Source organism: Hemitrygon akajei, chromosome 2, assembly GCF_048418815.1.
Source record: "Hemitrygon akajei chromosome 2, sHemAka1.3, whole genome shotgun sequence".
Lineage (NCBI taxonomy): Eukaryota > Metazoa > Chordata > Chondrichthyes > Myliobatiformes > Dasyatidae > Hemitrygon > Hemitrygon akajei.
This window is the reverse complement of record NC_133125.1, coordinates 195758218-195882460: the sequence shown is the minus strand read 5'-3', so window position 1 is coordinate 195882460 and position 124243 is coordinate 195758218. Positions and strand designations below refer to the sequence as shown.

At 48.0% G+C, this 124243-nt stretch overlaps 3 protein-coding genes across 3 annotated transcripts; 1 reads left to right on the top strand and 2 right to left on the bottom strand.

Annotated features, from left to right (window-relative positions):
• Positions 1 to 16213: 16213 nt before the first annotated feature.
• On the bottom strand, positions 16214 to 34485 carry LOC140721916 (zinc-binding protein A33-like). Its single transcript, XM_073036743.1, has 7 exons — positions 34401 to 34485; positions 30810 to 30991; positions 30636 to 30731; positions 29523 to 29756; positions 28473 to 28495; positions 28258 to 28376; positions 16214 to 16817 (listed from the first exon to the last, which is right to left on the bottom strand). The coding sequence occupies exons 1-7, from the start codon at positions 34483 to 34485 to the stop codon at positions 16279 to 16281; spliced, it is 1278 nt and encodes a 425-aa protein (XP_072892844.1). The 3' UTR covers positions 16214 to 16278.
• Positions 34486 to 55267: 20782 nt separating this feature from the next.
• LOC140721910 (zinc-binding protein A33-like) lies at positions 55268 to 68307 on the bottom strand. Its single transcript, XM_073036733.1, has 6 exons — positions 67897 to 68307; positions 67723 to 67818; positions 66612 to 66845; positions 65563 to 65585; positions 65348 to 65466; positions 55268 to 55884 (listed from the first exon to the last, which is right to left on the bottom strand). Exons 1-6 carry the CDS (start codon positions 68305 to 68307, stop codon positions 55352 to 55354), a joined length of 1416 nt encoding a protein of 471 aa, XP_072892834.1. The 3' UTR covers positions 55268 to 55351.
• A 40426-nt stretch (positions 68308 to 108733) lies between these two features.
• LOC140721895 (zinc-binding protein A33-like) lies at positions 108734 to 115398 on the top strand. Its single transcript, XM_073036728.1, has 6 exons — positions 108734 to 109144; positions 109223 to 109318; positions 109738 to 109971; positions 110678 to 110700; positions 110797 to 110915; positions 114696 to 115398. Exons 1-6 carry the CDS (start codon positions 108734 to 108736, stop codon positions 115226 to 115228), a joined length of 1416 nt encoding a protein of 471 aa, XP_072892829.1. The 3' UTR covers positions 115229 to 115398.
• The last annotated feature ends 8845 nt before the right edge of the window (positions 115399 to 124243 follow it).

Below are 124243 nucleotides of genomic sequence, written 5' to 3'. Positions count from 1 at the left end.
TCTCTTCTCTCCGCTCCCATCGAACGGGACGTTCAGAACCCTTAGGTCCCACACTGCCAAGTTCGTGGACAGCTGTTACCCTACAACCATCAGCCTCTTGAACCGGCTTGGACAACTCACTCACCACAACTCTGAACTGATCCCACACCCTAGACTCACCTTCAACAACTCTTTACAAGTAATTTTTCTTCATTCCGACAGCAGTGCACACTGCCCACCGTCCCACTGTTTCAGTCTCCTGCAACGCTGCAGTCGGTGACATCAGCGAGGAACCGCGTGGTCCACAGGGTCGCGTCCAATGGCGCGCGTCTTCCAGGCCACACCTGGAGATACTGAAATGCGGGACCACACGATGAGAACCCACTGTCCGTGGAGAACCATAGTCTGAACTGCAACTGTAGACCACTGACAGGACCCCAGCCATCTTGAAATGAAAAGAAATTAGCCTATCTGAACATATCTTAAAAGCTCCATATGTACCCACACCACCCCAGGCACCCAGCACTCTCTGTGTAAGAAAAAACTTGCCCCTCACACCTCCTTTGAAAATACCCCCCTCGTCTTAACTGCATGCCCTCTGGTATTAGAGATTTCAACCCTAGACAACAGATACTGTCTGTCTACTCTATCTGTTCCTCTCATAATCTCTATCAGATATCCCTTCAGACTCCGTCGCTCCTGGGAAAACAACCCAGCCTCCCGTTATCGTGTTGTGTAATCCAGGCAGTACCCTGGTAAACCTCTTCCGCATCCTCTCCAAACCCTTCCCGCAATCCCTCATGGTCTTACCTATCAGATCCTCTTCTGCTCCATGTGGAATAACCCCAGGGTCTCCAGACTATGCATGGAACGACCATCTCTCATCCCCGGACTAATTCCAGTCAAACATTTCTGCACTCTCTCTACATCCTGCACGTTTTCCCTGAAGCGTGGCCCTCCTCCCCAGGACTGAATCCAATCCTCAGGGTCACAGATTCATCATCACCGCTTACATGTGTGGTTTTGCAGCAGCAAAGTTCAAAGTGAAAGTAAACTTTATGATCAGAGTACAGACACGTCTCCACACACAACCCCGAGATTCTTCTTCTGTGGGCATACTGAGCAAATCTATAGAACAGTATGTAAACAGGATCAACGGACAACAAACCGTGCCAACGCAAATATAAATAACTAGCAATAAATAATGATGATGAAATAACAACATAAAGAGTTTGTAAAGTGAGACAATTGGCTGTGGGAACACCAGAAGCAGAATGAGTGTATTTATCCCCTTTTGTGAAAGAAACTGATGGTTGAGGAGTAGGAGCTGTTTTGAATGTGGTGGAGTGGCCAGTCGTGACACTTGTACCTTCTGCCTGATGGCAACAGCGAGAAAAGGGTTAAATGTGATGACATAGAAACACTATAAACTACAAAAGTAAATACAGTGTAATAAAAAGGAATAAAGAAGAAAATACAGAGGTCCGATGGGTTAGATTGTCCGGAGTCAGAGGTCTGTTGTCTGCGAGTCTGAGCCAGGATGTGGGGTTGTAGTCAAGGACTGAAGGCCTAGAGGCGGCCTGTCCTGTGTTTGGCCCAGAGGCAGCCTGTCCAACGCCAAGGACCGAAGGCCTAGAGGCGGCCTGTCCTGTGGTGGGCCCAGAGGCAGCCTGTCCAACGCCAAGGACCAAAGGTTTAGAGGGAGCCTGGCAGAGCCAAGGACTGAAGGCCTAGAGGGAGCCTGGCAGAGCCAAGGACCAAAGGCCTAGAGGGAGCCTGGCAGAGCCAAGGACTGAAGGCCTACAGGCGGCCTGTCCTGTGTTTGGCCCAGAGGCAGCCTGTCCAACGCCAAGGACCAAAGGCCTAGAGAGAGCATGGCAGAGCCAAGGACTGAAGGCCTAGAGGTGCCCTGTCCTGTGGTTGGAAGTGTGTGTGAGAGAGGTTTGTTCTGCTGTTGTGGTCTTGTTTTTGTTGTTTTGTTGTTCTGACCGTTCTGGGCACCCTATGGCGGAATGTGTGGTGATACTTTCGAGCTGTCTCAGCAAATCCTTGCCTGTATTGGTCTTTAAACAAAGGACACATGTCTGTAGGTTTTGATGTAGGTGTGATAAAAAGAATCTGAATCATTCATGGGCTCACGGACATTGTGTCCATATAGGACCATTCAAAGATCTGATGGAGGAGGGGAGGAAGCTGTTTCTGAATCATTGAGTGTGGATCCTCGGGGTTCTGTACCTCTTCTCCAAGAGGTCTTGGGCAATCAGTGACACAAGAGATTCTGGAGATGCTGGAAATTCAGAACAACTCACACACAAAATACTGCAACAGAAATTTTATTGTTTTCTTTATTTTTCAAAATATCGACTATTTATTTCTCTCCATAAATACAGCACAGTACAGGCGCTTCAGCTAATGATGGAGTGCTGACATTTTAGCCTGCTCTACCATAAACATAACCCTTCCTTCCACATAGCTCTCCACTTTTCTTTCATCCTCGTGCTTGTCTGAGCATCTTAAATGCCCCGAATGTATCTGCCTCCCCCACCACCCTTGCAGAGCGTTCCACGCACCCACCACTCTCTGTGTAAAAATCTACCTCTGACAACCCCCCCAGACCTTCCTCCATTCTTCTTAAAATGATGCCCCCTCGTATTAGCCATTGTTGACCTGGGAAATACTTCCTATGGTTTATGCTGACTGCCCTCCAGGTGAAAACACTGTCCCTCAGATTCCTGTTAACTCTTCCCCATCTCACAAGAGTTCGAACCTTATCACTATTGACTAATATCAACTAAATCTTGCCTTAAGTAAACACTAGCATTGGTGACAGTGACATTTTTACAGGATTGTTGTAAAAATCCACCCAATTCGCGGTAGCCCAGTAGTTAACGTAACACTATTTCAGAGCCTGTGCCCGGGGTCAATTCCCGCTGCTGTCTGTAAGGAGTTTGTAGATTCTTCCTGTGACCGTGTGTGTTTCCTCCGGATGCTCCGGTTTCCTCCCTCATTCCAACGATGTATAGGTTGGGGTCGGTAAGTTGTGGACGTGCTGTGTTGGGGCCAGAAGAGTGGTGACTCTCGCCCGGAGCACAGCCTCAGAATGTGTTGGTGACCGACACAAACGACCCATTTCACTGTATGTTTCAGTGTGACAGGCAAAGCCAATTTAAATTCACAAATGCTGTTCAGGGAGGACAGCTGCCTTCCTTACCCCCTCTGGACTGGATGAGACTTCAGATTCTTGGCAATATCACCGTCCCAGAGTTTCCCCCGCTACGCTGATCGTCAAGCCACCCGACCCAGGAGTGAAGGATGAGGGACAAAATGGGCCAGGGAAGGGAACCGATCGACCCTGGAGTACAACAGTAAGACACTTTGAAAAGCAGCTGACAGGAAACTGGCTATCAAAGAGTGAAGAGCAAATTTAGGTCAACAGGTTTTGAAGGAAGTCAAGTTTCAGAATGAGAAGGCAACGGGATAGAATTACAGTCGTGTGTTACCAGACTTAACCCACACAAGGCACTGTAATGATTAACAAATGGAATGCCAGGTTATTGGGTGAGACAGAGGACAAGAGAAAAATATATCAGCACTATGCGTGGGGGTGGGGGAGACTGGTGAGTCATATCTCTTCCGAAAGAGATGACAGGTGAGCAAGGCAGGAAAGCTGAGAGCAAAAGCTGTGAACAGAAACTCTGGCAGGGAAATGACAAACAATGGGAACGTCTCCGCAGCTGAGCGATAGAGACTTGGTTCCAATTCTGCTCACCGCACTTTAGGAAGACAGGATTTCCCAGTGTGCGTCAAGAACTAGAATCAGAATCAGGTTTATTATCACTGACATATGTTGTGAAATTTATTGGTCTGCGGCAGAAGGAGAGCGCAGTAAATAATTTTACTGTACGTTACAATAAGAAATAAATCCGTGGTGCAGAGTAGTGAGACTGCTGATGGTCCATTCAGAAATGTGATGGTGGAAAGAACAAAGTGTCCCGAAAACATCAAATGTGTCTTCAGGCTCCTGTACCTTCCCCTGATGGCATCGGAGAACTTGTCCTGGATGGCGAGGATTTTAATGATGGACTCCACACTCTGGAGGCAGCCTCATTTGAAGATCTCCATAATGGTGGGGAGGCTAGTGCCACGATGGAGCTGGCTGAGTTTTCAAACCTCTGTGATGGTTTCCGATCCCGTGCAATGGTACCTCACACTGTCGGTATGTGACTGGAATGAATGCTCCCTACAGGACATGTGTGGAGTGAGGGATTTTGATTGTGCAAAAAGACTGGGGAGGAGGGAAGAGGGCTGTCCTCCAAGCAAAGAGAGATCAGGTGAAGTCCTGCCGAATTTATTGTGGTGTGTACAAGGCATCGTTACAGTCTGGAGGCACGACAGGCTGCAGATGCTGGAATCCAGAGCAACACACAAAATGCTGGAGGAGTGTCAGTGGGCCAGGCGGTATCTGCGGAGGGAAACAGGCAGTCCAGTTCTGTTCAGAGGAAGGGTTTTGAGGGGAAATGATGACTGTCCATCTCCCTTCATAGATGCTGCCTGACCCCTAACCCCGCTGAGGAATCAGACACCCCACCATCTCCAGCAGCTCATGTGTTGCAATGAAACACTTTCAGCAGCAATACAGGCACAGACAATGGCAGAAAACCTAAATTCTACATCAGGTTTACAAAGCAGTGAAGGAAGTGAGCTAGAAAGGACGAGGGGAGAGTGAACGGAGGAGTTTCACACCATGAACGGTTTAACAGAGGATAGTTAACAGAAGACCAGGCAGTAAACAGTTTAATGGGGGTTGGGGGGAATGGTGGAAGTGAAGGAAATGAATTCTGTGCTAAACACGAAACAGCAGAACCTCACTTCGGGAAGTCTGATCACCTGTCTGTACTTCTACTCCCGGAGTATAGCAGTGAGGACCAAGAAGGTTTGGACAAGGGAAGCACAGGAGCACCTACAGGACTGCTTTGAATCGGTGGACTGGACTGTATTCAGGGATCCATCTTCGAATCCAGATGAGTCTGCCGCAGTTGTTTAATGCCGGCTTCATTAAAACCTGTGTGGATGAGTGTGTGCCTATTAAAATTTGCCGTACATTTCCAAACCAAAAGCCGTGGATGAACCAGGAGGTATGTCGTCTGCTGAGGGCTAGATCTGTGGTATGAGTCTTGGCAGCCCAGGTCTGAACCAGAAAGCCAGTCAGACTTGTGGAGGGCTATTTCAAGAGTGACGAAACAATTCCGAGCAAAGCTGTAGGCAACATCGGATGCATGGCAACTCTGGCAGGGTTCGCAGGACATTACTTCCTACAAAGCGAAACCCCATAGTATGACTGGCACCGATGCTTCACTACCAGATGAGCTCAACGCCTTCTATGCCCGCTTTGAAAGGTGCACCTGGTGACTCTGTGATCTCTGTCTCGGAGGCCGATGTCAGGCTGGCTTTCTGGAGGGAGAACCCTCGCCAGGCAGCAGGCCCTGTTGGACTACCTGGTCATGCTCTGAAAACTTGTGCCAACCAACTGGCAGGTACATTTTCAACCTCTCGTAGTACCTCCATCAGGATGCTGTTCATTCACTGTAGCTCAGCGTTTAACACCATCATTCCTACAGTCCTGATCAATAAGCTACGGAACCTGAGTCTCTGTATCTCCCTCTGCATCTGGATCATTGACTTCCAAACTGGAAGACCACAATATGTGCGGATTGGTAATAATATCTCCACCTCGCTGATGATCAGCGCTGGCACACAACAGGGACGTGTGCTCACCCACAGCTCTACTTTCTCTGTGTGGCTGGGTAAAGCTCAAATGCCATCTGTGAATTTGCTGATGATAGAACCATTGTTGGTAGGATCTCAGGTGGTGACGAGAGGGAGTACAGGAGAGAGATATTCCAGCTAGTTGAGTGGAGTTATAGCAACAACCTTGCACTCAACGTCAGTAAGACCAAAGAACTGATTGTGGACTTCAGAAAGGGTAGGACGAGGGAACATGAACCAATCCTCATAGAGGGATCAGAAGCGGAGAGAGTGAGCAATTGGCTCCTGGGTGTCAGCTCTCTGAAGATCTAAACTGGTCTAACCAGAACAGGAGCTATTTTTCATTGGGATTTTGAGGAGATTTGGTTTGTCACCTAAACCAGTTGAAAACTTCTATAGATGTACCATGGAGAGCATTTTGACGGGCTGCATCACTGTCTGATTTGGGGACGGTGTGACTGCATGGGATCAAAAGCAGCTACATAAAGTTGTAGAATTAGTCAGCTCCATCTTGGCTACTAGCCTCCATGGTATTCAAAACATTTTCAAGGAGCGGTGTCTCAGAAAGGCAGAGTCTATCATTATGGACCCCCATCACCCAGGACATGTCCTCTTCTCCTTGTTACAATCTGGAAGGAGGTACGGAAGCATGAGGGCACACACTCAGTGATTCAGGAACAGTTTCTGCCCCTCTCCCATTCAATTCCTAAATGGACACTGACCCTGTGAACACCACCTCAACTTTTTAATATAATTGCTTTTGCACAATTTTTAATCTAGTCAATATTATCTGGATAGACAGGGTCTGATTAGGAATAGTCAGCATGGATTTGTGTGCGGAAGGTCATGTTTGACTAATCTTATTGAATTTTTTGAAGAGGTTACGAAGAAAGTTGACGAGGATAAAGCAGTAGATGTTGTCTATATGGACTTCAGTAAAGCCGTTGACAAGGTTCCGCACAGAAGGTTATTTAGGAAGATTCAATCGTTAGGTATTGATATTGAAGTAGTAAAATGGATTCAACAGTGGCTGGATGGGAGATGCCAGAGAGTAGTGGTGGATAACTGTTTGTCAGGTTGGAGGCTGGAGACTAGTGGTGTGCCTCAGGGATCTGTACTAGGTCCAATGTTGTTTGTCATATACATTAATGATCTGGATGATGGGGTGGTAAATTGGATTAGTAAGTATGCAGATGATACTAAGGTAGGTGGTGTTGTGGATAATGAAGTAGGTTTTCAAAGCTTGCAGAGAGATTTAGGCCAGTTAGAAGAGTGGGCTGAACAATGGCAGATGGAGTTTAATGCTGATAAGTGTGAGGTCCTACATTTTGGTAGGAATAATCCAAATAGGACATACATTGTAAATGGTAGGGCATTGAAGAATGCAGTAGAACAGAGTGATCTAGGAATAATGGTGCATAGTTCCCTGAAGGTGGAATCTCATGTGGATAGGGTGGTGACGAAAGCTTTTGGTATGCTGGCCTTTATAAATCAGAGCATTGAGTATAGGAGTTGGGATATAATGTTAAAATTGTACAAGGCAGTGGTAAGGCCAAATTTGGAGTGTTGTGTACAGTTCTGGTCACCGAATTATAGGAAAGATATCAACAAAATAGAGAGAGTACATAGAAGATTTACTAGAATGTTACCTGGGCTTCAGCACCTAAGTTACAGGGAAAGGCTGAACAAGTTAGTTCTTTATTCTTTGGAGTGTAGAAGGTTGAGGGGGGACTTGATAGAGGAATTTAAAATTATGAGGGGGTTAGATAGAGTTGATGTGGTTAGGCATTTTCCACTGAGAGTAGGGGAGATTCAAACAAGAGGACATGATTTGAGAATTAGGGGGCAAAAGTTTAAGGGTAACACGAGGGGGAATTTCTTTACTCAGAGAGTGGTAGCTGTGTGGAACGAGCTTCCAGTAGAAATGGTAGAGGCAGGTTCGGTATTGTCATTTAAAGTAAAATTGGATAGGAATATGGACAGGAAAGGAATGGAGGGTTATGGCATGAGTGCAGGTCGGTGGGATTAGATGAAAGTAAGCGTTCAGCGTGGACTAGAAGGGCCGAGATGACCTGTTCCCGTGCTATAATTGTTATATGGTTTTTTGGTTATACGTATACTGTAATTGATTTACTTATTTATTTACTTATTAGTTTTTGTTCTTCTGTATGATCTATTGCATTGAACTGCTGCTGCTAAGTTAACAATTTCACAACACATGCCGTTGATAATAAACCTGATTTGATTCTGATTCCTTCCTCGGTTTAGCGATCTGTCTGTGTATGAGTGGGCCACAAGTACCTCATTTCGACTTTCTTCTGGGCAGTCGGTGGGCAGTTAATGTTGGCCCAGCTACCAATGCCCACATTCCAGCCGAGTTACAGCATTGTGTTCTGCTCTTCCTGCAGTACCGGTTCCCAGCAGCAGGTGGGGATCCTGCACCGTGAAACGAGAAACAAGGGAAAATCCGCAGTGCTGGAAATTGTTAACCTCTCCCTGTCCCAGTGTGGAGCACCTTCCTGCTTCAAATTATCCTCCATCGTCCCTGTACCAAACAAGACCAAGGTAACATGCCCGAACGACTAACGTCCTGTTGCACTCACCTCAATGATAAGCAAATGCTTTGAGAGGTTGGTCAAGGACTACATCTACAGCTTGCTACCACCCACCGGACCCCCTACAATTCACAACCGATCAACAGATGATGCAATAGCCACTGCTCGACATACCGTCCTTACATATCTGGAGAAGAATGATGCTTATGTGAGAATGCTGTTCTTGAACTACAGCATTCAACACAATTCCCTCCAGGCTCGACAGGCAGCTCAGAAACCTCTGCCTTGTGCATCTGGATCCTGGACTTCCTGTCAGATCGCCAGCAGCTCCCTCACCTCCACCCCTCTGACTCTCAACACACGAGATCCTCAGGGCTGTGTCGACACCCACAGCTCCAATCTGCTGATTAAATTTGCTGACGACACTACATTGATTGGCCTAATCTCAAACAATAACGAGGTAGCCTACAGGGTAGGAGTCATCTCTCTGACACAGTGGTGTCAAGAAAACAACATCTCCCTCAATGTCACAAAAACAAAGGAGCTGGTCGTGGATTACAGGAGGGATGGAGACGGGCTAACCCCTATTGAATCACTGGATCTGGGGTTGAGAGGGTAAACAGCTTCAAGTTCTTCAGCATCCACGTCACCAAGGAACTCACGTGATCTGTACACAACAGCGCCTCTTTCACCTCAGACGGTTGAGGGAGTTCGGTAGGGGTCCCCAAATCCTAAGAACTTTCTGCAGGGGCACAATTGAGAGCATCCTGACTGGTATATGGGAACTGTACCTCTCTTAATCGCAGGTTTCGGCAGAGAGTGGTGCCGACAGCTCAGCACATCCGTACTTGTGAACTTCCCATGATTCAGGACATTTACAAGGACAGGTGTGTAAAAAGGGCCCGTAGGATCACTGGGGACACAAGTCACCCTGACCACAATCTAATCCAGCTGCCACCATCCGGGAAGCGGTACCACAGCATAAACCCCAGGACCAACAGGCTCCAGTGCAGCTTCTCCCATCGGGCCATCAAACATCACACTGACTGTTCTGTTCATTATAAATTACTATGATTGCACATTGAGACGGAGATTTTTACTCCACATGTTTGTGAAGGATGTCAGAAATAAAGTCATTTCAATTCAATCCGAGCAACACACACAAAATGCTGGAGAAACTCAGCAGGGCAGGCAGCATCTACGAAAAAAAGTACAGTCGACATTTCGGGCCGAGACTCTTCAGCAGGACTGGAGAAAAAAACATGAGGAATCAGTCAAAAGGTGGTGGGGGGTCGGGGGGGGAAACACGAGGTGATGGGTGAAACCGGAAGCTGGGAAGTTGATTGGGTGAAAGAGACACAGGACTGGAGAAGGGTGAGTTCTATAGGAGAGAACGGGAGTCCATGGAAGAAAAGTGGGAGGAGCACCAGAGGGAGGCGATGGGCAGGCGAGGAGATGAATTGAGGGAGGGAAAATGGGCACAGGGAATGGTGAAGGAGGGGTGGCCATTACTGGAAGTTCGATAAATCGATGTTCATGCCATCAGGTTGGAGGCTACCCAGACGGAATATAAGATATTGCTCCTCCAACTGAGTGTGGCCTCATCGCGACAGTAGAGGAGGCCCTCGATGGACATATGGGAATAGGCAGTGGAATTTAAATGGGCGGCTACTGGGAGATCCTGCTTTTTCTGGTGAAGCAGACTCCCAATCTATGTCGGGTCTCACCGATGTACAGGCCACACCAGAGGCACCAAACACAGTGTATGACCCCACCTGACACACAGGTGAAGTGTCGCCCCACCTGGAAGTGCCAGGAGGGAGTTCAGTGGGAAGGGACGAATGGACGTGAGTCGTGTAGGGAGTGATCCCTGCTGAAAGCAGAAAGTGGGGGAGAGGGAAAGATGTGCTTGGTGGTGGGATCCTGTTGGAGACGGTGGAAATTACAGAAATTATTAAGAGTGAGGACAAGTTCCGTTAGACGGAGGAGAGTGGTGGTGGAAGGGAACTGGTTGGGACGGGTGTCCAGAAAGAAAGAGAGAGCTCTGAGACCTTCCTGCTGGTGGATGAAGGTGTACAGGGACTGGACATCCACAGTGAAAATAAGATGCTCGGGGCCAGGGAACGTGAAATCATTGAAAGATCCAGAGTGTGCGAAGTCACTGAGGGTTCACTCCATGCTGTGACAGTGACCCCTGACCCTCAACTCCTCCGACAGGGGAAACATCCTCCCTGCATCCTGTCTGTTGAGCCCTGAATGATTTTGCACTTCCCGAGATCTCCTCTCATTCTTCTAAACAGGAGAATGTTATGTTCTCTGAGAACATACAACAGTACGGAACAGGCACAGAAACTGAAATTTCTGATGTGGACTGTGAAGTTTGTCTAAAGTTACAACAGGACCTCAATCAACTGGGAATATGGGCAAAGGAATGGCAGAAAGAATTCAAAATAGAAATGGGCAAAGTGATGCATTTTGGAAAGTTAAAACCAGGACAGAATGTACACAGTGAATGTCAGGGCCCTGGGGAGTGTTGTAGAATAGAAACACCCAGGGGAACAAGTACATAGTTCCTGAGAGTAGAGACACAGGTAGACAGTGTAGTGAAGAAGGGGTCTGGTACACTGGCCTTCATTGATCGGGGATTAAGTACATGAGATGGTTTGTCGTGTTACAGCTGTACAAGACATTGGGGAGACCACACTCAGAGTACTGGGTGCAATTCTGGTCACCGAGCTGTAGAAAGGATGACATTCAACTGGAATGTGTGCAGACAAAATTCACAGGAATGTTACCAGGGCTCAAGGGCTTCAGGAGAATCTGGATCGACCTGGACTGTTTTCCTGAAGCAAAGGAGACTGAGGGTTGACATTATTGTGATTGATGAAATCCTGCAGGGCAGTGATGAGGTCGATGGTCACAGTCTTTCCCCAGGGGAGGGGAGTCTAAAACTAGAGGATATAGAGTTAAGCTCAGAGGGTAAAGATTAGCAGGGGACCTGAGTGGCAAATTTCCCACACAGTCGGTGGTCGGTAAATGGGATGAGCTGCCGGAGGAAATGGTGGAGGCCGATAGAATTGAAACATTTTTAGGACATTTGGATTGAAAACGTTTAGAGGAATGTTGGCCAAATGCTGTCAAATGGGACGTGCTGAGGAAGCCACCTTGGTTGTCAGGGACATGTTACGTCGAAGGGCCGGTGTGTGTGCTGTCACCTCCATTAGTCTCATTAGGAAGAGTGGGACCTCACATCAGAGCAGGGCTGTACAGGGGGGAAGTCAGGAAGTTTTCCTGCATCCGTGTTTGAGTAATCCCAGTGTATCCGACACCTCACAATCTTCTGCTGCATCAAGATCCCACATTGCAGTGTCAAAGATATTTTTCTGACAATTTAAATAATCGATATTTAATCACCTTGTCACCCTCCTGCTTTACACCTCTATTTATTCCCCAGACCCTTCTATCCTCCCTCTGGTCAGTCTGTACACTGCTCTGAAGAACATCAGAAACAGAAGCAAGTAGGCCATTCAGCCCCTCACACCTGCTCTCCCATTAGACATGATCAATACCACTTCCCTGTGCTCATGCTGTTTCTACTGATTCACTTTGTATCCAAAACTCTATCCACGTCTCTCCTCAACATAGTTACTGTGAAAGTGTGCAGAGCCCTGTTAGATTGTGAGCTGTGTAAATACATTTATTCACCTCTGAATGGTCGTCCCCTCACTGCGCCTCCTCATCCTGACATCCCCGTCACCAGAAACATCATCCCTGCATCTACCTGGGGAGCCTGGAGTAAATCTCAGACTCTCTCTCTGTCTCCATCATACACAAATACACACAGGGGGCTTCACCATTTACATTTCTCCATTGCGTCAATGACCAACACAGTCTGCCCGAGGATTGTGCTGGGATCAGCCTGCATGTGTTGCCACACTTCCGGCTCCAAAATATCATGTCCACGTCTCTCTCACCTTCACTGTACCTCTCCGGGTAGTTCCAACCTGAGCATCGGTTTCTCGAATGGTCCACTCCCCTCTCCTATCACATTCCTCCTTCTATATCCCCCTTCCAGAGGAAATTACACTGCACTCCCATTTTTTCTTCAATCAGATGCTGGAAGAACTAAAACAAAACAGAAATTACTTGAAACCCACAACAGAGCAGGCAGTGTTTGAATCAATTCCGGGAGAGGTCACCAACGTGGAACGTGAAGCCTGTTCCTCTCTCCACTGATCCTGACCAACCTGCTTTTTTCCCCCGCATTTCCTGCATCTCAACTGGCTCCAAAACTGAATATCTGATTCAAAGTAGAGATCCCGACTCTATTTGCCTCGTAAATTGGAGGAACAGCTCCCCATTTTCCGTCAGGGTGATTGGCAACCTGGCAGCATCAACATCGAACTTTCAAACTTCTGGAAGTTATTCCCTGTCACTTTTCCTGTTTAATTGTCTCCCTCCTCCTGCTCCACCAGCCCCATCACCCTCTCTCTTTCCCCTCCTTCCCCACCCTCTCATTCTGCCCATCACCCACACACTCCTCCCCACCCTCTCCATCTGCCCATCACCCACACTCCTCCCCACCCTTTCCATCTGCTCATCACCCTCACACTCCTCCCCACCCTCTCCATCTGCCCATCAGCTACACACTCCTCCCCACCTCTCCATCAGCCCATCATCTACACACTCCTCCCCCACCCTCTCCATCTGCCCATCACCAACACACACCTCGCCCACCCTCTCCATCTGCCCATCACCAACACACTCCTCCCCACCCTCTCCATCTGTCCATCACCCACACACTCCTCCCCACCCTCTCCATCTGCCCATCTCCCACACTCCTCCACACCCTAACCATCTGTCCATCACTCACACACTCCTCCCCACCCTTTCCATCTGCTCATCACCCTCACACTCCTCCCCACCCTCTCCATCTGCCCATCACACACACTCCTCCCCACCCTTTCCATCTGCTCATCACCCTCACACTCCTCCCCACGCTTTCCATCTGCTCATCACCCTCACACTCCTCCCCACCCTCTCCATCTGTCCATCACCCACACACTCCTACCCACCCTCTCCATCTGCCCATCACCCTCACACTCCTCCCCACCCTCTCCATCTGCCCATCACCCACCCACTCCTCCCCACCCTCTCCATCTGTCCATCACCCACACACTCCTCCCCACCCTCTCCATCTGCCCATCACTCACACACTCCTCCCCACCCTCTCCATCTGCCCATCACCCACACTCCTCCCCACCCTTTCCATCTGCTCATCACCCTCACACTCCTCCCCACCCTCTCCATCTGCCCATCACCCACACTCCTCCCCACCCTTTCCATCTGCTCATCACCCTCACACTCCTCCCCACGCTTTCCATCTGCTCATCACCCTCACACTCCTCCCCACCCTCTCCATCTGTCCATAACCCACACACTCCTACCCACCCTCTCCATCTGCCCATCACCCACACACTCCTCCCCACCCTCTCCATCTGTCCATCACCCACACACTCCTCCCCACCTCTCCATCAGCCCATCATCTACACACTCCTCCCCCACCCTCTCCATCTGCCAATCACCAACACACTCCTCCCCACCCTCTCCATCTGCCCATCACCCACACTCCTCCCCACCCTCTCCTTCTGCCCACCCCGCACACACTCCTCCCCACCTCTCCATCTGCCCACCACCCACACACTCCTCCCCACCTCTCCATCTGCCCATATCCCACACACGCCTCCCCAACCTCTCCATCTGCCCATCACCCACACACTCCTCCCCACCCTCTCATTCTGCCCATCACCCACACACTCCTTCCCACACTCTCCATCTGCCCATCACCCACACTCCGCCCAACCCTCTCATTCTGCCCTTCACCCACACACTCCTTCCCACACTCTCCATCTGCCCATCACCCACACACTCCTCCCACCCTCTCCATCTGCCCATCACCCACACACTCCTCCCCACCCTCTCCATCTGTCCATCACCCACACACTCCTCCCCACCCTCTCCATCTGCCCATCTCCCACACTCCTCCCCACCCTCCCCATCTGCCCATCACCCACACACTCCTCCCCACCCTCTCCATCTGCCCATCACCCACACACTCCTCCCCACCCTCTCCATCTGTCCATCACCCACACACTCCTCCCCACCCTCTCCATCTGCCCATCACCCACACTCCTCCCCACCCTCTCCATCTGCCCATCACCCACACACTCCTCCCCACCCTCTCCATCTTCCCATCACCCTCACACTCCTCCCCACCCTCTCCTTCTGCCCACCCCCCACACACTCCTCCCCACCTCTCCATCTGCCCATCTCCCACACACTCCTCCCCAACCTCTCCATCTGCCCATCTCCCACACACTCCTCCCCACCTCTCCATCTGCCCATTACCACACACTACTCCCCACCCTCTCCATCTGCCCATCACCCACACACTCTTCCCCCACCCTCTCCATCAGCCAATCCACCACACACTCCTCCCCACCTCTCCATCTGCCCATAGATAGATAGATAGATAGATACTTTATTCATCCCCATGGGGAAATTCAACTTTTTTCCAATGTCCCATACACTTGTTGTAGCAAAACTAATTACATACAATACTTAACTCAGTAAAAAATATGATATGCATCTAAATCACTATCTCAAAAAGCATTAATAATAGCTTTTTAAAAGTTCTTAAGTCCTGGCGGTAGAATTGTAAAGCCTAATGGCATTGGGGAGTATTGACCTCTTCATCCTGTATGAGGAGCATTGCATCGATAGTAACCTGTCGCTGAAACTGCTTCTCTGTCTCTGGATGGTGCTATGTAGAGGATGTTCAGAGTTATCCATAATTGACCGTAGCCTACTCAGCGTCCTTCGCTCAGCTTCTGATGTTAAACTCTCCAGTACTTTGCCCACGACAGAGCCCGCCTTCCTTACCAGCTTATTAAGACGTGAGGCGTCCCTCTTCTTAATGCTTCCTCCCCAACACGCCACCACAAAGAAGAGGGCGCTCTCCACAACTGACCTATAGAACATCTTCAGCATCTCACTACAGACATTGAATGACGCCAACCTTCTAAGGAAGTACAGTCGACTCTGTGCCTTCCTGCACAAGGCATCTGTGTTGGCAGTCCAGTCTAGCTTCTCGTCTAACTGTACTCCCAGATACTTGTAGGTCTTAACCTGCTCCACACATTCTCCATTAATGATCACTGGCTCCATATGAGGCCTAGATCTCCTAAAGTCCACCACCATCTCCTTGGTCTTGGTGATATTGAGACGCAGGTAGTTTGAGTTGCACCATATCACAAAGTCCTGTATCAGTTTCCTATACTCCTCCTCACACCCACACACTCCTCCCCACCCTCTCCATCTGCCCATCACCCACACACTCCTCCCACCCTCTCCAGCAGCCAATCTTCCACACACTCCTCCCCACCTCCCTCCCTTTACTCCGGGGTCACTTTCCCCTCCTGTCAGATTCCAAAATCTTCAGCCCTTTGTCACTGACACCTCTCACCTCCCAATTTCTGACACATTTCCACCCGTCCCTCATCTATCACCCCTCCCTCAGCTATTATCCCTCACCTGGATCAACCCCTCACCTGCCCATTTCCCTCCACAGATGTTACCTGACACGCTGGGAGACCCCGGCGCTTTGTGTGTTACCACCACCACATGTCCCATTTTACCAAGATTCACCCTGACCTCCCTCTGCCAGTCAGCACCACCACCACTTGCCCCAGTTACCCTGTCAGTCCCGGTGGACTTTAGCACCCGGAGGAGCCGGGGAACTCAGGACCCGCCGCCCGCGGCTGCTGCTGAATCCGCAGTGTTTCTGTTCCGTTGACGGATGCAGTGTGATTGAGTTAAAATTAATGGATTGATAATTCTCACATTGTGTTTATTTCACTCTCCGCACATTTATATTTACACTGACTGACTCCTGACGCCGGACCCGGACCCGACCCGTTTACAGTCCCGGAGCGGAACCGGAGCAGATTCTCAGCCACTGGTTTTTATTTCCAGTCCAGAAGAAAGGATACAGTTTCTCCGTGAATTTATTCCCAGTGAAGGTGTGGAGATGGGACTTGGTCTCCGCGTTGTAAAATGAAACTGTCCCGGACTCGTAACTGAGATAAACTCCCACCCTCCCGGGGATGGGACCGGCAGGGAGACGGGACACAGGGGAGGTGAAAACCCACATCACGTCATCAACCCGCGCGATTCTCCAGAATCCGGTCTCCGGACTCACTGTGACCCCTCCCTTCCTCTCCACAGACTCTGCGGCGACTCCCAGATACCACCACCGATTCCCCGTCACCTCCACCTCCACCTCCCAGTAATGTCTCCCCGATGTGAATGCCTCCGATCCCAGCACACAAAACCGGTCTGTGAACCTCTTCCCGGTGTCAGGGAGATCCCTCCGGGTCCCGGTGTATCTCACACTCTTCCGATCCTCAGACACCTCGAGCACCGGATTCGCTGTTTCCACATCCAGGGTGACAGAGACTGGGGGGAGAAGCAGAGAATTAGAGAGTCCCCGGGATCGGGGGGAGACTCGGGCAGCGCGGCCCCGGGGATCGGGGGGGGAGACTCGGGCAGCACGGCTCCTGGACCGGGGGAGACTCGGGCAGCGCGGCCCCGGGGATCGGGGGGTGGGAGACTCGGGCAGCGCGGCCCCGGGGATCGGGGGGTGGGAGACTCGGGCAGCGCGGCCCCGGGGATCGGGGGGAGACTCGGGCAGCGCGGCCCCGGGGATCGGGGGGGGGGGGGTGGGTGGGAGACTCGGGCAGCGCGGCCCCAGGGATCGGGGGTTGGGGGGGGGGGAGACTCGGGCAGCGCGGCCCCAGGGATCGGGGGGAGACTCGGGCAGCGCGGCCCCGGGGATCGGGGGGGGGAGTCTCGGGCAGCGCGGCCCCGGGGATCGGGGGGAGACTCGGGCAGCGCGGCCCCGGGGATCGGGGGGAGACTCGGACAGCGCGGCCCCGGAAATCGGGTGGGCGACAGGACCCTTAAACACAGCGGATGGACAACCAACATCTTCCCGAGGTTTTGCCTCGACATGGAGAGCGGATTTTCCTCGATCAACAACACAAAATTCTGGAGAATCTCAGCGGGTCAAGCAGCGTGTGATAAGGGAGATGTACAGTCGATGTTTCAAGCCGAGACCTTTCCTCGATTGGAAAGAAAGACGGGAGATAGCAGTGGAACCGGGTACGAGGAAGGGGCGGAGCAACAACTGGATCCAGATGAGGATGGGGTGAGTAAACACTGGAGGCATTTAAAGAGGCAGAATTCATCCGTGCCGACCAACTGGCTTGAATGAACTAGCTCCATTTACTTGTATATGCCCATTATTCCTTTAAACCTTTCCTAACCACGTACCCGTCCAGGTGTATTTTAAATCATTGTAACTGTATCCACCTCCACGGTTTCCTTTAGCAGCCTCCTGAGCTCCAGGAAAAAGTCCCAGAATATTCAGCCTCTCCTTATAACCCAAACTCTCCAGTCCCAGTAACATCCTTGTAAATCTGTTTTATACCCTCTCAGTTTAATGACATCCTTCCTGTAGAAAGATAACCAGAACTGTACAGGGTGATCAAAATCATAAAGACAAGAAAGTCTGTAGATGCTGGAAATCCAAAGCAACACACACAAAACCTTGGCCCAAATCATCAACTGTTTATTCATATCCATAGATGCTGCCTGACCTGCTGAGCTCCTCCAGCAGTTTGTGTGTGTTACTCTGCTCCAAATGTGGCCTTCCCAATGTCTTGTACACTCATAATGTAACGTCCCAGATCCTGTACTCAGTATTCTGACTGATGAAGACAATCACCTCCTGGTCTCTCTGTTCCACAACACTCTCCAGGGCCCCCGATTGATGTGTAAATCCTGTCCTGGTTTGCCTTCCAAAATACAACACCCACATCTCTCTGAATTAAAATCAATTTCCATCCAATGGCCCAGAGACCCAATTAATGAAGATCTCGTTGTAATCTTCGATAAACCATGAGCAAGAGGGTTATGTAGTGGATAATACAATACTGTTGCACCTTGGGGCATTCCAGAGTTCAGAGTTCAATTCCAACATCATCTGTAAGGAGTTTGTACTTTCTCCCCAGGATCTCGTGCATTTCCTCCGGGTGCTCCCGATTCATCCCTCAGATTGGGGAGGAGTGGACAGCGAGGAAGACCATCATTACTTGCAGTGGGATCTGGGGCAGCTGGGAAAATGGGCTGAAAAGTGTCAGCTGGAATTTAATGCAGACAAGTGTGAGCTGTTGCTCTTCGGTAGGACCCCAGTGTCGGTCTTTCACAGTGAATGGTCGGGCACTGAGGACTCTGTTCTACAGCAGATCTGGGAACACAGGTCCAGAATACATCGAAAGTGGTGTTACAGGTAGATGGATGTTATGTTGAAGTTGTATGAGACCTGGGGCCGCCTAATTTGGGATATTGTGTACAGTTTTGGTCACCGACCTACAGGAAGGATGTAAACAAGTTTGAAAGAGTACAGAGAAAATTTCCAGGGATGTAGCTGGGACTGGAGGACCTGAGTCATGAGGAAAGATTGAATAGTTTAGGACTTTATTCCTGTAACATAGAAGACTGAGGGGAGATTTGATAGAGGTATACAAAATTATGAGGGTTATAGATAGGGTAAATGCAAGCAGGCTTTTTCCACAGAGGTTGGGTGGGATTACAACCAGAGGTCATGCATTAAAGGTGAAAGATGAAAAGTTTAAGGGGAACATGAGGGGAAACTGCTTCATTCAGAGGGTTGTGAGAGTGTGGAACGAGCTGCCAGCCCAAGTGGTGCATGCAAGCTCGATTTAAACATTTAAGAGAAGTTTGGACGGTACATGGATTGTCGGAGTTGGAGGACCATGGTCCCGGTGCAGGTCGATGGGAGCAGGTAGTTTAAATGCTTCAGTACAGACCAGATGGGCTGAAGGGCCTGTGCTGTTCGTTTCTATCACTTTGTGACGCTTGTACTAAGACATAACGGTTTGTAGGTTAAATGGTCATTGTACATTGCCCCGTGGTTAGGCTGGTTTTAAATAGTTAGGGTGCTGGGTGGAGTGGGTCGTTGGTCTGGGTCGGCCTGTTTCACACTGTCTCTAAATAAATAAATAACCTCTTCACTGTCCATGAAACCACCAAATTTAGAGTCCTTCACAAACCTACTAAACACGTCACCTACATTCTCTCCAAATCATTCATATGAATGATGAAAAACAGTGGACCCAGCACCGATCCCTGCAGAACAACCACTGGTCACAGGACTCCACCCAGACAACTCTGTATCCTATTCCAGATCATACCGTATCCCATGTGATCTCACTCTCTGCTACCTTGTCAAATCCCTCGCTAATCTCCATGGAGACGATGTCTACTGCACTTTCATCAGCTGTAATTTATTTATTGAGATACAGCACGGAATAGGCCCTTCTGGCCCTTTGACCCCCACCACCCAGCAACCCCTGATTTAATCCGAGCCTGACCATGGGACAAGTTACAATGACCCCCAACAACTAGCAACCCCTGATTTAATCCCAGCCTGACCATGCGACAAGCTACAATGACCCCCACCACCCAGCAACCCCTGATTTAATCCCAGCCTGACCATGGGACAAGTTACAATGACCCCCAACACCCAGCAACCCCTGATTTAATCCCAGCCTGACCATGGGACAAGTTACAATGACCTCCAGCACCCAGGATCCCCTGATTTAATCCGAGCCTGACCATGGGACAAGTTACAATGACCCCCACCACCCAGCAACCCCTGATTTAATCCGAGCCTGACCATGGGACAAGTTACAATGACCCCCACCACCCAGCAACCCCTGATTTAATCCGAGCCTGACCATGCGACAAGTTACAATGACCCCCACCACCCAGCAACCCCTGATTTAATCCAAGCCTGACCATGGGACAAGTTACAATGACCCCCAACACCCAGCAACCCCTGATTTAATCCCAGCCTGACCATGGGACAAGTTACAATGACCCCCAACACCCAGCAACCCCTGATTTAATCCCAGCCTGACCATGGGACAAGTTACAATGACCTCCAGCACCCAGCAACCCCTGATTTAATAGGAGCCTGACCATGGGACAAGTTACAATGACCCCCAACACCCAGCAACCCCTGATTTAATCCCAGACTGACCATGGGACAAGTTACAATGACCCCCACCACCCAGCAACCTCTGATTTAATCGGAGCCTGACCATGGGACAAGTTACAATGACCCCCAACACCCAGCAACCCCTGATTTAATCCCAGCCTGACCATGGGACAAGTTACAATGACCCCCACCACCCAGCAACCCCTGATTTAATCGGAGCCTGACCATGGGACAAGTTACAGTGACCCCCACCACCCAGCAACCCCTGATTTAATCCGAGCCTGACCATGGGACAAGTTACAATGACCCCCACCACCCAGCAACCCCTGATTTAATCCAAGCCTGACCATGGGACAAGTTACAATGACCCCCACCACCCAGCAACCCCTGATTTAATCCCAGCCTGACCATGGGACAAGTTACAATGACCCCCACCACCCAGCAACCCCTGATTTAATCCCAGCTTGACCATGGGACAAGTTACAATGACCCCCACCACCCAGCAACCCCTGATTTAATCCGAGCCTGACCATGGGACAAATTACAATGACCCCCACCACCCAGCAACCCCTGATTTAATCCCAGACTGACCATGGGACAAGTAACAATGACCCCCACCACCCAGCAACCCCTGATTTAATCGGAGCCTGACCATGGGACAAGTTACAATGACCCCCAACACCCAGCAACCCCTGATTTAATCCCAGCCTGACCATGGGACAAGTTACAATGACCCCCACCACCCAGCAACCCCTAAGTTAATCCGAGCCTGACCATGGGACAAGTTACAATGACCAATTAACCTGCCAACCAGTACAGGTTTGGACTGTGCAACTAGAGCACCTGGAAGAAACCCACGTGGTCATGGGAGAATGTACAAACTCCTGACAGGCAGTAACGGGACATGAACCCGGGTCGCTGACAACATAAGGACGTACCTGAATGAGAGAGAGGCTGAGATTCTGTCAGAGTCTGCTTTAACCCACAAGGTAAAGTTTTTCCCGAGCAAGAGCTACCAAAGGAGTAGCAGGGATAACAAAGATAACCCACCGGCTAAACCAGAGAGTAAACCGGGGACTAGTGATAAAAGTCAGGAGGAAGGGAAGCAGTCAAAAGAAAAATTTCCCAGTTTCAAGTGTTACTTTTGTGGGAAGCCTGGTCATGCGGCATCCAATTGTTTTGCTATGAAAAGGGAAAAAGGGACAGAGAGAGAGAGAACCCCAAATGCCTGCGTTCAGACGGTTAAAACACCGCTGAAGAAGGAGGGGTCTGACCGAGTTCAAGAGGGACTTGAGAGATTTATTTCAAATGAGTTTGTGTCTGTGAAGGAGGGATCAACTCCGGTTCCAGTGAGAATCTGGAGCGATACTGGAGCTTTTCAGTCACTGATATTAAAGAGTGTTTTGGAGTTCGGTGCTGAGATGGAGATTTGAGAGTCGGGGGCAAAAGTTTAGGGGTAACACGAGGGGGAATTTCTTTACTCAGAGAGTGGTAGCTGTGTGGAATGAGCTTCCAGTAGAAGTGGTAGAGGCAGGTTCGGTATTGTCATTTAAACTAAAATTGGATAGGTATATGGACAGGAAAGGAATGGAGGGTTATGGGCTGAGTGTGGGTCAGTGGGACGAGGTGAGAGTAAGTGTTCAGCACGGACTAGAAGGGCCGAAAAGGCCTGTTTCCGTGCTGTAATTGTTATATGGTCATATGGTGGTGAATAGTGGACACTATGGTGGCCATAGTGGGGTGTGTCAGGAATGGACAGGAGGAGGAGTATAGGAAACTGATACAGGACTTTGTGATATGGTGCAACTCAAACTACCTGCGTCTCAATATCACCAAGACCAAGGAGATGGTGGTGGACTTTAGGAGATCTAGGCCCCATATGGTGCCAGTGATCATTAATGGAGAACGTGTGGAGCAGGTTAAGACCTACAAGTATCTGGGAGTACAGTTAGACGAGAAGCTTGACTGGACTGCCAACACAGATGCCTTGTGCAGGAAGGCACAGAGTCGAATGTACTTCCTAAGAAGGTTGGCGTCATTCAATGTCTGTAGTGAGATGCTGAAGATGTTCTATAGGTCAGTTGTGGAGAGCGCCCTCTTCTTTGTGGTGGCGTGTTGGGGAGGAAGCATTAAGAAGAGGGACGCCTCACGTCTTAATAAGCTGGTAAGGAAGGCGGGCTCTGTCGTGGGCAAAGTACTGGAGAGTTTAACATCGGTAGCTGAGCGAAGGGCGCTGAGTAGGCTACGGTCAATTATGGATAACTCTGAACATCCTCTACATAGCACCATCCAGAGACAGAGAAGCAGTTTCAGTGACAGGTTACTATCGATGCAATGCTCCTCAGACAGGATGAAGAGGTCAATACTCCCCAATGCCATTAGGCTTTACAATTCTACCGCCAGGACTTAAGAACTTTTTAAAAGCTATTAATGCTTTTTGAGACGGTGATTTAGATGCATATCATATTTTTTTTACTGAGTTAAGTATTGTATGTAATTAGTTTTGCTACAACAAGTGTATGGGACATTGGTAAAAAAGTTGAATTTCCCCATGGGGATGAATAAAGTATCTATCTATCTATCTATCTATCTATCTATCTATCTATCTATCTATCTATCTATCTATTATCAAAGGTATTGGAAAGGGGACTGAAACCGTGCCTTTGCATAAGATAATTCTGAAATGCGACTTGGTATCTGGACCAGTCACAATAGGGGTGCGGTCTGAACTACCGATAGACAATGTTGATCTCTTACTCGGAAATGACCTTGCAGGTGGGCATGTTTACCCAGCAGTTCAGCTAGCCAGTGAGCCTGCTGCTGCTGAGGGCCCGCCCATAGATGCTGATGTGTATCCCCCATGCGTAGTAACTAGAAGCATGTCGGAAAAGGCTGCTGATGCTAATATTGATTTATCTAGACTTTCCTACTGTCCCTAAACCAACAGGACTTAGAGGGTAGTAAGGCTGAGGAGAGTGAGGATGAGAAAGATGTCTTTATTGAGGAAGGAATTTATAGAAGAACAAATTAAAGATCCTGAAATTGTGGCTTTAAAAGAGAGAGCTCTCTCTGAGGATGAAATTCAGAAAGAGTCAGTGGGATATTACCTTAAAGATGGGGTGTTGATGAGGAAGTGGAGATCAGCCACTGTGCCTGCAAGTGAGGATTGGGCTATTGTGCATCAGGTAGTGCTTCCAAAAGTTTACAGGGCTTAAGTTTTAAACCTGGCCCATAAGATGCCTTTAGTGGACATTTCGGAGTAAAGAAAACAGTGCACAGGATGATGAGGGAATTTTATTGGCCTAACGTGAGGAAAGATATTGTAAATTACTGTAGAAGGTGTCATATGTGCCAGGTGGTGGGAAAACCTAATCAGGCCATCCCTAAGGCACCACTTCGGCCGATACCTGCGTTTGGTGAACCATTTTCCAGGGTCATAGTGGATTGTGTAGGTCCATTGCCAAAAACTGCCGCTGGTCATCAGTACTTGTGAACAATTACGTGTGCTGCTTCTAGGCTCCCTGAAGCCCTGCCTCCCAATGTCTAACCATGTCAGCAACTTCCCTATAATACCACGGGCTCTTAACTTGGGAAGCAGCCTCATGTGTGGCACCTTATCAAAGGCCTTCTGAATGTCCAAATATACAACATCCACTACATCCCCTTTATCTATCCTACTTGTAATCTGCTCAAAGAATTCCAACAGGTTTGTCAGGCAGGATTTTCCCTGAAGGAAACCATGCTGACTTTATACCATCTTGTCCTGTGTCACCATGTGCTCCATCACCTCATCCTTAACAATTGACTCAAAATTCTTCTCAACCACTGAGGTCAGGCTAACTGGTCTATAATTTCCTTTCTCCTTTCTTAAAGAATTTTCCACTCCTCTGACACCATGCCAGACTCCAATCATTTTTGAAAGGTCATTTCTAATGCCACCATAATCTCTAATACTACATCTTTCAGAACCCTAGGGTGCAGTTCCTGTGGTCCAGGTGACTTATGTAGCTTTAGGTCTTTCAGCTTTTTGAGCACCTTCTCTCTTGTAATAGTAACTGCACCCACTTCTCTTCCTTCACACACTACATCAGGCATACTGTTAGTGTCTTCCACAGTGAAGACTGATGCAAAATAGTCATTTAGTTCATCCGCCATCTCCTTGTCCCCTGTTATTATTTTTCCTGCCTCATTTTCTGGCGGTCCCATATCCACTCTCATTTCTCTTTTATTTTTAACATACGTGAAAAAACTTTTACCATCCACTTTGATATTATTTGCTCGCTTGCTTTCACATTTCATCTTTTCCTTTCCAATGATTGTTTTAGTTGCTCTGTTTAGGTTTTTAAAAACTTCCCAATCCACTATCATCCCACTAATTTTTGCTTTGTTGTATGTCCTTTCTTTTGCTTTTACAATAGTTTTGACATCCCTTGTCAGTCATGGTTGTACTATTTTACAATTTGAGTATTTCTTCATTTTTGGAAGAAATGAAAACATACTCACGTCCTGCAGCTTCCTCATTTCCCCAGAAACACACACCATTGCTGCTCTGCTGACATCCCTGTCAGCAGCTCTTTCCAATCTACTTTGGCCAACTCCTGTCTCATACCACTGTCATTTCCCTTACTCCACTGAAATACTGCTACATCAGCCTTTCCTTTAGTGGTCACCAACCTTTTTAAGCCCAAGATCCCCTACCTCAGCCATAGTCAAAGGCAACATCGACCCCCAGATTGATTAGTTAAACACATGCGCACTGGGGCAGGAAAGACCGGAAGTAAAACCCCGCAACCCGGAAGTAGAAATAATGTATAAGCACCAGGGGTACACACCCTTTTTTGCACCGCGGACCGGTTTAATATTGACAATATTCTTGCTGACCGGCCGATGGCGGGGGGGTGGGGATTAAACACGACCGGAATACAGCGATACTCAATACAGGTTCCTTATGTCCAGTCTATTGCACAATTTAGTTTTTGCGGCTCTCGGCACTTAGCTTTTGTCCCACTTGCTCACGTTTTCTCCACTCAAAAAACTCAGCGGGTTTGTCTTTAAGTGCGGGGTGCTTGGACTCAAGGTACCGAAGCAGATTTGAGGATTTCATTGCCTCCAGGCCCAAACTGCAGCCTCCGCCCGCCTGCCCGCCGCCAGACACCCTGGCCGGGTGCGGATGGTCGTGGGTGGGGTGAGAGGACAAGGTCAGGGCCGGAGGTCCCCGTGCCGGTTCCAGTCCGGAGAAAGCGACAGAGCGGGGAGTGTGACAGGGCGCCCGCCCGCCCACCTTGTAGGATCTATCGGCCGACAAAAGTTTGTATCAACAGATCGCAGCGAGGTAGCTGCTCTGTTACTTACGGAACCCTGAGCCCGAATTAGATCGTCTGCGAATATTTTAGCACCGGGTTCCCCACGAACATTCGGTGTAGTGAACAGGTTTCGAGGCGGCGCCCACTTCTCCGCGCTCCAGGCCAGTACCAACGGCACTTCTCGCCGGCCGCGTGAGGTGAACCAGTGATTCCTGGCGCGACGGTATCACTGCGTTTAGGCGACTGATGACTTCGCGTGGGTTCAAGTTCAACAGTGGGCAAGACAGGGAGTGAGGAAAGGTGCAGCTGACTCGTATCGTTTCCTCGCGGCCCGGTGGTTGGGGACCACTGAATTACACTGTGTAAACACAAAGTACACTGCAGATACTGTGGTCACATCAACACGTACAAACAAGCTGGATGAACTCAGCAGTCAGCAGGTTGACTGCTCATTTCAACGGACGCTGCCCGACCTGCTGAGTTCATCCAGTGTGTTTGTACGTGTTGAATTACACTGTGTAATGCGGGGGAGCTACACACATGTGCACTGGGCAGAAAGAACGGAACAAAACCCCGCAACCCGGAATCAATCTTTCAACAGTATGTGTGTATTTATTTTTGAATTTTTTTCGGGATCTACTGGGAAAGTCTCAAAGATCGACCAGTCGATTGTGATTAACGGGTTGGCGACTGCTACTTTACTTTCTCCCTATCAAATTTCAAGTTAAACTCAATCATACTGTGATCACTGGTTCCTCAGTGTTTTTTACCTTCAGCTCCCTAATCGCCTGTGGTTCATTACGTAACAGCCAATCCAGTATAGCTGATCCCCTAGTAGGCTCAATGACAAACTGCTTTAAATGCCATCTCTTAGGGATTCAACAAACTCACTCTTGAGATCCATTATCAACCTGATTTTCCCAATCAACCTGCATGTTAAAATCTCCCATGACTACCAGAACATTGCCCTTTTGACACAGCTTTTCTATTTCCTGTTGTAATCTGTGGTCCACCGCCCAGCTCTGTTGGAGGCCTGTGTATAACTGCCATCAAGGTCTTTTTAACCTTGCTGTTTCTGAACTCAACCCACAAGGATTCAATATCTTCCGATCCTATGTCACATCCTTCTACTGATTTGATGCCATTATTTACCAGTAGAGCCACACCACCCCCTCTGCCTATCTTCCTATCACTCCGATATAATGTGTAACCCTGGACATTCAGCTCCCAACTACAACCATCCTTCAGCCACAATTCAGTGACGGCCACAACATCATACCTGGCCATTTGTAATCGTGCAACAAGATCATCCACTTTATTTCTTACACTACGTGCATTTAGATACAACAGCTTGAATACCGTATTTGCTGTCCTTTCTGATTCTACATCCCTAAAGGTTTGATACTCAGCCTGTTGGCTGCAACTGAGTCCCATCACCTGCCTGCCCTTCCTGACAGTCTGACTGCAGGCTATCATTACCATTTTTACCATCCGTTCTATCCTGAATCCCTTCACTCCAGTTCCCACCCCCCTACAAAATTAGTTTAAACCCTCCCCAATAGCTCTAACAAACCTGCCCGCAAGAATATTGGTCCCACTTGGGTTCAGGTGCAACCCATCACTTCTGATCAGGTCATACCTCCCCCAGGGGGATCCCAATGATCCAAGAACCTGAAGCCTGCCCACCCCCCACCACACCAGCTTCTCAGCCACACATTTACCTGCCAGATCATCGTGTTTCTACCCTCACTGGCACCTGGCACAGGCAGCAATCCAGAAATTAGTACCCAGGAGGTCCTAATCTCTGGATTAGAGAGAGACAGGAGTGGATATTGGACTGCTGGAAAACAATGCTGGAGAGGTAGTAATGGGGGACAACGAAAGGGTGGATGAACTGAAGACGTATTTTGCATCAGTCTTCACTGTGGAAGACACTAGCAGTATGATGGAAGTTCCAAGTGTCAGGCGACGTGCCGGGCGTGAAGTTAGCATTACTAGAGAACAGGTTCTTGGGAAACGGAAAGATCTTTAGGTAGCTGTCACCTGGACTAGATAGTGTACATGCCAGAGTTCAGAAAGAGGTGGCTGAAGAGATCATGGAGGCATTTGTAACGATCCTTCAAGAATCACTAGATTCTTCAATGGTTCTGGAAGACTGGAAATTTGCAAATGTCACTCCACTGTTCAAGAAGAGAGAGACAATAAAGGAAACTCTAGGCCAGTTAGTCTGACCTCAGTGGCTGGGAAGATGGTGAAGTTGATTATTAAGGAGGAGTTGTCAGGGAACTTGGAGGCACGTGAAAAAATAGGCCATGGTTTCCTCAAGGGAAAATCTTGCCTGACAAATCAGTTGGAATTCTTTGAAGAAATAACAAGCCAGATAAACAAAGGAGCAACAGTTGATGTCGTGTACTTGGATTTTCAGAAGGTCATTGACAAGCCATATTTGGCATCTAATTATGACTTAGTAGTATCTCATAAACAAGCACAAATGAATCTTATGTTTTACCGTGTTTAATGCCGCCAATCACTTCTTCCGATGCTATGTCGAGCAAATAGGGGTGATGGAATTTTTCAACCAATAGGGCTCCATCTGTCACTGACAATGTGTGGGTATCATCACTAATCCTGTAAATATTATACAGATGGTTATAAACTGAGCATCAGTGATAATTGAACTGTTTTACAAATCCATACAGAGTTTCAGTAAAGACCATGTCCTACCTCCTCTTCCGACGAGCTTCCTCCTGAAATAAATCATACACAGATCTCAATTGACTGAGACTTACTGTCAGCATCCGAACAGCAGGAATCTGAGACAAGTTATTAAAAACTGCTGAAAATTCCCACTGAACTCATTTCCACTAACATGAACAGAGAAAGAGGGACATTGAACCATGGGAGAAAGTACAAGGAATATTTATGAGAATTATACGATAACTGAGAGAAGGAACTTACAGGAGAGACTGGACAGGTTTTAAAATTCTGAATGTATTTGATCGAAAATATTTCTGCTTGTGTGGAGACAATAAGTCAAAGATAAAACATCAGTTGGTCGTTAATAAATCCCACAAGAAATGTAGTGAAGAGAATGTGGAACTCACTGCTACAGGAGTGGTTGAAGTGGAACAGCAGAGATTGAATGTAATGGGGAAGCTGGATAAACACATGAGGGACCATGGAGTTGGGGACACTGTTGCTGGGTGTGGTGAGTAGGTGGGAGGAGGCTTGTGCACCAGGGAAACTGATAGGAGAGAATGGACTGAAAGTCCTGTCTCTGATGAAAATGGGATATAATCTGATGAAGAATATTTCTGAAAAACAAAAGACAGTGCAAAATTCTTCACAACAATGAACCTAATACAAACCAGATATAGATGGTAAATCCAATGTGTAGGTCACATTCTGGAATTCAACCTCAGTTCCCACCGATCAACAGAGAGACCCTCACACCCACTGCACCAGTCACACTCACAGTCTGTGACTGCAATGGGATGTTACTCTGAGTCTCAGGGGATATTATACGTGGGAATCACAGAAGTGATCACTGGCTCAGCGCTACGATCAGAGTAAACATTCCCGAGAAGGATGCAGACTGTCCAGCGATGTACAGATGTTGTGTGAGGCCGGTTTGGAGACAACAACCCTGAACAGTCAAAACATCCGTCTGGTTTCAATCAGTTTACAACTCCAGTATCTGTAAATCCCACACTGAGTTAAAATACATCATTTAGTGCCTATGTACTTTTACAGAACCAAACTGAAATCTCTCACCATGAGGAATATGATATTGTCTTGTTGATCCATCTGTTCCTGTAACTTTGATATTTCCTTGTAGATGGAATTTAAATTCTCTTGAATCTCCTGAAGATTTTTCTCCATTGGATTTAGAATCCTCTCCTCTTCTTCCCTGAGATCTCGGAGTGCGCGCTGCTCTTTCTCGGTGATAATCCGTCGCAGTTCAGCAAACTGGGATGTGATGTGGGACTGAACATTTTGTGACTGTTCCTGTCGAATGAAAGGAGAGGCTGGTTTATTATTTGGCCCTGATGTATTTCCTTATGATATGGAAGGGTCTGTCCAGCCCATTATCATCCAAGAGGAACACAACCTTGCCGTTGGGTTTGGAGGCTTGTGTGCCTCAATGACCCAAAGAACTCTGTTGGCTGGAATGTGGGCTTTATGCTTTGACCCTTGGTAGGGTCACCCATGCCAAACAGGTCAAAGGGTAGAGGCCAGAGTAAGAGTGGTCCACTGGTCCTCCAGGTTCATGGGTTCAGCTCAGGGCTAACAATACTGACTGGTGAAACAAAACTGTTACGGAAACAATGAAGAGTCTTTCTACATCTGAGTGCCATGTTATTCCTGAGTCTCCACTCAGGACCTGCATGACTGACCATAGTGAAAACCGAGAAGCAGCTACTGACATGTTGAATGAAGACATGAACACTGCCGGAGATGGAGGACCTTCATTGCTGCCCCAAACTCCAGTGGCATAACAGGCAGCAAGTGAGTGGTTCCCAGATATTCAATCACATTTCCCTGAAACCCAGTCTTCCTCACTGACCCATTAACTCCCACCTGATTCACATACAACCCCCCTTCACGGGGTTAATTACAGTTGCCAATTTACTGTTCAATCCTGAACAGTCAAAACATCCGTCTGGTTTAAATCAGTTTACAACTACAGTATCTGTAAATACCACATTGAGTTGATTGTCGGCTAAAAGAAAGTACTGGTTACAGAGAGAACGTGCAAACTCCACGCAGACAGCACCAGAGGTTAGGATCGAGCCCAGGGCACTGGAGCTGCGATACTCTGCTATTCTGCATTAAAGGGAACAAAACTACACAACAAGATTGTAAATTCTGCTCAGGAAGCCTCACCCGAACTCCAGAAATCTTCTCTTTCTGTTGCTGCTCCATTTCCTGAAAGTCTGATTTCTTTTTTACGAGAGAGTCCAAGGAAGATTTAACCCGATCCTGGGAATTAAAGAGTTAATGGATTAGACAAAACAAAAAGACAACATAAACAGACGATCGAAAGCGGGTTAGTTTTACCTGGTAAATTTTAACGGCTTCGTAAACCGGCATGAAGTTGTGAGACTTGTGTTCCAGTGCATCTCTACAGATCAGACAGATCAGTTTCCTGTCCGTCTCACAAAACAGCTTCAGTTCTTCCTCATGTTTCTCGCAGTGAAGTTTACTTTCCGTCTCTTTAGGATTCAGGTTTAGTTTCCGAGCTTTCTCAGACAGATTTGCTAAAACCCGACTGGCCCTGAGGGTGCGGTCCGCAATCTCCTCTCTACATTCCGGGCAGGAGTTTCACTCCTGCCTTTCCCAACACAGTGTGATACAGGAGCGGCAGAAGTTGTGACTACACTCCAGTGACACCGGATCGGTGAAGAAATCCAGGCAGATGGGACAAATTACCTCCTCGATTAAACTCTCGACCTGTCCTTTCGAAGCCATGTTAACTCCCGGTACTTCCGGGTTCAGGATCCCTTGACTTTCGGGAGCTGCTGAACCCTGCGGTACCGAGAATGTCCACTAGGGGCGCTGCAGTCTCGGGAATGAACAACGTTGCTCCAAGTGTTCTCTGGGCAGGAATCGCGGCAATTTCCACGTCAGGGTGGGATCAGAAACACATTAAAGAGGTCTGAATATAAATGAACCCGGAGTGCGGAGCCTGGATCAGTGTAAAGTAGAACTGAAAGGGAATTCCTGCTCCAGCCCCACTGAACTTGTCCTCATACATTGACTCCATTCTAAACCCTTCAGGTCAATCCCTCCCAACCCACATCCGCGACACTTCTCATGCCCTCAATCTCCTCAGCAATTTTCAATTCCCAGGCACTGACCGCCTCATCTTCACCATGAATGTCCAGTTATAACTTCTATCCCCCATCAAGAAGGCCTTACAGCTCTCTGTTTCTTTCTCAATAAAAGAACAAACCAGTTCCCCTCCAGCTGGAAGGGCTGGTGCTCACCCTCACCAATTTTCCTTCCGTTCCTCCCACCTTCTCCAGACTCGAGGGCTATCCACGGGTATCTGCATGAGCCCCAGTAATGCCTGTCGAAGAACAGCCCATGTTCCAGGCCTTCCCCAGTAACGCTCCCCAAATCTTCCTCAGAAACATTAATGACTGCATTGGTGCTGCTTCATGCACCCATGCTGAGTTTATCAATTTCATCAACTTTGCCACTAACTTCCACCCTGCACTTGAACTCACTTGGTCCATTTCAAACACGTCCCTCCCCTTTGCCCATATTTTTGGAAACAAATTGTCAACTGACATACTCTATAAACCTACTGATTCCCACAGGTATCTTGACTATACCTCTTCCCACCCAGTCTCCTGTAACTTTTCTAAATGCTTTCAGTTTCACTGTATCTGTTCCCAGAATGCAGTTTCCCCTTCCAGAACATCAGGTATGTCCTCCTCTGTAAAGAACAGGGTTTCCTTTCCTCCGCTACTGATGTTGCCCTTACCTGCATCTCCTCCATTTCCCGAACATCTGTGCTCACCTCATCTTCCCTCTGCCTCAACAGTGATAGAGTTCCTCTTGTCCTAACCTACCAGCACGTAAGTGTCCGCATCCATCACATCATCCTCCATAAACCTCCACCATCTCAGAATCAGAATCAGGTTTATTCTCACCAGCATGTGTCATGTGTCATGTACTGTATTTTGTTAACTTAGAAGCAACAGTTCAATGCAATACATAAAATGGAAGTACTATATATATATAAACAACGAGCGGTAGTGTTAATAGTTTCAATATGTCCATTTAGGAATCGGATGCAGAGGGGAAGAAGCTGTTCCTGAATTGCAGAGTGTGTGCCTTCAGGCTTCTGTACCTCCTCCCTGATGGTAACAGTGAGAAAAGGGCATGTCCTAGGTGCTGGGGGTCCTCAATAAAGGACGCTGACTCAGAGACACCGCTCCTTGAAGACGTCTTGGATACTTTGAAGGCTGGTACCCAAGATGGAGCCGACTAAATTTATGACCCTCTGCAGCTTTTTTCGGTCCTGTGCAGTAGCACCCTCCCCCCCCCCCACCCCCCCCCCCCCATACCAGACACTGATGCAGCCTGTCAGAATGCTCTCCACGGTACATCTATAGATGTCTTTGAGTGTTAGGTCCTCAGAGATCTTCACACTCAGGAACTTCAAACTGCTCACTCTATGTGTTCCTTCGTCTTACCCTTCCTGAAGTCCACAATCAGCTCTTTCGTCTTACTGACGTTCAGTGCCAGGTTGTTGCTGCGACACCACTCCACTAGTTGGTATATCTCACTCCTGTACGCCCTCTCGTCACCACCTGAGATTCTGCCAACAATAGTTGTATCATCAGCAGGTATATAGATGGTATTTGAGCTGTGCCTAGCCACATTGTCATGGTATCCGATCACCAAACACATCTTTACCTCCTCGCTTCTCTACTTTCCTCAGGGATCACTCCCTCCATGACTCCCTTGTCCATTCACTCTCCCCACTAGTCTCACTCCTGATACTTAACCCTGCAAGTGGCCAAAGTACCTATTCACCTCCTCCCTCACCTCCATTCGAGGACCCAAAATGTCCTTCCAGGTGAGGCAACTTCATCTGCTGGGTCATTTATTTGGTCTGCCGCTCCCACTGCAGCCTCCTCTACACTGGTGAGACCTGTTGTAAACTGGGGTTCTGCTTCATCAAGCACCTCTGCTCCATCTGCCAAAGATGGAACATTTTACTTCCAATTCTCATTCCCATTCTGACCTGACAGTCCACGGCCTTCTCTTGTGCCACGACGGAGCTACCCTCAGGCCGAAGGGAAAACACCGTGTAGTATGTTTGGGTCGCCTCCAAACAGATGGCATGAATATTGATTTCTCCTTCCCGAAAAAAAATTCCCTCCCTCTCCCTTCTTCTATCCCCCACTCTGGCCCCTTACCTTCACCTTCCTGACTATCATCTCTCCGTGCGTCCCCTCCTCCTTCCATTTCCCCTATGGGCCATTCTGCTCTCGTATCAGATTCCTTCTTCTCCAACCCTTTACCTTTCCAACCTACCTGGCTTCACCTATCCCTTTCCAGCTATCCTCCCTCCCATCCCCCACCTTTCTATTCTGGAGACTTCCCACTTCCTTTCCAGTTGTGAAGAAGGATCTCGGCCCGAAATCCCATTTCCATAGATGCTGTCTGACCGGTTCCCCCAGCATAGAACACAGAAAATCCACAGCACATTATAGGCCCTTCCGCCCACAATGATGAGCCAGCCATGAATCCTGCTCCAGAAGCTGCCGAGAATTTCCCAACCACACAGCCCTCTATTTCCCAAAGCTCCATGTACATATCTAAGAGTCTCCAAAAATCCTTTATTGTACCCAGCTCTGCTGGGAGACCGGAGCTGCTGATGGATCTCTGGTGCTCTCACCTCTCTCCCGTGCAATCCGACAGACTGAAGGGCGAGGGAGGACGGGGACCGATGACCCTTTCTGCCGTCCTCAACCCTCCTCCACTCCCTGGTCACCCCGCTCTGGATCTTTTCATTGCAAACTGCCGACGAGACATCGACCGTCTCCACTTCCCCACTCCTCCCTCCAATTCTAACCTCACTACTTCCAAACGCCCTGCTCTCCACTCCCTCAGCACTAATCCTCACCTCACCCTCAAACCCGCGGATCAGTGGGGTGCTGTAGTAGTCTGGCGTACTGACCTCCACCGCTGAGGCCCAGCGACAATTCTCAGACATCTCCTACTTACTTACCCCTCGAACAGGACATCACAGAGGAGAACCAGGCCACTGTCTCCCTCACCATCACCGAATTTATAAGCTCTGGGGATCTCCCATCCACTGCCTCCAACCTCATAGTTCCCGTACCTCCCCTTTCTACCCAAGATCCACAAACCTGCCTCTCCAGGCAGACCCATTGTTTCAGCTTGTTCCTGCCCCTGAACTCATATCGACATACCTCAACTCTGTTTTATCCCTCCTGGTCCAGTCCCTTCCTCCCTACAACAGTGGCACTTAACACACTCTGGATCTTTTTAATGATTTCACGATCCCTGGCCCCAATCATCTGATTTTCACTCTGGATGTCCTGTGCCTATATACCTCCACCCCCAACCAGGAAGGCCTCAAAGCTCTCCATTTCCTACTGAACAGCAGACCCAACCAGTTCCCCTCCACCGCCACTCTCCTCTGTCTGGCAGAACTGGTCCTCACTCTCACTAATTTCTCCTTTGGCTCCTCCCACTTCCTTCAAACCAAAGGTGTAGCTATGGGCACTCACAAGGGTCCCAGCTTTGTCAAGGGTACCTTTTTGTCAGCTTTGTGAAACAGCTTATGTTACAAGCCAACCCTAGTGTCCGTCCCCCACTTTGCCTACACTACATCGACGACTGAATTGGTGTTGTTTCCTGCACTGATTCTGAGCTCTTCGATTTCATCAACTTTGCCTCCAACATTCACCCCGCCCTCAAATTTACCTGGTCCATTTCCAACACCTCCCTCCCCATTCACAATCTCACTGTCTCTATCTCTGGAGACAACTTATTTACTGATGCCTATTATAAACCCACAGACTCTCACAGCTACCAGGATTATACCTCTTCCCACCCTGTTACTTGTAAAAACAACATCCCCTTCTCTCAATTCCTCCGTCTCTACCACATCTACTCTCAGGAAGAGGCTTTTCATTCCAGAAAGATGGAAATATCCTCTTTCTTCTAAGAAAGGGGCTTCCCTTCCTCCACCATCAATGCTACCCTCAACCACATCTCTTCCAGTTCCCGATGTCTGCTCCCACCCCATTCTCACGCCACCCCACCAGGGATAGGGTTCCTCTGGTCCTCACCTGCCACCCCACCAGGGATAGGGTTCCTCTGGTCCTCACCTACCACCCCACAGGGATAGGGTTCCTCTGGTCCTCACCTGCCACCCCACCAGGGATAGGGTTCCTCTGGTCCTCACCTACCACCCCACAGGGATAGGGTTCATCTGGTCCTCACCTGCCACCCCACCAGGGATAGGGTTCCTCTGGTCCTCACCTACCACCCCACCAGGGATAGGGTTCCCCTTGTCCTCACCTGCCACCCCACAAGGGATAGGGTTCCTCTGGTCCTCACCTGCCACCCCACCAGGGATAGGGTTCCTCTGGTCCTCACCTGCCACCCCACCAGCCTGTGTCCAGCACATAATTCTCTGTAACTTATACTAACTTCCACTATCTCCAACACAATCCCACCACCAAGCACATCTTTCCCTCCCCCTCACTTTCTGCTCTCTGCAGGGTTCTCCCCCTACACGACTCCCTTGTCTATTCGCCACCCTCACTGATCACCCTCCTGGCAAACAGAACATGTGGTACACATCCTCCCTCACTACCATTCAGGGCCCCAAACAGTCCTTCCAGGTGAGGTGACACTTCACCTGTGAGTCTGTCGGGGTCGTATACTGTGTCCGGTGCTCCCGGTGTGGCCTCCTGTACATCAGTGAAACCTGACATAGATTGGCAGACTGCTTCGCCAAGCACCTATGCGCCATTTGCCAGAGAAAGCAGGATCACCTAGTGGCCACTCATTTTAATTCCACTTCCCATTCCCATTCCGACACATCAATCCATGGCCTCCTCTACTGTCGCGATGAGGCCACGCTCAGTTTGGAGGAGCAACACCTTATATTCTACTTGGGAATCGTCTGACCTGATGGCATGAACATCGATTTCTCACCCCCTCCTTCACCATTCCCTGTCCCCTTCTCCCTCTCTCAATTTATCTCCTTGCCTGCCCATCGCCTCCCTCTGGTGCTCCTCCCCCTTTCCTTTTTCCCACGGCCCTCTGTCCTCTCCTATTGGATTTCCCCTTCTCCAGCCCTGTACGTCTTTCACTAATCAACTTCCCAACTCTTCACTTCACCCCTCCCCCTTCCCGGTTTGACCTCTCACCCTGAGTTTCTCCCTCCCTCCCCCCACCGTTTAACCTTCCCACTCGGGTGGGTGACACAATCCTTGCTTGGGTGACAAATGATCATGTGAACGAGGCTGAGTGATGGATGGGCCGAAAGGGGCAATGGAACAGTGAGTGAAGGAGGGGCAGAAAGAAACCCACACTCAGACATCGTGTTCATGCTCTGAACTCAGGATTCCGCCAATCCAGCTGATAAACGTTTGGACGTTCAGTTCATGGCGGTACCGCTTCCAACCAGTAGATGGGGATAGTGGGCTGTCCAAGGAGCAGTTTGACGGTGAACATCCCCACCTGCTGCTGGGAACCGGTACTGCACGGGGTGCCGGGAAAAAGAAAGTCAGATTCTCTTCAGCCCTTCACCTCTTCCCACCCCAGACTCACCTGGTGTATCTATCACATGTCATTTGTACTCCTTACCCTCCTCTGCCTTATTCCGACTTTAACCCCCTCCTTCCCAGTCCCGATGAAGGGAAACATCGTCTGTTTATTCCTTCCATAAATGCAGCCGTTCCCGCTGAGTTCCTCCAGCATTTTGTGTTGCTCGGGATTTCAAGCGTCTGCAGACTCTCGTCTGTCAGATCCATTTGTTGTTGCTTGCTTGTTTGTTTATTTGAATCAGATGCTCAAATAACTCAAAATAAACTGAAAATACTTGACCTGTATTCCCAGATCTCTTGGTTCTGCTGCACTCCTCACTCAGGTAGGCCCTACCAAAGTGCAACATTTTGCAGTTGTCCACACTGAATTCCATCTGCCATTTTCCAGTCCGATTTCCAGCTGGACCAGATCCCACTGCAAGCTCTGTTAGTCCTCCTTGCTGTCCACTACACCCCCAATCTTGGTATCATCTGCAAATGTTCTAATCTTCAGCAATGAGCCATTTACACGGAGTCCTGCCACAAGAAAGCAGCAACCGTCATCAAGGACTCCAACCATCCACACCATGCTCTCTTCTCTCCGCTCCCATCGAACGGGACGTTCAGAACCCTTAGGTCCCACACTGCCAAGTTCATGGACAGCTGTTACCCTACAACCATCAGGCTCTTGAACCGGCGTGGACAACTCACTCACCACAACTCTGAACCAATCCCACACCCTAGACTCACCTTCAACAACTCTTTACAAGTAATTTTTCTTCATTCTGACAGCAGTGCACACTGCCCACCGTCCCACTGTTTCAGTCTCCTGCAACGCTGCAGTCGGTGACATCAGCGAGGAACCGCGTGGTCCACAGGGTCGCGTCCAATGGCGCGCGTCTTCCAGGCCACACCTGGAGATACTGAAACGCGGGACCACACGATGAGAACCCACTGCCCGTGGAGAACCATAGTCTGAACTTCAACTGTAGACCACTGACAGGACCCCAGCCATCTTGAAATGAAATTAGCCTATCTGAACATATCTTAAAAGCTCCATATGTACCCACACCACCCCAGGCACCCAGCACTCTCTGTGTAAGAAAAAACTTGCCCCTCACATCTCCTTTGAAAATACCCCCCTCGTCTTAACTGCATGCCCTCTGGTATTAGAGATTTCAACCCTAGACAACAGATACTGTCTGCCTACTCTATCTGTTCCTCTCATAATCTCTATCAGATCTCCCTTCAGACTCCGTCGCTCCTGGGAAAACAACCCAGCCTCCTGTTATCGTGTTGTGTAATCCAGGCAGTACCCCGGTAAACCTCTTCCACATCCCCTCCAAACCCTTCCCGCGATCCCTCATGGTCTTACCTATCAGATCCTCTTCTGCTCCATGTGGAATAACCCCAGGGTCTCCAGACTATGCATGGAACGACCATCTCTCATCCCCGGACTAATTCCAGTCAAACATTTCTGCACTCTCTCTACATCCTGCACGTTTTCCCTGAAGCCTGGCCCTCCTCCCCAGGACTGAATCCAATCCTCAGGGTCACAGATTCATCATCACCGCTTACATGTGTGGTTTTGCAGCAGCAAAGTTCAAAGTGAAAGTAAACTTTATGATCAGAGTACAGACACGTCTCCACACACAACCCCGAGATTCTTCTTCTGTGGGCACACTGAGCAAATCTATAGAACAGTATGTAAACAGGATCAACGGACAACAAACCGTGCCAACGCAAATATAAATAACTAGCAATAAATAATGATCATGGAATAACAACATAAAGAGTTTGTAAAGTGAGACAATTGGCTGTGGGAACACCAGAAGCAGAATGAGTGTATTTATCCCCTTTTGTGAAAGAAACTGATGGTTGAGGAGTAGGAGCTGTTTTGAATGTGGTGGAGTGGCCAGTCGTGACACTTGTACCTTCTGCCTGATGGCAACAGCGAGAAAAGGGTTAAATGTGATGACATAGAAACACTATAAACTACAAAAGTAAATACAGTGTAATAAAAAGGAATAAAGAAGAAAATACAGAGGTCCGATGGGTTAGATTGTCCGGGGTCAGAGGTCAGTTGTCTGCAAGTCTGAGCCAGGATGTGAGGTTGTAGTCAAGGATTGAAGGCCTAGAGGCGGCCTGTCCTGTGTTTGGCCCAGAGGCAGCCTGTCCAACGCCAAGGACTGAAGGCCTAGAGGCGGCCTGTCCTGTGTTTGGCCCAGAGGCAGCCTGTCCAACGCCAAGGACCGAAGGCCTAGAGGCAGCCTGTCCAACGCCAAGGACCGAAGGCCTAGAGGCGGCCTGTCCTGTGTTTGGCCCAGAGGCAGCCTGTCCAACGCCAAGGACTGAAGGCCTAGAGGCGGTCTGTCCTGTGTTTGGCCCAGAGGCAGCCTGTCCAACGCCAAGGACTGAAGGCCTAGAGGCGGCCTGTCCTGTGTTTGGCCCAGAGGCAGCCTGTCCAACGCCAAGGACCGAAGGCCTAGAGGCGGCCTGTCCTGTGTTTGGCCCAGAGGCAGCCTGTCCAACGCCAAGGACTGAAGGCCTAGAGGCGGCCTGTCCTGTGGTTAGAAGTGTGTGTGAGAGAGAGAGGGTGGAAAAGAGGTTTGTTTTGCTGTTGTGGTCTTGTTTTTGTTGTGTTGTTGTTCTGACCATTCTGGGCACCCTATGGCAGAATGTGTGGTGATAGTTTCGAGCTGTCTCAGCAAATCCTCGGCTGTGTTGGTCTTTAAACAAAGGACACACATCTCTGTACGTTTTGATGTAGGTGTGATAAAAAGAATCGGAATCTGAATCGTTCATGGGGTCACGGATATTGTGTCCATATAGGACCGTTCAAAGATCTGATGGAGGAGGGGAAGAAGCTGTTTCTGAATCATTGAGTGTGGATCCTCGGGGTTCTGTACCTCTTCTCCAAAAGGTCTTGGGCAATCAGTGACACAAGAGATTCTGGAGACACTGGAAATTCAGAACAACTCACACACAAAATACTGCAACAGAAATTTTATTGTTTTCTTTATTTTTCAAAATATCGACTATTTATTTCTCTCCATAAATACAACACAGTACAGGCGCTTCAGCTAATGATGGAGTGCTGACATTTTAGCCTGCTCTACCATAAACAGAACCCTTCCTTCCACATAGCTCTCCACTTTTCTTTCATCCTCGTGCTTGTCTGAGTATCTTAAATGCCCCGAATGTATCTGCCTCCCCCACCACCCTTGCAGAGCGTTCCACGCACCCACCAATCTCTGTGTAAAAATCTACCGCTGACAACCCCCCAGACCTTCCTCCATTCTTCTTAAAATTATGCCCCCTCGTATTAGCCGTTGCTGACCTGGGAAATACTTCCTATGGTTTATGCTGACTGCCCTCCAGGTGAAAACACTGTCCCTCAGATTCCTGTTAACTCTTACCCATCTCACAAGAGTTCGAACCTTATCACTATTGACTAAGGATGTAATATCAACTAAATCTTGCCTTAAGTAAACACTAGCATCGGTGACAGTGACATTTTTACAGGATTGTTGTAAAAATCCACCCAATTCGGGTGTCACGGTAGCCCAGTCGTTAACGTAACACTATTTCAGAGCCTGTGCCCGGGGTCAATTCCCGCTGCTGTCTGTAAGGAGTTTGTAGACTCTTCCTGTGACCGTGTGTGTTTCCTCCGGATGCTCCGGTTTCCTCCCTCATTCCAACGATGTACAGGTTGGGGTCAGTAAGTTGTGGACGTGCTGTGTTGGGGCCAGAAGAGTGGTGACTCTCGCCGGGAGCACAGCCTCAGAATGTGTTGGTGACCGACACAAACGACCCATTTCACTGTATGTTTCAGTGTGACAGGCAAAGCCAATTTAAATTCACAAATGCTGTTCAGGGAGGACAGCTGCCTTCCTTACCCCCTCTGGACTGGACGAGACTTCAGATTCTTGGCAATATCACCATCCCAGAGTTTCCCCCGCTACGCTGATCGTCAAGCCACCCGACCCAGGAGTGAAGGATGAGGGACAAAATGGGCCAGGGAAGGGAACCGATCGTCCCTGAAGTACAACAGTAAGACACTTTGAACAGCAGCTGACTGGAAACTGGCTATCAAAGAGTGAAGAGCAAATTTAGGTCAACAGGGTTTGAAGGAAGTCAAGTTTCAGAATGAGAAGGCAACGGGATAGAATTACAGTCGTGTGTTACCAGACTTAACCCACACAAGGCGCTGTAATGATTAACAAATGGAATGCCAGGTTATTGGGTGAGACAGGGGACAAGAGAAAAATATATCAGCACTATGCGTGGGGGTGGGGGAGACTGGTGAGTCATATCTCTTCTGAAGGAGATGACAGGTGAGCAAGGCAGGAAAGCTGAGAGCAAAAGCTGTGAACAGAAACTCTGGCAGGGAAATGACAAACAATGGGAACGTCTCCGCAGCTGAGCGATAGAGACTTGGTTCCAATTCTGCTCACCGCACTTTAGGAAGACAGGATTTCCCAGTGTGGGTCAAGAACTAGAATCAGAATCAGGTTTATTATCACTGACATATGTTGTGAAATTTATTGGTCCGCGGCAGCAGGAGAGCGCAGTAAATAATTTAACTGTACGTTACAATAAGAAATAAATCCGTGGTGCAGAGTAGTGAGACTGCTGATGGTCCATTCAGAAATGTGATGGCGGAAAGAACAAAGTGTCCCGAAAACATCAAATGTGTCTTCAGGCTCCTGTACCTTCCCCTGATGGCATCGGAGAACCTGTCCTGGATGGCGAGGATTTTAATGATGGACTCCACACTCTGGAGGCAGCCTCATTTGAAGATCTCCATAATGGTGGGGAGGCTAGTGCCACGATGGAGCCGGCTGAGTTTTCAAACCTCTGTGATGGTTTCCGATCCCGTGCAATGGTACCTCACACTGTCGGTATGTGACTGGAATGAATGCTCCCTACAGGACATGGGTGGAAGTTTACTTGAGTGAGGGATTTTGATTGTGCAAAAAGACTGGGGAGGAGGGAAGAGGGCTGTCCTCCAAGCAAAGAGAGATCAGGTGAAGTCCTGCCGAATTTATTGTGGTGTGTACAAGGCATCGTTACAGTCTGGAGGCACGACAGGCTGCAGATGCTGGAATCCAGAGCAACACACAAAATGCTGGAGGAATGTCAGTGGGCCAGGCGGTATCTGTGGAGGGAAACAGGCAGTCCAGTTCTGTTCAGAGGAAGGGTGTTGAGGGGAAATTATGACCTTAATGGGCATCATCCAGTAACACTCACACCTACAGTGACTGAGTGGTTGGTCGTGGCTAGATTCAACTCCTGCCTCAGCAAGGACCTGGACCTGCTGTAATTTGCCTATCGCCACAATAGGTCTACAGCACCCACAATCTCAATGGCTCTCCACATGGCCTTGGATCACCCAGACAATACAAATACCTCCGTCAGGATGCTGTTCATTCACTGTAGCTCAGCGTTTAACACCATCATTCCTACGGTCCTGATCAATAAGCTACAGAACTTGAGTCTCTGTATCTCCCTCTGCATCTGGATCATTGACTTCCAAACTGGAAGACCACAATATGTGCAGATTGGTAATAATATCTCCACCTCGCTGACGATCAACGCTGGCACACAACAGGGACGTGTGCTCACCCACAGCTCTACTTTCTCTGTGTGGCTGGGTAAAGCTCAAATGCCATCTGTGAATTTGCTGATGATAGAACCATTGTTGGTAGGATCTCAGGTGGTGACGAGAGGGAGTACAGGAGAGAGATATTCCAGCTAGTTGAGTGGAGTTATAGCAACAACCTTGCACTCAACGTCAGTAAGACCAAAGAACTGATTGGGGACTTCAGAAAGGGTAGGACGAGGGAACATGAACCAATCCTCATAGAGGGATCAGAAGCGGAGAGAGTGAGCAATTGGTTCCTGGGTGTCAGCTCTCTGAAGATCTAATCTGGTCTAACCAGAACAGGAGCTATTTTTCATTGGGATTTTGAGGAGATTTGGTTTGTCACCTAAACCAGTTGTAAACTTCTATAGATGTACCATGGAGAGCATTCTGACAGGCCGCATCACTGTCTGGTTTGGGGACGGTGTGACTGCATGGGATCAAAAGCAGCAACATAAAGTTGTAGAATTAGTCAGCTCCATCTTGGCTACTAGCCTCCATGATATTCAAAACATTTTCAAGGAGCGGTGCCTCAGAAAGGCAGCGTCCATCATTATGGACCCCCATCACCCAGGACATGTCCTCTTCTCCTTGTTACCATCAGGAAGGAGGTATGGAAGCATGAGGGCACACACTCAGTGATTCAGGAACAGTTTCTGCCCCTCTCCCATTCGATTCCTAAATGGACACTGACCCTGTGAACACTACCTCAACTTTTTAATAGAATTGCTTTTGCACAATTTTTAATCTAGTCAATATTATCTGGATAGACGGGGTCTGATTAGGAATAGTCAGCATGGATTTGTGCGTGGAAGGTCATGTTTGACTAATCTTATTGAAATTTTTGAAGAGGTTACGAAGAAAGTTGACGAGGGTAAAGCAGTGGATGTTGTCTATATGGACTTCAGTAAGGCCTTTGACAAGGTTCCGCACGGAAGGTTATTTAGGAAGATTCAATCGTTAGATATTAATATTGAAGTAGCAAAATGGATTCAACAGTGGCTAGATGGGAGATGCCAGAGAGTAGTGGTGGATAACTGTTTGTCAGGTTGGACACCAGTGAATAGTGGTGTGCCTCAGGGATCAGTATTGGGTCCAATGTTGTTTGTCATATACATTAATGATCTGGATGATGGGGTGGTAAATTGGATTAGTAAGTATGCAGATGATACTAAGGTTGAGGGGGGACTTGCTGGAGGAATTTAAAATTATGAGGGGGATAGATAGAGTTGATGTGGTTAGGCATTTTCCATTGAGAGTAGGGAAGATTGAAACAAGAGGACATGATTTGAGAATTAGGGGGCAAAAGTTTAAGGGTAACACAAGAGGGAATTTCTTTACTCAGAGAGTGGTAGCTGTGTGGAACGAGCTTCCAGTAGAAATGGTAGAGGCAGGTTCGGTATTGTCATTTAAAGTAAAATTGGATAGGAATATGGACAGGAAAGGAATGGAGGTTTATGGGCTGAGTGCGGGCCAGTGGAACTAGGTGAATGTAAGTGTTGGCACGGACTAGAAGGGCCGAGATGGTCTGTTTCCGTACCGTAATTGTTATATGGTTATTTTGTTATTTGGTTATACATATACTGTAATTGATTTACAAATTTATTTACTTATTAGTTTTTGTTCTTCTATGTTATCTATTGTATTGAACTGCTGCTGCCAAGTTAACAATTTCACAACACATGCCGGTGATAATAAACCTGATTTGATTCTGATTCCTTCCTCGGTTTAGCGATCTGTCTGTGTATGAGTGGGCCACAAGTACCTCATTTCGACTTTCTTCTGGGCAGTCGGTGGGCAGTTAATGTTGGCCCAGCTACCAGTGCCCACATTCCAGCCGAGTTACAGCATTGTGTTCTGCTCTTCCTGCAGTACCGGTTCCCAGCAGCAGGTGGGGATCCTGCACCGTGAAACGAGAAACAAGGGAAAATCCGCAGTGCTGGAAGTTGTTAACCCCTCCCTCTCCCAGTGTGGAGCACCTTCCTGCTTCAAATTATCCTCCATCGTCCCTGTACCAAACAAGACCAAGGTAACAAGCCCGAACGACTAACGTCCTGTTGCACTCACCTCAATGATAAGCAAATGCTTTGAGAGGTTGGTCAAGGACTACATCTACAGCTTGCTACCACCCACCGGACCCCCTACAATTCACAACCGATCAACAGATGATGCAATAGCCACTGCTCGACATACCGTCCTTACATATCTGGAGAAGAATGAGCTTATGTGAGAATGGTGTTCTTGGACTACAGCATTCAACACAATTCCCTCCAGGCTCGACAGGCAGCTCAGAAACCTCTGCCTTGTGCATCTGGATCCAGGACTTCCTGTCAGATCGCCAGCAGCTCCCTCACCTCCACCCCTCCGACTCTCAACACACGAGCTCCTCAGGGCTGTGTCGACACCCACAGCTCCAATCTGCTGATTAAATTTGCTGACCACACGACATTGATTGGCCTAATCTCAAACAATAGCGAGGTGGCCTACAGGGTAGGAGTCATCTCTCTGACACAGTGGTGTCAAGAAAACAACCTCTCCCTCAATGTCACAAAAACAAAGGAGCTGGTTGTGGATTACAGGAGGGATGGAGACGGGCTAACCCCTATTGAATCACTGGATCTGGGGTTGAGAGGGGAAACAGCTTCAAGTTCCTCAGCATCCACGTCACCGAGGAACTCACGTGATCTGTACACAACAGCGCCTCTTTCACCTCAGACGGTTGAGGAAGTTCGGTAGGGGTCCCCAAATCCTAAGAACTTTCTATAGGGGCACAATTGAGAGCATCCTGACTGGTATATGGGAACTGTACCTCTCTTAATCGCAGGATTCTGCAGAGAGTGGTGCCGACAGCCCAGCACATCCGTACGTGTGAACTTCCCATGATTCAGGACATTTACAAGGACAGGTGTGTAAAAAGGGCCCGTAGGATCACTGGGGACACAAGTCACCCTGACCACAATCTAATCCAGCTGCCACCATCCGGGAAGCGGTACCACAGCATAAACCCCAGGACCAACAGGCTCCAGTGCAGCTTCTCCCATCGGGCCATCAAACATCACCCTGACTGTTCTGTTCATTATAAATTACTATGATTGCACATTGAGACGGAGATTTTTACTCCACATGTATGTGAAGGATGTCAGAAATAAAGTCATTTCAATTCAATCCGAGCAACACACACAAAATGCTGGAGAAACTCAGCAGGGCAGGCAGCATCTACGAAAAAAAGTACAGTCGACATTTCGGGCCGAGACTCTTCAGCAGGACTGGAGAAAAAAACATGAGGAATCAGTCAAAAGGTGGTGGGGGGTCGGGGGGAGAAACACGAGGTGATGGGTGAAACCGGAAGCTGGGAAGTTGATTGGGTGAAAGAGACACAGGTCTGGAGAAGGGTGAGTTCTATAGGAGAGAACGGGAGGCCATGGAAGAAAAGTGGGAGGAGCACCAGAGGGAGATGATGGGCAGGTGAGGAGATGAAGTGAGGGAGGGAAAATGGGCACAGGGAATGGTGAAGGAGGGGTGGCCATTACTGGAAGTTCGATAAATCGATGTTCATGCCATCAGGTTGGAGGCTACCCAGACGGAATATGAGATATTGCTCCTCCAACTGAGTGTGGCCTCATCGCGACAGTAGAGGAGGCCCTCGATGGACATATGGGAATAGGCAGTGGAATTAAAATGGGCGGCTACTGGGAGATCCTGCTTTTTCTGGTGAAGCAGACTCCCAATCTATGTCGGGTCTCACCGATGTACAGGCCACACCAGAGGCACCAAACACAGTGTATGACCCCACCTGACACACAGGTGAAGTGTCGCCCCACCTGGAAGTGCCAGGAGGGAGTTCAGTGGGAAGGGACGAATGGACGTGAGTCGTGTAGGGAGTGATCCCTGCTGAAAGCAGAAAGTGGGGGAGAGGGAAAGATGTGCTTGGTGGTGGGATCCTGTTGGAGACGGTGGAAATTACAGAAATTATTAAGAGTGAGGACAAGTTCCGCTAGACGGAGGAGAGTGGTGGTGGAAGGGAACTGGTTGGGACGGGTGTCCAGAAAGAAAGAGAGAGCTCTGAGGCCTTCCTGCTGGTGGATGAAGGTGTACAGGGACTGGACATCCACAGTGAAAATAAGATGCTCGGGGCCAGGGAACGTGAAATCATTGAAAGATCCAGAGTGTGTGAAGTCACTGAGGGTTCACTCCATCCTGTGACAGTGACCCCTGACCCTCAACTCCTCCGACAGGGGAAACATCCTCCCTGCATCCTGTCTGTGGAGCCCTGAACGATTTTGCACTTCCCCGAGATCTCCTCTCATTCTTCTAAACAGGAGAATGTTATGTTCTCTGAGAACATACAACAGTACAGCACAGGAACAGGCACAGAAACTGAAATTTCTGATGTGGACTGTGAAGTTTGTCTAAAGTTACAACAGGACCTCAATCAACTGGGAATATGGGCAAAGGAATGGCAGAAAGAATTCAAAATAGAAATGGGCAAAGTGACGCATTTTGGAAAGTTAAAACCAGGAGAGAATGTACACAGTGAATGTCAGGGCCCTGGGGAGTGTTGTAGAATAGAAACACCCAGGGGAACAAGTACATAGTTCCTGAGAGTAGAGACACAGGTAGACAGTGTAGTGAAGAAGGGGTCTGGTACGCTGGCCTTCATCGATCGGGGATTAAGTACATGAGATGGTTTGTCATGTTACAGCTGTACAAGACATTGGGGAGACCACACTCAGAGTACTGGGTGCAGTTCTGGTCACCGAGCTGTAGAAAGGATGATGTTCAGCTGGAATGTGTGCAGACAAGATTCACAGGAATGTTACCGGGGCTCAAGGGCTTCAGGAGAATCTGGATCGACCTGGACTGTTTTCCTGAAGCAAAGGAGACTGAGGGTGGACATTATTGTGATTGATGAAATCCTGCAGGGCAGTGATGAGGTTGATGGTCACAGTCTTTCCCCAGGGGAGGGGAGTCTAAAACTAGAGGATCAAGAGTTAAGCTCAGAGGGTAAAGATTAGCAGGGGACCTGAGTGGCAAATTTTCCACACAGTCAGTGGTCGGTAAATGGGATGAGCTGCCGGAGGAAATGGTAGAGGCTGATAGAATTGAAACATTTTTAGGACGTTTGGACAAATTCTTGATTGAAAACGTTTAGAGGAATGCTGGCCAAATGCTGTCAAATGGGACGTGCTGAGGAAGCCACCTTGGTTGTCAGGGACATGTTACGTCGAAGGGCCGGTGTGCGTGCTGTCACCTCCATTAGTCTCATTAGGTAGAGTGGAACCTCACATCAGAGCAGGGCTGTACAGGGGGGAAGTCAGGAAGTTTTCCTGCATCCGTGTTTGAGTAATCCCAGTGTATCCGACACCTCACAATCTTCTGCTGCATCAAGAACCCCCATTTCAGTGTTAAAGATATTTGCCTGACAATTTAAATAATTGAGATTTAATCACCTTTTCACCCTCCTGCTTTACATCTCTATTTATTCCCCAGACCCTTCTATCCTCCCTCAGGTCAGTCTGTACACTGCTCTGAAGAACATCAGAAACAGAAGCAAGGAGGCCATTCAGCCCCTCACACCTGCTTTCCCATTAGACATGATCAATACCGCTTCCCTGTGCTCATGCTGTTTTTACTGATTCACTTTGTATCCAAAACTCTATCCACGTCTCTCCTCAACATGTTAATGTGTAAATGTGCAGAGTCCTGTTAGATTATGAGCTGGTAAATACATTTATTCACCTCTGAATGGTCGTCCCCTCACTGTGTCTCCTCATCCTGACATCCCCGTCACCAGAAACATCATCCCTGCATCTACCTGGGGAGCCTGGAGTAAATCTCAGACTCTCTCTCTGTCTCCGCCATACACAAATACACACAGGGGGCTTCACCATTTACATTTCTCCATTGCGTCAATGACCAACACAGTCTGCCCGAGGATTGTGCTGGGATCAGCCTGCATGTGTTGCCACACTTCCGGCTCCAAAATATCATGTCCACGTCTCTCTCACCTTCACTGTACCTCTCCGGGTAGATCCAACCTGAGCATCGGTTTCTCTAATGGTCCACTCCCCTCTCCTATCACATTCCTCCTTCTTTATCCCCCTTCTGGAGGAAATTACACTGCACTCCCATTTTTTCTTCAATCAGATGCTGGAAGAACTAAAACAAAACAGAAATTACTTGAAACCCACAACAGAGCAGGCAGTGTTTGAATCAATTCCGGGAGAGGTCACCGACGTGGAACGTGAAACCTGTTCCTCTCTCCACAGATCCTGACCAACCTGCTTTTTTCCCCACATTTCCTGCATATAAACTGGCTCCAAAACTGAATATCTGATTCAAAGTAGAGATCCCGACTCTATTTGTCTCGTAAATTAGAGGAACAGCTCCCCATTTTCCGTCAGGGTGATTGGCAACCTGGCAGCATCAACATCGAACTTTCAAACTTCTGGAAGTTGTTCCCTGTCACTTTTCCTGTTTAATTGTCTCTCTCCTCCTGATCCACCAGCCCCATCAACCTCTCTCTTTCCCCTCCTTCCCCACCCTCTCCATCTGTCCATCACCCACACACTCACCCCCACCCTCTCCATCTGTCCATCACCTACACACTCCTCCCCACCCTCTCCATCTGCCCATCAACCACACACTCCCCCCACCATCTCCATCTGCCCAACCCCCACACACTCCTCCCCACCTCTCCATCTGTCCATCACCCACACACTCCTACCCACCCTCTCCATCTGCCTATCACCCACACACTCCTCCCCACCCTCTCCATCTGCTCATCACCCACACTCCTCCCCACCCTCTCCAACTACCCATCCCCCACACTCCTCCCCACCCTCTCCATCTGCTCATCACCCTCACACTCCTCCCCACCCTCTCCATCTGCCCATCACCCACACACTCCTCCCCACCCTCTCCATCTGCCCATCCCCCACACACTCCTCCCCACCTCTCCATCTGCCCATCACCCACACACCTCCCCACCCTCTCCATCTGCCCATCACCCACACACTCCTCCCCACCCTCTCCATCTGCCCATCACCCACACACTCCTCCCTACCCTCTCCATCTACCCATCACCCACACACTCCTCCCCACCCTCTCCATCTGCCCATCACCCACACACTCCTCCCCACCCTCTCCATCTGCTCATCACCCTCACACTCCTCCCCACCTCTCCATCTGCCCATCACCCACACACTCCTCCCCCACGCTCTCCATCTACCCATCCCTCACACTCCTCCCCACCTCTCCATCTGCCCATCACCCACACACTCCTCCCCACCCTCTCCATCTGCTCATCACTCTCACACTCCTCCCCACCTCTCCATCTGCGCATCACCCACACACTCCTCCCCACCCTCTCCATCTGCCCATCACCCACACACTCCTCCCCACCCTCTCCATCTGCTCATCACCCTCACACTCCTCCCCACCTCTCCATCTGCCCATCACCCACACACTCCTCCCCCACCCTCTCCATCTACCCATCCCTCACACTCCTCCCCACCTCTCCATCTGCCCATCACCCACACACTCCTCCCCCTCCCTCTCCATCTACCCATCCCCCACACTCCTCCCCACCCTCTCCATCTGCTCATCACCCTCACACTCCTATCCACCCTCTCCATCTGCCCATCACCCACACACTCCTCCCCACCCTCTCCATCTGCCCATCACCCACACACTCCTCCCCACCCTCTCCATCTGCTCATCACTCTCACACTCCTCCCCACCTCTCCATCTGCGCATCACCCACACACTCCTCCCCACCCTCTCCATCTGCCCATCACCCACACACTCCTCCCCACCCTCTCCATCTGCTCATCACCCTCACACTCCTCCCCACCTCTCCATCTGCCCATCACCCACACACTCCTCCCCCACCCTCTCCATCTACCCATCCCTCACACTCCTCCCCACCTCTCCATCTGCCCATCACCCACACACTCCTCCCCCTCCCTCTCCATCTACCCATCCCCCACACTCCTCCCCACCCTCTCCATCTGCTCATCACCCTCACACTCCTATCCACCCTCTCCATCTGCCCATCACCCACACACTCCTCCCCACCCTCTCCATCTGCCCATCCCCCACACACTCCTCCCCACCTCTCCATCTGCCCATCACCCACACACACCTCCCCACCCTCTCCATCTGCCCATCACCCACACACTCCTACCCACCCTCTCCATCTACCCATCCCCCACACTCCTCCCCACCCTCTCCATCTGCTCATCACCCTCACACTCCTCCCCACCTCTCCATCTGTCCATCACCCACACACTCCTACCCACCTCTCCATCTGTCCATCACCCACACACTCCTACCGACCCTCTCCATCTGCCCATCACCCACACACTCCTCCCCACGCTCTCCATCTGCCCATCACCCACACACTCCTCCCCACCCTCTCCATCTGCCCATCCCCCACACTCCTCCCCACCTCTCCATCTGCTCATCACCCAGACACTCCTCCCCACCCTCTCCATCTGCCCATCACCCACACACTCTTCCCCACCTCTCCATCTGCTCATCACCCACACACTCCTACCCACCTCTCCATCTGCCCATCACCACACACTCCTCTCCACCCTCTCCATCTGCCCATCACCCACACACTCCTCCCCACCCTCTCCATCTGCCCATCACCCACACACTCCTCCCCACCCTCTCCATCTGCCCATCACCCACACACTCCTACCCACCTCTCCATCTGTCCATCACCCACACACACCTCCCCACCCTCTCCATCTGCCCATCACCCACACACTCCTCCCCACACTCTCCATCTGCTCATCACCCACACACTCCTCCCCACCCTCTCCATCTGCCCATCACCCACACACTCTTCCCCACCTCTCCATCTGTCCATCACCCACACACTCCTCCCCACCCTCTCCATCTGCCCATCAACCACACACTCCCCCCCACCCTCTCCATCTGCCCAACCCCCACACACTCCTCCCCACCTCTCCATCTGTCCATCACCCACACACTCCTACCCACCCTCTCCATCTGCCTATCACCCACACTCCTCCCCACCCTCTCCATCTGCTCATCACCCTCACATTCCTCCCCACCCTCTCCATCTGCCCATCACCCACACACTCCTCCCCACCCTCTCCATCTGCCCATCCCCCACACACTCCTCCCCACCTCTCCATCTGCCCATCACCCACACTCCTCCCCACCCTCTCCATCTGCCCATCACCCACACACTCCTCCCCACCCTCTCCATCTGCCCATCACCCACACACTCCTCCCTACCCTCTCCATCTACCCATCACCCACACACTCCTCCCCACCCTCTCCATCTGCCCATCACCCACACACTCCTCCCCACCCTCTCCATCTGCTCATCACCCTCACACTCCTCCCCACCTCTCCATCTGCCCATCACCCACACACTCCTCCCCCACGCTCTCCATCTACCCATCCCTCACACTCCTCCCCACCTCTCCATCTGCCCATCACCCACACACTCCTCCCCACCCTCTCCATCTGCTCATCACTCTCACACTCCTCCCCACCTCTCCATCTGCCCATCACCCACACACTCCTCCCCACCCTCTCCATCTGCCCATCACCCACACACTCCTCCCCACCCTCTCCATCTGCTCATCACCCTCACACTCCTCCCCACCTCTCCATCTGCCCATCACCCACACACTCCTCCCCCACCCTCTCCATCTACCCATCCCTCACACTCCTCCCCACCTCTCCATCTGCCCATCACCCACACACTCCTCCCCCTCCCTCTCCATCTACCCATCCCCCACACTCCTCCCCACCCTCTCCATCTGCTCATCACCCTCACACTCCTACCCACCCTCTCCATCTGCCCATCACCCACACACTCCTCCCCACCCTCTCCATCTGCCCATCCCCCACACACTCCTCCCCACCTCTCCATCTGCCCATCACCCACACACACCTCCCCACCCTCTCCATCTGCCCATCACCCACACACTCCTACCCACCCTCTCCATCTACCCATCCCCCACACTCCTCCCCACCCTCTCCATCTGCTCATCACCCTCACACTCCTCCCCACCTCTCCATCTGTCCATCACCCACACACTCCTACCCACCTCTCCATCTGTCCATCACCCACACACTCCTCCCCACCCTCTCCATCTGCCCATCCCCCACACACTCCTCCCCACCTCTCCATCTGCCCATCACCCACACTCCTCCCCACCCTCTCCATCTGCCCATCACCCACACACTCCTCCCCACCCTCTCCATCTGCCCATCACCCACACACTCCTCCCTACCCTCTCCATCTACCCATCACCCACACACTCCTCCCCACCCTCTCCATCTGCCCATCACCCACACACTCCTCCCCACCCTCTCCATCTGCTCATCACCCTCACACTCCTCCCCACCTCTCCATCTGCCCATCACCCACACACTCCTCCCCCACGCTCTCCATCTACCCATCCCTCACACTCCTCCCCACCTCTCCATCTGCCCATCACCCACACACTCCTCCCCACCCTCTCCATCTGCTCATCACTCTCACACTCCTCCCCACCTCTCCATCTGCCCATCACCCACACACTCCTCCCCACCCTCTCCATCTGCCCATCACCCACACACTCCTCCCCACCCTCTCCATCTGCTCATCACCCTCACACTCCTCCCCACCTCTCCATCTGCCCATCACCCACACACTCCTCCCCCACCCTCTCCATCTACCCATCCCTCACACTCCTCCCCACCTCTCCATCTGCCCATCACCCACACACTCCTCCCCCTCCCTCTCCATCTACCCATCCCCCACACTCCTCCCCACCCTCTCCATCTGCTCATCACCCTCACACTCCTACCCACCCTCTCCATCTGCCCATCACCCACACACTCCTCCCCACCCTCTCCATCTGCCCATCCCCCACACACTCCTCCCCACCTCTCCATCTGCCCATCACCCACACACACCTCCCCACCCTCTCCATCTGCCCATCACCCACACACTCCTACCCACCCTCTCCATCTACCCATCCCCCACACTCCTCCCCACCCTCTCCATCTGCTCATCACCCTCACACTCCTCCCCACCTCTCCATCTGTCCATCACCCACACACTCCTACCCACCTCTCCATCTGTCCATCACCCACACACTCCTACCGACCCTCTCCATCTGCCCATCACCCACACACTCCTCCCCACGCTCTCCATCTGCCCATCACCCACACACTCCTCCCCACCCTCTCCATCTGCCCATCCCCCACACTCCTCCCCACCTCTCCATCTGCTCATCACCCAGACACTCCTCCCCACCCTCTCCATCTGCCCATCACCCACACACTCTTCCCCACCTCTCCATCTGCTCATCACCCACACACTCCTACCCACCTCTCCATCTGTCCATCACCCACACACTCCTACCCACCTCTCCATCTGTCCATCACCCACACACACCTCCCCACCCTCTCCATCTGCCCATCACCCACACACACCTCCCCACCCTCTCCATCTGCTCATCACCCACACACTCCTCCCCACCCTCTCCATCTGCCCATCACCCACACACTCTTCCCCACCTCTCCATCTGCTCATCACCCACACACTCCTACCCACCTCTCCATCTGTCCATCACCCACACACTCCTCCCCACCTCTCCATCTGCTCATCACCCACACACTCCTACCCACCTCTCCATCTGTCCATCACCCACACACTCCTACCGACCCTCTCCATCTGCCCATCACCCACACACTCCTCCCCACCCTCTCCATCTGCTCATCACCCACACACTCCTCCCCACCCTCTCCATCTGCCCATCACCCACACACTCTTCCCCACCTCTCCATCTGCCCATCCCCCACACACTCCTCCCCACCCTCTCCATCTGCCCATCCCCCACACACTCCTCCCCACCTCTCCATCTGCTCATCACCCACACACTCCTCCCCACCTCTCCATCTGCCCATCCCCCACACACTCCTCCCCCTCCCTCTCCATCTACCCATCCCCCACACTCCTCCCCACCCTCTCCATCTGCTCATCACCCACACACTCCTCCCCACCCTCTCCATCTGCCCATCACCCACACACTGCTCCCCACCGTCTCCATCTGCCCATCTCCCACACACTCCTCCCCACCTCCCTCCCTTTACTCCGGGGTCACTTTCTCCTCCTGTCAGATTCCAAAATCTTCAGCCCTTTGTCACTGACAGCTCCCAATTTCTGACACATTTCCACCCGTCCCTCATCTATCACCCCTCCCTCAGGTATTACCCCTCACCTGGATCCACCCCTCACCTGCCCATTTCCCTCCATAGATGTTGCCTGACACGGTGGGAGACCCCGGCGCTTTGTGTGTTACCACCACAACATGTCCCGTGTTACCAAGATTCACCCTGACCTCCCTCTCCCAGTCAGCACCACCACCACTTGCCCCAGTTACCCTGTCAGTCCCGGTGGACTTTAGCACCCGGGGGAGCCGGGGAGCTCAGGACCCGCCGCCCGCGGCTGCTGCTGAATCCGCAGTGTTTCTGTTCCGTTGACGGAAGCAGTGAACGAGTTAAAATTAATGGATCGATAATTCTCACATCGTGTTTATTTCACTCTCCGCACATTTATATTTACACTGACTTACTCCTGACGCCGGTCCCGGGACCCGACCCGTTTACAGACCCGGAGCGGAACCGGAGCAGATTCTCAGCCACTCGTTTTCATATCCAGTCCAGAAGAAAGGATAAAGTTTCTCCGTGAATTTATTCCCAGTGAAGGTGTGGAGATGGGACTTGGTCTCCGCGTTGTAAAATGAAACTGTCCCGGACTCGTAACTGAGATAAACTCCCACCCTCCCGGGGATGGGACCGGCAGGGAGACGGGACACAGGGGAGGTGTAAACCCGCATCTCGTCATCAACCCGCGCGATGATCCAGAATCCGGTCTCCGGACTCAGTGTGACCCGTCCCTTCCTCTCCACAGACTCTGCGGCGACTCCCAGACCCCAGCCCCGATTCCCCGTCACCTCCACCTCCCAGTAATGTCTCCCCGATGTGAATCCCTCCGATCCCAGCACACAAAGCCAGACTGTGAACCTCTTCCCGGTGTCAGGGAGATCCCTCCGGGTCTCGGTGCATCTCACACTCTTCCGATCCTCAGACACCTCGAGCCACGGATTCGCCGTTTCCACATCCAGGGTGACAGAGACTGGGGGGAGAAGCAGAGAATTAGAGAGTCCCCGGGGACCGGGGGAGACTCGGGCAGCGCGGCCCCTGGGACCGGGGGGGAGACTCGGGCAGCGCGGCCCCGGGACCGTGGGGAGAGGCCGCTGGGCCTCAGGCGCAGTTGGATGGGCGACAGGACCCTTTCCCGGGGTTTTACCCAAACACAGCGGATGGACAACCGGCATCGTCCCGAGGTTTTTCCTCGACATGGAGAGCGGATTTTCCTCGATCAACAAACACAAAATTCTGGAGAATCTCAGCGGGTCAAGCAGCGTGTGATAAGGGAGATGTACAGTCGATGTTTCAAGCCGAGACCTTTCCTCGATTGGAAAGAAAGACGGGAGATAGCAGTGGAACCGGGTATGAGAGAGACCCAGAATATTCAGCCTCTCCTTATAACCCAAACTCTCCAGTCCCAGTAACATCCTTGTAAATCTGTTTTATACCCTCTCAGTTTAATGACATCCTTCCTGTAGAAAGATAACCAGAACTGTACAGGGTGATCAAAATCATAAAGACAAGAAAGTCTGCAGATGCTGGAAATCCAAAGCAACACACACAAAACCTTGGCCCAAATCATTGAGTGTTTATTCATATCCATAGATGCTGCCTGACCTGCTGAGTTCCTCCAGCAGTTTGTGTGTGTTACTCTGCTCCAAATGTGGCCTTCCCAATGTCTTGTACACTCATAACGTGACGTCCCAGCTCCTGTACTCAGTATTCTGACTGATGAAGGCAATCACCTCCTGGTCTCTCTGTTCCACAACACTCTCCAGGGTCCCCGATTGATGTGTAAATCCTGTCCTGGTTTACCTTCCAAAATGCAACACCCTCATCTCTCTGAATTAAAATCAAATTCCATCCAATGGCCCAGAGACCCAATTAATCAAGATCTCATTGTAATCTTGGATAAACCATGAGCAAGAGGGTTATGTAGTGGATAACACAATACTGTTGCACCTTGGGGCATTCCAGAGTTCAGAGTTCAATTCCGACACCATCTGTAAGGAGTTTGTACTTTCTCCCCGGGACCTCGTGCATTTCCTCCGGGTGCTCCCGATTCATCCCTCAGATTGGGGAGGAGTGGACAGTGAGGAAGACCATCATTACTTGCAGTGGGATCTGGAGCAGCTGGGAAAATGGGCTGAAAAGTGTCAGCTGGAATTTAATGCAGACAAGTGTGAGCTGTTGCTCTTCAGTAGGACCCCAGTGTCAGTCTTTCACAGTGAATGGTCGGGCACTGAGGACTCTGTTCTACAGCAGATCTGGGAACACAGGTCCAGAATAGACCGAAAGTGGTGTTACAGGTAGATGGATGTTATGTTGAAGTTGTATGAGACCTGGGGCCGCCTAATTTGGGATATTGTGTACAGTTTTGGTCACCTACCTACAGGAAGGATGTAAACAAGTTTGAAAGAGTACAGAGAAAATTTCCAGGGATGTAACTGGGATTGGAGGACCTGAGTCATAAGGAAAGATTGAATAGTTTAGGACTTTATTCCTGTAACATAGAAGACTGAGGGGAGATTTGATAGAGGTATACAAAATAATGAGGGGTATAGATAGGGTAAATGCAAGCAGGCTTTTTCCACAGAGGGTGTGTGGGATTACAACCAGAGGTCATGGGTTAAAGGTGAAAGATGAAAAGTTTAAGGGGAAGATGAGGGGAAACTGCTTCATTCAGAGGGTTGTGAGAGTGTGGAACGAGCTGCCAGCCCAAGTGGTGCATAGATAGATAGATAGATACTTTATTCATCCCCATGGGGAAATTCAACTTTTTTTTCCAATGTCCCATACACTTGTTGTAGCAAAACTACTTACATACAATACTTAACTCAGTAAAAAAAATATGATATGCATCTAAATCACTATCTCAAAAAGCATTAATAATAGCTTTTAAAAAGTTCTTAAGTCCTGGCGGTAGAATTGTAAAGCCTAATGGCATTGGGGAGTATTGACCTCTTCATCCTGTCTGCGGAGCATTGCATCGATAGTAACCTGTCGCTGAAACTGCTTCTCTGACTCTGGATGGTGCTATGTAGAGGATGTTCAGAGTTATCCATAATTGACCGTAGCCTACTCAGCGCCCTTCGCTCAGCTACCGATGTTAAACTCGATTTAACATGCAAGCTCGATTTAAATATTTAAGAGAAGTTTGGACGGTACATAGATGGTCGGAGTTGGAGGACCATGGTCCCGGTGCAGGTCGATGGGAGCAGGTAGTTTAAATGCTTCAGTACAGACCAGATGGGCTGAAGGGCCTGTGCTGTTAGTTTCTATCACTCTGTAACGCTTGTACAAAGACATAACGGTTTGTAGGTTAAATGGTCATTGTACATTGCCCCGTGATTAGGCTGGTTTTAAATAGTTGGGGTGCTGGGTGGAGCGGGTCGTTGGTCTGGGACGGCCTGTTTCACACTGTCTCTAAATAAATAAATAACCTCTTCACTGTCCATTAAACCACCAAATTTAGAGTCCTTCACAAACCTACTAAACACTTCACCTACATTCTCTCCAAATCATTCATATGAATGATGAAAAACAGTGGACCCAGCACCGATCCCTGCAGAACAACCACTGGTCACGACTCCACCCAGACAACTCTGTATCCTATTCCAGATCGTACTGTATCCCATGTGATCTAACTCTCTGCTACCTTGTCAAATCCCTCGCTAAACTCCATGGAGACGATGTCTACTGCACTTTCATCAGCTGTAATTTATTTATTGAGATACAGTACGGAATAGGCCCTTCCGACCCTTTGACCCCCACCACCCAGCAACCCAATTTAATCCGAGCCTGACCATGGAACAAGTTACAATGACCCCCACCACCCAGCAACCCCTGATTTAATCCGAGCCTGATCATGGGACAAGTTACAATGACCCCCACCACCCAGCAACCCCTGATTTAATCCGAGCCTGATCATGGGACAAGTTACAATGACCCCCACCACCTAGCAACCCGATTTAATCCGAGCCTGACCATGGAACAAGTTACAATGACCCCCACCACCCAGCAACCCCTGATTTAATCGGAGCCTGATCATGGGACAAGTTACAATGACCCCCACCACCCAGCAACCCCTGATTTAATCCGAGCCTGACCATGGGACAAGTTACAATGACCCCCACCATCCAGCAACCCCTGATTTAATCCGAGCCTGACCATGGGACAAGTTACAATGACACCCACCACCCAGCAACCCCTGATTTAATCCGAGCCTGACCATGGGACAAGTTACAATGACCCCCACCATCCAGCAACCCCTGATTTAATCCGAGCCTGACCATGGGACAAGTTACAATGACCCCCCACCACCCAGCAACCCCTGATTTAACCGAGCCTGATCATGGGACAAGTTACAATGACACCCACCACCCAGCAACCCCTGATTTAATCCGAGCCTGACCATGGGACAAGTTACAATGACCCCCACCACCCAGCAACCCCTGATTTAATCCGAGCCTGACCATGGGACAAGTTACAATGACCCCCACCACCCAGCATCCCCGATTTAATCCGAGCCTGACCATGGGACAAGTTACAATGACCAATTAACCTGCCAACCAGTACAGGTTTGGACTGTGCAACTAGAGCACCTGGAAGAAACCCACGTGGTCATGGGAGAACGTACAAACTCCTGACAGGCAGTAACGGGACATGAACCCGGGTCGCTGACAACATAAGGACGTACCTGAATGAGAGAGAGGCTGAGACCCTGTCAGGGTCTGCTAAGTTAGCAGACGAGTATGCTTTAACCCACAAGGTAAAGTTTTTCCCGAGCAAGAGCTACCAAAGGAGTAGCAGGGATAACAGAGATAACCCACCGGCTAAACCAGAGAGTAAACCGGGGACTAGTGATAAAAGTCAGGAGGAAGGGAAGCAGTCAAAAGAAAAATTTCCCAGTTTCAAGTGTTACTTTTGTGGGAAGCCTGGTCATGCGGCATCCAATTGTTTTGCTATGAAAAGGGAAAAAGGGACAGAGAGAGAGAAAACCCCAAATGCCTGCGTTCAGACGGTTAAAACACCACTGAAGAAGGAGGGGTCTGACCGAGTTCAAAAGGGATTTGAGAGATTTATTTCAAATGGGTTTGTGTCTGTGAAGGAGGGATCAACTCCAGTTCCAGTGAGAATCTGGAGCGATACTGGAGTTTTTCAGTCACTGATATTAAAGAGTGTTTTGGAGTTCGGTGCTGAGATGGAGATTTGAGAGTCGGGGGCGTTGAGAGTAAGTGTTCAGCACGGACGAGAAGGACTGAGATGGCCTGTTTCCGTGCTGTAATTGTTATATGGTTATATGGTGGTGAATATTATCAAAGGTATTGGAAAGGGGACTGAGACCGTGCCTTTGCATAAGATAATTCTGAAATGCGACTTGATATCTGGACCAGTCACAATAGGGGTGCGGTCTGAACTACCGATAGACAATGTTGATCTCTTACTCGGAAATGACCTTGCAGGTGGGCATGTTTACCCAGAAAGTGGTGAAATGCCATCGGTCATTGGAAAAGCATTAGGCTGCAGTCGGTCAACGATCGGAACAATTTTAAAGGATAAAGTGAGAAAGGCTCTGCCCCGATGAAAGCTACAATGATTACTAAGCAACGCAGTGGTTTAATTATTGGGTTTTGGGTTTTTGATCCTCCACATCAAACCGGCACGGTGAAGAGCACACTTGGGAGTGATCTGTCACTGTATCGAACCCGGCGCTGAAACATTGGTTCTTAAGTGTTTTATATGCTGTTGTGACGGAAAATAACTGGTTCTTTGAGTCTCAACAGTAGAGGCCTGGACACACACAGTTTTAATACTAAGGAATTTATTTACAAGGGCAAGTCGGGTCAACACAAGCAACTACAATACACAGGAAGCGGTGTGGGGACAGGGTACGGTTACACAAACAAAGAACAAGGGAAAGGCACTACAACAGCTATCCCCCTTGACCTTGGATAGTTGTGGCTCCCTTATCAGGACAAATGATAGACCTTACCAAGCATAAATCAATGCACTTACCTCCAATGTGGTTGCCTGTAAGAGAGGGCGAGCTAAGGGCAAGTCTCACCTTTTAAAGCATGGGGCTGGGCGAGATAATCCAATTAAGGTGACCAATAATTTAGGTGTGCATTGATTAGTTGGGAGGGACCAATGTCTAACCATGTCAGCAACTTCCCTATAATACCACGGGCTCTTAACTTGGGAAGCAGCCTCATGTGTGGCACCTTATCAAAGGCCTTCTGAATCTCCAAATATACAACATCCACTACATCCCCTTTATCTATCCTACTTGTAATCTCCTCAAAGAATTCCAACAGGTTTGTCAGGCAGGATTTTCCCTGAAGGAAACCATGCTAATTTTATACCATCTTGTCTTGTATCACGACGTCCTGTGTCACCATGTGCTCCATCACCTCATCCTTAACAACTGACTCAAACTTCTTCTCAACCACTGAGGTCAGGCTAACTGGTCTATAATTTCCTTTCTGCTGCCTTCCTCCTTTCTTAAAGAATTTTCCACTCCTCTGACACCATGCCAGACTCCAATCATTTTTGAAAGGTCATTTCTAATGCCACCATAATCTCTAATGCTACATCTTTCAGAACCCTAGGGTGCAGTTCCTGTGGTCCAGGTGACTTATGTACCTTTAGGTCTTTCAGCTTTTTGAGCACCTTCTCTCTTGTAATAGTAACTGCACCCACTTCTCTTCCTTCACACATTACATCAGGCATACTGTTAGTGTCTTCCACAGTGAAGACTGATGCAAAATAGTCATTTAGTTCATCCGCCATCTCCTTGTCCCCTGTTATTAATTTTCCTGCCTCATTTTCTGGCGGTCTTATATCCACTCTCATTTCTCTTTTATTTTTAACATACGTGAAAAAACTTTTACCATCCACTTTGATATTATTTGCTCGCTTGCTTTCACATTTCATCTTTTCCTTTCCAATGATTGTTTTAGTTGCTCTGTTTAGGTTTTTAAAAACTTCCCAATCCACTATCATCCCACAAATTTTTGCTTTGTTGTATGTCCTTTCTTTTGCTTTTACAATAGTTTTGACATCCCTTGTCAGTCATGGTTGTACTATTTTACAATTTGTGTAGTTCTTCGTTTTTGGAAGAAATGAAAACATACTCATGTCCTGCAGCTTCCTCATTTCCCCAGAAACACACACCATTGCTGCTCTGCTGACATCCCTGCCAGCAGCTCTTTCCAATCTACTTTGGCCAACTCCTCTCTCATACCACTGTAATTTGCCTTACTCCACTGAAATACTGCTACATCAGCCTTTACTTTAGTGGTCACCAACCTTTTTAAGCCCAAGATACCCTACCTCGGCCACAGTCAAAGAAGACATCGACCCCCAGATTGATTAGTTAAACACATGCGCACTGGGGCAGGAAAGACCGGAAGTAAAACCCTGCAACCCGGAAGTAGAAATAATGTATAAACACCAGGGGTACACACCCTTTTTTGCACCGCGGACCGGTTTAATATTGACAATATTCTTGCCGACCGGCCGCCGGCGGGGGTGGGGGGGGGGATTAAACACGACCAGAATACAGCGATACTCGAAGCAGGTTCCTTATGTCCAGTCTATTGCACAATTTAGTTTTTGCGGCTCTCGGCACTTAGCTTTTGTCCCACTTGCTCACGTTTTCTCCGCTCAAAAAACTCAGTGGGTTTGTCTTTAAGTGCGGGGTGCTTGGACTCAAGGTACCGAAGCAGATTTGAGGATTTCATTGCCTCCAGGCCCAAACTGCAGCCTCCGCCCGCCTGCCCGCCGCCAGACACCCTGGCCGGGTGCGGATGGTCGTGGGTGGGGTGAGAGGACAAGGTCAGGGCCGGAGGTCCCCGTGCCGGTTCCAGTCCGGAGAAAGCGACAGAGCGGGGAGTGTGACAGGGCGCCCGCCCGCCCACCTTGTAGGATCTATCGGCCGACAAAAGTTTGTATCAACAGATCGCAGCGAGGTAGCTGCTCTGTTACTTACGGAACCCTGAGCCCGAATTAGATCGTCTGCGAATATTTTAGCACCGGGTTCCCCACGAACATTCGGTGTAGTGAACAGGTTTCGAGGCGGCGCCCACTTCTCCGCGCTCCAGGCCAGTACCAACGGCACTTCTCGCCGGCCGCGTGAGGTGAACCAGTGATTCCTGGCGCGACGGTATCACTGCGTTTAGGCGACTGATGACTTCGCGTGGGTTCAAGTTCAACAGTGGGCAAGACAGGGAGTGAGGAAAGGTGCAGCTGACTCGTATCGTTTCCTCGCGGCCCGGTGGTTGGGGACCACTGAATTACACTGTGTAAACACAAAGTACACTGCAGATACTGTGGTCACATCAACACGTACAAACAAGCTGGATGAACTCAGCAGTCAGCAGGTTGACTGCTCATTTCAACGGACGCTGCCCGACCTGCTGAGTTCATCCAGTGTGTTTGTACGTGTTGAATTACACTGTGTAATGCGGGGGAGCTACACACATGTGCACTGGGCAGAAAGAACGGAACAAAACCCCGCAACCCGGAATCAATCTTTCAACAGTATGTGTGTATTTATTTTTGAATTTTTTTCGGGATCTACTGGGAAAGTCTCAAAGATCGACCAGTCGATTGTGATTAACGGGTTGGCGACTGCTACTTTACTTTCTCCCTATCAAATTTCAAGTTAAACTCAATCATACTGTGATCACTGGTTCCTCAGGGTTTTTTACCTTCAGCTCCCTAATCGCCTCTGGTTCATTACGTAACAGCCAATCCAGTATAGCTGATCCCCTAGTAGGCTCAATGACAAACTGCTTTAAATGCCATCTCTTAGGGATTCAACAGACTCACTCTTGAGATCCATTATCAACCTGATTTTCCCAATCAACCTGCATGTTAAAATCTCCCATGACTACCAGAACATTGCCCTTTTGACACAGCTTTTCTATTTCCTGTTGTAATCTGTGGTCCACCGCCCAGCTCTGTTGGAGGCCTGTGTATAACTGCCATCAAGGTCTTTTTAACCTTGATGTTTCTGAACTCAACCCACAAGTATTCAACATCTTCCGATCCTATGTCACATCCTTCTACTGATTTGATGCCATTCTTTACCAGTAGAGCCACACCACCCCCTCTGCCTATCTTCCTATCACTCCGATATAATGTGTAACCCTGGACATTCAGCTCCCAACTACAACCATCCTTCAGCCACAATTCAGTGATGGCCACAACATCATACCTGGCAATCGGTAATCGTGCAACAAGATCATCCACTTTATTTCTTGTGCTACGTGCATTTAGATACAACAGCTTGAGTACCGTATTTGCTGTCCTTTCTGATTCTGCATCCCTAAAGTTTTGATACTCAGCCTGTTGGCTGCAACTGAGTTCCATCACCTGCCTGCCCTTCCTGACAGTCTGACTGCAGGCTATCATTACCATTTTTACCATCCGTCCTATCCTGAGTCCCTTCACTCCAGTTCCCACCCTCCTACAAAATTAGTTTAAACCCTCCCCAATAGCTCTAACAAACCTGCCCGCAAGAATATTGGTCCCCCTTGGGTTCAGGTGCAACCCATCACTTCTGATCAGGTCATACCTCCCCCAGGGGGATCCCAATGATCCAAGAACCTGAAGCCTGCCCCCCCTGCACCAGCTTCTCAGCCACACATTTACCTGCCAGATCATCGTGTTTCTACCCTCACTGGCACGTGGCACAGGCAGCAATCCAGAAATTAGTACCCAAGAGGTCCTAATCTCTGGATTAGAGAGAGGCGAGAGTGGATATCGGACTGCTGGAAAACAATGCTGGACAGGTAGTAATGGGGGACAATGAAAGGGTGGATGAACTGAAGACATATTTTGCATCAGTCTTCACTGTGGAAGACACTAGCAGTATGGTGGAAGTTCCAAGTGCCAGGCGATGTGCTGGGCGTGAAGTTAGCATTACTAGAGAACAGGTTCTTGGGAAACGGAAAGATCTTTAGGTAGCTGTCACCTGTACGAGACAGTGTACATGCCAGAGTTCAGAAAGAGGTGGCTGAAGAGATCATGGAGGCATTTGTAACGATCCTTCAAAAATCACTAGATTCTTCAATGGTTCTGGAAGACTGGAAATTTGAAAATGTCACTCCACTGTTCAAGAAGAGAGAGGGAATAAAGGAAACTCTAGGCCAGTTAGTCTGACCTCAGTGGCTGGGAAGATGGTGAAGTTGATTATTAAGGAGGAGTTGTCAGGGAACTTGGAGGCACATGATAAAATAGGCCATGGTTTCCTCAAGGGAAAATCTTGCCTGACAAATCAGTTTGAATTCTTTGAAGAAATAACAAGCCAGATAAACAAAGGAGAACCAGTTGATGTTGTGTACTTGGATTTTCAGAAGGTCATTGACAAGCCATATTTGGCATCTAATTACGACTTAGTAGTGTCTCATAAACAAGCACAAATGAATCTTATGTCTTACCGTGTTTAATGCCACCAATCACTTCTTCCGATGCTATGTCGAGCAAATAGGGGTGATCGAATTTTTCAACCAATAGGGCACCATCTGTCACTGACAATGTGTGGGTATCATCACTAATCCTGTAAATATTATACAGATGGTTATAAACTGACCATCAGTGATATTTGAACTATTTTACAAATCCATACAGAGTTTCAGTGAAGACCATGTCCTACCTCCTCTTCCGACGAGCTTCCTCCTGAAATAAATAAAACACAGATCTCAATTGACTGAGATGATTGTCGGCATCCGAACAGCAGGAATCTTAGACAGGTTAGTAAAAACTGCTGAAAATTCCCACTGAACTCATTCCCACTGAAACGAACTGAGAAAGAGGGACATTGAACCATGGGAGAAAGTACAAGGAATATTTATGAGAATTATACGATAACAGAGAGAAGGAACTTACAGGAGAGACTGGACAGGTTTTAAGATTCTGAATGTATTTGATCGAAAATATTTCTGCTTGTGTGGAGACAATAAGTCAAAGATAAAACATCAGTTGGTCGTTAATAACTCCCACAAGAAATGTAGTGAAGAGAATGTGGAACTCACTGCTACAGGAGTGGCTGAAGTGGAACAGCAGAGATTGAATGTAATGGGGAAGCTGGATAAACACATGAGGGACCATGGAGTTGGGGACACTGTTACTGGGTGTGGTGAGTAGGTGGGAGGAGGCTTGTGCACCAGGGAAACTGATAGGAGAGAATGGACTGAAAGTCCTGTCTCTGATGAAAATGGGATATAATCTGATGAAAAATATTTCTGAGAAACAAAAGACAGTGCAAAATTCTCCAAAACAATGAACCTGATACAAACCAGATATAGATGGTAAATCCGATGTGTAGGTCACATTCTGGAATTCAACCTCAGTTCCCACTGATCAACAGAGAGACCCTCACACCCACTGCACCAGACACACTCACAGTCTGTGACTGTAATGGGATGTTACTCTGAGTCTCAGGGGATATTATACGTGGGAATCACAGAAGTGATCACTGGCTCAGTGCTACGATCAGAGTAAACATTCCCGAGAAGGATGCAGACTGTCCAGCGATGTACAGATGTTGTGAGAGGCCGGTTTGGAGACAACAACCCTGAACAGTCAAAACATCCGTCTGGTTTCAATCAGTTTACAACTCCAGTATCTGTAAATCCCACACTGAGTTAAAATACATCATTTTGTGCCTATGTACTTTTACAGGACCAAACTGAAATCTCTCACCATGAGGAATATGATATTGTCTTGTTGATCCATCTGTTCCTGTAACTTTGAGATTTTCTTGTAGATGGCATTTAAATTCTCTTGAATCTCGCGAAGATTTTTCTCCATTGGATTTAGAATCCTCTCCTCTTCTTCCCTGAGATCTCGGAGTGCACGTTGCTCTTTCTCGGTGATAATCCGGCGCAGTTCATCAAACTGGGATGTGATGTGGGACTGAACACTGTGTGACTGTTCCTGTCGAATGAAAGGAGAGGCTGGTTTATTATTTGGCCCTGATGTATTTCCTTATGATATGGAAGTGTCTGTCCAGCCCATTATCATCCAAGAGGACCACAACCTTGCCATTGGGTTTGGGGCTTGTGTGCCTCAATGACCCAAAGAACTCTGTTGGCTGGAATGTGGGCTTTATGCTTTGACCCTTGGTAGGGTCACCCATGCCAACAGGTCAAAGGGTAGAGGCCAGAGTAAGAGTGGTCCACTGGTCCTCCAGGTTCATGGGTTCAGCTCAGGGCTAACAATACTGACTGGTGAAACAAAACTGTTACGGAAACAATGAAGAGTCTTTCTACATCTGAGTGCCATGTTATTCCCGAGTCTCCACTCAGGACCTGCATGACTGACAGTAGTGAAAACCGAGAAGTAGCTACTGACATGTTGAATGAAGACATGAACACTGCCGGAGATGGAGGACCTTCATTGCTGTCCCAAACTCCAGTGGCATAACAGGCAGCAAGTGAGTGGTTCCCAGATATTCTATCACATTTCCCTGAAACCCAGTCTTCCTCACTGACCCATTAACTCCCACCTGATTCACATACAATACCCCTTCACGGGGTTAATTACAGTTGCCAATTTACTGTTCAATCCTGAACAGTCAAAACATCCGTCTGGTTTACATCAGTTTACAACTACAGTGTCTGTAAATACCACATTGAGTTGATTGTCGGCTAAAAGAAGGTACTGGTTACAGAGAGAACGTGCAAACTCCACGCAGACAGCACCAGAGGTTAGGATCGAACCCAGGGCACTGGAGCTGCGATACTCTGCTATTCTGCATTAAAGGGAACAAAACTACACAACAAGATTGTAAATTCTGCTCAGGAAGCCTCACCCGAAATCCAGAAATCTTCTCTTTCTGTTGCTGCTCCATTTCCTGAAAGTCTGATTTCCTTTTTGTGAGAGAGTCCAAGGAAGATTTAACCCGATCCTGGGAATTAAAGAGTTAATGGATTAGACAAAACAAAAAGACAACATAAACAGACGATCGAAAGCGGGTTATTTTTACCTGGTAAATTTTAATGGCTTCTTTAATCGGCATGAAGTTGTGAGACTTGTGTTCCAGTGCATCTCTACAGACCAGACAGATCAGTTTCCTGTCCGTCTCACAAAACAGCTTCAGTTCTTCCTCATGTTCCTCGCAGTGAAGTTTCTTTTCCTTCTCTTTCGGATTCAGGTTTAGTTTTCGAGCTTTCTCAGACAGATTTGCCAAGGCCCGACTGACCCTGAGGGTGCGGTCTGCAAACTCCTCTCTACATTCCGGGCAGGAGTTTCTCTCCTCCCTTTCCCAACACCGTGTGATACAGGAGCGGCAGAAGTAGTGACCACACACCAGTGACACCGGATCGGTGAAGAAATCCAGGCAGATGGGACAAATTGCCTCCTCGGTTAAACTCTCGACCTGTCCTTTCGAAGACATGTTAACTCCCGGTACTTCCGGGTTCAGGATCCTTTCACTTTCCGGAGCTGCTGAACCCTGCAGTACCGGGAATGTCCACTAGGCGCGCTGCAGTCTCGGGAATGAACAACGTTGCTCCGTGTTCACTGGGCAGGAATCGCGGCAATTTCCACGTCAGGGTGGGATCAGAAACACATTAGAGAGGTCTGAATATAAATGAACCCGGAGCGCGGAGCCTGGATCAGTGTAAAGTACAACTGAAAGGGACAATTCCTGAAAAGCGAGATAGACAGTTGGCCTATGTCCCTGCCTGCTCCAGCCCCACTGAACTTGTCCTCATACATTGACTCCATTCTAAACCCTTCAGGTCAATCCCTCCCAATCCACATCCGCGACACTTCTCATGCCCTCAATCTCCTCAGCAATTTTCGATTCCCAGGCACTGACCGCCTCATCTTCACCATGGATGTCCAGTTATAACTTCTATCCCCCATCAAGATGGCCTTACAGCTCTCTGTTTCTTTCTCAATAAAAGAACAAACCAGTTCCTCTCCATCTGGAAGGACTGGTGCTCACCCTCACCAATTTTCCTTCCATTCCTCCCACCTTCTCCAGACTCGAGGGCTATCCACGGGTATCCGCATGAGCCCCAGTAATGCCTGTCGAAGAACAGCCCATGTTCCAGGCCTTCCCCAGTAACGCTCCCCAAATCTTCCTCAGAAACATTAATGACTGCATTGGTGCTGCTTCATGCACCCATGCTGAGTTTATCAATTTCATCAACTTTGCCACTAACTTCCACCCTGCACTTGAACTCACTTGGTCCATTTCAAACACCTCCCTCCCCTTTGCCCTTCTCTCTGCCTCCATCTCTGGAAACAAACTGTCAACTGACATATTTTATAAACCTACTGATTCCCACAGGTATCTTGACTATACCTCTTCCCACCCAGTCTCCTGTAACTTTTCTAAATTCCTTCATTTCCACTGAATCTGTTCCCAGAATGCAGTTTCCCCTTCCAGAACATCAGGTATGTCCTCCTCTGTAAAGAACAGGGTTTCCTTTCCTCCGCTATTGATGTTGCCCCTACCTGCATCTCCTCCATTTCACGAACGTCTGTGCTCACCTCATCTTCCCTCTGCCTCAACAGTGATAGAGTTCCTCTTGTCCTAACCTACCAGCACGTAAGTGTCTGCATCCATCACCTCATCCTCCATAAACCTCCACCATCTCAGAATCAGAATCAGGTTTATTCTCACCGGTATGTGTCATGTGTCATGTACTGTATTTTGTTAACTTAGCAGCAACAGTTCAGTGCAATACATAATATAGAAGTACAATATCTATCTATATATATGTAAATCAATTACAGTATATGTATATTGAATAGATTTTAAACTGTGCAAAAACAGAAATATATATTAACTACATGTGGTAGTGTTAATGGGTTCAATATGTCCATTTAGGAATCGGATGCAGAGGGGAAGAAGCTGTTCCTGAATTGCAGAGTGTGTGCCTTCAGGCTTCTGTACCTCCTCCCTGATGGTAACAGTGAGAAAAGGGAATGTCCTAGGTGCTGGGGGTCCTCAATAAAGGACGCTGACTCAGAGACACCGCTCCTTGAAGACGTCTTGGATACTTTGAAGGCTGGTACCCAAGATGGAGCCGACTAAATTTATGACCCTCTGCAGCTTTTTTCGGTCCTGTGCAGTAGCACCCCCCCACCCCCCATACCAGACAGTGATGCAGCCTGTCAGAATGCTCTCCACGGTACATCTATAGATGTTTTTGAGTGTTTTTGTTGACATGAAGCATAATCGCTGTCTTGCCTTCTTTATAAATGCATCAATATGTTGAGACCAGGTTAGGTCATCAGAGATCTTCACACTCAGGAACTTCAAACTACTCACTCTACGTGTTCCTTCGTCTTACCCTTCCTGAAGTCCTCAATCAGCTCTTTAGTCTTACTGACGTTGAGTGCCAGGTTGTTGCTACGACACCACTCCACTAGTTGGTATATCTCACTCCTGTACGCCCTCTCGTCACCACCTGAGATTCTGCCAACAATAGTTGTATCATCAGCAGGTATATGGATGGTATTTGAGCTGTGCCTAGCCACACAGTCATGGTATCCGATCACCAAACACATCTTTAACTCCTCCCTTCTCTACTTTCCGCAGGGATCACTCCCTCCATGACTCCCTTGTCCATTCACTCTCCCCACTAGTCTCACTCCTGATACTTAACCCTGCAAGTGGCCAAAGTACCTATTCACCTCCTCCCTCACCTCCATTCGAGGACCCAAAATGTCCTCAGGTGAGGCAACACGTCATCTGCTGGGTCATTTATTTGGTCTGCCGCTCCCACTGCAGCCTCCTCTACATTGGTGAGACCTGTTGTAAACTGGGGTTCTGCTTCATCAAGCACCTCTGCTCCATCTGCCAAAGATGGAACATTTTACTTCCAATTCTCATTCCCATTCCGACCTGACAGTCCACGGCCTTCTCTTGTGCCGCGACGGAGCTACCCTCAGGCCGAAGGAAAAACACCGTGTAGTATGTTTGGGTCGCCTCCAAACAGATGGCATGAATATTGATTTCTCCTTCCCGAAAAAAAAATTCCCTCCCTCTCCCTTCTCCTTCTATCCCCCACTCTGGCCCCTTACCTTCACCTTCCTGACTATCATCTCCCCGTGCGTCCCCTCCTCCTTCCATTTCCCCTATGGGCCATTCTGCTCTCGTATCAGATTCCTTCTTCTCCAACCCTTTACCTTTCCAACCTACCTGGCTTCACCTATCCCTTTCCAGCTATCCTCCCTCCCGTCCCCCACCTTTCTATTCTGGGGACTTCCCACTTCCTTTCCCGTTGTGAAGAAGGATCTCGGCCCGAAATCCCATTTCCATAGATGCTGTCTGACCGGTTCCCCCAGCATAGAACACAGAAAATCCACAGCACATTATAGGCCCTTCCGCCCACGATGATGAGCCAGCCATGAATCCTGCTCCAGAAGCTGCCGAGAATTTCCCAACCACACAGCCCTCTATTTCCCTAAGCTCCATGTACATATCTAAGAGTCTCTAAAAAGCCTTTATTGTACCCGGCTTTACCACCTTCACTTTGCATTCAATGCACCCACCACTCTTTGAAAAATTTACCCTTGACCTCCCCTTGTACCTCCTTCCAAGCACCTGTACAATGTCTGGTGTATGTTACTAAAAGGGCTTCTTTGGTTTGTTACGAGTAGGAATGCTTCTTTGTCTGTTAAAAGTTTCTCTCGCCATTGTTTCACTTTAGAATGGCTGATATGGTAATTGTATTCACTTGTTAATCAATGGGGAATGTTATTGTGTTTTGTGAGGCTGGGACCTTGGGGGGAGGGGTTGCGCGGGCTTGAGGAGTCCGGAGGGAGACGCCGAGGAAGCAGGACGTGCGCTCGGGAGACCACCGGGGAGTCCGAAGTGGGAGTTTCGGGAGGACGACCATCTAGGAGTCGAGTGGTTCGCTGGATGAGCTCCACCGATGTGCACTAAACTGACTGAACTTTGATAAGTTGGCGCCTTTTGTTTTTTTCTTGTATATATATATATATTGTACTGCCTAATACTCTTTTAATTTTAGTAAACTCTTTAAAGTGTATGTCATACCGGTATTTGTTGTGAGTTTGATACTGCCGGCGGGGGCGCGAGGCATAAACTCGATTCTCACAGCACCTGCGTGAACGGGAGGTGGGGTGGTGAGTGGCTGGATTTCTTTTTCCCCTAGACATATACCAGCCTGTTGGGTAAGTGTTACACACCTTAAAACTATGCCCCCTCATGTTAGCCATTTCAGCCCTGGGAAAAAGCCCCTGGCCATCCACACGATCAATGCCTCACATCATCTTATACACCTCTATCACGTCTCCTCTCGTCCTCCGTCACTTCAAGGCCAAGTTGACTCAACTTGTCTCATAAGGTACGCCCTCCAATCCAGGCAACATCTTTGTAAATCTCCTCTGCACTCTCTATAGAGTATCCACAATCTTCCTGTAGTGAGGTGACCAGAACTGAACACAGTACTCCAAGTGGGGTCTGACCAAGGTCTTATATACCTGTAACATTACCCCCACGGCTCTTGAACTCAATCCCACAGTTGATGAAGGCCAACACAACATACGCCTTCTTAACCATACTGTCAACCTGTGCAGCAGATATGAGTGTCCCCTGGACAAGGTCTCGCTGATCCTCCACACTGCCAATATTCTTACCATTAATATTACATTCTGTCTTCAAATTTGACCCACCAAAATGAACCACCTCACACTTACCTCAGTTGAAGTCCATCTGCCACTTCTCAGCCCAGTTCTGCATCCTATCGATGTCTGCTGTAACCTCTGACAGCCCTTCAGACTATCCACAACACCCCAACCTTTGTGTCCTCAGCAAATTTACCAACCCATCCTTCTGCTTCCTCATCCAGGTCAATAATTAAAACCACAAAGAGGAGGGATCCCAGAACAGATCCCTGCGGAAAGCCACTGGTCACCATCTTCCATACAGATAGGAACCATCTACAACCACTCTTTGCCCTCTGTGCTCAAGCCAAAAAGCAAGGTCTCCTTGGATCCCTCGAACTTCTGGTAACGCCCCCAATTCCTCTCCTTCACCATTCCCCATCCCCCTTTTCCCTCTCCCACCTTATCTCCTTGCCGCCCATCGCCTCCCTACGGTGCTCCTCCCCTCTTTTTTCCTTCCATGGCTTTCTGTCCTCTTCTGTCAGACTCCCCCTTCTCCAGCCTTATACCTCTTTCACCAATCAACTTCCCAGCTCTTTACTTCACCTCTCCCCCTTCAGGTTTCACCTCTCACCGAGTGTTTCTCTCTCCCCTCCCCACCTTTTAAATCTCCTCAGCCTTTTTCCCCGCCAGACCTGCCGAAGCGTTTCGGTCCGAAGTGTCAATTGTACTTTTTTCCACAGAGGCTGCCTGGCCCGCTGAGTTCCTCCAGCATTTTGTGTGTGTTCACCGTGTACATCGAGTCCTTCCACTTGTGGTCAGTGGTGTTAGTCTGGAGGAATTGTGCCCAAGTTCATTAACGCAAAGTTCACATGCACAGGCGATAAACAAAGTTACTGGCAGGAGCTTCCTGTGAATCTGAGAACAAACTCAGCACTTCCATCAGACTGAAATCTTCCATGGCTTTCTGTCCTGAGGGTGCCCGGCCTTTCCCCGCCGGGGATCGGGGCCTGTTGTCCGCAGCTGCCTGAGGGTGACCGGCCTTTCCCCGCCGGGGATCGGGGCCTGTTGTCCGCAGCTGCCTGAGGGTGACCGGCCTTTCCCCGCCGGGGATCGGGGCCTGTTGTCCGCAGCTGCCTGAGGGTGACCGGCCTTTCCCCGCCGGGGATCGGGGCCTGTTGTCCGCAGCTGCCTGAGGGTGACCGGCCTTTCCTCGCAGGGGATCGGGGCCTGTTGTCCGCAGCTGCCTGAGGGTGACCGGCCTTTCCCCGCCGGGGATCGGCGTCTGTTGTCCGCAGCTGCCTGAGGGTGACCGGCCTTTCCTCGCAGGGGATCGGGGCCTGTTGTCCACAGCTGCCTGAGGGTGACCGGCCTTTCCCCGCCGGGGATCGGGGCCTGTTGTCCGCAGCTGCCTGAGGGTGACCGGCCTTTCCCCGCCGGGGATCGGGGCCTGTTGTCCGCAGCTGCCTGAGGGTGACCGGCCTTTCCCCGCCGGGGATCGGGGCCTGTTGTCCGCAGCTGCCTGAGGGTGAGCGGCCTTTCCCCGCCGGGGATCGGGGCCTGTTGTCCGCAGCTTTCTGAGGGTGACCGGCCTTTCCTCGCAGGGGATTGGGGCCTGTTGTGCGCAGCTGCCTGAGGGTGACCGGCCTTTCCCCGCTGGGGATCGGGGCCTGTTGTCCGCAGCTGCCTGAGGGTGACCGGCCTTTCCTCTCCGGGGATCGGGGCCTGTTGTCCGCAGCTGCCTGAGGGTGCCCGGCCTTTCCCCGCCAGGGATTGGGGCCTGTTGTCCGCAGCTGCCTGAGGGTGCCCGGCCTTTCCTCGCCGGGGATCGGGGCCTGTTGTCCGCAGCTGCCTGAGGGTGCCCGGCCTTTCCCCGCCGGGGATCGGGGCCTGTTGTCCGCAGCTACCTGAGGGTGGCCGGCCTTTCCCCGCCGGGGATCGGGGCCTGTTGTCCGCAGCTGCCTGAGGGTGCCAGGCCTTTCCTCGCCGGGGATCGGGGCCTGTTGTCCGCAGCTGCCTGAGGGTGACCGGCCTTTCCTCGCCGGGGATCGGGGCCCGTTGTCTGCAGCTGTCTGAGGGTGACCGGCCTTTCCCCGCCGGGGATCGGGGCCCGTTGTCTGCAGCTGTCTGAGGGTGACCGGCCTTTCCCCGCCGGGGATCGCGGCCTGTTGTCTGCAGCTGCCTGAGGGTGACCGGCCTTTCCCCGCCGGGGATCGGGGCCCGTTGTCTGCAGCTGCCTGAGGGTGACCGGCCTTTCCCCGCCGGGGATCGGGGCCTGTTGTCCGCAGCTGCCTGAGGGTGACCGGCCTTTCCTCCCCGGGATCGGGGCCTGTTGTCCGCAGCTGCCTGAGGGTGACCGGCCTTTCCCCGCCGGGGATCGGGGCCAGTTGTCCGCAGCTGCCTGAGGGTGACCGGCCTTTCCTCGCCGAGGATCGGGGCCTGTTGTCCGTAGCTGCCTCTGAAACCCGCCTCCTGCTGCTGGGAGACCGGAGCTGCTGATGGATCTCTGGTGCTCTCACCTCTCTCCCGTGCAATCCGACAGACTGAAGGGCGAGGGAGGACGGGGACCGATGACCCTTTCTGCCGTCCTCAACCCTCCTCCTCTCCCTGGTCACCCCGATCTGGATCTTTTCATTGCAAACTGCCGACGAGACATCGACCGTCTCCACTTCCCCACTCCTCCCTCCAATTCCAAACTCACTACTTCCAAACGCCCTGCTCTCCACTCCCTCAGCACTAATCCTCACCTCACCCTCAAACCCGCGGATCAGTGGGGTGCTGTAGTAGTCTGGCGTACTGACCTCCACCGCTGAGGCCCAGCGACAATTCTCAGACGTCTCCTACTTACTTACCCTCGAACAGGACATCACAGAGGAGAACCAGGCCACTGTCTCCCACACCATCACCGACTTTATAAGCTCTGGGGATCTCTCATCCACTGCCTCCAACCTCATAGTTCCTGTACCTCCCCTTTCTACCCAAGATCCACAAACCTGCCTCTCCAGGCAGACCCATTGTTTCAGCTTGTTCCTGCCCCTGAACTCATATCGTCATACCTCGACTCTGTTTTATCCCTCCTCGTCCAGTCCCTTCCTCCCTACAACAGTGGCACTTCACACTCTCTGCATCTTTTCAATGATTTCACGATCCCTGGCCCCGATCATCTGATTTTCACTCTGGATGTCCTGTGCCTATACACCTCCACCCCCAACCAGGAAGGCCTCAAAGCTCTCCATTTCCTACTGAACAGCAGACCAGGTTGGGGTCGTATACTGTGTCCGGTGCTCCCGGTGTGGCCTCCTGTACATCAGTGAGACCTGACATAGATCGGCAGACTGCTTCACCAAGCACCTATGCTCCATTTGCCAGAGAAAGCAGGATCACCTAGTGGCCACCCATTTTAATTCCACTTCCCTTTCCCATTCCGACACGTCAATCCATGGCCTCCTCTACTGTCGCGATGAGGCCACGCTCAGTTTGGAGGAGCAACACCTTATATTCTACTTGGGAATCGTCTGACCTGATGGCATGAACATCGATTTCTCACCCCCTCCTTCACCATTCCCTGTCCCCTTCTCCCTCTCTCAATTTATCTCCTTGCCTGCCCATCGCCTCCCTTTGGTGCTCCTCCCCCTTTCCTTTTTCCCACGGCCCTCTGTCCTCTCCTATTGGATTTCCCCTTCTCCAGCCCTGTATCTCTTTCACCAATCAACTTCCCAGCTCTTCACTTCACCCCTCCCCCTTCCCGGTTTGACCTCTCACCCTGTGTTTCTCCCTCCCTCCCCCCACCGTTTAACCCTGACTCCTCTTCTGTTTCTCTCTGGACTTGATGAAGGGTCTCGGCCCGAAACGTCGACTGTACTCTTTTCCTTAGATGCTGCCTGGGCCTGCTGAATTCCTCCAGCATTTTGTGTGTGCTGCAAAGGTAAACTTGTGTTTTAAGAAATTAAACTTTATTTGTAATAAAATATCTGCAAGAGATTTAAACAGTTCCAATGATATTTGACATTCTTAATGTCATATGGTCAATACATTCGGTAGTGTTAACACTGTTTAAACCATTGCCATTCAGATCGTCTCAGGGATGTTACAACATTTCAGTGTTTGTGGGGCTTCCCCACCTGACCCAGGCCCTCCATGTGAGGTAGCAGAAGGAGCCTCGACTGTGCTCCTCCCCCCAGAGACTTTGCACTGTCTGCCCCGAGATCCTCTGTGTCCCTCAGCACGTCCTCCTGCAGCCTGGACTGTGCCTGTCGACGGCATTCCCTGACGGACATCTGGCTGTGCTGGGAGACCAACAGGTTTCGGGCAGAACAAAGAGCGTCTCTCACTGAGCTGATGGTCTTCCAGCAGCAGTTCCCGTGCTGAATGACTCAATGGAGAACGTGGTGGAGGGATTGTCTACTGAGTCAGTGTGGGTGGAAGTGAGAAACAGGAAGGGAAAAGTCCTCTGTTTGGAGCGAGGGGATTGGGAAGATTTTCAAAACTAATAAAGGCAACTAAAAGACAGGTTAGCAAAGATGAAATATGAAGATGAGCTGGTCAGTAATATAAAGGAGGATATCAAAAGTTTTATCAGATAAATAAGAGGAAAGGAGGGGTGAGAGTGAATATCGGACCACTAGAAAGTTACATTGGAAATGGTGGACAAAGTCATGAAGTACATTGTGTCAGTCTTCATTGTGGAAGACACCAGCAGTGTGGCAGAATTTTGAGAGTGTCAGGGCACAGAAGTGAGTGTTGTCACTATCACTATGGAGAAGGACCGTGGAAAACAGAAAGATCTGAAAGTAGACAAGTCACCCGGAGCAGATGAGTGAGACCCAGAGGTTCTTAAAGAAGCAGCTGAAGTGATTGTGGAGACATTAGTGCTGATCATTCAGTTTTCATTGGGGGTTTTGGGGGACTGGAAAATGCAAATGCCACTCCACTCTTTAAGAAGGGAGGGAGGTAAAAGACAGGAAATCAGAGGCGATTTCTTCTGACTTCACTGGTTGGCAAGAGTCTGTTATTAAGGATCAGGTTTCAGAGTAATTGAAGGACATGATGGGTGAAATCAGCAAGGTTTCCCTATGGAGAAACCTTGCCTGACCAATCCGTTGCATTCTTTGAGGAAATAACAGGAAGGATAGACAAAGGAGAGTTAGTAGATGTTGTTTACTGGGATGTTCAAAAGACATTTGACAAGGAGCCACACATGAGGCTGCTAAACAAGATGAGAGTCCATAGAATTACAAGAAAGATACTAGCATGGATAGAAGACTGATTCTCAGGAGGCAAAGACGGGGAATAAAGAGGTCCCTTACTGGTGTTGGTGACGAGTGGTGTCCGCAGGGGCTGGTGTTGGGACCACTTCTTTTCATTTGATCAGTCAGTGATACGGGTGGCAGAATTGCTGGTTTTGTGGATAATACAAAGATAGCTGGAGGGGTAGGGAGTGTTGAGGAAACAGGGAGTCTGCAGTAGGCCTTAGATTGCAGAATGGCAAAGAATTGGCAGCTGGAATATAGTGTAGGGAAGTACATGGTGGAGCACGTTGGTAGAGGGAATAAAGGTATCGACTATTAAACGTGCAGCAAATTCAGAAATCAGAGGAGCAGAGAGACTTGGGAATCCTGGTGCAGTTTTATCCGAAGCTTAACGTGCAGGCTGAGTCAATAGTCGGGAAGGCAAATGCAATGTTAGCATTAATTTTGAGGGGACAAGAATGTAAAAGATGGAATGCTGAGCCTCGATAAGACATTGGTCAGACTCCATTTGGAGTATTGAGAGCAGTTTTGGCTCCTGGTATCAGAAAGGATGTGGTGACATTGGAGAGGGTCCAGAGGTAGTTCAGAAAAATGATCCTGGTAAAGAACGGGGTAGTGAGAAGAAGCATTTGATGGTTCTGTGCCTGCAGTTGCAGGAGTTTAGATAAATAAGGAGTTATCTCATTGTGACCAATCAAATATTGGATGGCCTACAGAGAGTGGAGTTGGAGAGGATGTCTCCAACAGTGGGAGAGTCTAGGACCAAGGCGCACAGACCCAGAATACAAATACATCCCTTTTGTATATTGGTGATGGGGAATTTCTTTAGCCAGAAGATTGTGAAACTGGAATTCATTGTCACAGAAAGATATGGGGGCCAAGTCATTGAGTATATTTAAAGCTGAGTTTGATGGGTTCTTGATTAGTAAGGGCATTGAATTGTTGAGAGAAGGCAGGAGAATAGGATTGAGAGGGTAAATAAGTCAGTCATGGTGGATTGACAGCGTAGACTTGATGGGCTGAATGGCGTAATTCTGCTCCTATGTTCTATGGTTTTCTGGTCAAACTCAGTTCGATCCTGTCTCTCAGAAATTTTTCCATCACAGATGTTAGACTCAGCGGCCTGGAGATCCCTGGATTGTCCTTCCTGCCCTCCTCAATTTCTGTCCTTCAGCCACCCTCCAGTCGTCCGGCCCCTCACCTGTGGCTAAGTACGTCTCTTAAGCAAAGATTATATCAGGTTGGAATCGGTTAATAATTTAAAATGTTTTCTTACGCTTAATAGGATGGTTCCAACCACAGGCATTCCAACTTAAAACATAACTGGTCTTTAGGACCCTGGGAGCTCAGGACCTATAGCCCGTGGCTGCTACTGAATGCACAGTACTTCTGTTGGTGGACGCAGTGAACACATTAAAATTAATGCATCTATAATTTGTGTTTATTTCATTGTCTACACAGAGTTACTCCTGACCCCGGTTCCGGGACCAGACCCAGAGCAGAACCGGAGCAGATTCTCAGCCACTGGTTTTCATATCCAGTCCAGAAGAAATGATAAAGTTTCCCCGTGAATTTATTCCCAGTGAAGATATGGAGATGGGACGTGGTCTTTGTGTTGTAAAATGAAACTGTCCCGGACTCGTAACTGAGATAATCTTCTGACCGTTCTCTCCGCAGCTGTTCCTGATACTGTTGTTGTGGGACGTGGTCTCCGCGTTGTATGAAACTGTCCCGGACTCGTTACTGAGATAATCTTCTCTCCGCAGCTGTTCCTGATACTGTTGTTGTGGGACGTTCGGCTCCCAATGGCAGCAGCGAGAAGGGAACACAGCCATCGTTATGGATGTTGCTTTCTTGTGGCAGCGCTCCTTGTCAGATTCGCTCAGCGCTGAGGAAGGCTTTTCCTGTGACAGTCTGGGCTGTGTTCACTCCGGGCATTTGTGTTTCCATACCAGGCCGTGATGGCAACAGTCAGGATAATCCCCACTGTGTATCTGTAGAAGTTTGTCAAAGTTTTAGACGGCATGTCGAATCTGCGCAAACTCAGTACTATTCAGCAGAGGCAATGCTGTGTCTTCTTTGTAATGGCACTTCTGTGCTGGACCCAGAACAAATCCCCTGAAACCAGAACCCCAAGGAATTTAAAGGTATTCACCCCTTCCACCTCCGATTCCCTGATGAGGTCTACCTCATGGACCTCCGGTTATTCATTCCTCCAGATGACAGTCGGCCTGGTTCTGCTGACATTGAGTGAGAGGTTATTGTTGTGGCATCAAACAGCCTGATTTTCAACCCCCCTACTCTTTGCCGATTCGTCTCCACCTTGGATTCCGCCAACAATAGTCAGCAAACTCCAATACGACGTTGGAGCCGTGTTTACCCTCAGAGTCCTGAAGCGGGCAGAGCAGTGAGATCGGCACAAAGCCTCGAGTCGCTGTGCTTGTGGAGGAGATGTTGTTGTCAATCCCAACTGACTGAGGTCTGAGAGTGAGGGAATCGAGGATCCAGTTGCACAAGGAGGTATGAAGGCCGAGATCTTGGAGATTATTCATTAGTTTTGGGAGGTGGTTAATGTTGAGCGGAGAGAATCCTGATGTCTGCATCTTCACAGTCCGGATGTTCCATGGCCGAGTGAAGAGCCAATGAAATGGCGTCTGCTGTGGATCTGCTACGACAGTGGGCAAACTGGACAGTAGCCGCTGCTCGGGCAGGAGTTGAGGTAGTTCAGCTCTCACAGCGTTTCTTCACAGGGGATGTAAGTGCAACTGGACGATTGCAGGTCAGGCAACACCAGTGGAGGGGAATAACCAGTCAATGTTTCGGGGCGAGACTCCATCGACTGGAAAGGAGGGAGAAGCCAAGGTGGGGGTGGGGGGGGGAGTACAAGCTGCAGATGATAGGTGAGGCAAAGCGAGAGGAGAGGTGGGTGTGTGTGTGGGAGAGGGGAGGGAGTGAATTATGAAGTTGGAGGAGTTAAAGGGCTGAAGAAGGAGTATGACGAGTGGACGGAGGACTATAATAGAAAGGGAGGGAGGAGGGGAACAGAGGGAGGTGACTTTCAGTTCAAAGTTCAAAGCAAACTTATTATTAAAGTACATATACCTCACCGTATACAACCCTGGTGTTCACTTTCTTACTCAATAAATCAACAGAATGATAACAAACATAACAGAATCAATGAGACACTGCACAAACCTGGCCGTTTATCCAGTGTGAAAACGACAACAAACCGCAAATACAAAAAGCAAGAATAAATAATAATAATTATCAAGAACATGGGATGAATCCTACTTCCAAGGGAGTCCTTAGGTAATGGGAACGATTCAGTGATGGGGCACTATGGTTACCCCCTTTTGTTCAGGAGCCTGGTGGCTGAGGGGTAGTAACTGCTCTTCAACCTGGTGGTGCTCACCCTGAGTTTCATGTACCTTCGTCCTCATGGCAGCAGTGAGAGAAGTGCATGCCCACGGTGTTGGGGGGTCCCTGATGATGAAAGCTGATTTCCTGTGACCGTGTTTCATGTGGATGGGCTCAATGGAGTGGAGGGCTTCACTCACGATGGAATGGGCTGGATCCACTACTCTTTGTTCGTCTCTCCATTCAAGGGCATTGGTGTTTCCATACCAGGCTGTGATGCAGCCAGTCAATATACTCTCCACTACACATTCACAGAACTTTGTTAAAGTTTTCGATATCCTGCTGGATCTCTGCAAATCCCTCAGAATGTAGAGGCCCTGCCGTGCTTTCTTTGTAATGGTATTTACGTGCTGGACCTGGAACAGGACATGCAAAATATTAACCCTGAGAAATTTAGAGTTGTCAGAATTTGTAATTGTCCTGTGTATTGTACATCTGCTGTTGTCAGTGACCCTTTATCTGAGTTTCGGAAACGCATCTCAGTAATTCTTACTGAGAATTTGACTTACCGAAGGCACTTCTCTGTTGCTGACTTCCTGCCGTGTAACCACCCCCCCACCATCCCCAGACACAGTCAGACTCGGAGGGGTGGCCTCAACAGTGACTCCCTCCTCCTGGTCGCACAGTTGTCGAGTTGAATCCCACGTGACAACAAAGGGCAGACGATCTCTCATCGCCCCCTTGTGGTGACTGACAGTAATTCGGAGCGTCAGATAAACCAGATTTCTGTCTCCAGAGATGGTGAACGAAGCAGGAATGTTGAGAGAACAATAGTAACTGGTTAGATCAGTGGAAGCTATTTGTGGTACAGGGAAAACGGCCAAGAAAGTGCACCAGTGCCTCTTCCTCTCCAGCAAGCCAAAGAAATACAAAAATCTATAGCACATTACAGGCCCTTTGGCCCATAACATTTTGCCAACCATGTAACCTCTAGAAACTGCCCAGAATTTCCCTAGTGCATAGCCCTCTATTTTTCTAACTATATCGATATGTTGAGACCAGGTTAGACCCTCAGAGATCTTGACAATCAGGAACTTGAAACTGCTCATTCTCTCCACTTCTGATCCCTCTACGAGGATTGGTATGAGTTCCTTCATCTTACCCTTCCTGAAGGCCACAATCAGCTCTTTCATCTTACTGACGTTGAGTGCCAGGTTGTTGCTGCGACACCACTCCACTAGTTGGAATATCTCACTCCTGTGGTTCCTCTTGTCACCACCTGCGATTCTACCAACAATGGTTGTATTCTTAGCAAATTTATGGATGATATTTGAGCTATGCCTAGCCACACAGTCCTGTGTATAGAGAGAGTAGAGCAGTGGGCTAAGCTCACACCCCTGAGGTGTGCCAGTGTTGATCATCAGCGAGGAGGAGATGTTGTCACCAATCCACACAGATTGTGGTCTTCAGGATAAGAAGTCCAGGATTCAATTATAGAGGGAGGTACAGAGGCCCAGGTTCTGCAACTTCTCCGTCAGGATTGTGGGAATAGTGGTATTAAATGCTGAGTATAGTCGATGAACAGCATCCTGACGTAGGTGTTTGTCTTGTCCAGGTGGTCTAAAGTCATGTGAAGAGCCATTGAGATTGTGTCTGCCATTGACTGGTTGTGGCATTAGGCAAATTGCAATATTTCCAGGTCCTTACTGAGGTAGGAGTTCAGTCTAGTCATGACCAACCTTTCAAAACATTACATCACTGTCGATATGAGTGCTACTGAGCGATAGTCATTAAGGCAGCCTACATAATGTTCCTTTGGCCTTGGTATGATTGTTGTCCTTTTGAAGCAAGTGGGAACTTCCACCCGTAGCAGTGAGAGGTTGAAAATGTCCTTGAATACTCCCGCTAGTTGGTTGGCACAGGTTTTCAGAGCCTTACCAGGAACTCCATCGGGACCGTCTGCCTTGCGAGGGTTCACTCTCTTTAAAGACAGCCTAACATCGGCCTCTGAGACGGAGATCACAGGGTCATCAGGTGCAGCAGGGATCTTCACAGCTGTAGTTGTGCTCTTCTTTTCAAAGCACGCATAGAAGGCGTTGAGTTCATCTGGTAGTGAAGCATCACTGCCATTCATGCTATTGGGTTTCACTTTGTTGGAAGTAGTGTCTTGTAATCCCTGTTTTTGCGCTTCTGATGTCACCTCCAATCTCGTTCAAAATTGTCTCTTCACCCTTGAAAAAGCCTTCCACAAATCATACCTGGTTTTCTGATACAGGCCCGGGTTGCTAGACTTGAACGCCTCAAATGTGGCCTTCAGCGGACTATGTACCTCCTGGTTCATCCACGACTTTTGGTCTGGGAATGTACAGCAAGTCTTTGTGGCCACACACTCATCCACACAGGTTTTAATGAAGTTGGTAACAATAGCAGCATACTCATCCAGGTTCGAAGATGAATCTCTGAATACAGTCCAGTCTACTGATTCAAAGCAGTCCTGTAGGCACTCCTGTGCTTCCCTTGACCATGCCTTCTTGGTTCTCACTGTTGGTGCTGCAGTCTTCAGTCTCGGCCTATACTCTGGGAGTAGAAGTACAGCCAGGTGATCAGACTTCCCAAAGTGAGGGTGTGGAATATCACAGTGGGCATTCTTGATGGTGGTGTAGCAATGGTCCAGTGTGTTGTTTCCTCTGGTATTGCAAGTGATCTGTTGATGGTAGTTGCTTAGTGATTTTTTTCAGACTGATCTGGTTAAATTCTCCCAAAACGATGGTGAAGGCATTAGGGTGCCCTGTTTTGTGCATGGTGATCCCATTGCTCAGATTATCTAAAGCCTGCTTGACATTGGCCTGAGATGGAATGTATACTGCTACCAAAATGACCCCAGAGAACTCCCGTGGTAGGTAAAAAGGACAGCACTTTACTGCTAGATATTCCAAGTCTGGTGAGCAGAATTGGGACAGCACTGAAATATTTGTGCACAAGAGGAGCTGATAGTGAAGCATACTCCTTCATCTCTGCTTTTGTGCTAGCATTTTAATGCTAGGAGCATTGTAAGAAAGGTGGATGAGCTTAGAGCATGGATTGATACCTGGAAATATAATGTTGTTGCTATTAGTGAAACATGGTTGCAAGAGGGGTGTGACTGGCAACTAAATATTCCAGGATTTCATTGCTTCAGGTGTGATAGAATCAGAGGGACAAGAGGGGGAGGTGTTGCATTGACTGTTAGAGAAAATATTACAGCAGTGCTTTGGCAGGATAGATTAGAGGTCTCGTCTAGGGAGACTTTTTGGGTGGAATTGAGGAATGGGAAAGGTATAGTAACACTTATAGGGGTGTATTATAGACCACCTAATGGGGAGCGAGAATTGGAGGAGCAAATTTGTAAGGACATAGCAGATATTTGTAGAAAGCACAAGGTTGTGATTGTGGGAGATTTTAGTTTTCCACACATAGACTGGGAAGCCCATTCTGTAAAAGGGCTGGATGGTTTGGAGTTTGTAAAATGTGTGCAGGATAGTTTTTTGTGGCAATACATAGAGGTACCAACTAGAGAAGGGGCATTATTGGATCTCCTGTTAGGGAATGAGATAGGTGAGGTGACGGAAGTATGTGTTGGGGAGTACTTCGGGTCCAGTGATCACAGTACCATTAGTTTCAATATAATTATGGAGAAGGATAGGACTGGACCCAGGGTTGAGATTTTTTTTATTGGAGAAAGGCTAACTTTGTGGAGATGCGAAAGGATTTAGAAGGAGTGGATTGGGATGATTTGTTTTATGGGAAGGATGTAATAGAGAAATGGAGGTCATTTAAAGGTGAAATTTTGAGGGTACAGAATCTTTATGTTCCTGTTAGGTTGAAAAGAAAGGTTAAAAGTTTGAGAGAGCCATGGTTTTCAAGGGACATTGGAAACTTGGTTTGGAAAAAGAGAGATATCTACAATAAATATAGGCAGCATGGAGTAAATGAGATGTTCAGGGAATATAAAGAATGTAAAAAGAATCTTAAGAAATAAATTAGAAAAGCTAAAAGAAGATATGAGGTTGCTTTGGCAAGTAAGGTGAAAATAAATCCAAAGAGTTTCTACAGTTATATTAATAGCAAAAGGATAGTGAGGGATAAAATTGGTCCCTTAGAGAATCAGAGTGGACAGCTATGTGTGGAGCCAAAAGAGATGGAGAGATTTTGAACAATTTATTTTCTTCAGTACTCACTAAGGAGAAGGATACTGAATTGTGTAAGGTAAGGGAAACAAGTAGGGAAGTTATGGGAACTATGATGATTAAAGAAGAGGAAGTACTGGTGCTTTTAAGGAATATAAAAGTGGATAAGTCTACGGGTCCTGACAGGGTATACCCTAGGACCTTGAGGGAAGTTAGTGTAGAAATAGCAGGGGCTCTGACAGAAATCTTTCAAATGTCATTAGAAACAGGGATAGACAATAGACAATAGGTGCAGAAGTAGACCGTTCGGCCCTTCGAGCCTGCACCACCATTTTGAGATCATGGCTGATCAATTCCTATCAATACCCGGTTCCTGCCTTGTCCCCATATCCCTTGATTCCCCTATCCATAAGATACCTATCTAGCTCCTTCTTGAAAGCATCCAGAGAATTGGCCTCCACTGCCTTCCGAGGCAGTGCATTCCAGACCCCCACAACTCTCTGGGAGAAGAAGTTTTTCCTTAACTCTGTCCTAAATGACCTACCCCTTATTCTCAAACCATGCCCTCTGGTACTGGACTCTCCCAGCATCTGGAACATATTTCCTGCCTCTATCTTGTCCAATCCCTTAATAATCTTATATGTTTCAATCAGATCCCCTCTCAATCTCAATTCCAGCGTGTACAAGCCCAGTCTCTCTAAACTCTCTGTGTAAGACAGTCCAGACATCCCAGGAATTAACCTCGTGAATCTACGCTGCACTTCCTCTACAGCCAGGATGTCCTTCCTTAACCCTGGAGACCAAAACTGTACACAATACTCCAGGTGTGGTCTCACCAGGGCTCTGTACAAATGCAAGAGGATTTCCTTGCTCTTGTACTCAATTCCCTTTGTAATAAAGGCCAACATTCCATTAGCCTTCTTCATTACCTGCTGCACTTGCTCATTCACCTTCAGTGACTGATGAACAAGGACTCCTAGATCTCTTTGTATTACTCCCTTACCCAACTCTATACCATTCAGATAATAATCTGCCTTCCTGTTCTTACTCCCAAAGTGGATAACCTCACACTTAGTCACATTAAACACCATCTGCCAAGTATCTGCCCACTCACCCAGCCTATCCAAGTCACCCTGAATTCTCCTAACATCCTCATCACATGTCACACTGCCACCCAGTTTAGTATCATCAGCAAATTTGCTGATGTTATTTTCTATGCTTTCATCCAAATCGTTAACGTAAATGGTAAACAGCTGTGGTCCCAATACCGAGCCCTGTGGCACCCCACTAGTCACCACCTGCCATTCCGAGGAACACCCATTCACCGCTACCCTTTGCTTTCTATCTGCCAACCAGTTTGCTATCCATGTCAATGCCTTCCCCCCGATGCCCTGAGCTTTGATTTTACCCACCAATCTTCTATGTGGGACCTTATCAAATGCCTTCTGAAAATCGAGGTACACTACATCCACTGGATCTCCCCCATTTAACTTCCTGGTTACATCTTCGAAAAACTCCCAACAGATTAGTCAAGCATGATTTGCCCTTAGTAAATCCATGCTGGCTCGGCCCAATCCTATCACTGCTATCTAGATATGCACTATTTCATCCTTAATAATGGACTCTAGCATCTTCCCCACCACCGATGTCAGGCTGACAGGTCGATAGTTCTCTGTTTTCTCCCTCCCTCCTTTCTTAAAAAGTGGGATAACATTAGCCATTCTCCAATCCTCAGGAACTGATCCTGAATCTAAGGAACATTGGAAAATAATTACCAATGCATCCGCAATTTCCAGGGCCACGTCCTTTAGTATCCTAGGGTGCAAACTATCTGGACCTGGGGATTTGTCAGCCTTCAGTCCCATCAGTCTACTCATCACCGTTTCCTTCCGAATGTCAATCTGTTTAATTTCCTCTGTTACCCTATGTCCTTGGCCCATCCATACATCTGGGAGATTGCTTGTGTCTTCCTTAGTGAAAGCAGATCTAAAGTACTCATTAAATTCTTCTGCCATTTCTCTGTTTCCCATAAGAATTTCACCCAATTCATTCTTCAAGGGCCCAACATTGTTCTTAACTATCTTCTTTCTCTTCACATACCTAAAAAAGCTTTTGCTATCTTCCTTTATATTCCTGGCTAGCTTGCGTTCATACCTCATTTTTTCACCCCGTATTGTCTTTTTAGTTAAGTTCTGTTGTTCCTTAAAAACTTCCCAATCATCTGTCCTCCCACTCACCTTAGCTCTGTCATATTTCCTTTTTTTTAATGCTATGCAGTCTCTGACTTCCTTTGTCAACCACTGAGGCCCCTTTCCCCCCTTTGAATCCTTCCTTCTCTGGGGGATGAACTGATTTTGCACCTTGTGCATTATTCCCAAGAATACCTGCCATTGCTGTACCACTGTCTTTTCTGCTAGGCCAGGGGTGTCAAACTCATTTTAGGCCACGGGCCGGATTGAGCAAAATGCAGCTTCATGCGGGCCGGATCAGTCGGACGCGTGCGAACGCAGCTTTCGTTGCCTCCGTTTTTTCAGCCTGCTCTCATGTGTCTCAGTCTCTGCTATAACTACAAAGTGTTTCACTTAACAAATTCCGTTTCTTATGAAGAAGACTGCCAAATAAACACTAAAAACCCTGAAAACCTGGTACCTGAATAAACTCAGCATTAGCCATATCATACGCCATAGGCGCTTCGATTACTGGGGACAGCTTTAATAGTAATTAGATATTATCTCGTGGGCCAAAGATAATTCCACCGCGGGCCGGATTTGGCCTGCGGGCCTTGAGTTTGACATATATGTGCTAGGCTATCCGTCCAGTCAACTTGGGCCAGCTCCTCCCTCATGGCTCCATAGTTTCCCCTGTTCATCTGCAACACTGACACCTCCGAGCTGCCCTTATCCTTCTCAAATTGCAGATAAAAGCTTATCATATTGTGATCACTACCTCCTAATGGCTCCTTTACTGCGAGATCACTTATCAAATCCTCTTCATTACATGGTGCCAGAGGATTGGCGTATTCCTCATGTTGTTCCATTGTTTAAAAAGGGTTCTAAGAGTAAACCTAGCAGTTATTGACCTGTAAGTTTGACATCAGTGGTGGGTAAATTAACGGAAAGTATTCTCAGAGATGGTATATATAATTATCTGGATAGACAGGGTCTGATTAGGAACAGTCAACATGGATTTGTGCGTGGAAGGTCATGTTTGACAAATCTTATTGAATTTTTTGAAGAGGTTACTAGGAAAGTTGACGAGGGTAAAGCAGTGGATGTTGTCTATATGGACTTCAGTAAGGCCTTTGACAAGGTTTCACACAGAAGGTTAGTTAGGAAGGTTCAATCTTTAGGTATTAATATTGAAGTAGTAAAATCGATTCAACAGTGGCTGGATGGGAGATGCCAGAGAGTAGTGGTGGATAACTGTTAGTCAGGTTGGAGGCCGGTGACTAGTGGTGTGCCTCAGGGATCTGTACTGGGTCCAATATTGTTTGTCATATACATTAATGATCTGGAAGATGGGGTGGTAAATTGGATTAGTAAGTATGCAGATGATACTAAGATAGGTGGCGTTGTGGATAATGAAGTAGTTTTTCAAAGCTTGCAGAGAGATTTAGGCCAGTTAGAAGAGTGGGCTGAACGATGGCAGATGGAGTTTAATGCTGATAAGTGTGAGGTGCTACACTTTGGCAGGAGTAATCCAAATAGGACATACATGGTAAATGGTAGGGCATTGAAGAATGCAGTAGAACAGAGTGATCTAGGAATAATGGTGCATAGTTCCCTGAAGGTGGAATCTCATGTGGATAGGGTGGGGAATAAATTTTTTAGTATGCTGGCCTTTATAAATCAGAGCATTGAGTATAGGAGTTGGGTTGTAATGTTAAAATTGTACAAGGCATTGGTAAGGCCAAATTTGGAGTATTATGTACAGTTCTGGTCACTGAACATCTGGGAAAGATGTCAAGAAAATAGAGTGAGTACAGAGAAGATTTACTAGAATGTTACCTGGGTTTCAGCACCTAAGTTACAGGGAAAGGCTGAACAAGTTAGGTCTTTATTCTTTGGAGCATAGAAGGTTGAGAGGGGACTTGATAGAGGTCTTTAAAATAATGAGGGGGATAGATCGAGTTGACGTGGATAGGCTTTTTCCATTGAGAGTAGGGGAGTAGGGGAGATTCAAACAAGAGAACATGAGTTGAGAGTTAGGGGGCAAAAGTTTAGGGGTAACATGAGGGGGAACTTCTTTACTCAGAGTGGCAGCTGTGTGGAACTCTGTGTGGATATTGTCATTTAAAGTAAAATTGGATAGGTATATGGACAGGAAAGGAATGGAGGGTTATGGGCTGAGTGCAGGTCGGTGGGACTAGGTGAGAATAAGTGTTCGGCATGGACTAGAAGGACCGAGATGGCCTGTTTCTGTGCTGTAATTGTTATATGGTTATACAGCGCAGAAACAGGCCCTTTGGCTCAGCTCATCCATGCTGACCACGGTGCCAATCTATAATGTCCCATTTACCAGTGTTTGACCTATATCCATGTTCATGTCCAAATGTCTGTTGACTTGAACGCTCAACACACAACACAGTAGTACAAGACGGTGCAGGTGCTTTGGCCAATGACATTGTGCTGACCTTTTAATCTGCTCTAAGATCAATCTAAATCTGCTCTTCCACGTAGCTCTCCATTTTTTTTTGTCAATGTGCCTCTGAGTATCTTAAATGCCCCAAATAATGTTCCCTCTATCACCACCCTTGCAGAGTATTCCATTGACCCACCAGCCACTCTCGGTGTTAGAAACCTACTTCTGACATCCACCCTATAAATAACGGGTAGATAAGGTAACAAAAGTGAATGGGAATTTGGATGATTGGGAAGCTTTCAAAATCCAACAAAAGACAACTAAAAAAGATATAAGAGGGGAAAAGATGAAACATGAGGGCAGTCTAGTCAATATTATAAAGCAGGATACCAAAAATTTTTACAGTTATATAAAGGGAGGAGAGAGTTGATATTGAACCACTGGAAAATGCTACTGGTTAGGTAGTAATGGGGAGACAAAGAAATGACTGATAAACTTAATGGTTACTTTGCATCTGTCTTCACTGTGGAAGACTAACAGTGCGCCAGAGGTCCGTGAGTGTCAGATGCAGGAGTGAGTGCCATTGCTATTACAAAGGAAAAAGTGCTAGGCAAATTCAAATGTCTTAAAATGGATAAGTCACCTGGGCCAGATGGACTACATCCCAGAGTCCTGAGAGAGGTTGCAGAAGAGATAACAGATGCATTGGTCATGACCGTTGAAGAATCACTTGATTCTGGCATGGTCCCAGAAGAATGGAAGATTGCAAATGTCACTCCACTCTTTAAGAAAGGAGAAAGGCAAAAGAAAGGAAATTTTAGGCCAGTTAAACTAACCTCAAAGATTGGAAAAGTGGTGGAGTCAATTATTGAAGATAGGATAAGGTTTCAAGGTACTTGGAGACTAATGATAAAATAAGTCAAAGTCAGCATGTAAGGGAAATCTGTAAAGGGAAATCTTGCCTGACAAATCTGTTAGAGTTTCACAGGGAAGTAACAAGCAGGGTGAACAATGGAGAGGCTAGCGGATGTCACTTAGTTGAATTTTCAGAAGGCGTTTGATAAGGTGCCACACATGAGGCTGCTGAATAAGATAAAATCCGTGACAGGAAAAATTCTGGGTTGAAGAGCAGAACGGCCGACAGGCGGGAGGCAGTGAGTGGAAATAAAAGAGGTGTTTTCTGGTTGGCTGCCAGTACTAGTGGTGTTTCTCTGAGGTCAGTAATGGGACCGCTGCTTTTCTCATTGTTTGTCAGTGATTTAGATGATGGAATTGATGGCTTTATGGTAAAGTTTGTGGATGACATGAAGATAGGTGGAAGTGTAGGTAGTGCTGAGGAAGCAGGACTTAGACAAATTTGAAGAATGGGCAAAAAAGTGGCAGATGAAATACAGTGTTGGGAAATGTATGATAATGCACTTTGGTAAAAGGAGCAATAGTGTGGACTATTATCTAAATGGGGAGAAGGTTCAAACATCAGAGGTGCAGAGAGACTTAGAAGTCCTCGTGCAAGACTCCCAGAAGGTTATTTTACAGGTGGTAAAAAAAGGCAAATGCAATCTTGGCATTTATTTCAGGGGAGTAGAATATAAAAGCAAGGAGATAATGCTGAGTTTTAATCCTTCTTACCTCTGGTCAGGCGACACTTGGAGTACTGTCAGCAGTTTTGAGCCCCATATCTCAGAAAGGATGTCTCGTCATTGGGGAGAGTCCAGAGGAGGATCACAAGGATGATTCTGTGAGTGAAGGGGTTAACTTACGTGAAGCATTTGGCAGCTTTGGGCCTGTACTCACTGGAACTTAGAAGGATGTGTGAGGATCTCATTGATACCTACTGAATGTTGAAAGAACTAGATGGGGTGATGTGGACAGGATGTTTCCTATGGTGGGGGTATCCAGCACTGGAGGGCACAGCCTCAGAACTGAGGGGCAACCCTTTAAAACTGAGGTTAGAAGGATTTTCTTTAGCCAGATATGAGTAAATCTGTGGAATGCTCTGCCACAGATTGTGATGGAGACCAAGTTCATGTGTATGTTTAAGGTGGAGGTTGATCATTTTCTGATTGGTCAGAGCATCAAAGGATATGGCAAGAAGGGCAGGTGAATGGGGTTGAGTGTGATCCAGGATGGAATGGCAGAGCAGACTCGATGGGCTGAATGGCCTAATTCTGCTCCATGTCTTACGGTCTTAAAAGAGAGCATTGAGGTAGTATGACAGTTCCAGAATGCAGAAAACAATGTTCCAGTTACAGAGGATATGCTGTGCAGGCAGACAATAAGGTACAAGGCCATGATCAGGTAGCTTATGAAGTCAAAAGTCCGTCTTGATGTACCAGGGAATCACTTGATAGTTTGATATCAGTGGGATAGAAGCTGCCTGCGCCTGGTTGTACATGATTTCAGATGCTTGTATCAACTGCCTGAAGGGAGGGGGAGAAGAGAGAATGTCTGGTGTGGGTGGAGTCTTTAACTATGTTGGCTGCTTTACCGAGGCAGTGAGAAGTGTGGACAGAGTCCATGAGAGGAGCTTGGTTTCTGTGATGTATTGAGCTGTCTCCACAAATTTCTGCAGTTTCTGGCAAAACAATGCATCTTTAAAATTGATGAGGGTCAAAGAGGACATGCCCAATTACTTTAGCCTCCTGAGGAAGAGGAGGTGCTGGTTCACCTTCACGGTCATGGTGCCTACGTAGTTGGAGCAGGACAGGTTATTCTGATGTTCATTCCAGTAACTTGGAGATCTCAGCCCTCTCAACCTCAATATCATTGATGTTGACAGGAACTCAGCAAACGCTCTTTACACTGTCCCGACCTCACGCCCCAGTACAGTTACATCTTCACACTGTCCCGACCTCACGTCCCAGTACAGTTACAACTTCACACTGTCCCGACCTCACGTCCCAGTACAGTTACATCTTCACACTGTCCCAACCTCACGTCCCAGTACAGTTACATCTTCACACTGTCCCGACCTCACGCCCCAGTACAGTTACATCTTCACACTGTCCCGACCTCACGCCCCAGTACAGTTACATCTTCACACTGTCCTGACCTCACGCCCCAGTACAGTTACATCTTCACACTGTCCCGACCTCACGTCCCAGTACAGTTACAACTTCACACTGTCCCGACCTCACGTCCCAGTACAGTTACATCTTCACACTGTCCCAACCTCATGTCCCAGTACAGTTACATCTTCACACTGTCCCAACCTCACGTCCCAGTACAGTTACATCTTCACACTGTCCCAACCTCACGTCCCAGTACAGTTACATCTTCACACTGTCCCGACCTCACGTCCCAGTACAGTTACAACTTCACACTGTCCCGACCTCACGTCCCAGTACAGTTACATCTTCACACTGTCCCGACCTCACGCCCCAGTACAGTTACATCTTCACACTGTCCCGACCTCACGCCCCAGTACAGTTACATCTTCACACTGTCCCGACCTCACGCCCCAGTACAGTTACAACTTCACACTGTCCCAACCTCACGCCCCAGTACAGTTACATCTTCACACTGTCCCAACCTCACGTCCCAGTACAGTTACATCTTCACACTGTCCCGACCTCACGTCCCAGTACAGTTACATCTTCACACTGTCCCAACCTCACGCCCCAGTACAGTTACATCTTCACACTGTCCCAACCTCACGTCCCAGTACAGTTACAACTTCACACTGTCCCGACCTCACGTCCCAGTACAGTTACATCTTCACACTGTCCCGACCTCACGCCCCAGTACAGTTACATCTTCACACTGTCCCGACCTCACGTCCCAGTACAGTTACATCTTCACACTGTCCCAACCTCACGCCCCAGTACAGTTACATCTTCACACTGTCCCGACCTCACGTCCCAGTACAGTTACAACTTCACACTGTCCCGACCTCACGCCCCAGTACAGTTACATCTTCACACTGTCCCGACCTCACGCCCCAGTACAGTTACAACTTCACACTGTCCCGACCTCACGCCCCAGTACAGTTACATCTTCACACTGTCCCAACCTCACGTCCCAGTACAGTTACATCTTCACACTGTCCCGACCTCACGCCCCAGTACAGTTACATCTTCACACTGTCCCAACCTCACGTCCCAGTACAGTTACATCTTCACACTGTCCCAACCTCACGTCCCAGTACAGTTACATCTTCACACTGTCCCGACCTCACGCCCCAGTACAGTTACAACTTCACACTGTCCCGACCTCACGTCCCAGTACAGTTGCAACTTCACACTGTCCCGACCTCACGTCCCAGTACAGTTACATCTTCACACTGTCCCGACCTCACGCCCCAGTACAGTTACATCTTCACACTGTCCCAACCTCACGCCCCAGTACAGTTACATCTTCACACTGTCCCAACCTCACGTCCCAGTACAGTTACAACTTCACACTGTCCCGACCTCACGTCCCAGTACAGTTACATCTTCACACTGTCCCGACCTCACGCCCCAGTACAGTTACATCTTTACACTGTCCCGACCTCACGTCCCAGTACAGTTACAACTTCACACTGTCCCAACCTCACGTCCCAGTACAGTTACATCTTTACACTGTCCCGACCTCACGTCCCAGTACAGTTACAACTTCACACTGTCCCGACCTCACGTCCCAGTACAGTTACATCTTCACACTGTCCCAACCTCACGTCCCAGTACAGTTACATCTTCACACTGTCCCGACCTCACGTCCCAGTACAGTTACATCTTCACACTGTCCCGACCTCACGTCCCAGTACAGTTACATCTTTACACTGTCCCGACCTCACATCCCAGTACAGTTACAACTTGGGTAAGATACAGAGTAAATATACCTCTGTACTGTCCCAGGGCAGAGACAGTAAGGGTTTGAAAGTGAAAGTCCCCTCTAAACATACCTCCCAGGACAAATAACACAGAGGTCGGTCACAGTGGAAAGCTTCCCCTGCACTGCTCCATCAAAGAATCCCAGAGTTCAAAAACAGGCAATTAAACAAGGAGTCCGTAAGTCAAGACAAAAATGGGAAAGTGACTTGAATATTAAAATTGAAGAAACAAATTGGTCAAGACTATGTCTTGATAGTATGACAAATACAATAAATGTCCGGTTAAGATTAGTGCAATATAATTTTTTACATCAATTATATATTACAGCACAAAAAATAAATAAATTAAACCCAAATTTATCCGATCAGTGTTTCCGATGTAACCAAGAAATTGGTACTTTTTTACATTCTACTTGGTCTTGTTCTAAAATTCAACCTTTTTGGACAAATTTAAGAGTTTTATTGGAACAAATTATTGGAACACAACTTCCACATAATCCAATATTATTTTTACTAGGCGATATTGAAGGGATAAAACCGAAACCCAAATTGAATAAATATCAGAAAGAATTTATAAAAATTGCACTGGCAGTAGCCAAAAAGGCTATTGCAGTAACTTGGAAATCGGATGCATACTTAAGTATAGATCGTTGGAAGAAGGAAATTTATAGCTGTATTCCACTTGAAAAAATTACTTATAATTTAAGAGATAAATATGAAACCTTTTTGAAAATTTGGCGCCCTTATTTACAAAAGACAGGATTAAATATATAGGTGCTCCGAAGATGAAATAATTGGTTATTTGGGGAAATAAATAAGTATATATACTAAAGTTATTATGAACTCCATGGAGCATGTGGGGATCTTCCGATATCCAGGCACTCTTTCTTTTTTTTCTTTCTTTTTTTTTCTATAGGGATGTTAGGGGGGAGGGGTTAAGGGGAGGGGGGAAGGGTATATATATATTTTTTTCATATATTTTCTTTTATTTCTGTAATTATTTGAAAACTCAATAAAAAAAGTTTTTTAAAAAAAGAATCCCAGAGTAGGGACAACACAGATGAGAGACAGAACAAACATAAGAGATGGGAGCAGGAGTCAGGCATCTGGCCTGTTGAATATACTTCACCATTCAATCATGGCTGATTTATTATCCCTCTCAAACCCATTCTCCTGTCTTATCCCCTTACCTTTTGAAGCCCTAACTAATCAAGAATCTATTTATCTCTGCTTTAAATATACCCAGTGACTTGGCCCCCCACAGCTGTCTGTGGCAATGAATTCCACAGATTCAGCACATTCTTGTTAAATAAACTCCTCCTTATCTCTGTTTTAAAGGGACATCCCTCTATTCTGAGACTGTGTCCTCTGGTCCTTGACTCACTCACTGCTTAGCTCCACCTACCTGTCATTTCCTATAATCCTTAATTCCCCTGCTATGCAAAAAAAAACCTAAGAAACATTTACTGCCTCGCTGTGTAGACAATTCCAAGTCATTGACAAAGTTCTCTCTTACACAGTCCAAGGACAAATATTGCACAGGTTGGGCACAGGGTAAAACTCGTTCCACCACTCTCGGGACAGGGTTAGATACAAGCTGAACCTGCTTGACACTGTCCTATTGAAGCACCATGGATGGTGTACGTGACCTAATCTGCTCTGTGCATTTGGACATCACGCAGAACTGTTTTGTTCATGGTTCCGCTGTTTGAACTCTCAGTCGCTGATGAACTTCAGGGAAATGATGAAAGGGAGAGTTGTGCAGGAGGAAATTTTGCAAGACATATTGTGTGTAGACCGTGCTCTTTGTTGTGGGACTACATTCTCTCCTTCCTACCCAACCCCCACCTAATTCGATGAAGTTATTGTAAATTGTTAAGGATGTGGTTTGTACAAGTGGAAGGAGAACATGTTTGTCTGCAGTCAGACAATTAGTCTGCGGCTGGGTCTGATTCTACGAGGCCCTGGTACTCCTCACCCCGAAGCCTCAGGTGATCCTGGTGTGGTGTCAGGGTGTGGGGAGGGTGAGGAGAGGGGGGATTTCCCAATCTGAGGGGGTGCAGCACCTTTGTGATCTTTGCAGAGAAACACAGCCAGAGTGCTGGAAACTGTTTCTGAACGTGTCAGTGACACAGCCCGCCTGTTGTAAAGTTCATCTCCCTGACTTCACCTGGGAAGTGAGAATAAGTGGAGGGCTGGAGAGAATGCAGGGTGAGAAGTGGAGGGAGAGGGTCTATGTCAGCAGCGGGCGGACAGGAAAGGCAGGAGAGGGAGATTTTCACAAGCCAATGTGTACACTGCCAATCTCTAATGTCTTGTGTCGACCATATCACTGTGGTATAGAGACACTGACTTACTGCCCGTTACACCACTGGCATTAAGGGCAGCAATGAATGTTCTCCATCTCTAGCAGTCTTCAGGGCTTCCTTCATCACGTTAGCAGCTTTCTCTTGGTGTTCATGACTGTCAGTCATGCAAGTCCCAGATGGACTCTCGGGAACCCCATCACACTCAGATGTAGAAAGGATTCTTCATTTCTGTTTCCGTAACAATATTACTTTACCAGTAAGGAATGTTAGTCCTGAGTGAACCTCCAAACCTGGAGGACAGGTAGACAACTCTTAGTCTGGCCTCTAACCTTTGATGTGTTTGGCATGGCTGACGTTACCAAGAGCCAAAGCATGAAGCCCTGACTCAGCCAACACAGCTCTCCAGGTCATTGAAGCAGCAAGTCTCCAAACCACGACAAGGTTATGGTCCACTGGGAGGATACGGAGTTACGTGTTTCATCAATCTGGATTGAAGTACAGTTCCCTGTTCCCGCGAGGGTGCGTGGCCGCACAGTAACTGAAATTCTCCCATGCACATAGCTTTTGTTGTCGTGTAGTTGGGAAATGTTTATGAAACGTGAAAGATTTTCTTCGTTGTTTTGTATTTCATTACACCCTTCAATTCATAAAATATCAGTTTTCATTCTAAACATTCACTGGGCAGACGACACGAAAGCATGAGATCACATACCACCAGTTGAAGGAGAGTTTTTATACCAACCATGATTCCAAAATCCCTCTGTTCTGTCACACCCCAGTGCCCGACCGTTCACTGCGCAAGTTCTACCCTAGTTTGTCCTCACAAAGGTTAAGATGGTGCTACTGAAGACGGACAGCAGTTTGCTGGTGGGTCATAAAACAACTAGATATTTCATTAACAACACATCTACTGTGGAAAATTGTGGTAAGCTATCACCACAAACAATGAAGAGACGAGCAAAGTCGAGGCTGACTCGAGGGTCGAGGCATGTGACTGTGAGGCAAAGTTGGAGTGAAGTCAAGGTGTGGTCAACGGGAAATGGTCAGAGTGAGGTTGAGGCATGTTTGAGATGGAGTCAGGGTCAGAGATGAGAAGTCAGAACAGAGGAGTTTCGGAGCCTGCCCATCAAAACCGAGTGTGAGGTTGGATTGATGAAAGCACTGAGCTGATTTGGAAAGGTTGGGTATGGGTCAGAATGTGGAGATAGATTCCAGGCCCAAAGCATATCAATACAGTGGGCCCGGGTCCAAGAGTGGTGGATGACCTGATGTTTGAACTGTTTAAATGCCAGGCCAGGTGGACTGAAAGTCAGGGTGTCGGGACCGGAGGCAAGGGTCTGTCTGGTTCTGCTAACTGCTCCAATGTTTACTGCACTCTCTGTGGAGCTGAGGCCCAGGCTGTGGCCTGCTCTGGCTGCACTGGGCTTTGTGTCTGTGAGATTCGTGATGATTTGACCCACTGTGTGATGAATTGAGGCCCAGGCTGTGGCCTGCTCTGGCTGCACTGGGCTTTGTGTCTGTGAGATTCGTGATGATTTGACCCACTGTGTGATGAACTGAGCCTGAGGCTATGGCCTGCTCTGGCTGCACTGGGCTTTGTGTCTGTGAGATTCGTGATGATTTGACCCACTGTGTGATGAACTGAGGCCCAGGCTGTGGCCTGCTCTGGCTGCACTGGGCTTTGTGTCTGTGAGATTCGTGATGATTTGACCCACTGTGTGATGAACTGAGGCCCAGGCCGTGGCCTGCTCTGGCTGCTCCAGGCTCCGGGTCTATGGACTCACTTTCATTCTAAATGCTGTTGCTTGCTCTCGTTGTTGGCACGATTTGTGTTTTTTATTCAGAGTTTGTCTTCTTTTTTAATTGGATCCTTTCTGGTTTCTTGTTTTGTGGCTGCCTATAAGCAGACTAATCTTAAGGTTATTTAAATTATACATATGTTGATCATTAATGTATTTTGACCTTTGAACTCGAAGTGCAATACCTCACACCTATCTTCATCAAATTTCATCTGCCCTCCTGACGAAGGGTCTCAGCCCGAAACGTCAACAATGCTTCTCCCTATAGATGCTGCCTGGCCTGCTGCGTTCCACCGGCATTTTGTCTGTGTTGCTTGAGCGTTCAAAAGGTGATGGTTATTTCTTCAGCAGTTTGAACGGGGCACGACTGCGCAAGCGCGTGGACGTCAGCCAGTGAGAACAGCAAGAAGAGTTTAAAAAGAAGACAATTTATACAGCGGGCGACAGAGTAGAGGGAGACAGAGTAGGAAGGCTTTGACTCAACGGGCCTTCGGTAATAAAGGGTCGAGGCAAGGTAGGTTATCTGTGTAGAATTGAACCAGGAACTATACGTGTGAAGCCGGTTTTCTGTGCTCGGTGTTAGATGTGCGAAGGCCGGGAGTCTCCCAGCCTCCTGAATGGCCACATCTGCACCCAGTGCGTCGAGCTGCAGTTCATTAGAGACTGCATTAGGGAACTGGAGATGCAGCTCGATGACCTTCGTCTGGTCAGGGAGAGTGAGGAGATAATAGAGAGGAGCTAAAGGCAGGTTGTCACTCCAGGGTCTGGGGAGACAGATAAGTGGGTAACAGTCAGGAGAGGGAAGGGCAGGAGGCTAGAGAGACCCCCTGTGGCTGTACCCCTGAACAATAAGTATTCCTGTTTGTGTACTGCTCTGGGGAGACAACCTACCTGGGGAAACAACAGTGACCATGCCTCTGGCACAGAGTCTGGCCCTGTGGCTCAGAAGGGTAGGGAAAAGAAGAAGATAGCAGCAGTGATAGGGGATTCTATAATTGGGGTGGGTGTCAGTCAGGCGATTCTGTGGACACAGGAAAGAAACTGGGATGGTAGTTTGCCTCCCAGGTGTCAAGGTCCAGGATGTTTCTGATGGCGTCCACCATATCCTGAAGTGGGAAGGAGAACAGCCAGAGGTCGTAGTACATATTGGTACCAACGTCATAGGTCGGAAAAGGGAGGAGGTCCTGAAAACAGACTACAGGAAGTTAGGAAGGAAGTTGAGAAGCAGGACCTCAAAGGTAGTAATCTCGGGATTACTGCCTGTGCCACACGACAGTGAGTATAGGAATAGAATGAAGTGGAGGATAAATGAATGTCTGAGGGATTGGAGCAGAGGGCAGGGATTCAGATTTCTGGATCATTGGGACCTCTTTTGGGGCAGGTGTGACCTGTACAAAAAGGACGGGTTACACATGAATCCCAGAGGGACCAATATCCTGGCGGGGATGTTTGCTAAGGCTATTGGGAAGAGTTTGACTAGAATTGCTGGGGGGTGGGAACCGAACTGAAGTGACGGAGGAAAGGGAGGTTGGCTCACAAATAGAAGAAGCTTGAAGACAGTGAAAGGGAGGACAGGCAGGTGATAGAGATGGACGTGCGCAGACCGATGGATTGAGATGTATCGATTTTAATGTGAGTATTATGAACAAAGCGGATGATCTTAGAGCGTGGATCAGTACTTGGATCTATGATGTTGCCGCCATTGCAGAGACTTAGATGGCTCAGGGGCAGGAACGGTTACTTCAAATGCCAGGCTTTAGATGTTTCAGAAAGGACAGGGAGGAAGGCAAAAGAGGTGGGAACGAGGCTCTGTTGATCAGAAATAGTGTCACAGCTGCAGAAAAGGAGGAAGTCATGGAGGGATTGTCTATGGAGTCTCTGTGGGTGGAAGTTAGGAATAAGAAGGGTTCAATAACTCTACTGGGTGTTTTTTATAGACCACCCAATAATAACAGGGACATCGATGAGACAGATTCTGCAAAGGTGTAATAAAAACAGGGTTGTTGTGGTGGGAGATTTTAATTTCCTAAATACTGAATGGCATCCCCCAAGAGTGAGGGGTTTAGATGGGGTGGAATTTATTAGGTGTATTCAGGAAGGTTTCCTGACACAATATGTAGATAAGCCTTCAAGAGGAGAGGCTGTACTTGATTTGGTATTGAGAAATGAACCTGGCCAGGTGTCAGGTCTCTCAGTGGGAGATAGATAGATAGATAGATAGATAGATAGATACTTTATTCATCCCCATGGGGAAATTCAACTTTTTTTCCAATGTCCCATACACTTGTTGTAGCAAAACTAATTACATACAATACTTAACTCAGTAAAAAAATATGATATGCATCTAAATCACCGTCTCAAAAAGCATTAATAATAGCTTTTAAAAAGTTCTTAAGTCCTGGCGGTAGAATTGTAAAGCCTAATGGCATTGGGGAGTATTGACCTCTTCATCCTGTCTGAGGAGCATTTCTATCTCATTTACCACAGAGAGCGATAGGAACAGACAAGTTAGGGAAGCGTTTAATTGGAGTAAGGGGAATTATGAGGCTATCAGGCAGGAAATTGGAAACATAAATTGGAAACAGATGTTCTCAGGGAAACGTATGGAAGAAATGTGGCAAATGTTTCGGGGATATTTAAGTGGGGTTCTACATAGGTACGTTCCAATGAGACAGGGAAAGAATGGTAGGGTACAGGAACCATGGTGTACAAAGGCTGTTGTAAATCTAGTCAAGAAGAAAAGAAGAGCTTACAAAAGGTTCAAAAAACTAGGTAATGACAGAGACCTACAAGATTATAAGACTAGCAGGAAGGAGCTTAAGAAAGAAATTAGGAGAGCCAGAAGGGGCCATGAGAAGGCCTTGGCGGACAGGATTAAGGAAAACCCCAAGGCATTCTACAAGTATGTGAAGAGCAAGAGGATAAGATGTGAGAGAATAGGACCAATCAAGTGTGACAGTAGAAAAGTGTGTATGCAACCGGAGGGAATAGCGGAGATGCCTAATGAATACTTTGCTTCAGTTTTCACTATGGAAGAGGATCTTGGCGATTGTAGGGATGACTTGCAGTAAACTGCAAAGCTTGAGCATGTAGATATTAAGGAAGAGGATGTGCTGGAGATTTTGGCAAGTATCAAGCTGGATAAGAAACTGAGACCAGATGGGATGTACCCCAGGTTACTGTGGGAAGCGAGGGAGGAGATTGCTGAGCCTCTGGATATGATCTTTGCATCATCAATGAGGACGGGAGAGGTTCTGGAGGATTGGAGGGTGGCGGATGTTGTTCTCTTATTCAAGAAAGGGAGTAGAAATAGCTAGGAAATTATAAACCAGTGAGTTTTACTTCAGTGGTTGGTAAGTTGACAGAGAAGATCCTGAGAGGCAGGATTTATGAACATTTGGAAAGGCATAATATGATTAGGAATAGTCAGCATGGCTTTGTCAATGGAGGTAGAGCCATAGATGTAGTGTATATGGATTTCAGCAAGCTATTTGACATGGTACCCCATGCAAGGCTTATTGAGAAAGTATGGAGGCATGGGATTCAAGGGGACATTGCTTTGCGGATTCAAAACTGGTTTGCCCACAGATGGGTCATATTCTGTATGGAGGTCAGTGACCAGTGGTGTGCCTCAGGGACCCCTACTCTGAGATTCTATTCTGGGACCCCTACTCTTCGTGATTTTTATAAATGAGCAGGATGAGGAAGTGGAGGGATGGGTTAGTAAATTTGCTGATGACACAATGGTTGGGGGTGTTGTGGATAGTGTGGAGGGCTTTCAGAGGTTACAGCGGGACATTGATAGGATGCAAAACTGGGCTGAGAAATGGCAGATGGAGTTCAACCCAGGTAAGTGTGAGGTAGTTCATTTTGGTTGGTCAAGTATGATGGCAGAATATAGTGTTAATGGTAAGACCCTTGCCAATGTGGAGGATCAGAGGGATCTTGGGTTCCGAATCGATAGGACACTCAAAGCTGCTACGTAGGTTGACTCTGTGGTTAAAAAGGCATACGGTGCTTTGGCCTTCATCAATCGTGAGTTTGAGTTTAAGAACCCAGAGGTAGTGTTGCAGCTGTATAGGACCCTGGTCAGACCCCACTTGGAGTACTGTGCCCAGTTCTGGTCGCCTCACTACAGGAAGGATGTGGAAACCATAGAAAGAATGCAGAGGAGATATACAAGGATTTCCTGGATTGGGGAGCATGCCTTATCAGAGTAGGTTGAGGGAACTCGGCCTTTTCTCCTTGGAGTGACAGAGGATGAGAAGTGACCTGACAGAGGTGTACAAGATAAAGAGAGGCATTGATTGTGTGGATAGTCAGAGGTTATTTCCCAGGGCTGAAATGGCTGGCATGAGAGAGCATAGTTTTAAGGTGCTGGGGAGTAGGTACAGAGGAGATGTCAGGGGTATGCTTTTTATGCAGAGAGTGGTGAGTGCTTGGAATGGGCAGCTGGCGGTGGTGGTGGTGGCGGAAATGATAGGGTCTTTTAAGAGACTCCTGGATGGGTACATGGAGCTTAGAAACATAGAGGGCTATGGGTAAATCCAGGTAGTTCTAAGGTAGGAACATGTTCGGCACAGCTTTGTGGGCCGAAGGGCCTGTATTGTGCTGTAGATCTTCTATGTTCCTATGTTCCAGTGAACATATAAAACAGGCCCTCAGGCATGAGATTAACAGGCAGGAATTGTAACAGTTTGAGCTTCATACCTCAGGCCACGTACAGAACAAAATGAAAATCTCACTGGATAGGCCACACAATCCTTGTTGAGGTGATGTGCGTCCCAGTTTATCATGGTGAGGCTGAGTGACAGATGGAGTGAACGAGACACTGGAAGACAGATAGAGAGAGGGGCAGAAGGAAATCCAGACAGGCATCATAGTGTGAAGACCATTGGCCTTCACTCCCTGGTGTGAATCTTTTTCTGAACCCTTTCCTGCTTAATGACAGCCTTTCTCAGCCGGGTAGACAGAATTGCTACAGTACTCTCAAGTGTAATATCGTCAATGTCTTGTCTGGTTTTAACATGACATGTCAACTCTTGTATTTAATACCCTGACTGATGAAGGTAAGGGTGCCTTCACCACTTTGTCTACCTGTATGTTCACTCTCAGGGAACTGTCAATTTGTTCCCTCGTGTATCTCTGTTCTACAACAGTTCCTGGGCCCTGCTATTCACTATGTATATTCTTCCTCAGTATAGCTTCCCAAAAAGCATCACTGAATACTTATGTGATTGGAATACTCCCTGCCCTTCCTTTGCCCACTTTCCCAGTTGACTGAGATCCTGTTGTAACTTTAGTCGACCTTCTTCACTGCCCACACACCACCAGGTTTGGTGTCATCTGTAAGTTTTCTAACCACACTACCCACATTCTCATCCAGATCGTGAATATATCTAGATAGATAGATAGATAGATAGATACTTTATTCATCCCCATGGGGAAATTCAACTTTTTTTCCAATGTCCCATACACTTGTTGTAGCAAAACTAATTACATACAATACTTAACTCAGTAAAAAAAATATGATATGCATCTAAATCACCGTCTCAAAAAGCATTAATAATAGCTTTTAAAAAGTCCTGGCGGTAGAATTGTAAAGCCTAATGGCATTGGGGAGTATTGACCTCTTCATCCTGTCTGAGGAGCATTGCATCGATTAATCTGTGTATCAGACCACAAAAGAAATAGAATTGTAATTTATTATTTGATAATTAGATTAATATAATTTCAGTGAAACTAATATTTAATTCCAGTTAAAATAAATGCCAACATACTTTTTGCTTCTTAACTGTTGCTGTGAATTTTACATTTCAAATTCCAATATTATGATCTGAATCACTGTCATAAAACCATTGTGAATTCCATGAATGTCTCAGCAGGACCACATAAGGTCATTTCTGGATTCAATCCCAGCATCATTAAAGCCAACAGGCTAATTGCTGCCTAATTCTTGATCAAATTTCAATCTTCGTTGATCTTAATTGATTGTAGAAGTCAGACTGTGTTTACATAAAACACACTGACACCCAGTGTTTAAAATGGATGGTGTTAAAACATCACATTGTGTAGATCTATCTGTCCTCAGTTATCGAGTGATTGAGTCAGGCAGCAGGGTAAAGGATCCTTCAGCCCATTGGCCCATATTGACCACATCATACTGCCCGCTGGTCCCAGATGCCTGTGTTTGGCCCATAACCCTCCAATCCCTTTCCCTCCGTGTACCTATCCAAATGTAAATGTTGCAGTTGTACCCAGCTGGACCACTTCCTCTGGCAGTTCATTCCAGGTACTCACTACCCTCTCTGTGAAGAATTTACACCTCGGGTCTCTTTCAAATCTCTCCCATCATGAATTGTATCTGCGTTCTCTCCAGTCCTCCGGAAAAGGCCATGACCAACCACCTTATCCTGACCCTTCCTGATTTTATTAACTTTTATGAGGTCACCTCTCATTTTCCAACATTCCCAGGAATAAATATCCAGGGTGGCCAACCTCTCTGTATAAATTTGGCCCGATGGTTTTCACATAAATCTCCTCTGCACCCTCTTCATCTTGACAATGCCGTTCCTGTCACGGGGTGACCAAAACTGGACACAATACTCCAAGTAACTTGTATAACTGCAAAATTGTGTCCCTACTCCTGAATTGATGAAGGACAGCATGCAAAACACTTTCTCATCACCCAGTCTACGTTCACCCTTTCAGTGAACTGTGCACCTGTACACCCTGGTCCCTCTGTTCCACAACACTCATCAGTGCCCTGCCATTCTGTACAAGTCCTACAATGGTTTGAATGTCCAAAGTACATTATCGCACATTTATCGAGATTGAAGTCCATTTGCATTCCTCAGCCCATTCCCCTAAATGATCAACATCCCTTTGGAATTCATTGTAACTTGCTTCTCTGTCAACAAGACCCCCCTAATATGGTTGCATCAGCAAACTTGTTAATCATACTGTGTACATTCACAAACAAATCATTATATAATTAATAAATTATCGAGATTCCAGCAATAACCTCACGAGCATCCCACTAGCAGACACCTTCAGTCAGATAATCGACCTTCCACCATCAGTGTCTGTTCATCGAGCCAATTCTGAATCCACCTCGCTGGCTCCCCCAGAATCAGAATCAGGTTTAATATCACCAGCTTCTGTTGTGAAATTTGTTGTCTTTGAGGCAGCAGTACACTGCAACACATAATAATAGAGAAAAAAACCATGAATTAATGTAAGTTTATAAATGAAATAGTTAGGTAAGGAGTGAAAACAATTAAAAAGGTAGTGAGGTAGTGTTCAAGGCTTCAATGTCCATTCAGAAATTGAACGGCAGAGAGGAAGTTGTTCCTGAATCATTGAGTGTGTGCCTTCAGGCTCCTGTACCTCCTTCCCGTTGGTAGCAATGAGAACAAGGCATGTCCTGAGTTCCCTCAAATAACTTCCCTACAAGTGAAGTCAGGCTCACCAGCCAGTAAGTCCCAAGCCTGTCCTATCCATACCAACCAAGGTGACTATGTGTGTTTGCCCCATTTGTCCGTGTTTGGACCATATCCCTCTGAATGTCTCATTCAGAGAGGGCATACAAGGAAGCCACAGTGAATGGGAAGATAGAGGATTGGAGAGCTTTTAAGAACTTGCAGAAAGAAGCTGAGAAGGTCATTCGGAACAAAAAGATGAATTATGAGAGGAAGCTGGTGACTAATATCAAAGAAGACACAAACAGCTTTTTTAAGTATATAAGGGGTAAAAGAGAGTCGAGGGTAGATATAGGACCAATACAAAATTAGGCTGGAGATCTTGTAATGAGAGATGCAGAGATGGCAGAGGAACTGAATGCGTATTTTGCATCAGTCTTCACAGTGGATGATATCTGCAGTATAAGGGACATTCAGGAGAGTCAGGGAAGTGAAGTTTGTGCAGTGAAAGTTACGACTGAGAAGGTACTCAGGAAGCTTAATGGTCTGAAGGTGGACAAATCTCCTGGACCTGATGGAATGCAGCCTCTGGTTCTGAAGGAAGTAGCTGGAGAGATTGTGGAGGCATTAACGATGATCTTTCAAGATTTGATGGACTCTAGTATTGTACCAGATAACTGAAAAATTGCAAATGTTGCTCCGCTATTTAAAAGGGTGGGAGGCAGCAGAAAGGAACATGTTAGCCTGACGTCAGTGGTTGGAAATTTGTTGGAATCGATAGTTAGGGATGAGATTACAGGGTACCTGGAGGCACATGACAAGATAGGCCAAAGCCAGCATGGTTTCCTGAAAGAAAAATCCTGCCTGACAAACCTACTGCAATTCTTTGAGGGAATTACAAGCAGGGCACATAAAGGAGATGTGGTAAACATGGTGTACATGGATTTTCAGACGGCCTTTGACAAGGTGCCGCACATGAGGCTTATTACAGGGAAGTTACTAGCATTGGTGGAGCATTGGCTGATTGGCAGAAAACAGAGAGTGGGAATAAAGGGATCCTATTCTGGCTGACTGCCGGTTACTAGTGGAGTTCCACAAGGGTTGATGCTAGGACCGTTGCTTTTTACGATGTATGTAAATGATTTCGACAATGGTATTAATGGATTTGTGGCTAAATTTGCCGATGATACAAAGATAGGTGGAGGAACCGGTAGTGTTGAGGAAACAGATAGTCTGCAGAGAGACTTAGATAGTTTAAGGAAATGGGCAAAGAAGTGGCAAATGAAATACAATGTTAGAAAGAAATGGTCATGCACTTTGGTGGAAGAAATAAACGGGCAGACTATTATTTAGATGGGGAAAGAATTCAAAATGCAGAGATGCAAAGGGGCTTGGGAGTCCTTATGCAGGATACCCTAAAGGTTAACGTTCAGGTTGAGTCAGTTGTGAAGAAGGCGAATGTAATGTTGGCATTCATTTCTAGAGGTATAGAATATAAGAGCAGGGATGTGATGTCGAGGCTCTATAAGGCCCTCATGAGACCACACTCCAGAGTATTGTATGCGGTTTTGGGCTCCTTAGTTTACTTTTGTTGAGCACTGTGAAAAACCACTTTGGAAGTATTCCACTGTTCCTCAGCTGTCTTACCAAATAGCCTGTGCTCCCAATCCACATTAGCAAACTCCTCCCTCATCCCGTTGTGGTCTCCCTTGTTCAAGCATAATACACTAGCTTTAGATCTAACTATTTCATCCTCTATCTGAATGCGAAATTCAATCACACTATGATCCCTCTTTCCAAGAGGATCCCTGCCTACAAGATCGTTAATCTTACCTGTCTCATTGCACAGGACTAGATCTAAGATGGTATTTACCCTTGTAGGTTCACTGACATGCCGCTCAAGAAAGCCATCACGGATGCATTCTATGAAGTCCTCCTTAAGACTTCCTTGACCAACCTGATTCACCCAATCTTATGTGGAAGTTAAAATCCCCCATGACAACTGCCGTTCCATTCTTACAAGCCTCAGTTACTTCTTGATTAATCGCCTCTGTCACTGAAATATTTTTATTAGGTGGCCTATAGACAACACCCACCAGTGATTTTTTTCCCTTCAACATTCTGCTCTGTAGATCTTATATCGTCTCACACAATCGCCCTGATCTCATCGCTAATCAAGAGCGCCACCCCACCTCCTCTGCCTTCCTGCCTATCTGTCCGTGTTACCTGATACCCTTGGATTTTTAATTCCCAGACATCTCCACCTTGCAACCAGGTTTCTGTAGTGGCCACTAAAACATATTTTCAGGACTTGTCCCTTCAGTTCTGCCGTAGACTGAACCAAGCTCTTCTCTCAGGTTTTAATGTTTAATGTATTTCTGCTCCCTGCAGTGGAATGAACACGATTCCTGCTTCACGGAAAGGGAGCATTCATTCCCCAGACTGCAGCGCCGCCTAGAGGTCGGTTGCGGTACCGCAGGCGTTTAACAGCACCCCGAAAGTGAAAGTATCTTGAATCAGGAAGTATCGGAAGTTAACATGGCTTCGAAAGGACAGGTCGAGAGCTGGACCGAGGAGGTAATTTGTCCCATCTGCCTGGATTTCTTCACCGATCCGGTTATACTGGAGTGTGGTCACTACTTCTGCCGCTCCTGCATCACACGGTGTTGGGAAAGGGAGGAGAGAAACTCCTGCCCGGAATGTAGAGAGGAGATTGCAGACCGCACCCTCAGGACCAGTCGGGTGTTAGCAAATCTGTCTGAGAAAGCTCGAAAACTAAACCTGAATCCGAAAGAGATGGAAAAGAAACTTCACTGCGCGAAACATGAGGAAGAACTGAAGCTGTTTTGTGAGACGGACGAGACACTGATCTGCCTGATCTGTAGAGATGCGCGGGAACACAAGTCTCACAACTTCATGCCGGTTAACGAAGCCGTTGAAATCTACAAGGTAAAACTAACCAGGTTTTGATCAGCTGTTTACTTAGTTGCATATTTTGGTCTAATGTCTTCACTCTCTGATTCCCAGGGTCGGGTTAAATCTTCCTTAGACTCTCTCACTAAAAAGAAATCAGACTTCGAGGAAATGGAGCAACAACAGAAAGAGAAGATTTCTGGAGTTCGGGTGAGAATTCCAGAGCAGAATTTACAAATTCGCTGTGTAGTTTTGTTCCCTTTAATGCAGAATAGCAGAGTATCGCAGCTCCAGTAACCTGGGATCGATCCTGACACCTGGAGCTGTCTGCGTGGAGTTTGCATGTTCTCCCCGTAACCAGTACCTTCCTTTAGCCGACATTGCATGGTTGAACGGTAAATTGGCGACTGTAATTAACCTTGTGACGTTGGGTGGTCTGTGAATCAGGTCGGAGTTAGTGGGTCAGAGACGGAGTATATGTTTCAGGGAGACGTGGGGGAATGTGATGGAGGGAATTGTTCTGAGAACCAGCATAGACTTTAATGGGCTGAATGGTTACCTTCCATGTCAGAAGGAAATACAAAAAAATAGCCTCGAATAGTAAACTAGCCTCTCCTTTCATTTGACAGGAACAGTCACACAGTCTTCAGTCCCAGATCACATCCCAGTTTGCTGAACTGCGCCAGATTATCACTGAGAAAGAGCAGCGTGTACTCCGAGATCTCAGGGAGGAAGAGGAGAGGATTCTGAATCCAATGGAGAAAAATCTTCGAGAGATTCGAGAGAATTTAAATTCTATCCAGGAGGAAATCTCAAAGTTACAGGAACGGATGAATCAACAAGAAAATATCACATTCCTCATGGTGAGAGATTTCAGTTTGGTTCTGTAAAAGTGCACAGTCACAACATGATGTAATTTACCTCAAATACTGTTGTTGGAAACTGATTTCCACCATGTGGACATCCTGACTGTTCAGAATTGTCATTGTCCCAAACCGGCCTCCCACAACATCTGTACATCACAGGACAGTCTGCAACCTTCTCGGGAATGAATTACTCTGATCAGAGCACTGAGCTGGTGATCATTTCTGTGATTCCCACGTATAATATCCCCGATACTCAGAGTAACACCCAGTTACAGTCACAGGCTGTGAGTGTGTTTCTGATATTCTCTTCACCACATTTCTTGTGGGATTTATTAACAAGCAACTGATGCTTTATCTTTGACTTTTGGTCTCACACAAGGAGAAACATTTTCTCCACTCCCACCCCATCAAATCCATTCGGAGGTTTAAATTCCTCCATCTGATCCTCCCTGACATCGTACCCAGATAAAAATACACAACCTGTCCAGTCTCTCCTGTAAGTTCCATCCTCTCAGTTATGGTATAAATTTCATAAACATTCCTTGTACTTTCTCCCGTGGTTCTCCTCTTTCTCCATTCGTTTCAGTGGGAGAGAGTTAAGTGAGAATTTTCAGCAGCTTGTAATAACCTGTCTCAGATTCCTGCTGTCGGGATGCCGTTGGTCAGTCTCAGTCAGATGAGATCTGTGTTTGATTTATTTCAGGAGGAAGCTCGTCGGAAGAGGAGGTAGGACATGGTCTTTACTGAAACTCTGTATGGATTTGTAAAACAGTTCAAATATCACTGATGTTCAGTTTATATCTATATGTATAATATCTACAGGTTTAGTAATGAAGACCAGACATTGTCAGTGACAGACGGTGCCCTACTGGTTGAAAAATTCTATCGCCCCTATTTGTTCGATATTGCCTTGGGAGAACCGTTGGACAGCATTAAGCGAGGTAAAACATACAGATTCATTTCGGCACCAACCCCACCTGCCGGGAGGCATCACTGCCACATGGTCAGCTGGAGATGTCAGACCCTTGAACACACCAAACCAGGGGCAAATACAAACAATTCACTGGTCGAATCACTGCATCCTGATCCCATTTGCACTGGACAAACAAGCCAATGCACGGGTTTGAATCCTGACATGGTAGCTCTGGAATTAATATTCCATTAATGTAATTAAAGTGGATAAAATCTGGTATCACTGTGGTGACAGGGATTGTCAGAAAAATACACCAGTCCTTCGAGCCTCTCACCCTGTCTGACCTGTCCGTGACCGCAGTCTGATTGACTCAGCTCTGCCCCCTGCTGGACTCGCCAGTCTCACTGTTGTGATCAAACCACCACATTGAAGCATCGTCAGAGTGAACCCGGACACACCAATCAGCATTGATCTCGGTGAACGACGGGAGAAGCCCACACAGCATTACTGGTCTGGCAAATCTCTCTCCCTCACACACATTCACAAGAAGGTTCAGCAGATTGTAGTCAGAGCCTCAGCACTGCACATTGTTAGTCCCCTCAGTAACCTGGAAACTATTCTCTTCAGACACAGTGAATGGTTTCTATTTGAACAATTCACACGTGTCACCCATTGTCAACACACACTGGACATGTGAAGACACACTGTAACATACAAATAGTTCAATGTGCACACTCACCTTCATTGTGTAAACACACTCACTGATATTTACCACAACCAACACACACGCACACAATGATACATTGATATATTGATAATATCCAAATGCACCATCAGAGTGGGACACATTGTCAGAGACACAGACACATTTCCGTGTGTTTGTCCCATATCCTTCTAACCATTGCCTATTGTTGTACCTGTCTAAATTGATTTTATAATATTTTAATTGTCCCTCTTTCTACGGCTTCCTTTGGCAGCAATTTCCACATGTACCCACTTCCCTCACAGTGAGAAAGTTGCCCTGCAGATCCCTTGAAAAACTTTCCCCTCTCACCTTCAATCTCTGCCCTCTAGTTCTGGACTCCCCTGGAGTTCCCTGGTGTGACCTTCCAGCCCTTCTGACGGCAGCACCTGAGCCACCCTCCAGTCTTCCAGCAGCTCACCTGTGGGGAAATGTGAAGCAAATATATCTGCCAGAGTCTCTGCAAATTCATCCTCTGTCCTAATGAGGGGCTGTGGGGAGAGGGTTTGTGAGAAAGGAGACCATTATCACCCATATTCATCCCCCTTCACCTTCTGTTTCCATCTACACACACAGTTCACCACAGGCTTTCCACCCCTCCCCCATCTGGTCCTGGTTCCATCTGCCATTCATCTCTCCCCTAATGGTTCCCATTGTCATAAACAGGAAAAAGTCTGCAGATGCTGGAAATCCAAATCAACACACACAAAATGCTGGAGGAACTCAGCAGGTCAGACAGTATCTATTGGAATGAATAAACAGTTGATGTTTTGGGCTGTGATCCTTCTTCAGGACTAAAATTGAAGTGGGGGGGAGATGCCAGAATAAAAAGTGGGGAGTGGGGAGAGAGGCTAGTGAGAAGGTGATAGGTGAAGCCGGGGGGGGGGGGTGGGAAAGCTAAAGGGCTGGAGAAGAAGGATCTACATTTATTTGGAAAGGCGAGGACTAATCAGGGAGACCCAGCTTGGTTTTCTGCATGGACGGTACGGTAGCATAGTGGTTAGCACAACGGTTTACAGTACCAGTGACCCGGGTTCATGTCCCGTCACTGGCTGTGAGGGGTTTGTACGTTCTCCCTGTAACCGTGTGGATTTCCTCTGGGTTCTCCGGTTTCACAGTCCAAACCCGTACGGTTGGCACGTTAATTGGTCATTGTAACTTGTCCCATGGTCAGGCTGGGATTAAATCAGGGTTTGCTGGGTGGTGGGGGTCATTGTAACTTGTCCCATGGTCAGGCTCGGATTAAATCAGGGGTTGCTGGGTGGTGGGGGTCATTGTAACTTGTCCCATGGTCAGGCTCGGATTAAATCAGGGGTTGCTGGGTGGTGGGGGTCATTGTAACTTGTCCCATGGTCAGGCTCGGATTAAATCAGGGGTTGCTGGGTGGTGGGGGTCATTGTAACTTGTCCCATGGTCAGGCTCGGATTAAATCAGGGGTTGCTGGGTTTTGGGGGACATTGTAACTTGTCCCATGGTCAGGCTCGGATTAAATCAGGGGTTGCTGGGTTTTGGGGGACATTGTAACTTGTCCCATGGTCAGGCTCGGATTAAATCGGGGTTACTGGGTTTTGGGGGACATTGTAACTTGTCCCATGGTCAAGCTCGGATTAAATCAGGGGTTTCTTGGTGGTGGGGGTCAAAGGGCCGGAAGGGCCTATTCCGTGCTGTATCTCAATAAATAAATTACAGCTGATGGAAGTGCAGTAGACATCGTCTCCATGGAGTTTAGTGAGGGATTTGACAAGGTAGCAGAGAGTTAGATCACATGGGATACACTACGATCTGGAATAGGATACAGAGTTGTCTGGGTGGAGTCCTGTGACCAGTGGTTGTTCTGCAGGGATCGGTGCTGGGTCCACTGTTTTTCATCATTCATATGAATGATTTGGAGAGAGTGTAGGTGATGTGTTTAGTAAGTTTGTGAAGGACTCTAAAATTGGTGGTTTCACGGACAGTGAAGAGGTTATTTATTTATTTAGAGACAGTGTGAAACAGGCCGTCCCAGACCAACGACCCGCTCCACCCAGCACCCCAACTATTTAAAACCAGCCTAATCACGGGGCAATGTACAATGACCATTTAACCTACAAACCGTTATGTCTTTGTACGAGCGTCACACAGTGATAGAAACGAACAGCACAGGCCCTTCAGCCCATCTGGTCAGTACCGAAGCATTTAAACTACCTGCTCCCATCGACCTGCACCGGGACCATGGTCCTCCAACTCCGACCATCCATGTACCGTCCAAACTTCTCTTAAATGTTTAAATCGAGCTTGCTTGTACCACTTGAACTGGCAGCTCGTTCCACACTCTCACAACCCTCTGAATGAAGAAGTTTCCCCTCATGTTCCCCTTAAACTTTTCATCTTTAACCTTTAACCCATGACCTCTGGTTGTAATCCCACCCAACCTCTGTGGAAAATGCCTGCTTGCATTTACCCTATCTATGCCCCTCATAGTTTTGTATACCTCTGTCAAATCTCCCCTCAGTCTTCTATGTTACAGGAATAAAGTCCTAAACTATTCAATCTTTCCTTATGATTCAGGTCCTCCAGTCCCAGCAACGTCCCTGGAAATTTTCTCTGTACTCTTTCAAACTTGTTTACATCCTTCCTGTATGTAGGTGACCTGGATAAATGAAGGTAAATGGAACTAGTTCATTAAAGCGATTTGGTCGGCACGGATGAATTCTGCCTCTTTAAATGCCTCCAGTGTTCACTCACCCCATCCTCATCTGGATCCAGTTGTTGCTCCGCCCCTTCCTCGTACCCGTTTCCAATGCTATCTCCCGTCTTTCTTTCCAATCTTGAGGTAAGGTCTCGGCTTGAAACATTGACTGTACATCTCCCTTAACACATGCTGTTTGTCCCACTGAGATCCTCCAGAATTTTGTGTGTGTTGATCGGGAAAAATCCGCTTTCCGTGTCAAGGAAAAATCTCAGGAAGATGCTGGTTGTCCATTTGCTGTAGTTGGGTAAAATCCCAGGAAAGGGTTTTGTTGGCCACCCGACCGAGTCTCTCCCCCGATCCCCGAGGACTCTCTAATTCTCTGCTTCTCCCCCCAGTCTCTGTCCCCCTGGATGTGGAAACGGCGAATCCGTGCCTCGAGGTGTCTGAGGATCGGAAGAGTGTGAGATGGACTGGGACCCGGAGGGATCTCCCTGACACCGGGAAGAGGTTCACAGACTGGCCTTGTGTGCTGGGATCAGAGGGATTCACATCGGGGAGACATTACTGGGAGGTGGAGGTGACGAGGAATCAGTGGTGGAGTCTGGGAGTCGCGGCAGAGTCTGTGGAGAGGGAGGGACAGTTCACACTGAGTCCGGAGACCGGATTCTGGATGATTGGACGGATTGATGACGAGATGAAGGTTCTCACCTCCCCTGAGTCCCGTCTCCCTGCCGGTCCCATCCCCGAGAGGGTGGGAGTTTATCTCAGTTACGAGTCCGGGACAGTTTCATTTTACAACGCGGAGACCAAGTCCCATCTCCACACCTTCACTGGGAATAAATTCACAGGGAAACTTTATCCTTTGTTCTGGATTGGGAGTGTATACCAGTGGCTGAGAATCTGCTCCGGTTCCGCTCCGGGTCTGTAAACGGGTCGGGTCTGGGACCGGCATCAGGAGTAAGTCAGTGTAAATATAAATGTGCGGAAAGTGAAATAAACATGATGTGGAAATTATCGAACCATTAATTTTAACTCGTTCACCGCATCCGTCAACGGAACAGAAACACTGCGGATTCAGCAGCAGCCGCGGGCGGCGGGTCCTGAGCTGCCCGGCTCCTAAAGTCCACCAGCACCGAAACAGGTGAAGTGGGACAAGTGGTTCTGAATGTAAGAGGGAGGTCAAGGTGAATGTTGGTAACATGGGTCATGTAGTGGTGGTAACACACAAAGCACCAGAGACTCCCAGCAGGTCAGATAATATCTATGGAGGGAAATGGGCAGTTGATGTTTTGGCTCAAGGCCCTTCATCTGGACTGAAAGTCAGAGTGAAGATGACCTGTGCAGGATGGTGGAGAGAGGGATGGAGACAGAGCTGGCAGGTGATGGGTGGATCCAGGTAGATGAGGGAGGGGTGGAGTGTGGAAATGTGTCAGAAACTGGGAGGTGAGCGGTGTCAGTGACAAAGGGCTGAAGATTTTGGAATCTGACAGGAGGGGAAAGACGAGCCTAGAATAAGGGGAGGAAGGTAGGGAGGAGTGTGTAGGTGACGTGCAGAGAGAGAGGTTTCGGAGGAGGGGAAAGAGATAGGGTGATGGGGCTGGTGGATCAAGAGGAGAGAGAATATTAAACAGGAAAAGTGACAGAGACAGACATTTGAGAAATCGATGTTGATGCCGTCAGGTTGCTGGCCATCCTGGTGGAACATGAAGAGCCGTTCCTCTAATTTACGAGACAAATAGAACCGGGATCTCTACATTGAATCAGATATTCAGTTTAAGACCATAAGATACAGAAGCAGAAGTAGGCCATTCGGCCCATCAATTCTACTCTGCCATTGAATTGTGGGCTGATCAGTTTCTTGCAGTTATCCCCATCCCCTGCCTTCTCCCTATACCCTTTGATGCCCTGCCTAATGAAGAACATATCTATCTCTGTATTAAATACACCCAATGACTTGATTTCCACTGCTGCTGGTGGCAACAAATTCCACAGATTTACCACCTTCTGACTAAAGAAATTTCTCCGCATATCTGTTCTAAGTGGATGTCCTTCAATCCTATAGTGCCCTCATGTCCTAAACTCCCCTACTATGGGAAATAACTTTGCCATATCTCCTGTGTTCAGGCCTTTTGACATTCGGAATGTTTCAATCAGATCCCCCCTCATTCTCCTGAACTCCAGGGAATACAGCCCAACAGCTTCCAGATGTTCCTCGTACAGTAATCCTTTCTTTCCTGGAATCATTCTCATGAATCTTCTCTGAATCCTCTCCAATGTCAGTATATCCTTTCTAAAATAAGGAGCCCAAAACTGCACACAATACTCCCAAGTGTGGTCTCACGAGTGCCTTATAGAGTGTCAACATTACATCTCTGTTCTTATATTCTATACCTCCAGAAATGAATGCCAACATTGCATTCGTCTTCTTCACCACCGACTCAGCCTGGAGGGTAACCTTCAGGGTATCCTACATAAGGACTTACAGGTCCCTTTGCATCTCTGCATTTTGAATTCTCTCCACATCTAAATAATAGTCTGCCCATTTATTTCTTCCACCAAAGTGCATGACCATACACTTACCATAGAACATAGAACAATACAGCACAGTACAGGCCATTTGGCCCACAATATTGTGCCGACCCTTAAACCCTGCCTCCCATTTAACCCACCTTAAATTCCTCCATATACCTGTCCAGTTGTCTCTTAAATTTCACTAGTGTATCTGCCTCCACCACTGACTCAGACAGTGCATTCCACGCACCAACCACTCTCTGAGTGAAAAGCCTTCCTCTAATATCCCCCTTGAACTTCCCTCCCCTTACCTTAAAGCCATGTCCTCTTGTACTGAGCAGTGGTGCCCTGGGGAAGAAATGCTGGCTGTCCACTCTATCTATTCCTTTTAATATCTTGTATACCTCTGTCATGCCTACTCTCATCCTCCTCTCCAGAGAGTAAAGCCCTAGCTCCCTTAATCTCTGATCATAATCCATACTCTCTAAACCAGGCAGCGTCCTGGTAAATCTCCTCTGTACCCTTTCCAATGTTTCCACATCCTTCCTATAGTGAGGCGACCAGAACTGGACACAGTACTCCAAGTGTGGCCTAACCAGAGTTTTATAGAGTGGCATCATTACCCTGCAACTCTTAAACTCTATCCCTCGACTTATGAATGCTAACGCTCCATAAGCTTTCTTAATGACCCTATCTACTTGTGAGATTATTATTTAATTTGCCACCTCTTTGCCCATTCCCCTAAACTATCTAAGTCTCTCTGCAGGCTCTGTTTCCTCAGCACTACCCGCTCCACCACATAATTGTATCATTGGCAAATTTAGCCACAAATCCATTAATCCCATAGTCCAAATCATTGACATACATTGTAAAAAGCAGTGGTCCCAACATCGACTCCTGTGGAACTCCACTGGTAACCAGCAGCCAGACAGAATAGGATCCCTTTATTCCTATTCTCTGTTTTTTGCCAATCAGCCAATGCTCCAGTGACGCTAGTAACTTCCCTGTAATTCCATGGGCTCTTATCTTGCTAAGCAGCCTCATGTGCCACCTTGTCAAAGCCTTCTGAAAATCCAAGTACACCACAGATACTACATCTCCTTTGCCACCCTGCTTGTAATTTCCTCAACAATTATAGCAGGAGGTTAGTCAGGCAGGATTTTCGGATGTAATCATCCAGGAACCGGAAACCCTGCCCGCTACACCAGTCTCTCAGCCACACATTAATATGCCTGTTCATGCTATTCTTGTGCTTGTTACCACTTGTCACAGGCAGCAATCCTGAGATTACTACCCCAGAGGTCCTGCTTTTCAGCTCCCTACCCAACTCCCTGAATTCTCTCTTCAGGGCCTCCTCCCTTTTTCTACCAGTGTCATTGGTACGAACGTGTACCAAGACTTCTGGCTGGTCACCCTCTCCCTTCAGAATACTCTGCACCCGATCCGAGACATCCCGTACCCTGGCACCTGGGAGGCAACACACCATGCGGGTATCTCTATCAGGCTGACAGAGCCTCCTGTCTGTTCCCCTCACTATGGAATCCCCTCTGACTACCGCATTCCTCATCTTCTTCTCTCCCTTCTACACCACAGAACCAGGCTCAGTGCCAGAGACCCGATCACTGTGGTCATCCTCTGTCAGGGTCACCCCCCTCAACAGCATCCAAAACGGACCCAGTATATAACCAGGAAATGCTGGAAAAATGCGACAGGTTGGTCAGGATCTGTGGAGAGAGGAACAGGATTCATGTTCCACATCAATGTAATCAAAGAATAGCAAAGGTATTACCCAGGCAAAGGAGTCTACACTGGCCAAGCATTCCTCACCCTGACTCACTGGCCACGTGTTCCACACAGGGTTGCTCACACTTGTATCTGCAATGGTTATTCTTCGAACATACCACTGCCAGCCCACACGAAGCACCCACTTTTCATATCCATTCCTTATCAATTCAAATATTCATTCGTCATTGGCTACAGGTCATGTGCCTGTCCTTTAACACGTTATTGGCTCTGCTCCATTTGTTGCCCTCCTCCCATTAAGTGACATTCAATAATTTAGGGCTCTTTGTTCTCGATCAACAATGAGCTGGAATCACTCCAGGTCGGCACCAACTCCAACATTCACAAAATTGCAACAGCCATGTTCTGAGTGATGGACAGGACAGGCAAAAGGCCTGATCTGCTGCTATTTCTTATTTTCCTCATACACATATCTAGATTTGTATTTTTTAATACTAATGTTGGACAGGGGAGCAGTAACTAATGCACTCTGTGTAGAGCTTCCTCTGTACCCCATGTTTACTGTATTTAGTGCAAAGTTCAAAGTAAGTTTATTGTCAAACTACTATGATCTAGGCCTCATATGGAGCCAGTGATCATTAATGGAGAATGTGTGGAGCAGGTTAAGACCTACAAGTATCTGGGAGTACAGTTAGACGAGAAGCTAGACTGGACTGCCAACACAGATGCCTTGTGCAGGAAGGCACAGAGTCGACTGTACTTCCTTAGAAGTTTGGCGTCATTCAATGTCTGTAGTGAGATGCTGAAGATGTTCTATAGGTCAGTTGTGGAGAGCGCCCTCTTCTTCGTGGTGGCGTGTTGGGGAGGAAGCATTAAGAAGAGGGACGCTTCACGTCTTAATAATTACGGTCAATTATGGATAACTCTGAACATCCTCTACATAGCACCATCCAGAGACAGAGAAGCAGTTTCAGCGACAGGTTACTATCGATGCAATGCTCCTCAGACAGGATGAAGAGGTCAATACTCCCCAATGCCATTAGGCTTTACAATTCAACCGCCAGGACTTAAGAACTTTTTAAAAGCTATTATTAATGCTTTTTGAGATAGTGATTTAGATGCATATCATATTTTTTACTGAGTTAAGTATTGTATGTAATTAGTTTTGCTACAACAAGTGTATGGGACATTGGAAAAAAAGTTGAATTTCCCCATGGGGATGAATAAAGTATCTATCTATCTATCTATCTATATGTCACCATATACAAACCTGAGATTCATTTTTTGTGGGCATACTCAGTAACTCCAATAACCACAATAGAATCAATGAAAAATTGCACAAGCAGGGCAGACAACCAGTTTGCAAAAGGTAACAAACTGCAAATACAAGAAGAAAGAAAAGGAAGAAATAATAATGCTAAATAGCAATAAATATTGAGAGTATGAGATGAGGTATACTTGCAAGTAAGTCCATAGGTTGTGGGTCAAGTGAATTTGAGTGAAGTTATCCCCCGTGGTTCATGAGCCTGATGGTTGAGGGGTAATAACTGTTCCTGAACCAGATCATGTGAGTTCTGATGGCAGCAGTGGGAAGAGAGCATGGGCTGGGTGGTGGGAGATTGCTGTTTTCCTGCAACAATGGTCTGTGTAAATGTGCTCAGTGCTGGAGAGGGCTTTATCCTTAATGAACTGCTGCGTACTCTTGGTAGGATTTTCCATTCATGGGCATTGGTGTTTCTGTAGCAGACTGTGATGCAGCCAGTCAATATACTCTCCAAACTTTGCCTAAGTAAGTTTGTCAAGGTTTTAGATTTTTCGCTAAATCAAAGGAAACATTCTGCTTTCTTCTGCTTTCTTCGTAGTTGTGCTGGGCCCCGGTCAGTTCCTCTGAGATGACAACACAAGGAATTTAAAGTGGCCGACCCTCTCCACCTCCGATCCTCCAGTGTGGACTGGTTCATGGAGCTCTAGTTTCCTCTTCCCAAAGTCAATAATCAGCTCCTCAGTCTTGCTGACATTGAGGTTGTTGTTCTCATGCCACTCAGCTAGATTTTCCATCTCCCTGGGATATGCTGATTCATCACCACCTTTGACTGGCCTGAGATAGCGGTGTCACCAGCAAACTTAACCCTGGCATTGGAGCTGTGCTCAGCCACACGGTCAGGAGTGTAAATCAAGTTGAGCAGGGTCCGAGAACACAGCCTTGTGGTGCATCTGTGCTGATGGAGATTGTGGAAGAGATGTTGCCAATCTGAAATGACAAAGGTCTGTTAGTGTGGAAATCGAAGATCCAATTGCACAAGAAGTTATTGAGGCCAATATCTTGAAACTTATTGATTAGTTTTGACAGTACTGAATGCTGAGCTGGCTTTGATAAAGAGCATCCTGATGTGTTCATCTCTCCTGTCCAAATGTTCCAGGTTTGGGTGAGGAGCTAATGAAATGACATCTGTATCAGCTGTGGTGCAGGTAACAGTGTGCAGAGTTTGTTGTATTCATTGTTTTTGTATCCAGTGAGAAACACGTCTGTATAAACACCCGGGACACTTTACTGCATTTACACAGCGACTGTACCTAAATACCAGTTGTTGTTGTTGACTGCTGCGTCCACAACTGCTGAACATAGAACATTGAACAATACAGCACAGGAACAGGCCATTCGGCCCACAAGTCTGTGCTGAACATTGTGCCGATTCATTCTCATCCCATCTGTCTGTACATGGTCCACACCCCTCCATTCCCTGACTGTTCATGTGTCTGTCTGAATGTCACTGAAATGTTGTTGTTGTATCTGTTTCCACCACCTCCCCTGACAGCACGTTCCGGCACCGACCATTCTGTGTAAAAAAATACTTACCTCATCAATCCCCTTTAAACCTTCTCCTCTCACCTGTCGTATTTACACCCTGTAGAATTTGACATTCCCACGCTGAGGATAAAGAGACTCTGACTGTCTATCATGTCTGTTTCAGTTGTTGTTGGCTGTTTTCTTGACAGCTGCTGAAGCACTATGTTCCCAGACTTCTGGAGTATGTGATCCCCTCAGTCTATGATGCCCCTTCCCTGGTAAGGAGACGGGGAGGGGAGGGTGTGGACCAGAGTAATTCCCACAACCCCTGCTGGACAGTGGGGAGCGGCGAGTGTGCACTTGGCATCTGTTGACACACTCCGTCCCGACTGGGTGAAAGCAGAGAGTGAGAGCGAATAACTGGAGCAATTCCTCCACCTGCTGGCCATACCGGGTATAACAGACATTATTTCAAGATTCGTTCTGTGTTATTTTCTGATTCAGCTCAGGGAATTCACACATGCATTCACAAGCAAAGGAGATGATGCACACATTTTCAGGAGAGGCTGGAGCTTAGGAGGCTGCCAGAGGAAACTGGTTAGGTGGGCGCAGTTACTATGGGCAAATGGATCATTGGGATCTCTTCTGGGGAAGGTGGGACTGTACAGATTGGATGGGTTGCACCTGAACTCGAGGGGGAGCAATATCCTTGCTGGTAGGTTTGCTAGCATGGTTCAGGAGGGTTTAAACTAATTTGCAAGGGGGATGGGACCCGGAGCGATAGAGCAGTGAAAGAAGTGCATGGAGTAAAGCCAGATCTAACATATAGAGAGGCTTTGAGGAAAGAGAAGCAGAATAAAGGGTGTAAAGGTAGTAAGGTAGAAGGGCTAAAGTGCGTGTACTTCAATGCAAGAAGCATCAGGAACAAAGGTGATGAACTGAGAGCTTGGATACATACATGGAATTATGATGTAGTGGCCATTACGGAGATTTGACTGGCACCAGGGCAGGAATGGATTCCCAATATTCCTGGATTTCAGTGCTTTAAAAGGGATAGAGAGGGGGTGGGTAAGGGGAAGAGGGGTGGTATTACTGGTCAGGGATACTATTACAGCTACAGAAAGGGTGGGTAATGTAGCAGGTTCCTCTTTTGAGTCAGTATGGATGGAAGTCAGGAACAGGAAGGGAGCAGTTACTGTACACTATTGGGAGTATTCTATAGGGCCCCTGGTAGCAGCAGAGATACCAAGGAGCAGACTGAGAGGCAGATTTTGGAAAGGTGAAAAAATAACAGTGTTGTTATCATGGGTGACTTTAACTTCCCTAATATTGATTGACACCTGATTAGTTCCAAGGGTTTGGATGGGGCAGAGTTTGTTAAGTGTGTCCAGGATGGATTCCTGTCACAGTATGTTGACAGGCCGACTAGGGGGAATGCCATACTAGATATAGTATTAGGTAACGAACCATGTCAGGTCACAGATCTGTCAGTGGCTGAGCATCTGGGGGGCAGTGATCACCGCTCCCTGGCCTTTAGCATTATCATGGAAAAGGATAGAATCAGAGAGGACAGGAAATGTTTTAATTGGGGAAGGGCAAATTATGAGGCTATAAGGCTAGAACTTGCAGGTGTGAATTGGGATGATGTTTTTTGCAGGGAATGTACTATGAACATGTGGTCGATGTTTAGGGATATCTTGCAGGACGTTAGGGATAAATTTGTCCCGGTGAGGAAGTTAAAGAATGGTGGGGTGAAGGAACCATGGGTGACAAGTGAGGTGGAAAATCTAGTCAGGTGGAAGAAGGCAGCATACATAAGGTTTGGAAAGCAAGGATCAGATGGGTCTATTGAGGAATATAGGGTAGTAAGAAAGGAGCCTAAGAAGGGGCTGAGGAGAGCAAGAAGGGGGCATGAGAAGCCCTTGGCAAGTAGGGTAAAGGATAACCCCAAGGCATTCTTCAATTATGTGAAGAACAAAAGGATGACAGGAGTGAAGGTAGGACCGAATAGAGATAAAGGTGGGAAGATGTGCCTGGAGGCTGTGGAAGTGAGCAAGGTCCTCAATGAATACTTCTCTTTGGTATTCACCAATGAGAGGGAACTTGATGACGGTGAGGACAATATGAGTGAGGTTGATGTTCTGGAGCATGTTGATATTAAGGGAGAGGAGGTGTTAGAGTTGTTAAAATACATTAGGACGGATAAGTCCCCAGGCTGCTCCACAAGGTGAGGGAAGAGATTGCAGATCTTCTGGCTAGGATCCTTATGTCTACATTGTCCACAGGAATGGTACCGGAGGATTGGAGGGAGGCGAATGTTATCCCCTTGTTCAAAAAAGGTAGTAGGGGTAGTTTGGGTAATTACACACCAGTGAGCCTTACGTCTGTGGTGGGAAAGCTGTTGGAAAAGATTCTTAGAGATAGGATTTATGGGCATTTAGAGAATCATGGTCTGATCAGGGACAGTCAACATGGCTTTGTGAAGGGCAGATCGTGCCTAACAAGCCTGATAGAGTTCTGTGAGGAGGTGACCAGGCATATAGATGAAGGTAGTGCAGTGCATGTGATCTACATGGATTTTAGTAAGGCATTTGACAAGGTTCCACACGGTAGGCTCATTCAGAAAGTCAGAAGGCATGGGATCCAGGGAAGTTTGGCCAGGTGGATTCAGAATTGGCTTGCCTGCAGAAGGCAGAGGGTCGTGGTGGAGGGAGTACATTCAGATAGGAAAGTTGTGACTAGTGGTGTCCCACAAGGATCTGTTCTGGGACCTCTACTTTTCATGATTTTTATTAACGACCTGGATGTGGAGGTAGAAGGGTGGGATGTTAAGTTTGCAGACGACACAAAGGTTGGTGGTGTTGTAGATAGTGTAGAGGATTGTCGAAGATTGCAGAGAGA

Coding starts and splice junctions, on each gene's coding strand:
- LOC140721916 (XM_073036743.1), bottom strand. CDS start 34,485: ATGTCTGAGAATTGTCGCTGGGCCTCAGCGGTGGAGGTCAGTACGCCA. Junction 28,496..29,522: donor ACAATATCATATTCCTCATG/GTGAGAGATTTC, acceptor GATTTATTTCAG/GAGGAAGCTCGTCGGAAGAG. Junction 16,818..28,257: donor GATTGGCGGCATTAAACACG/GTAAAACATAAG, acceptor TTCTCCCCCCAG/TCTCTGTCACCCTGGATGTG.
- LOC140721910 (XM_073036733.1), bottom strand. CDS start 68,307: ATGTCTTCGAAAGGACAGGTCGAGAGTTTAACCGAGGAGGCAATTTGT. Junction 66,846..67,722: donor AGAAGATTTCTGGATTTCGG/GTGAGGCTTCCT, acceptor TTCATTCGACAG/GAACAGTCACACAGTGTTCA. Junction 65,586..66,611: donor ACAATATCATATTCCTCATG/GTGAGAGATTTC, acceptor TATTTATTTCAG/GAGGAAGCTCGTCGGAAGAG.
- LOC140721895 (XM_073036728.1), top strand. CDS start 108,734: ATGGCTTCGAAAGGACAGGTCGAGAGCTGGACCGAGGAGGTAATTTGT. Junction 109,145..109,222: donor AAGCCGTTGAAATCTACAAG/GTAAAACTAACC, acceptor TCTGATTCCCAG/GGTCGGGTTAAATCTTCCTT. Junction 110,916..114,695: donor GTTGGACAGCATTAAGCGAG/GTAAAACATACA, acceptor TTCTCCCCCCAG/TCTCTGTCCCCCTGGATGTG.